This window comes from Cucumis sativus, chromosome 3 (assembly GCF_000004075.3).
Source record: "Cucumis sativus cultivar 9930 chromosome 3, Cucumber_9930_V3, whole genome shotgun sequence".
Lineage (NCBI taxonomy): Eukaryota > Viridiplantae > Streptophyta > Magnoliopsida > Cucurbitales > Cucurbitaceae > Cucumis > Cucumis sativus.
The window spans coordinates 34401084-34542584 of NC_026657.2; the positions used below are offsets into that span (position 1 = coordinate 34401084).

At 30.4% G+C, this 141501-nt stretch overlaps 18 protein-coding genes and 2 non-coding genes across 28 annotated transcripts in view; 7 read left to right on the forward strand and 13 right to left on the reverse strand.

The window, feature by feature from the left end:
• Nucleotides 1-1147: 1147 nt before the first annotated feature.
• Nucleotides 1148-3602, forward strand: LOC101217357 (bidirectional sugar transporter SWEET5). The gene is made up of 7 exons (XM_004141139.3): nt 1148-1327; nt 1478-1514; nt 2001-2211; nt 2380-2541; nt 2655-2774; nt 3019-3186; nt 3291-3602. The coding sequence occupies exons 1-6, from the start codon at nt 1285-1287 to the stop codon at nt 3154-3156; spliced, it is 711 nt and encodes a 236-aa protein (XP_004141187.1). The 5' UTR covers nt 1148-1284; the 3' UTR covers nt 3157-3186; nt 3291-3602.
• Nucleotides 3603-10736: 7134 nt separating this feature from the next.
• Nucleotides 10737-15526, forward strand: LOC101217589 (bidirectional sugar transporter SWEET5). Its single transcript, XM_011653972.2, has 6 exons — nt 10737-11166; nt 12129-12165; nt 12289-12505; nt 13467-13628; nt 14779-14898; nt 15197-15526. The coding sequence occupies exons 1-6, from the start codon at nt 11124-11126 to the stop codon at nt 15359-15361; spliced, it is 744 nt and encodes a 247-aa protein (XP_011652274.1). The 5' UTR covers nt 10737-11123; the 3' UTR covers nt 15362-15526.
• Nucleotides 15527-22241: 6715 nt separating this feature from the next.
• Nucleotides 22242-23171, reverse strand: LOC105435138 (F-box/kelch-repeat protein At3g06240). Its single transcript, XM_011654569.1, has one exon. The coding sequence runs from the start codon at nt 23169-23171 to the stop codon at nt 22242-22244; it is 930 nt and encodes a 309-aa protein (XP_011652871.1).
• Nucleotides 23172-25012: 1841 nt separating this feature from the next.
• On the forward strand, nt 25013-29108 carry LOC101212384 (peptidyl-prolyl cis-trans isomerase CYP38, chloroplastic). Its single transcript, XM_004141036.3, has 7 exons — nt 25013-25386; nt 26043-26336; nt 26517-26716; nt 27639-27874; nt 28087-28229; nt 28461-28532; nt 28608-29108. The coding sequence occupies exons 1-7, from the start codon at nt 25216-25218 to the stop codon at nt 28833-28835; spliced, it is 1344 nt and encodes a 447-aa protein (XP_004141084.1). The 5' UTR covers nt 25013-25215; the 3' UTR covers nt 28836-29108.
• A 909-nt stretch (nt 29109-30017) lies between these two features.
• On the reverse strand, nt 30018-34100 carry LOC101212631 (serine/threonine-protein kinase STY13). 2 transcript variants are annotated; one of them, XM_031882380.1, is made up of 6 exons: nt 33428-34100; nt 32431-32552; nt 31854-32050; nt 31540-31753; nt 30770-30904; nt 30018-30609 (listed from the first exon to the last, which is right to left on the reverse strand). In XM_031882380.1, exons 1-6 carry the CDS (start codon nt 33747-33749, stop codon nt 30403-30405), a joined length of 1197 nt encoding a protein of 398 aa, XP_031738240.1. In that variant the 5' UTR covers nt 33750-34100; the 3' UTR covers nt 30018-30402. The 2 variants fall into 2 exon arrangements, with proteins under 2 accessions (XP_031738240.1, XP_004141085.1); XM_004141037.3 differs by having other exon boundaries at nt 31540-31714; nt 33428-34081.
• A 3188-nt stretch (nt 34101-37288) lies between these two features.
• LOC101212867 (deoxynucleoside triphosphate triphosphohydrolase SAMHD1 homolog) lies at nt 37289-43171 on the reverse strand. 2 transcript variants are annotated; one of them, XM_004141038.3, is made up of 19 exons: nt 42741-43171; nt 42579-42616; nt 42324-42346; nt 41701-41807; nt 41542-41593; nt 41251-41335; nt 40974-41064; nt 40721-40759; nt 40575-40642; nt 40436-40498; nt 40267-40322; nt 40119-40192; nt 39772-39864; nt 39580-39681; nt 39377-39457; nt 39096-39187; nt 38974-38989; nt 38139-38249; nt 37289-38053 (listed from the first exon to the last, which is right to left on the reverse strand). In XM_004141038.3, the coding sequence occupies exons 1-19, from the start codon at nt 42861-42863 to the stop codon at nt 37952-37954; spliced, it is 1416 nt and encodes a 471-aa protein (XP_004141086.1). In that variant the 5' UTR covers nt 42864-43171; the 3' UTR covers nt 37289-37951. The 2 variants fall into 2 exon arrangements, with proteins under 2 accessions (XP_004141086.1, XP_031739378.1); XM_031883518.1 differs by lacking the exons at nt 42324-42346; nt 42579-42616; nt 42741-43171 and adding an exon at nt 41905-42220.
• Nucleotides 43172-44487: 1316 nt separating this feature from the next.
• LOC101213103 (photosystem I assembly factor PSA3, chloroplastic) lies at nt 44488-46181 on the forward strand. Its single transcript, XM_004141039.3, has 3 exons — nt 44488-44913; nt 45418-45582; nt 45671-46181. The coding sequence occupies exons 1-3, from the start codon at nt 44545-44547 to the stop codon at nt 45989-45991; spliced, it is 855 nt and encodes a 284-aa protein (XP_004141087.1). The 5' UTR covers nt 44488-44544; the 3' UTR covers nt 45992-46181.
• A 256-nt stretch (nt 46182-46437) lies between these two features.
• LOC101213516 (formate dehydrogenase, mitochondrial) lies at nt 46438-50382 on the reverse strand. Its single transcript, XM_004141041.3, has 6 exons — nt 50051-50382; nt 49309-49480; nt 48216-48756; nt 47978-48102; nt 47375-47487; nt 46438-46768 (listed from the first exon to the last, which is right to left on the reverse strand). The coding sequence occupies exons 1-6, from the start codon at nt 50138-50140 to the stop codon at nt 46655-46657; spliced, it is 1155 nt and encodes a 384-aa protein (XP_004141089.1). The 5' UTR covers nt 50141-50382; the 3' UTR covers nt 46438-46654.
• A 6042-nt stretch (nt 50383-56424) lies between these two features.
• Nucleotides 56425-64958, forward strand: LOC101213752 (protein farnesyltransferase subunit beta). The gene is made up of 15 exons (XM_004141042.3): nt 56425-56695; nt 56793-56879; nt 57744-57849; nt 58147-58182; nt 59009-59091; nt 59175-59228; nt 59425-59476; nt 59887-59951; nt 60965-61021; nt 61256-61328; nt 61454-61543; nt 61608-61710; nt 62359-62483; nt 63275-63508; nt 63683-64958. Exons 1-14 carry the CDS (start codon nt 56574-56576, stop codon nt 63506-63508), a joined length of 1287 nt encoding a protein of 428 aa, XP_004141090.1. The 5' UTR covers nt 56425-56573; the 3' UTR covers nt 63683-64958.
• Nucleotides 64959-65237: 279 nt separating this feature from the next.
• LOC101213998 (carbonic anhydrase 2) lies at nt 65238-69374 on the reverse strand. 2 transcript variants are annotated; one of them, XM_011653977.2, is made up of 10 exons: nt 69121-69374; nt 67323-67384; nt 67088-67234; nt 66876-66924; nt 66642-66758; nt 66488-66541; nt 66311-66396; nt 65997-66102; nt 65725-65883; nt 65238-65424 (listed from the first exon to the last, which is right to left on the reverse strand). In XM_011653977.2, exons 1-10 carry the CDS (start codon nt 69325-69327, stop codon nt 65386-65388), a joined length of 1026 nt encoding a protein of 341 aa, XP_011652279.1. In that variant the 5' UTR covers nt 69328-69374; the 3' UTR covers nt 65238-65385. The 2 variants fall into 2 exon arrangements, with proteins under 2 accessions (XP_011652279.1, XP_004141091.2); XM_004141043.3 differs by having other exon boundaries at nt 65690-65883; nt 69121-69373.
• Nucleotides 69375-73168: 3794 nt separating this feature from the next.
• Nucleotides 73169-78299, reverse strand: LOC101214241 (phosphoglucan phosphatase LSF1, chloroplastic). Of its 3 annotated transcripts, none has more exons than XM_004141044.3 (10): nt 77948-78299; nt 77559-77665; nt 76884-77343; nt 76648-76719; nt 75906-76027; nt 75458-75673; nt 74764-74869; nt 74560-74672; nt 74012-74156; nt 73169-73469 (listed from the first exon to the last, which is right to left on the reverse strand). In XM_004141044.3, exons 1-10 carry the CDS (start codon nt 78254-78256, stop codon nt 73350-73352), a joined length of 1770 nt encoding a protein of 589 aa, XP_004141092.1. In that variant the 5' UTR covers nt 78257-78299; the 3' UTR covers nt 73169-73349. The 3 variants fall into 3 exon arrangements, with proteins under 3 accessions (XP_004141092.1, XP_031739384.1, XP_031739385.1); XM_031883524.1 differs by having other exon boundaries at nt 76884-77359; nt 77948-78297; XM_031883525.1 differs by lacking the exon at nt 77948-78299 and having other exon boundaries at nt 76884-77359; nt 77559-77941.
• A 4817-nt stretch (nt 78300-83116) lies between these two features.
• Nucleotides 83117-83923, reverse strand: LOC105435007. The gene has a single exon (XM_011653978.2). The coding sequence runs from the start codon at nt 83921-83923 to the stop codon at nt 83117-83119; it is 807 nt and encodes a 268-aa protein (XP_011652280.1).
• A 4118-nt stretch (nt 83924-88041) lies between these two features.
• On the reverse strand, nt 88042-89879 carry LOC101217827 (polygalacturonase QRT3). Its single transcript, XM_004141141.3, has 3 exons — nt 89651-89879; nt 89313-89549; nt 88042-89203 (listed from the first exon to the last, which is right to left on the reverse strand). Exons 1-3 carry the CDS (start codon nt 89831-89833, stop codon nt 88193-88195), a joined length of 1431 nt encoding a protein of 476 aa, XP_004141189.2. The 5' UTR covers nt 89834-89879; the 3' UTR covers nt 88042-88192.
• A 5824-nt stretch (nt 89880-95703) lies between these two features.
• LOC101214478 (cinnamoyl-CoA reductase-like SNL6) lies at nt 95704-103244 on the forward strand. Of its 3 annotated transcripts, none has more exons than XM_031881850.1 (5): nt 95704-96450; nt 100256-100452; nt 101577-101771; nt 102039-102195; nt 102673-103244. In XM_031881850.1, exons 1-5 carry the CDS (start codon nt 96168-96170, stop codon nt 103008-103010), a joined length of 1170 nt encoding a protein of 389 aa, XP_031737710.1. In that variant the 5' UTR covers nt 95704-96167; the 3' UTR covers nt 103011-103244. The 3 variants fall into 3 exon arrangements, with proteins under 3 accessions (XP_031737710.1, XP_031737711.1, XP_004141093.1); XM_031881851.1 differs by having other exon boundaries at nt 95705-96450; nt 100274-100452; XM_004141045.3 differs by having other exon boundaries at nt 95710-96450; nt 100271-100452.
• Nucleotides 103245-106068: 2824 nt separating this feature from the next.
• Nucleotides 106069-106171, reverse strand: LOC116403026. Its single transcript, XR_004215756.1, has one exon. It is a non-coding gene; the product is annotated as a small nucleolar RNA snoR1 (small nucleolar RNA).
• Nucleotides 106172-108277: 2106 nt separating this feature from the next.
• LOC101214721 (50S ribosomal protein L12, chloroplastic) lies at nt 108278-109096 on the reverse strand. The gene has a single exon (XM_004141046.3). It carries the CDS (start codon nt 109026-109028, stop codon nt 108453-108455), a length of 576 nt encoding a protein of 191 aa, XP_004141094.1. The 5' UTR covers nt 109029-109096; the 3' UTR covers nt 108278-108452.
• Nucleotides 109097-109260: 164 nt separating this feature from the next.
• On the reverse strand, nt 109261-109332 carry TRNAP-UGG. Its single transcript has one exon. It is a non-coding gene; the product is annotated as a tRNA-Pro (tRNA).
• A 7699-nt stretch (nt 109333-117031) lies between these two features.
• LOC101214963 (myb-related protein 305) lies at nt 117032-121486 on the reverse strand. Its single transcript, XM_004141047.3, has 3 exons — nt 121078-121486; nt 120854-120983; nt 117032-117737 (listed from the first exon to the last, which is right to left on the reverse strand). Exons 1-3 carry the CDS (start codon nt 121226-121228, stop codon nt 117365-117367), a joined length of 654 nt encoding a protein of 217 aa, XP_004141095.1. The 5' UTR covers nt 121229-121486; the 3' UTR covers nt 117032-117364.
• A 7688-nt stretch (nt 121487-129174) lies between these two features.
• LOC105435011 (ADP-ribosylation factor) lies at nt 129175-134060 on the reverse strand. The gene is given in 8 exon segments (XM_011653982.2): nt 129175-129441; nt 129642-129670; nt 129672-129723; nt 130075-130193; nt 131230-131349; nt 133067-133137; nt 133325-133505; nt 133939-134060. Coding segments are annotated over 7 exon segments (609 nt in total). The 5' UTR covers nt 133473-133505; nt 133939-134060; the 3' UTR covers nt 129175-129371.
• Nucleotides 134061-135508: 1448 nt separating this feature from the next.
• Nucleotides 135509-141501, forward strand: part of LOC101215918 (cyclin-dependent kinase C-2) — an 8106-nt gene continuing 2113 nt past the window's right edge. Inside the window, exons 1-13 of one of the 2 annotated variants that reach the window (XM_031882233.1) lie at nt 135509-135844; nt 136000-136047; nt 136384-136494; nt 136629-136781; nt 138277-138358; nt 138701-138791; nt 138882-138911; nt 139075-139184; nt 139277-139349; nt 139436-139556; nt 139699-139816; nt 140578-140717; nt 140814-140871. In XM_031882233.1, coding sequence (XP_031738093.1) covers nt 136672-136781; nt 138277-138358; nt 138701-138791; nt 138882-138911; nt 139075-139184; nt 139277-139349; nt 139436-139556; nt 139699-139816; nt 140578-140717; nt 140814-140871 — 933 coding nt within the window. In that variant the 5' untranslated portion in view covers nt 135509-135844; nt 136000-136047; nt 136384-136494; nt 136629-136671. The remainder of the gene's footprint in view (nt 135845-135999; nt 136048-136383; nt 136495-136628; nt 136782-138276; nt 138359-138700; nt 138792-138881; nt 138912-139074; nt 139185-139276; nt 139350-139435; nt 139557-139698; nt 139817-140577; nt 140718-140813; nt 140872-141501) is intronic. The other variant, XM_011654570.2, reaches the window with a different exon arrangement.

Here is a 141501-nt window from a genome sequence, read left to right on the forward strand (position 1 = left end):
TAAGATAGAAAGTAATGATGAAAAAGTACCAAACGAGCAAGAAAGAAGCTCGAAAAGTTATTAAAAGATTACAAAAACGCAAGTGATAAGTAATAATGAAGTAATGGTGCAAATACAAAGAAAAAAGTCATATAATAGACATTCTAAAAAAGGTCAGATGACTCATGATCTAATTAAATGAGATTCATTAACTTCCTTAAACTATTTATAATTCAACAATATTTTACTTTTCAATTAAATTTCAAGCTGAGATAACAATCCATCAAAGTATTAGATAAATATAATAGTAAATAATTTAAAGATATAATAAAACTTAGATTTATCAATAGAAATCTACCATATATGATTAGTAGAACTCTATCAATATACAATAAATCATATTATTATATGGACTCTACATTGATCGCTTTATTTGGATTTGTTTTAAAATTTTTATAAATAGTATTATACACTTAATTATTATACCTTAAAAATTTTGTGCATTTAAATTATACCATTAGCAAAATAAAAAGAAAATTAAAAAGCACATTAAATTGTTAGTGCTACCAATACGATTAATTATCTCAATTTTATAAAAATGTTTTAAAAAGAATAGAATTATTAAAAAAAAAGTAAAATAATTTTTTCACCATTTAAAAATAAAATAAATTAATGTTTTCTATAATTTATTAATATTAGATCCGCATTAGTGAATATATTTTGTCCATTTATCTACATTATGATAATAATAATATAAATCGTTTTTTCCAAATATAAAAAAATAATCAAGTTTTAGATTTTAGAAAGGATAAACACTAGTAATCAAATTTGCTAATATTAATGTTTATTATTGGTAAAATTAGTTTTACTAATTGTCATATAAAATAATTTTGTTTAGGAGGATTTGATCAAATTTTAAATAAGACTATTTGGAAAGAAAAAAAAAGAAGACTTAGTTTTTGGTAATTTTGGAAAAGAAAATGGGAAGGGAAATAATGAAAATAAAAAAGAAAGAGAGGGCAAAAAGGGAAAAATAAAATCTCAACAAACATGAAATCCATGCACGATATTTCAGTGAAGAGGCGGAGAGAGAAATCAGTTGTAGAGAGAAAGAGAAAGAGAAAGTTAAATAAAATAAATTCCAAAATCAAAAAAATTAATCTCAGGTATTGATGCGAGAAATGAGATTGTGTGCTTAAATATCTCAACCGTCACATAATTGAAAACTATATTTCACATTTTTTTTTCTCATTAATTCATTTTCTTCTTCTTCTTCGTTTTCTCTGCTTCACAACTTCTCCCAAAATGTTGAGCGCTTTCGAAATTCGTAACATCGTCGGAATCATCGGTATACTATTTCTTCATATTCATCTTTTTTTTTTTTTTTTCTTTTCTCTTAAACTCATTATCTTTGTTTCTTTCTTCTCTGTCTTCACCTCCTTTAGTTTTCCTCTGTTTTCTCCCCCAATTTCTTGATGTTTTGAGTTTGAATTTGCAGGAAATATCATTTCATTTGGTCTCTTTATTTCGCCGGTGTAAGTAAATTTCATTACTATTGTTTTTTGTTTATTTTCTTACTGATGTTTTAGTTTGAGTTACACTACTTTGTTTTTCTGTGGCTGATTATTAATTTTGATTCTGTATAAAAAAGTAAAAATAAAAAATAAAGAATAATCGCTTCTTGAAAGTTTAAAATTAGCAATTACAGTTGTTTATACTTTCTTTGAATATTAGCATAGTTTTCTTGATCATTATCATTGTTAATTTTGATGTTCTGTATAGTTTGGTGATATTAATTGTGAATATATAGTAACTAAAAAACAAGTTCAAGCAAATATTTTAGTTATTCGATGGTTTAATGTTGAACCGACTAGTTAGTTCAATCTTTTGGGTTGATTAAATTGATGATTGAATTTTTATAACTAGGATGTATAATAAAATGTATTGTAGTTGTGAGAGGAAGGAAAATGTGAATATATTGAATGTGTTAATATTAAATATATATACGATGATTGGTGCAGGCCAACATTTTATAAAATCTATAAGAGCAAATCAGTGGAGGAGTTCAAGCCAGATCCTTATATTGCAACAGTAATGAACTGTATGTTTTGGGTTTTCTATGGAACTGTTCATCCAGACAGCACTTTGATTATCACCATTAATGGCGTTGGTCTCGCCATAGAGCTTTTTTATTTGGCTATCTTCTGTTGGTATGCTGAATCCAAATCCCGGGTCCGTAACAATAACCCTAAATCTCGACCGTAGTACAACTCAAACTTAATTATACTTATCTTCATGCATCCCTTTCCATGAATCCAAATTTACTTATCATGAGATGAGATACATAAGGCATGTGTAGCTAATATATATGTTAATTATTTTTTCTTACTCTGATTTCAGAAAAAAGTTGGAATTTGCCTTGCGATTGAAGTTCTTTTCTTGGGGATTGTTGCTCTAATAACTCTTTTAACATTGCATGGAACCAAGAAAAGATCATTGTTGGTTGGAATAATATGTGACATTTTCAATGTTATAATGTACGCTTCTCCTCTAACCATCATGGTAAGTAATAATTAATATAAATTTAATTTCATCGTAATCTTTCTATCTATCTATATATATATTATATAAGATAAATAATTAATTATTCTATTTCTTTCCACATATATATATAGGCAAAGGTGATAAGGACAAAGAGTGTAAAGTATATGCCATTTACACTCTCATTAGCCAACTTCCTCAATGGTTGCATTTGGACTGCTTATGCTCTCATCATATTTGATATCTTTGTCTTGGTACGTTTTGTTATTAATTATATATAATTCATTATTTCAATCCTTAAATAACAATAATTTTGCAACCATGTTAATTAACTTAATTTTTTTTCATTTTGCTAGCTTTATAAAGATTTTTTTTTTAGTTTGAACAAAATTAAGAAAATTTTCTTTTTTAGTCATTTTTTTTATATGGATAATAATTAAATTAAAACCCCCTGTTTAATTAGTGATTAATTTTTTCCTTTATGGAATAAATTTGTAGGTTAGCAATGGTCTTGGGGCAATTTCAGGTCTTCTTCAACTCATTCTTTATGGATATTACTCCGTTTTCCATCAAAATAAGGAAGACAGTGATTCTAAAACAAGTGAAGTTCAGCTCTCCACCACTGCCACTGCATAAACACCAACAAAACTCCATTCATCTAACAAAGTGAGTGCTTCTCCCAAAATAATTATTGAAAAAAAAAGTAACACTTGAATGCATCCGAGCTTATAAATATTATATATTTGTGTTATTGGATTGTTGCTATTTAGGTCACTTATATATGGAATGGAAGGAAGGGTTTGTATGTGGAGCTGAGAGGAAGGGATTTGGAGAAAAGAATTGAATGAATTGTGACAGTAGTTTTGAAGTTGTATTCATTTTCATAGCTCTAAATTGAGATAGGAGATTTGATTGATATTATATATTAGCTAGAACGGATTTTTTTTTGTTTTTAGAAGTAGTAATATTGAATTTTGGTATTATGTTCTACGTCTTTAGCAGCCCTTTAACATGTACTATCGATCTTAAAATTTTTGGGAAGAAATTACAGCTCTAGCTTTTTTTTCTTTTTGAGATAGAAATTATATAGCTCTATTGAAGTGTCTTATTTTGAAGGAAAAAAAGATAATGAGATGAAATTATATTTATATATAAATTAGACAAACATATATTGCATGAACTGTACAATTTTTATGATAGAAGTGAGTACTCACACTATGTATATTTTTGATATGTTAAAAAAATTAAGTAGGTATTTTAATCTATTTGGAGTAATTTGGAGTCGAGATTTAGTAAGTTTGATCAATTATTAGATTTAGATCATAATAAATATTAGAGATATTACAAATTTAATTAATTTGTTGAACCAAATTAAATAACCAAACCAATAATCCAACTAAATATGTAATTTGACCCAATGTTTACCAAACAAACTTTGGGTCCAATTTTAATTATTCATTTTGGGCCTGGATTTAAAATTTTGTTGTGTAACTAATTCGTCAATTTTTCTATTTTTAATTTTATCAATTATTTCTTCAAATTTCACGGATAACTTGTATTACAAATCACCAAATACCTTTATATATAATAGTATCTTCAACACATTTGGGGGTGACACGGTGAACATCTAATAATATTCATAACAGTATCTTATTTAAATATTGTTGGTTAGATGTATTTATAAAATTGGTTCTTTTTTATTTAAATTACTTAATTAGAAACGAAAAGAGTTTTTTTCAAGAATAATAAAAAATTTCAAACTATTTACACCAAAAAAAAAGTCAGCGACAATTTTACCATTTTTTATAATTTCTCAATAAAAATATAGTAATTTATTAAAATTAGCTTGGAAATATAATAATTCAAAATCACTTTCATATGAAAATTATTTTAAAGAAATTTAAATCATCAATAAATATGAATTATAAAATCCAATTTGTCCCAATTTTAAATCTTAATTCACTCTTCTAACCCAAACAATGAGGTACAGTTCGATTTCTAAATAATTAAATTTATGGTTGATATATGTTTATATATATATAGTGGAAAGAAAATTCAAAATATATATTGTTTATTTTGTTAACCATTTAATATTTAATGACTAACCAACAATATTTTACATGACAAAATAATAAATGTCTATGAATTGGAGTTGATTCTGGATCATCACTAAACAAAACTCACTACCACCTAATTTCTCCAAAATCAAATTGAAATATTTTTATAGTTTTTGAATATCAATTTTAGTTCATACCAAACAATATTATTAGAAGAAAAAATGATTTTGATACTATACCAAACACACTAAATTTGATGATTTAAGTCTATTGCAAAAAAAATAGATTATTTTATTTTAGCTTTGTCATTGATGAATATCTAACTCGATTAAATTTATTCATTACAACAAATCCAACCTTTAATGTCGGTTTATAAAAACACATGAACTTTTACAATTACAGACAGACAAAAAAAAAAACGTTGAAAAGCTATAAATCGATAAATAAATTGATCATAGCTAAACTACAATAATAATGCCAGTCATTATCTGCCATTGTATCTACTAAACTTCACAATTTCTAGGCCTCAAGCCTTTTTTTGCTCTTTCCAAATTGATAACTTCTTTGATTAAGTTGTCATTTTGTTAGAGTTAACCCTGAATGGCTAGAATTCTTTTTTACAACAATCAAATTGGGCGATACAACACTAACAGACATACATACACGATATTTTGAAACGTCGCGATGATGTTCACTTTTCACGAAAATGGTGCTCTCTAACTCTTGCCGAACTAACAATAATACAGTGCATGGTAATTATTCTGTAATTTTTTCTTTTTTGTTAACACAATTAAGCTCCATTTTGATCCATTTATCACTATTTGACTCTGACGTCTAACTCTACCTCTAAGATGTTCGAAACCTACAAAATCATTAAATAAATCCATAAAATCTAAAAATAATCTTGAACTAAACAAAACAAAACAACACATATTCGGATTTATCGATCAGTATAAGTTATAAATAAAAAGAACATATATATATATAAATAAGTTTTCCAATTTAAAGCAAAGAGCAGCAGAATAATTTGAAAAAAGCTTTAATTTAGTAGCAGACTAATTAAGAGCAGCTAAAGAGATGATTGCTTCCCATATTCTTCGAGTGATAATACTTGGAAATTATTATGAAAACCGTTGCTCCCTCATATATTGTGTAAACATACATAGATAGGTGCTGATATGATCCTCCCATAAGTGAGCCAATCCTTTCTTCATCTTGGAAGAGTTTGTTAGTTTTTCTCTAACCAAATGAGCCATGGTGGAAAACGCTTTGGTTGGGTTCGGTCCAATTTGGTGACCAATTCGAATCGAACATTTTTTTTCTTTAAATTTCTATATGTAAAATAAAACTAAACTCATTTATAATTGGGTTTAAAAGTTAGTTTCTTTTTTTAAAAAATTAAAAATGGTTTGATTTAAATTCGATTTTACTCTTTTTTAATATAAAAAAATATAAAATATAAAAACAAATAGATATAACCGGTAAAAACGATTTGGTTCGGTCTCATTTCAAATTTGGATTTCGAAATTAATACGGTTTTAAAATTTCTTTAAACTAAACCCAACCGTGTTTTCAGTTTCATACAAAATTTGTTAGTTCAGTTTCGTTTTTGTGATTTGAGTTAAACATCCTTCAAACAAAATTTGAATAACCATTTAATAATATTTGAAAAAATGTGTAATCTAATTGATCCATATTATTACCACCCTAATAATAATTAACCAATATCTACATTAGTTTTATTACTTAAACAACAAAAGCTACTCTCATATATATATTTTTTCAAAAAAATAGTAATATCATAAAGAAAATTAAATGGATTTATGGTTAAGTTTATTTGGATAGAAATTGATCACAATAATGTCCTTGTGCCAAATTTCTTTATTCCATATGCATATTAGTCTGTAAAGGTTTAAAAGGAGAATAATGGAAACAAAAAGTTAGTGAAATCCAGCTCTTTCACCCACCAAAAGCTACTCTTAATTAATGCATTGCATTAAATAAATAAACATATATGGTTCAAAATTGTATAATTATAATATGAACAACTTGAATTTAATTATGCTCAAACTTACAAAAGTATATGGTAGCAATGGCAAAGAATGGAATAATGTTATAAAAAAATATAATAATGTTGACTAATAATATGCCAAAGTTCTTCGTTTTCTCAACTATGATCATGACATTGTTAGGTGAAGTCCTTTTAAGCCTAGCCCAATTCTTTTTTTTTTTTTTTCTTTTTCCTTTTAAAGGAAAATGGATTTCCAATATCTATTTTGAGATGAGCACTTACCATTGTTAGTTCAATATAATCAAATTGTGATTAATTAATTAAATACGAGGTTTTGTATTCAAATTCTTAAACTTCCGATTTAATCCACTAGTCCATATATTAACTCATACAATAAGGTGAGGTATGAATATTGTTGGAAAATTTAAGAAGGTAGAGAATTCACATTGTATTTTATGTTTTCATATTCATTAATAATTAAAATTTTATTTTTGAAAATTGTTTATTGAATTACGTGAAACAAATAGAATTATATTCAATTTTTTTAATGTTTTTATTCTATTAAAAATTTGAATTTCACATTTTCAAAAATAGAGTTATATTAAATACATACATAAACATTTAGAAATACTTGTTCTTAATTGTAATGTGTTATAAATTATATAATAACAAAAAGTAATAATTATATAAATTTTTAGGTTAAATTATAAATTTGGTCATACGTCTACATGGTTTATAATTAGAATTAGTCTCACCCGTAGAGACTATTTATGAAAATTGTTAAATCATAAGAACTTTATATGACATTTTATCAAACTATAGACTAAACTTTAACTTTCTCCAAACAATAGAGACTAAAATTGTAAATTAATCAATTTTTTAAACAAACATTACATTCATAGATAAATTAATAATAGCTTATTGTCGACTAAATTTGAGTGGATAAGTAAGACTAATTTTATGATTTATAAATATATAGTATAAAATACATATAAACTTTATTTTCATTAAATCCCTTATTTTAAAAATTTTTAATTCAGATTTTCTAGCGAACAAACTCTTACTTTTGAAAAAAAAATGTTTTAAAAAAATTTTACTCTGATATCTAACCTTATGGAAAACTATATCAAAATTTAATCTAAACTTACAATTACACCAAATGATGGACGAGGTGAAAGTGTTAAAAGAGATGTAACCTAGTTAAGATGCCCAAATGCACCTCTCCTACTCTTCAAAAAAGCAATTTCATCAAATTAAGTTTAACGTTTTTCAACTTTTATAAAAATATATTTTTTTTATGTAGAATTTTATAAAAATTAGTGAAAATTGGAATGAAGATAAAAATTACTATACTTATTTAAGATTAGTGTCTAATGTGATGATTTTAACATTTTATGGTCAAAATTAATACAATTAGATTACTAGAGGTATTAATTAATTGCAATTTGTCCAATTAATACTTTTGGAAAAAAAGATAAACTTTGGTGTAGAATGACAATATTAGTATGTTTTTGTTTCTATTGTATTTTATAAATAGGTAGATTCCACTTAACATTTTTAAAGAACAAAAAAGAATTTTATATGTCCTTTTTCAACTTTATAATTTTTTTTTTTTACATATTCTTCATTTTCTTCTAATTGAAATTCTCTTTCTCACATGTGGAATTCTTTTTAGGACAATGGGGATTTGAATAAAATTTTGAAATATGATTGACACTTTTAATGATTCATTTGCCAAATATATTCCCCATTGGACCCTTTTCTCATATTATTCTTTATGTACTAAAATAATAATAATATTATTATAATAACCCAATATATTATTTATTTTAGTAACTCAAATACTTTTCTTCAAATAATAGACCAACTATGTCTCTAAAATTTATGGGTAGATACATTGGTTTTTATAAAGTATATATAATTTTGTTTATAAATACAAATGTATATACTTTTCTCTTTTCAATTTTATTTTATTTATTTCCAATAAATTATCTTTTTTATTTTACAAATAATTGTAACTTTTACAAAAATATTTCTTATCAATAGCTAATCACATGTGGGAAATCCTCCATACTTTTATTTATAAAATGAAAAGTTATAGTTATTCTATTATTATTATTATTATTTTAAGTATCATATATATGCCAATTGTGCTATCATGAAAAGAAATAATTGTATTCATTGAACGATGAATTATCTTGTTTCTAACGTGATTATAAAATTAAAATTACTTTTTTTTTTCTCTTTTGATAAATAATTCTCAGAAAATTTTGCTAAAAAAAGAATAGCATATTGGTTTTTTAAAAAAGAAAAGATACTGAATTTTATGTTCTAGTCGCATGAATAAAAAGGTATTTAATTATTTAAGTAAAAAAAAAAATCATATGGGTATCTATCAAAATATTTTATTAATTTGAACATTTAAAGTATCAACTTTATTTTAAAAAAATAAAAAGTTGATTTTAAACCCCCAAAATAAAGAATCATAGTGATATTTTTGAAATGTTAATTAAATAAATGTTTTATCTTCAACTTTCAAAATTTGATTCATAAAATTTAAACTGCTATTTTAACTTGATTTAAATAATTTTCAATTAATTATTTAATTTAATTCTGCATTTCAACATTTAAAATTATAAATTTTAATACATTTTGCTTTCAAGAGGTAGAGATGGTGTGAAAAATCTAAAAAGAAAGAAATAATAATAATAAATATACCTCAATATTAGTTCAATTCAATGATTATATTGAATCTAAGAATAATATAAAGCATATAATATAAATTTTAAACAAAAACTACTCTAGAATTTTTAAAATAAGGGACTATTTCTAAATGCATCTAAAAATGAAACCACATCATAAATTTAAGAAATGCATCTATGTTTTCAATTGTTTATTTATAAATTTAAGAAAATACCCAATAAAATATTAACAAAAATGATAAAAAAAAAAAGAAGTTATATATGTAAAATCATTCACAGACTTTTGAAAAATTATACCTAGATTTTATGCTTAAGCAATAAAAGAAATTCATTTCCAATAATCTATTCTGTAATATCTTATTTTTTCTTTCCAAACTACTTTATTCCATAAAGAGATAAATGCTAAATTTTATTAATATTGAAAAAAAGATGTTATTAATTTATTAATTTATTGATGATTAAATATGAAGATGTCTATTTATTTTGATGACAAGTGAACATTTGAATAATAGCACATGCCACTTAAACTTTGATTCACACCCTATCCAACAAGTTACCTCTAATTTAACATATTAAATCTCTTTTTCTCTTTTTTTTTTCCAATAAAATGATTCATCGTCTTCCTTGAACCTTCAACCCTAAATTAAAGTTAAAATGCTTTACACATATAGTATAAACAACAATGTAAAATTTGTCAATATTTAGTAAACTTTCTCAATAGAAAAAAGATATTGTTAATATTTAGAATACAAATCATCTATATATATCCAAGACTCTCTCAAGAAGCAACAACGGTTTCTAACTATTGTGTAGTGCATGTTAGAGAAGGTGAGACTATAAATCACTTAGCTTCTATCACATCCTAACTTTCAAGAACTCTTTTTTTCTTTACTTCTTGTGTAAAACATTGGCTGTCAGATTGCCATATATCCAACAAAACTCTATAAACATCAACATATATACCAAAAAGTGTACTAGAGTTTGATGAATTTTAATCATAGTATAGTAAAAAAAATATGAATCTTCCAAGTTAGTAACACAAGCCAGGTTTAATATATATATATGTGTGTGTGGGTCAACTTTCATGTGACATATCCATCCAATATATTAACAAAAAAACAACACCCTTAATCAACGACAACTCATAAAGCTACTAACAGAAACCCTAAATCAACAAAATTTAATATATAATACATGACCTTATTATATAAAGCTGACAACTTCAAAAAGTGAAAGTCAGAAATAAATAAATAGATAAGTAAATAAAATAAAAATTTATAAAAACCCTCACGGACCAACTTTACATATTTATCCATTAAGCCATTACTAGTTGATATATATTCTTCATAACATGTGCATCGATAAATTTAAAAATATAATAAGTCCATTTTGGTGTATAAAAAGGCCAATTTTGAAGCTGTTTTTCTCATCTTTTTTTTTTCTCTCCATGCATTAATTAAACACTTACAATTTTTGTTGGAATAGGGAGACAAAAATCAAGGTGAGTAAACTCCAAAGGGACACAAAAATTTTCAAAGTCCAAATTGGAATCAATCTGACAATAAAATTCCTTTCTCCAAGTTCAATCAAACATATATTCCAAACTAAATCAGGAATCATTCTGACAAATCAATTTCTAGTCCCCAATCACTTCTACTCATCTCTCTTCTTCATTAACTACCAAACAAACAAACCCCTTTTCTTGATCTCTCCATTTTTGGCTATATATCTTTAACTTCTTCTTTCTTTCATGAGAGATTATATTAATTTCTTCCCTCTTCTCATTTAATTGTACTCTTATTGTGTTTCATCCCTTCATTGGATATTGAAGATATGGTGAGCGCGGATCTTGCTCGGTTTATCGTTGGCGTTATTGGTAACTATTACTATTCTTATTGAGTTATTAAGTGTGCACTCTTTGAATTTATCATTAATTCTATTTACTAACTTCTTGAAAGAACTTAAATTTAGTTTCTATACTTTGAATGAATCATGGAATTAGTAATTTAATGGCAGTTTGAATCATGGAATTAGTAATTTAATGGTAGTTTGTAGTTAATAATTTTAAAGAAATAATAAAATGTATAGAGAAGGAGTAATAGATAAAAGTGAAAAAGTAAAATTACAATATATATAGCTTAGATTAAATTTTAATGCATTAGAAGTATCAGAAGTAAAGTTCTAATCTTATATAGGATCACTTGTATTTTAAAAGAGTACTATCTCTATATTAAGTCATTGAACTTTTCATATTATATTTAAATACAACTTAAATTTGCCCAAATAGTCATTCAACTATTCAACCTTAACTATAATATAAGAACAATAATAATAAAAACGAACCTACTATCCACAAAATCTTGACCTAAAAACAACATCTACTAAACTTTTGATAATGTTATAACATATAAAATTTAAAGTTAATTGTACAAATTTGGAGCAACTACTCAACAAACGAAAAAACAAAAACTAAAATTTTAAAGACTCTCAAAGGTGTTTTTTAAAATTAGACTTATTCGACCGAATATTAAAAATATGTCTAGAATAACTTTCTAAATGTTTAAAAAAATATTTATAAATGCTCATCAAGTCCAAACTTTAAAGGTAGTGCATCGATAGCAAGAACACGCCGGAAAGATGTTGGTGTGGATTGAAAAGAATATATAAACATTTGTAAAATTAATCCAAACATTAAACTTGTAAAATAATTAAATCTGTATTGAAAAAAAAAAGCTCCTACTAATTATTTTGAAGATTAGTTAATAGAATTAGAAAATTGTTTGTTTGAATTAATTATTATGTCTCTAAATTAATGCTGAAACTGAAAAAAATGTGTAGGAAATGTGATCTCCTTCGGCCTCTTTCTGTCACCAGTGTAAGCTCGCGATCTGTTCTTGAATTATTCATAATTAATTAAAGTGTGTATTTTGGTATAATTTGACGATTGTTTTATAAAGGAAAACGAAAAATATGAACATTATTATTGTATATGGTGCAGACCAACATTTTACGAAATAATAAAGAAGAAATCAGTGGAAGAATTCAAGCCAGATCCTTATATCGCAACAGCGTTAAACTGTATGTTTTGGGTGTTCTATGGAATGCCTTTTGTTCATCCAGACAGCTTTTTGGTCATCACCATCAACTCCGTTGGACTTCTTCTTGAGATCATTTATTTGACCATCTTCTTCCTCTATGCTGATTATAGAGGCCGGGTACGTACAATAATAATTATTTTCCATTCTCTTTTACAATAATATTAATTAAATTCTTTTTCATTCTTTTTTTCTTTATTCTTTTTATTTTCTTCCCATACCTTATTTAACTACCTACAATTATAAATATATAATTTATTTCAACTTAATCCCATGAAGATTTAAATTTTAAACCTTTAACATATATTTATACAAGAAGTGTGTAGATTACTTGAGATGAAAAACCTAGCTATATGGAAAGAAAAAAAAAGGCCATTAAAGACCATAAATCTGTATCTTTTCTCAAACAAGAGAATCAAGGGAGAGAGATTGATTGATTTGTTGCTCTTGTAAAAGACAATAAATATTTGTTCATATTTGTTGCCATCAATAAGGATTCTTTCCCTTTGGACTCACACGTTGTAATGTTATGTTTTTTCTTTTAACTTTTTCCCACGTGACGAGTTTTAATTGGACAACTATTCAAACCATATAACATGTCTATATATATATATATATTTTACATTAACTATCACGTTATCATTTATCTTTAACATTTTTGAAAACTTAAAAAAATGTAAAATATAAGAAAAAAAAGAAATAGAAATGAGAATATGATATAAATGTCCTTTTATTTGTCTATTTCTTATTTCTAAAAGCTATGAAGTTATTTTAGAATCTAATAAGGTTACTTAAAATGATAAACAACTGCTATGATAGCAAGTTTGTAAAAGATTGGAAAGCTTCTATCTTACCGATTGCTCCATTAGGGTTAGTAATAGACAATTATAGATTGAGGATAGACTATTATTATTGGTGATATTTGTAAATAATTTTATCAATTAAAACAAATTTTCTTCATTATTTATTATTTTTAATTTTATTAAACTTTCTTTTAGTCTTATATTTTATTTTATTCATTAAAAAACTCTAAAATCTCTAACAATTGTTTTTGTTTTTGTTTATTTAATCTTATTTTCAGACAAAAGTGTGCATCTCTCTTCTAATTGAACTCATATTGGTATCCATTGTAATTCACATAACCATATTAGCTCTGCAAGGAACAAAGAATAGATCATTGATGGTTGGAATTATTTGTGACATTTTCAACATCTTGATGTATGTCTCTCCTCTAACTATCATGGTAAGTTCAATTTCTAATTTCCTTCTTATTATTGATATAGTTGTATTAGAAAAAAAAATTAAAACCCTTATTTTATATTACGTGTAATTAGAATAAAAGATTTATCCAAAACGAATCAAACTCAATTATATATATATAATATGTATAAGTGACTATAAGGTTTGTGTAGTCTAAATTTTCTCAATTTTGATCTATTGTTTTAAAAGATAAAAAGATGATAAATAATGATCTAGAGAATTAAAATGATTAAATATTATTTTTTAAGATTAAGCTAACCAAATTTAGGTTTCTAAATTTCATGTCGATTTGGTTTCTTAACTTTTAAAATTAAAACTTTAGTCACTAAGGTTTCGTCTGATAAACTTTGCTTATGGGAAGATGTAGGGAATCTGATAGGGGTTTGGTCTAGTAAACACACTACATGTAAATAGTACAATATTGACTTAATTTCTCTTAATATTAAAGCTTTGTTAGATTAGGCTGCATTAGACTTCCATAAACCCTAACTACAAATTTTAGATTTCATTGAACATAAAACTCAAATTTATACCTGATAGATCAAACCATTAGTTTAAAATTTTAGAATTAATTAGCACAATTTTTTTAACAAGATAATAGAGGGATTGAATCCGTAGAAGCACCTCTTTAATGTTATCATCATCTTTTAGATGATTAACACAAAATTAAAAAATCAAATAACTAATTTTTGAAAGTTTTTGACTAAACTTGTAATTTAACCAAGTAATTATTTCATGTTGATAGTGTTATATTTCATAAATTAAATTAATATCCAATTGCACATATAAAGATTTATAGAGATTTGATTACTATTTATACCAACATTAATGCACTAGATCCAATAGTAACCTTTGACTATAGCTTAAATGTGTTTGGGTGAGAGTAGCACCAAGTTGAGTAAACACTTGAGTAGTCTTCATGATGTTGCACCCTCTTTAAAAGAGTTTTGTAAGCGTAGCCTGACATTGTTGATGAAAGAAAAATGAATATCACCCTTCTTTTGTTTGAGTCTAACACAATGCAACAAGAAACAAATTGAACCTCTACCCCTTTAATCAAGAATATGCACATATACATATATATACTTTATATCAACTGAACTACGACTATGGGTCTGTTTTTATTTCAACAGAAAAAGGTGATAAAGACCAGAAGTGTGAAGTATATGCCATTTCCCCTTTCATTGGCTAGCTTCTTCAATGGTTGCATTTGGATGTCTTATGCTCTCATCAAATTTGATATCTACATATTGGTGAGGAATTCAATTTGAATACCATAAATATTATTTAGGAGATACATCTTTCTTACCCTGTGAATTATCATGAAAATTAGGTTGATTAAATGTATTAAAAACAACAACATATAGGAAGAATATTTAATATATCTTTGAACATTTTTAGATCTATTCTAAAAAATGGAAAGTTAGGATAAAAATCTTTGAATATATTAGAAATTTAGAGTTTAAAGACTCCTATTAGACAAAACGATGAAGTTTGAGAGTTCGATATTTGCATTAACACATTTGTTCTCGTTTATGAAAATGTTTGCAGATTTGCAATGGAATTGGAGTAATTTCAGGCCTCCTTCAACTATTTATATATGCATATTATTACCTAACAGGTTCGAAAGTGGAAGAAATTATAGAGAAGGAGCCAAGTAAATTAGAACAAAATAAGGTTCAACTGTCTGTCATAGAAGGACCATGCAAAGTCTAGAAAGTGTTTTCTTTTTTTCTTTTCTTTTTTTTTTGGTAATTTAGAAAGTTTAATTTGGGCTAAGTGAGCCCTTAATTACTCAGCTTTTATGTGTTTGTATTAATCAAAAACAAACTATCACTATTGTTTTGGGAATTTTAATTTTGTTTAAATAAGTTTGCCACATCTCCAAATTTTATGTTTGTTATAAAAATAAACGTTTTGAAATATAGCAAAATAAACTGGCATAATATAATATAATATTTTATTAAGTTAATTTGACCTTTTTAGTTGATTAAAAAAAATGTAAAATAGCAGAGGTATTGAATTTTAATCTAATTTCATTTGTTAATAATGTGTATATATAATACATGCACTCATTTATAATAGGGTGAGAATCATCCAATACAGCAGGAGCTTCTACATACAATGAAAAGATTAAATTAGATGTACAAAATCTAAACAAACTTTGAACAATATTTAGTGAGGAATTGAAATAACTCAAATAAATCCTAATACTACTCTGAACTTAATCTACAAGAAGAGAAGGGAGGAATTTATTGAAGGGAAAAAGAAGAAAAAAGATGTAAACAAAGTAGATAAAAAGTAATATAAAGCATAGTATAACTTCGGAATTAATTAGTGTCCTTTTGATACTTTAGGGACAACAATAAATTAATTTGTAAGGAAAACTACACCACAGGTTTGAACCAAAAAAAGACTTTATAAATAAATAGAACACAAATCAAATCAAGCATTCAATTTACTCCCAGAGTCTTTGCGAGAGAATCAAAATTTAATGAATCAATTTCATGAATACATAATTTTCCATCCTGATCTTGATTCAGTTCATCATGCACGGCCTCAAACTGGTCGATCTTGGAGTCATACAAAATTAAAGCCCTTTGAGAAATAAGAAACAACATCGTTTCATCTTCAAAAACTTTGATGAGTTGGAAATGACATCTAATCATGTAATCTCTTATATAAGAAACCATCATCAATGAGAAATGGTCTTTGATGGATTTCATAATAGCAAATTTTTGTTCTAATTTAACCCATGAATAATCTTCTTCCATCATCTTCCACACATGAAAGCTACCCATATCAATCTTGGAGTCAAAATAAGACACATATAGAGTGTTATTAAATATCCAAATATTAGAAGAAATAAGAAAAGCATCATCTCTCACAACTTGAGGAAAAGAAACAACTTCAAATTTCTCATCTTCTACATCAAAACGTAAAAGTACAGCATTAGCCCTGATTCTCGTAGTGTTGTATGCCTTCCAATAAAGAGATCCATTCAAATAAACACCAAAGCTCCAAAGAACTCGTACCGCTGGAACCCTATTCTGCCGCCATTTTCCATGCCTACCACGTGCAAATTTTCCAATTGTAAAAATCTCAGCCACATATGAACTTCTCAAATGTGAGGCCACATATGAACTCCTCAAATGTGGAATCTTGATTAAAGAAAGTTTAACTATTTTGTATTGCTTTTTATTAGGGCTATAACCAAATCCGAAGCTGGAACCGGGGTAAAACTTCAAAGAATTATTAAGTGAGAGTTCCTCATTCGTCATCGGATTCAATATGATAGCTAAAGGTTGTTTCAATCCAAAGCTTTTCTTTTCACATTGATCCGATATCATTTCGGTGTTCACAAAACAAAAGAGACCATTACAGGAATTGACCATTTTAAATGTGAAGAAACGAGGATGGAAGGTAAATGAACGAACAATGCAATTCTTCTTGCCTTCTTTCAAAATTTTGGAATCAAAGTCAATACAATAAAGCTTTTGATAAGGAGTAATATGAGCAAATAAATTAGCCTTTGAATTTAGATTCAACAACTTACTTGTCAATATGAGATTGTTCCAAGCTTTACAAACTGGCCTGAGATTAAGCAAAATGAAGAAGGAAAGTTTAGACAGAATAGTTTCGATAATATGAGATGGAAACTGTGGATTTTGGCTTCTTCTCCGACTTTTCATTGTGAATTATTGGAAGACGACTAAGAAGATTGCAATTTAGGGTTTATGTGTTGCCATCTTTCTATTTATTTATAGCTGAAAAATAAAAATATAAAAATATATGATTTTACATAAAATCTCATCAATTAGTTAAATTATTTTTTTTAACACATTTTTTAGCCAAATCTCTGTAATTATTAATTTTTATAGAAATTGTTACGAATAGAAAAAAAAATTGAAACTATTTTACAATATATATATATATATATAGTAAAAAAATTAAATGGGCTAAAATTATATTTGTTATTAATTATCAACGATAATTGTGAACTAAATAGTATAATATTTAACATATTCCAATTCTTTTCTTCTTGATTCAACTTCGCACATGAGATTGCGATTAAGGGCTAACCTTTTTTCAATTTATAACTCAAAATTTTTATATAATTATATATTTTCTTTTAGAAAATGTGAGAGAATCCCTTGGCGGGTTTACCCTTTGGTCAAATGAATTATTTCAATTCCGTTTCAGAATAATATTGTTGGAAAAAAATATCTAAAAAATAAATTTGGTATGATTATTTACATTTTATGGCAAAATAATATAAAAAATTTCATTATACTTGTTTTACAAATATTTGTCCATTAAAAATTAAATTGCAAACGGTAATTGAAAGGAGAGAATCAAGGGAGAGATGGATTGCTTTACTTCTTAGTGGTTATGATTTATTGCTCTTGTAAAAGGCAATAAATCAGTATTGATTTCTCCATATTTTTTGCAATTAACAAAGATTATCCTTTGCATGAAAATGGATGGGGTTTGGATTCATATGTCATAGTGATTATATTCTTTTACCGGTAAAAAAAAAAAAAAACTCTTTTGTCGCATTACAAGTTTTAATTGACAAATATTTGAACTATATAATATACTTTTTTTTCCCTAACTATCACATTATCAACCTCGGAGAGCTTCCATTCCTCGAATTTCGTATAGTATTTACCCACGGTTGTCCATCCCCTCTTTTTACACATGAGATTGGCTTGACTTTTGTCTTCAAATGAAACTAGAGCTTTCTCGATGTGAAATGGCTTGTATGTGAAAGATCAATCAAGTTGTTTCCATAATCTTCTTCCAATTGTCGTGGAAGTATCTTCTAGTGAGCACAACTGTCTTTTTCTAGTCGATGGCAGTTCTCTATTTTTTTCCTTCTTCGATCTTCATTTTTCCTTTGGTTTCTTCACTATCCGAATTGAGAGATTTTGTATCTGAGGAGCTTCCTCTAGTGACAACATCAGCATATGTTCTCTGATGGTTATCTGAGTCAGTTTCAGAACTTGTACTTGTTGTTTTTGTGATTCTAGGATGTTGTTTTGTTGATGTTCTGTTCTTTGAAGTTGTTTCATTCTTGACCGATAACATCTCGTCAAATAGGGTTCATCCTGCTTTATCAGTACCTTCTGGAACAAATATGCATCATTTGTGTCCACTTTCAGCCACTCTGAAAATCTCAGCTATGTACCCTTTTCTATTGTAATTTTCTAGACCCATAGATAGCTATCTTCGAACCTTTTTTTCCAAGAAAACGGTGGTCGTTCGTAGCGTTGCTAGAAGAGTTTTGAATGTGACCTTAAGCTATTCCAGTGACTCAAGAATGATTGCCATAGAAAAAGACTTGTAGGGACCCATTTATGTGATAAGAAGCTTCAAATCTCTAGATCTATTATCCACATATAGGACAAAGTATTTTTTCTTAATGGAGCATGATCAGGGTAAATGTAGGAGGAAAGCCATACCTGAGAGTAGATTAGGAGGCCAAGTGAAAGTGAAAAGTAAGAGTAGAGATAGTAATTACCTTCAAAGGAAGTAATGACCACAATCTATCTTGATCAGAGATGAAGATCTAATGTAGTAAATGCTTCTTGTGGGAGTAGCTAGATGTATAGCTCAGGAGAAGCGCAACAGATGTCCATTTGCTTTGTCTTTTGCTTGGAAAAATGTGGAAAGGCCAAAGGATAGATAAAAAACTAGAGAGAGAAGCTCTCTAAAAAACTCCATCCATTATTAATCTCTTATAGTTGAAAAAACTTTATACTTTAATTTTACATAATTGCGAGGGTCCGAATGCCTCCCTTTTCGTTTTCTGTCAATTAGATGAGAGATGTGAAAGAGATAAAATGTTAAGAACATTTCAAAATCAAGCAAGGAAAAATAATCAAATTTTTTTATTCTTCACGTCCCCGGTCATTAGATAAGAATCCAAAAATGAAGAGAGAAACAAAGAATATTACTACTGTATAAACAAATAGTTTGAGAGTAAGCATTACACAATCTCCAAGATCATTTTTTTTTAAGAGAAAAGATTCTCTATTTTAATCTGTTTTGACACCAAATTTTTCATATTGCGAACGTGATAAATATGAAAAGTAATTAATGACACCATATGACTATCAAAGAACGAAGAAACATTCAACTAACTTTGTCAACTTAGTGAAAAAAAAATAACACAAGACTAGTTTAAAAACTAAATTTATAATTGCGAACAAGTTTTTAACACCCAACAACGATTAAAAGTGACAAGAAGTAAAAAAAATTAATTAAAATTCAACAGAATATTGACAGTTTTGAATATGAGTTGATAAAATTGTATTTTTATATAAATGTGAGTTATAAATCATGGCCGAGAAAGCACCATCGAGAATTAAAACTTTAATTCTGATAATTTCCTTAAAGTTTTAAAACCCTATAGAGTACAAAAATTAAAATGTTATCCAAACTAAAATCTGGTTTGTAAAACAAAAATAACATGATGAGAAATAATTTACCCTAACCATAAAATTAAAATTGGATAATACAAAGGATTAGTTAATTATTAATTTAGAAGGAAAAATGGAAATGGGAGAACAAAGTTGAATTATGTATAAGTTTAATCACGAAAAAGAAACTCTTTTTCGTCCGCAAATTTTGAAGAATATGTACTACCTTTTTAATTTTACATTCATGAAAATGGATTTCTTTTTTTAAGATAATTATTTCACTTGATTTAAAAGTTTAAACATTAACCGCAATAGAACTATAGTGGTCAATAAAAGCATAACTATGTTCAATGGTCATTAGAAGCTTGTATATCTCCCAGATCTCTAACTAAAGACTCGTTCTTCTTATAAATTCAAATTCAATTTGAAAGTAAATATCTACTCTCTGTGTTTTAGTTATGCATGCTTAGTGGTAGTTGTACTAGCTTAAGCATATTTGGATTGAGAACTCATACGATTTACTTTAAATTCAGGCTTTAGTTACGTTCAATTCGAATTGTACTCAATTTGGACTAGGACCATGTGATCAAACTCATTAGGTTAGATATTGTTTTCAAATTTGAATCATTTTCCTATGAATCATTGGTTCTTCCTAAGTTAAAAGATTCCACTATTTATGGACTACCTAAGTGTGATAATTTTGTTTAAATAAATATGTGACATCTCAAATTAAATGTTTGGTCATAAAAATGAACATTTTTAAATACAACAAAATCGAACCCGTAATTGGTAAAATCTAAAATTTTGAAATTGAAAAAAAAAAAAGTAAGATGGCAATTTTATTGAAAACAAGGGTATTTAATTTTAATCTAATTTCATTGATTAATATAGAAGCACTCATTTATGATGGGATGAGAATAAAACTCCTACATACAATGAAAATTAAAAGTGAAAAATCTAAACAAACTTTGAACAATATTTGGTGAAGAATTGAAATAACTCAAGTAAATCTAATACTACACTTTGAAAAATATGTAAACAAGAGAAAAATATGTAAACAAATACATAAAAAATAATATAAACGTCGGAATAAAGTGTCCTTTGGAGACTTTGGGAACAACAATTAATTAATTTATAAGAAAAACTACAACAGAAGTTGGAACAAAAAAAAGACTTTATAAATAGATAAAAACAAATGAATCCAGCATTTAATTTACTCCCAAACTCTTTGGGAGAGAATCAAAATTTAATGAATAATCAATATCATGAATCCATAATTTTCCATCTTGATCTTGATTTAGTTCATTAAACACTGCTTCAAACTGCTCCATCTTGGAGTGATACAAAATTGAACTCATAACATATGCTTCAAATTCAACCTTTACAAAGAATACCCTACTTAGGCTTACTCCATTGGATTGTATAACATTTGCTTCAAATTCATGCCACTATGAAGCAAAGTTTCTTGTCCCTATCGTACTCAATTTGGACTAGACCATGTGATCAATAGGACTTATTAGGTTCTATTAAAGGGTGTAGGTGTAGGTGTGATAATTTTTTTTAAATAAATTTGTCACATCTCAAATTTTATGTTTGTCATAAAAATGGACATCCATTTTTAAACATAGCAAAACTGTATAATCAAAATTTTTGTTATATTCAATCCAAGGAAAATATAGTACCTCTAGATGTACCCAAAGTTAATTTGACCCTTTTCAAGTTGAATAAAAAAAATTAAATGTAAGATGGCAGTTTAATTGGAAACAAAGAAATTGAATATTAATCTAATTTCATTGAATAATAATGTGTATACAAACACTGATTTATGATAGGGTGAAAATTACCGAATACAACAAAAACTCCTACATACAATGAAAAGATTAAATTAAAAGTACAATATCTAAACAAACTTTGAAAAATATTTGGTGAAGAATTGAAATCAAATGTAATTATAATACTTTGAATTTAATCTACAAGAAAAAATGTAAACAAATTAGATCAAAATTAATATAACTTATGAATAAAGTATGTTTTATAGAACTGCCAGTCATCGAATTTTATTAATAGCGAGGATAGATATACATACAAGACTGGAGATGAGCATTTTAGGAACAAAGAAGAAAAAGACTTCATAAATAAATAAATAAATAAATACAAATGAAATCAAACATTTAATTTACTCCCAAAGTCTTTGGGAGAGAATCAACGTTTAATGAATAATCAATATCATAAATCCATAATTTCCCATCTTGATCTTGATTTAGATCATTATACGTCACCTCAAACTGCTCGGTCTTGGAGTCGTATAAAATTAAAGCCTTCCGAGAGATAAGAAACAACATCTTTTCATCCTCAAAAACTTTGATGAGTTGGAAATGATATCTAGTACAAGATGAGGAGAAATCATAGTAACCACGGTATTTTAGGTATCTTATGTAATGAAGCAACGCCACCGTCGACCAATGGTTTGAGATGGGTTGTCTAATAACAAACTCTTGTTCTAATTTAAACCATGAATAACCCTCTTCCATAAGCTTCCACACATGAAACCTACCAATGCCATTGTTAGTGTTGAAGTCGAAACAAGACAGATATAGGGTGTTATTAAAGATCCAAATATTAGAAGAACCACGAAAAACTTCATCTTCCACACCGTGAGGAAAAGAAACAACTTCAAATTTCTCATCTTCTACATCAAAACGTAAAAGAACAACTTTACCCCCGTTTCTCATATCAAGGTAGTTACCGTTGTATCCGTTCCAATAAAGAGAACCATTCAAGTAAACACCATCACCACTCCCTAAAACGCAGAATCGTATCAAGATTGGAACTCTACTCCATTTTCCATAACTACCACGGGTAAATGTTCCAATTGTAAAAATGTCAGCTACATATAAACCCCTCCTGATAGAAGAAAGTTTAACTATTTTGTATTGTTTTTTGTTAGGGCTATAACCAAATCCGAAGCTGTAACCTGTGTAAAACGTCTTCTTCCAAGCATCATTAAGTGGGAGTTCCACGTATTCATTTGTGATCGGACTCAATATGATAGCAAAAGGTTGTGTCAACTCAAAGCCTATTTTTTCATGCTCCTTAGACATAATTTTGGAGTTCACAAAACATAAGAGACCATTACAAGAATTGATAATTTTGAATGTGGAAAAATGAGGATGAAAGGTAAATGAACCAACGATACAATTGATCTTCTTTTCTTTCAAAGTTTTGGAATCAAAGTCAATACAATGAAGCATTTGATGAGGAGGAATATGAGCAAATAAATTAGCCTTTGAATTTAGATGCAACAGTTTACCTGTCAGTATGATATTGTTCCAAGCTTTACAAACTCGCCTGAGGTTAAGCAAAACGGAGACGGAAAGTTTAGATATAATAGTTTCAATAATATGAGATGGAAGCTGTGGATTTTGGTTTCTTCCTCGACTTTTCCGACTTTTCATTGTGAAGTATTGGAAGACGACGAAGATCAAGATTGCAATTTAGGGTTTATGTGTTGCCATCTTTCTATTTATTTATAGCTGAAAAATAAAAATATAAAAATATATGTTTTACGTAAAATCTCATTAATTAGTTAAATAATTTTTTTTAACACATTTTGTAGACAAATATTTATAATGATTAGTTTTTATAGAAATTGTTATGAATTGAAGAAAAAAAAAAGGAACTATTTTCACATAAAAAGAAAATGGTAATTTTTATAGTAAAAAAAAATCAGGTTTGAACCCTTTGCTATGAATCAATGGTTCGTCTCAAGATAAAACCTCGACTCTTCATGGGCTTAAGTGTGTTAATTGGGCCCATCTCATTGTGAGCCTCGAATTCAATCTTCACTAAAAATGGGCTAGCCGGCCCATTGGGATTTGGTTTTTGAAACGTTTTTTTTTCCTTTTTTGAACTTTTTTTGTAAAACAAAGAGATTTGTATTCCACAAGATGAAATCAGAGTTGGCATTAGAGCTTTTCCCAACTTCAAAGTTCAAACCCCATCACTTCAAGTGATTTAATTGTTCCTCTTTCTGGGTTGTGGCTTCCATACCCACTTCGAGTAGAGTAGAAAATTCCAACGAAAAGGGGTCTTCTCTGCTCTGTTCTACTTAATTAATTAGTTTGTTGAGTTTACACACCCAACCATATGTTTTCATATGAATTTTATGTCATAGTATACGTACTCATTGCATGGATGTGTGTGTGTGTCTTCTTTATATATATTATATTGAGATTATAACATGCAGTTGTAATGATTCATTTATATTTCTTACAAACTATGAGAATCGAAATTTTTTATTATATTTTCACACATGTGATATTGTTTCTTTTAGTAAAATAAATTATACTGTTTTTATTTAAATAAAATTTGCATTGGGATTAACCCATTTGGCGTAAAACAAAATGTATTTCAGTTTAAGTATAACTTTTATTTAAAAAAAAAATGTTGAAAGTATTTATGAAGATAGCAAAATCTCGTTATTTTTTTAGTGATAAACACGATTTTTTTTATTATTAATAGATAATGATATATTGTTATATTTATAAATAAGCTGGCTTATTTTACCATAATTAAAAATTATCCTAAATTTTACCATATAAATAATTTCTACAAAAATTAAATAAAAAATTTAACATGAATAGAATTTTATATATTTCCATTTCGTTAAAGTTTATACGTTCAATTCATAGTTCTAATCATGTCATAATTAAAAAATTTAATCATTGAAATGAGATACTAATCATAATTTAGCCATTAGATATTTTTTAGTTTGAGTGATTATTACAAGGAGGGAGTAGTTTGAAGAGTGGAATAACTAAAATTTTATCTTCATAGCTTGAAGATCAAAGTTATTGAAAAATTAAAAAGACTTAGGAAAATTTAAGAATGGTGCTTCATGAAATTGAGTATTTTGTGGTGATCTTATCCATATATGGAGAGAGGGTGAAGAGAAGACCCCACTGATACCAAACATACAATACTATTTGTGAACAATAAACCAAACACAATCAAAAACCTTATCTCCATCTTCTTCTTCTTCTTCTTCTTCTTCTTTCCCTATCCTTTCTCCATCTCTACTACCATTTTCATATTCTCCTTCATGTTATTTGGGTGTTTTAATTTACACTGTTTAAGCTAACTCTAATGGCGGCCATTGTCTCCTGCAAGTTTTGTTCCTCTCTTACTACCTCCAAATCCTCAATACCCACTTCCCATTATCGTTCCTCCAAGCTCTGGAATGGCGCTTGCTCCAACCCAGTTGGCCCCAGATGCTCCTCATTCAGGCGAATCAAATGTGGGCTTCAGAATGTCAAGGTAAGATTTGGATCTTCAAATTTTTTTTTGCAATCTAATTTTGCTCGTACCTGTGTGAATTTGACTTGGAAAGTTTACTTTCATATTGATGTTTTTGGTGAATTGGGATTTGTGTTTTGAGGATATTCTGTTGCAAAATTGAAGTTCTATAGGAAGAATTCTGCTTCAAGTCATATGAATTTGGTTGTATTATAAATTTTGTTGCTCAATTTTGATGATGGTGTCATTTTAGTCTCCAAACTTTGGAAAATTTCAAGTACATTCTTAGACTTTAAATTTTGATTCTATAATGCCCTTGCTTCTAAGTTCCTTTCTAGTTGGATGAAATAAAGTGGTACTGGTGAAGGCATGGAGGTACACCAATATTCACACCATTTTATTTTATCCAACTCATCTACTTCTCTATTGACTTAGCCATCGTACGGCGTAAATTAGCCTGTATTTTTCCAAAAAGCAGTTCGCATCATCGTTTAATGAATGACATTGATGATAAGAACTAAATTTTGCATTGGGTCACATAATTTAAACATTTCAAAGGTTAGAAATTAATAGACACAGTGAAATGAAGTTTGATGACTAAATATGGAATTTGACTTGTGAATTAAGAAACAAATAAACGACAAATGGGTTGAATGAGTTTATATTTTGTTTATCAGAAAGGAAGGCCATTTTGCTTGAAGGAGTTTGCAATTTCCTCAGCTTTGGCGTTTAGTTTAATCACAGGGGTTCCAGGTTTAGGCCCCTCTGCAGATGCATATGCGGTTGCTGATCCAGTGATTCCGGAGCTGTCAGTGTTGATATCCGGTCCACCAATAAAAGATCCTGGAGCTTTGTTGAGATATGCTTTGCCTATTGATAATAAAGCCATTAGGGAAGTTCAAAAACCACTAGAAGACATTTCTGAAAGTCTTAAAATTGCTGGAGTCAAGGCACTTGATTCTGTGGAGAGAGTAAGTTATATGATTTTGATTTTCTCCTCCCAACTCTCTAGTAGTAATTTCTTTTTATGAAGGGAATTTGAGGCACTAAGTAGTTTTTCTTTTGGTTCATTTGACCATGATTTTGTTTCTGGTTTTCTGTCTGAGAAACAAAACTGTTATCGCTTAGATATGTTTTTTTTTCCTCTATAGAATGTGAGGCAGGCATCTCGGACGCTCAAGCAGGGGAAGAATTTGATTATATCTGGGTTGGCAGAATCGAAGAAGGAACATGGAGTCGAAGTTCTTGGTAAACTGGAAGTTGGGCTAGATGAGCTCCAACAGATTGTGGAAGACAGAAATAGAGATGCAGTTGCACCAAAACAAAAGGAGCTTCTTAATTATGTTGGCAGGTGAGTTTTATGGCCTTTAGTACATTATATTCTTCATGCTGATGATTGCATCTTATTACTTTTCTAGAGCACACATGAGATGAATGATGTTGAACAAAGTTTTCAATCAAAAGAAACCAATACCAGATTAGATGAAGTAGGATATTGTGCTTTTTGTGTATCGGATTAACCCGAGGTTGTATTGGTGTCATGAACAAATCTGGCACAAAATTGATAGCGAAATCTAAAGAAGTGTAAACTCATAGATTTGACTTAAATGAAAGGAAGAATACTGAGTTTAGCCTTCAAAGATAGTTAGTGTTTCTTTACGTGGCCAACTATTTCTCTTCAACGTTATTTTCTTGCTCCACACTTCATAAGAATTCTTGAATTTTACCTAACATTAAAATAAAAAGGAATGCCTATTTGGAGTCCAATCTTAATTAAGGAAATACATAAAAGACCATCCAACTAGTTAGATTAAATAAACAAGGGAGAGATGTGTTAGTAAACCTTTTGAGAACTATTTCTTGATTCCCAACAATCTCTGTCTTTGGTTCTCCATCTCAACACTTTTCTCTATGACTTTTATATCTTGTTGGGTTGGGAGGATCCACATTGACCTCTTACTCAAGGCTATATGCCTAAACCAATTGAGCTATACTCATGTTGGCGGGTTCTTTATCTCAACTCAGAGTGCCTTTGAGAAAGCCTCATGATCCATTATGATTATGTATCTCCATTTCCTCTAAAAAAGAAGATCCACATGTATGTTATCCTATCCTTGTTCTGAAGTCTAACAATTGAGAGCAACACACGAGTTTTGTATGTGAAAATTAGGTTAGAAGGCTGATAAAAGATAGTCGTCTTTAAATTATAATCTCATACATACCCTTGTCATTGACTGCAGCTGAGATCTTCCTGGGGCATTCGGTTTCTGCAGTGTTGAAGAGGATATGGTCGATGGCTTCCCATATGAAGTGCCCGAGGAATACAAAAATATGCCCCTATTGAAAGGGAGAGCAGCTGTGGATATGAAGGTCAAAGTGAAGGACAATCCGAACATAGACGAGTGTGTTTTCCATATAGTTTTAGATGGCTATAATGCACCAGTGAGTGCTGGGAATTTTGTCGACTTGGTTGAAAGACACTTCTACGACGGCATGGAAATCCAGAGAGGTATATACAAGGAAGGTTAATTTTGCTTAATGAGTATGATTATTCTGATGGGATTTCTTTGTTGTAATTATCGTTTCTACAAACAGTGATTATATATCTGCTGAAAATGTTCAACTGGGCAGTGTTTCGATAGTTGCAGTTGGCATTTTAATATCTTGATATCATAATATGACTCTCTCAACAAGGTTAAGATAATTTTCTCGTTATTGCAGCGGATGGTTTTGTCGTTCAGACTGGTGATCCAGAAGGTCCTGCAGAGGGTTTCATCGATCCTAGTACTGAGAAAACACGAACTGTACCATTAGAAATCATGGTTGAAGGGGAGAAAGCGCCTTTCTATGGAGAAACATTGGAAGTGAGGCCTCTTTTTCTTTCAACAAACTTGCACACTGACTAATATATTCATACATATGCAAATTGCAAACGGTTAAGTCTATATTTATTAGGTATCGCCAAATTTCTTTTATAATAATTATACATAAAGCCATACTTGGTCTGCACATGGCCCCAAAAATAACTTCGTCGTAGTGAAATTTGATTCCTTACTCCAGTTTTACATCTCAGTTCTATCATTTGTTCCAAACAGGAGCTTGGTCTTTACAAGGCTCAAACAAAACTTCCCTTCAATGCATTTGGAACAATGGCCATGGCTAGAGAGGTAATAATTCTCTCTTTCTCTCACTTTTTCTCGAAAATATGGGCAGCCAATTTCATGTTCGTTATTTCCATGCAGGAATTTGATAACAATTCAGCATCTAGTCAGGTGTTTTGGCTGCTGAAAGAAAGTGAACTTACTCCTAGTAATTCTAACATATTAGATGGTCGATACACGGTGTTCGGTTATATAACTGAAAATGAGGACTTTTTGGCTGATCTAAAGGTTGGCGACGTTATAGAGTCGATGCAAGTAGTCTCTGGCCTGGATAACTTGGTGAATCCAAGCTATAAGATTGCTGGTTGAGAAAGTTTTCTAAATCAAGTAATAGCAATACTGAGTTGCCTTATGAATCAATTCATTGATGAGGAATGCAGCCTTATGTGGTTCTTAGTCTTTCTTCATTTCTTATCTCTCTCTCTCTTTCTTTTTTTCCTTTGAGTTTATGAATTCTTTGATATTTAATTTAACCCATTTGAGTGACTTTCATTGTCTGTATTAAGGCCCTCAATCTTGGCTTTTTAAGTAACTTTTTATCACAAAATCAGGTCATTTCATTTATGAATCACTCTTGCTTCTCTTTTTCTTTCTTTCACGTTTTAACTTTTACCTTTTCCATACATTAACATTTTCATATATAGCAAAATAAACTTATAACAAATTTCCATATTCTATCAATGATAAATATTTATTAACTTTGATAATAAAATATCTATAGGTGACATTGATAGATAATGACTAACAGTGTCTGTTACTGATAGAATTTACTTTTCTTTTTGTAAAATTTTCAACCGCTATTCTATTTATAATAATTTACCTTTTATAATGGGAGTTTAAATTGTATAAATTATCTTTTTGTTTGAAATAACATTAGTCCTTCGTTTTCTATATTTGTGTTTTCTATGTTGTTCAAATTTAAAATTTATTCGATCAAGTTTCTAAACCTTCAATTTATGTTTAACAAGTGATGTTAATGAATTCATTAGACTTAATTGAAGTTTGTATCTAATAAAATACCAAACTTTCAATTTTATACTAACTAGGTTCGTGATTATGGATCTATTGAAACAAAATTTAAAGTGAAGGATGTATTATACATTGCATCGAGTGTTTACAAACGTACGAGCCACATGCAAAAAGGTTATAAATCCATGATTGAGATTAGATCATTGTTAACTAATCATTCATATTGTAATTAGAGATCTTTTTTAAAACATTCTTTGGTTTATTTAACTCAAACAATGTCAAGTGAGCAAGTTTGGTATTATGAAATTTATTTTTTAAAAAAATATAGCAAATTTATTTAGCTGAGTTTTGATTATTTTGATTGATTTTATTCATTGGATCAATTGGATTGAGATATATCAACCAACCAGTTTAATTTTAAATTTATTTTGAAACCCATTTAGATGATTTGGTCAATTTAAAAATTCAAAGAAATAAAATTGTGAGATTCCTTTTGTTTGGCACTAAAAAACTATGCAAATATGATTCCAAGACTTCCCCTTTTTAAAGGTAAGCCACAGCATTGCCCAAATATTTATTAATGAAGCTTTGTAAATGTTCAATCCAAGTTAACAGAAGAACATTAAAGCTTATCTTTCAAGGAAAACTTACTCTCTTTTTTTTTTTTTTTTTTTTCTTCACAAGGGGAGGGAAGGGATTGCTACAAAGAAAGAAAAGCTTTACAAAATCCACACTACAAACACAGATATTGCGTAGCTCCTCTTAAAGCCTATAAACCTTCACTCTACTTATCCCTTGACTCTCAAGTTCCAATTCCTTTTCAATTGGACAAATTACAATTTGAATATCTTTGATATTGCATTGTCGTTGCTGTCGTCATCTTTGCTCGATGAAGAAGCAATTGTGTTCAAGGCCCCCGGTACCTACGGAAGCAAAAACAGCCTTGTGACTGATCGAGGGGGATCATACCTCCGCCCTTCGATGTATCAATTGCTTCCAACATGGTTACAACCTCATCCATCTCTGGACGCTTGTCCGGGTTAGCATCCCAGCATCGCTTCATTACATTTGCAAGCGAGCTGGGGCAACACCGAGGAATCTCTGGCCTCAGATTCTGCAGTTAGAGAAATTGAGATTTCATCTTTAGCTTGTATTAAAGTTAGGTGCATTGTCTATTCAAGCATATTAGATATTATTGGTATGACTATGTACTGGACAAAGTTCATTCACAATTTCAAATGGCTAGAGAAATGTGATGTATTCTTTTGACCTACCTGTCGGACAACAGCTGATGTAACTTCTGAGAAGCTAAGGTCGGGATACGGCATATCGCAGCAGTATATCTCCCATAAACAGATGCCGAAGCTGTAGACATCACATTTCCTGTTATATGGATTGCCATTGAGAACCTACCAAGTTTGAAGTCATCCCAAAGTCAGATCTGAAGTAACCAAAAGGCTGATAGCTTAATATTAGCTAAGTAAACAAACTGAACAGTGCAGCCACAATGAGGAAAGACTAAAGTTTTACCTACCACGCCAAAATTGAAAATCAATCAAAGCTCATATTTACTTCCCTATCTTTCAGTTATGTTTTTCGTCTAGATCTCAAGAAACAGGAACATATTGAAATAATATAAACTTGTATGAGGTGTGATAAGTCTCAATGCTATGAAAGTTGCTCGTTGAATTCCATGCACATCACAAAGTTACTTAGCCATCTCAAATTTTACAATGGTGAGTATTTCCCTACTAAAAAAACTTATTTTTGCATCAAGATCAAACTTCAGCACCTATTATAAGAAGTAAGCAGTCATTGCACCATTGTTTGCTGCTAGTTAAAGTTAGTTTTTAATTTTCACCAATAGTTATAGTTAGATTTTAGAGTATGGATAAGATATGATGCTTATAAATCATTCAAGATTTAAGATATAGAATAGCGGAGGATGAGGAGAACAACAAAATTCAATAAAGCATACAAGCCAAATAAGAAGAGAAATTGGAGTTCATTGCATGATTTAAGTCTAGGCTATTCAAGCATATACCTCCGGAGCCATATACCCAAGTGTTCCAGTCTCACCAGTCATATCATTGGGATTTGAGGCTTCAACACGAGCAACGCCAAAGTCTGCAATTTTTACCGTTCTCGTTTTGTCCAGAAGCATATTTTCTGTTTTGACATCTCTATGAACAATCTTCTGTGAATGAAGATAGCTCAACCTACAAATGGTAGCTCCCCTTGAGTTTAAAAGCACGAGTCTAATGTACAAAAAGATAGCAAATTTCCAAGAAGTTCAAGAATTCAGAATTTTGTGGGGAAATGGAAAAAAAATACTAGAGATTCAGTATTTGAACTAACCCTCTTGCAAGGTCTAAAGCTAGCTGGACGACTACTTTGAAAGCCAGCTTTTTCCTTCTGTTCTTTATGAGGTAGGATTTCAGAGCACCTCCAGGACAATATTCAACAACAACACAACAAATATTGCTGGGCATGCCAATTTGGCCATTTTCTGTTTGTATGTGTAGATCTGAGGAGCCTATTGTTGCTCCTATAAACTGCAAAAGTTAATGGAAAACCATTAGTACTTTTTTAAACCTACATAAAAACAGGATCCTCAAAATATGATAAATTTGAACGTCAAACGCCAATAGAACCAATTACTTCATATCAGTAATTAATTAAGCTGGTTGCTTTTTTCATCGCAAATTTTAAGTGCCTTTGTTAAGAACTTGATGCTAGATGTGTACTCTCCTGGTCATTATTAATTAAGTTCACAAGGAAGCATTCTTAGTTACGAGCTTTCTCAAGCTAGATCAGTTTATTCATAAGTAACCAAAAAAGAGGTAATGTAACCTTCATGCATATAAAATTATAGATGAACTTTGGATTAGGTCATGTTGAATGCCGAGTTATGAAGCACACCATAAAAGTTTACCTTTGTAACATTAGGATGGTCAAGCTTGTGCCAAACAGCAACTTCTTGCGTAAAAGCCGCTCTAAGGGACGCGATTTCTGCCTCTGACCTATGACCCTCTTCTCCCCAGTCAAGAAGTTTAACTGGGGAAAAATTAATTAACATTTAATCTCTTAGAGAAAGCTAGTCAAAATAGACTTTAATGAATAATTAAAACAAATGCCCCAAAACTCATCATGAAGAAGGCAAGATATCCCAATAAAATCAAAACCTAAACTAGTAGCCAGTAAGTAACAAAACAAAATCCTCATTTTTAATTAACTCCTTTTGGTTGCTTCCATTTTCAATTTCATGTGCAACTGTGTCTTCAAAAGGGGTGCATATCAACAATTAATGGAGACACACAAAAGTTCCAAAAAAAGAACACTGTGATAGTTAATGCAAGTAACTGTCTGCTCAAGCCAATCTCGTGAATCACGGTTCTGTTGAGGATAATATCTACAAAGAGGCCATAGCTCCAAAAAAGGAAAAAACGAAAGAAAGAAAGCCAAACAGAACTCTGCTACTTCTATTCAATTCCAAACAATATCATTTTCCATCTACTAATACTCTCTCTTTTTCTCTAGTTGAGAAAAAATATTGATGTAGCAGAAAAGAGTTTGTTCTCATTTTGTCATACTCTCAAACAGGTTCAAGGCAAATCTATCCTCAAGAAGTAAAAACTCAAAAACCCCATTTCATTTATGAACTAACTTCCACAAGAATTGAAAAAAACAAAATACTGATGACCTTATCGGATGTTAAATTCAAAATCTGGGTGTTCCACAGAATACCATATGAAGAGAATTAAGAACCCCCAATGATAAATGCAACAAAAACACAAAGAAAACAGAACAGATTGAGTGTTTTTTAACCATGCATTAATAAACAAATTTTCTCAGAATCAATAACTAGCCATTTGGAAAAATGGGGTGCATTTCATTTCTTCAACAACAAATTAGAAGGAAAAATCTCGTACCAGCAACATCTTGACCATCATAAACTCCACGATGAACAGTTCCAAAAGTGCCACGAGCTATGACAGCTTTGATGATGAGTTTGGAAGGGTCAATCTCCCACTCCTGTCTAGTGATTGCGGGTCTTCCACCGCCAACACCTCCTCCACCACCGCCGCCGCCGCCGCCGCCGCCGATGCCGACACCTTCCTCATCTTCCCTCCTCTTGTTCTTCTCCATAGTCCATGCTTTGCTCAAATGTCTCTGTAACTGCTCATCTAAACTCTTCAGATCTATTTGATCTGCTCTCACATACCCACCTCCAGTTTCACTCTTTTCTTTCATAATTTCCCACCAATTTCAACAAACCAACGACAGAAATTGAAAGACACAGAAACAATGGTTCGTGTTCTGGGTCAGTTGAATAATGGGTTTGTTCGTGTGTGTATGGAGTTGAAGATTGAATTAAGAAAGAGATGAAAGGAGAAAGAGAAAATTAATAATAATAGTGAGCACAAGAAAAGTAGAAGTAGAGAGAGAGAGAGAGAGAGAGAGAGAAGATTGTGATTGGTTTCTACTCTGTGTTTCCTTTGTCCATCATCCATGTGGGCACATGGATTATGAAACCCACATCGGTTTCTTCTTTGCCCTTACGAACGCTCTTGTTTGGTTTTATACACACACACACAACACACACATAACACGCACACACAATTCTTTCTTTCTTTCTTTCTTGTGCTTTTCGTTCCTTTTGGGGAAAGTTTATGGTCAAATGGTTAATGGCTTTTTGTTTGACTGTGTTTTGTTATGGGTTTTTGAAGGTGTGTTTTGTAGGAGGGTACCAGCACTGTGCACTGTGCACTGTGCACTGCACATGCCAAAGCAGTTAAAATGGAAGTTATGGAATTTTATGATGTACTCTTATTTATTATTTTTAATTTAGAGTTTAGGGTTGATTTAGGAGGGAGGGGCAGGAGAAAATAACAATAATACTTTAAAATATGCCTTTGACTTGGCTTTCTGTACGAGAATTAGCTGTACATATCTTCTTTTTTTTAATCTTCTCACTCTTTCTTACGTTCCTTATAAATTATAAATTAATTATAGCTTAAGTTATGAAATTTAAAATAACATTCATTGTCTTTTTTTTCTTCTCTTTTTAACAATTCTTCTTTCAAACTTTAGTCTTTGAATTTATTATATCATAAATGATTTAAAGAAAGAAAACCATAACAATAAATTCAACAAAATATAACAAAAATTTAGATAAAAACCGATAGATTTAGTTAAAAAAATTATTTTATTTTATAAATATTTAAGCAATTTTACCATTTACAATCATTTCTCTTTCAGTTTTTGTTCAATAATTTTAAGAAAAATTTTGAAATGTCTATGAAAATTGAGGAATCGTATTGCTTAAATTACAACTTTGCTTATGATTAAAGAATTTAGAAAAAAACTGCTTACAATATTCTTTTTTTCATATTGCAAATTTGACAAATATAACCGTAATCATATGGTAATCTAACGACAATCTACTTTTAAATTTGCTAGTTTTACAATTCTGAAAAAATATAGGTGATATGAACTCTATTATTGTTATTTCTGCAAACTCTTCCGTTAATTTCACTTAGTATAAAATTCTTTCCATATTTGAAAGTGATGCAGAGACGATTATCCATTAGTACAAGGGTATAACAACTTTACTTGTATAACAACTTTAATCTCCAATCTCAAGAAAAAGGGTTTGTATCTCAAACTACATGCCAATAACAGATGACCATCAATCTTGAAAATAAAATAAAAATTAACATTATTATTTTACTAGAAACTAACATCGAATATATTGCAAAAATAACAATCATGCTAAAAGTATTAGTAATATAACAAATAAAATAAACTATAAATAAAGTAAAATTTAAATTCAATTCTTAAAATCTACCCGTTACCAATTCTAGTATTGATAGAAGATTATTATAGATTTTGTTTCATTTACAATTCTTTAATAAACGATGTTAAAAATTACGTTCAAAAGTGTACACTAGTAATAATGAAAAATTACCTTCAAAAGTATACACTAGTAATAATGAAAAGGAACCAATTTATTTATTAATCTAATTACAAAGTTGATTTTTCTTTAGTGCAAATGTTGATTTATGCAAGAACAAAAGCTGGTCAGTTTTGTATGTCCCCTATAAATTGTATCTAAAAAACTTTAGTTAGGTGGCCAAACAATGAATGCATATTATACAATCAATTTCCCATTAATGATTGAAGAATCTATGGCTTCCAATGTTTGTGGTGAGACAGAGCCCCACTGGCACCAAGCCTCCAAAAACGAGAAATGTTTTAACATATTTTGAAAATATTTTTTTAGTACCCTTTTGAGAAAAAAGGAACTAAAGATTGTTATTGCAATGGCTTGAGTGACCTATAAATTTTCATTTTTAAAAAATAATAATACAAATAAGATGCTATTGCAGTGGGGAGCAATATGATGCTCTTCAATTAATATATACACACACACACACTTAGAATCTGCCCATTTCAATATATACTCTATTCAACTTCCCACTATCTCTATTTCGTACAAAAGTTCAAGGTATATTTCTATCGTTTATTCCAAATACCAAAACTTAAAAAAAATTGTATTTATGTGATTACTTAATTTTTAAAATTATTTATTGAAAAATCTATTAGACACAAATTCTAAGTTTCTAAATTTCAAATTTATACCTAATAGATATTTTGAATTTGTAGAAACTTATTAAACACTTTTGAGGTTTTAAGGCTCAAACTAAAAGGGACATTTAAGTTCAAAGATTAACCTTGTAGTTTAATCTGTATTTTAAAGTATCTTTGCTACTTTACATAGGTAAACAAATGGAACAATGATATTCAATCTTTGAACCTTAAATTTCTTTTAATTCCCATAGCATCTACTGATTTTCTATCTTAATTTAGTAAATCTCTGCAGTTAATATCATTAATTTATACTAATTGGACTAAGAATCTATTATTGGTTACAATGCAGCATAAGAGAGGGCAGACAGACCAATAGATATTCCCCATTGTACTTCATCATCACGGTTGCTAATTCAGTCAGCATGTCATGCCAACATAGGACTTGAATGACAAAAAGTTCAAACCATAATTGAAAATTTTTAAGTAAAGAGATAGAAACTTGTTTTTGTGTTTTCAAGTGGTAAAAGAATGTGTAATTAAACAACACTGTAGTTTTCGTTCAGCTAAATTTGTAATTCAACTTCTAGTAAACTTAGGGCATTCCTCTCTAGTTAAAATAGTTTTAATACCTTCTCATGCTAAACAAGCTGTGTTTAGTTAACTTTCACCTAAACAATTAGGACATTTAAATCGTAATTATTTAATTTCAATAAATTTTTGAAGCAATTAGTAGAATGAATTGTAAATTCACGAGACCCACAAGCCGTTAATAAGATATAAAATTGTTGTTTTCTAGTTCTCAAACCCACAAGTTCAAATAAAAAGTGGGGTTCACAACTCTACTCCCCACTCCTTGGAACAAAAATGGTTTAGAATGGTTTTTCAAGTGAGTCATTCCAAGCCCGCTTAAGTCCCTCCCCAGTCATGTTTAATTAAAACTAGGGAGGAAAAAGATCCGTGAAGCTTAACCTTTTTGACTTCAAGAGGGCACTGAAAGAGAAGAAAATTAAAAGGGATGGGAGAGTCACGGGGATTAAGAGCGATGTACCTGTTATATTGTGGGTTGGACTTCGATCTCGATTGATGGTTGAGATTTTAGATGCCTCGTGAATTTTCCCATCATCCTTTTTTCCACAAACCTGCAACTTAACTCCAAATACTTTAGTTATTACATTACATTACATTACACTACAACAATATACAAAATGGCAGCACGTTAAAATATATCAGTAGCATTTTTTTAGCCGTAGAAGTTTAAAGCAACATGAAGTCTACGGGGAAACTGAGGTAGATTTTGGGGAAACTAACAAACGTATCACATCAAATTCTATCTAAGATGCATCAAACTTTCCTATCAAGTATTAAAACAAAGACCGAGACTTTACAATATAGAACAAATTCAAAAAGGTGTCACAACGCCCGAGTACTTTGATATTGATCTGTATTGACGTGACGTTATAGAACCACATTTAACAACAGAAACAGGTCGAAGTATGGTAAGATGTACAATACTGAATTCAGAAAGACAAATATGCAAATAAAACCTTGTCAAATAATAAACCAATCATCACAAACTAAAAGCTGACGAGTCCCAGGCAACATTGAGTATTACGCAGGCTCAAAATCTTCAGCAGCTGTCCCTAAGGTTGACAACAAAACTTGTTGACCAAAAAAAATTTTCGTGGCAGGATCCTCCAGCTAAACCGGGTTAAAATCAGTAGCGTGTGTCATATACAAAATTCCTCATGAATCTAGCTTCTAGGAGGGAAAGTCAAAATCACGAATCTGTAATTGTAAGCCTGTGTATTGAAGTACTGTCTCTACTTTGTAAAAGAGAATAGGTAATATCAACAAAAGTAACATCAAATGCGCCGTTTCTTCTTATCTGGTGTTGCATGTACTTGTGTTTTAATCCCATAAGTTTTCAACTGAAAGTTTTCAAATGCTTCTGAGATGGCTTCTACCTGTAGATTACATGGAAAAGTACTTAGGTTTAGAAAACAGAAACAAAAACATGATTGCAATAATCTTGCATCGAAGTATACGAACCAACTCAGGTTTTTTGGAATACACCCTCACTATCATATCTTGATATGATGTTGGCAGTAAATGGCTTATGCGATCATCAGAAATCTTGAATTTATCGTTGCTTTCGTAATCCTGAAAATTGAATCGAACCTGTTATAATACTACAAATAGAAAGATGACAACAAGACAAAATTTCCTGTTAAATGGGTTTTTTAATGAGATGCTCTTGGGATTAAGTAAATCTCATGCCTCAACTAAATAGCTACTTCACATACTTATTTCTAACCCCCCTCTTTATTTTACAAATTTTCTTTGATTTCTCCCCTCTGCTCTACTGTCAACGTTGCCTTAATCATGTTGGTACTGAGCAGAAAGATGCTGAGGTTGGCAGGAAAGTTGAGATGTAAATTGGACATATGAATGTTGTTTGATTTTTTTTTTAAAGTTACAAAGAGTCGAACACCACAAAACTTTGTAATAATTACTTGAATTCATTAATATAGTTTGGGCAAAGGCTTAAATAGGCTATATTTTTAATGCTCACATCCAGACATACTATTTACAGATTTACACAAGAACGAAGACAAGTCCAGTTGCATGTATTACAGTGTGACAAATATTCAAAGCAAGAAATTTTGCTACTAATGAAACAATAAACCTCCCAATCCTCCCCAATCGATGTTAATCATTCACTATATATATCAAAGGTCTAAGGTAGGCATCGTGCTATCTTGCCTATAATATTAATTTTCGAATATTGAGTGAGAACAAAGATTCACGTAAAATCCAATAAGCTCTGAAAAGATATAATTTGAAAGGTAACAAGGTTAAAAAGTATAATGAATGAGTAGTGTACCTTGAAGAAATGGATCCTGGAAAACATGCACAAGAAGAGAGAAAAGATTAGCGACAACAAATTTACCACAACTACTGCATCAGAATGATGTCACCCCCAAAAAAATTTACTTTCTTAACAACCTTTCGAGAGGATTTTTTCTACCACGTGTCAAGTCAATCCTAACATTGCTGACAGCAACGTCCTCCTCTTTTAGCTGCACTCCACCATTTTTCTTAACAATGATATCACAAACAAGCTAAATTCAGACTCTACTTTGTTAACTTAAGAAATGAGTATACATTTAAAAAATGTTTGGTGCACTCTTTTTTTTTGTATGCTCTTGTATTCTTTCTTTTTTTCTTCTCAATGAAAGCTGTTGATTCTAAAAAATAAAATAAAAAATATGTCCAAGAAAAAGAACCTGAGAACAAACAATATCTTTAGCAGTTACATCCTTGAAGTTTTCCAGTTTGTCTTTTGGGACAGCATATTCGTTGCAGAACTGGAAAAGCGGAAAAATTCAAAAGTGTCAGCTTCACTTTGTACATATTTCCACAATCTAGCGCTTTATCTTATATTTAACATTGAACCGCTGAAGAAATGGCAACAAGAAAAGTTCAGAACCTGGTAGAGATTTCTTCTGCGGATTCGCAAAATCAGATCCCTAGATTCCTTTAGCTCTTTCTCTGAAGCTGTCTCGATTGTTTTAACTATAGAATCATCTAACTGCAGTTTAAAGATAAAAGAAACACCGTAAAGAATTTATGCAGAAAAACTATCATGAGCATGAGAACTTTGATAAGTAGTATTTAAAACCTTCCAATACTGCGATGGATCATGTATGTACGATGAAAGTTGCAGATAATCATTTGCCTTCAACAGAGCATCAACTACCATAAGCTCAATGGCCTGCATATTCAGAAGAAATATCTATAGTGATAGCTTTTCAGAATTTAATTCTACTTGTAAGTTTTTATCCTATGTAAATGAGTTCTTACAAGTGTATCAAAATAGAAAATAGAGTTAGGATCTGTAAAGGAGGGTAAACATTATTAAAGAAGAGAGGAATTGGCATAAAGACCAATGATTAATTTGACTGAAGTATTATTCTCTATTGAACTCAAAAAGGAAAGAGGGGGGGACTTATATTCTTATATTCCTACCTTAACTTTTGGATGCGTATAAACTGTTCGATACAAATCAGCCCGAGTAGCAAACAATTTGTGAATGGTAAGATCTGGAAAATCATAACTAATAAGCAAAACTTTAAGTTATAATTGAAATAAACAAATATAGCCTGATGATACAGACAGTCAGTAGCCTTATAGCAGATTTCATCATCTATAACTCGCATAGTCTCCATTAACCTGCATGGCAAGCATAGATTACACATAACAATCTACCTTACAACAAACTCCACAACCCCCCATTCCATAAAAATTAAAATTAAAAATTAAATCAAAATACAAGACAGACATACCTCTCAAACAGAAAGTTGCATCCTAAACCACAAGCTCGGCAATCACGTACAATATAATCAAACCTAAAGTAGATGTAATATTTCAACTGGCAGACTCGTGTAACTGAAATTAAAATTTTAAAGACCAACAATCACTTACTTGTCCACATCAATTCCATTTCGTCCATTTGCAACAATGTCATATAAGAAACCCTTCTCCCTTGAACCCTATTTATCACACATAAAATGTACGTACAGACCATAAATTTCAGGTAAAATTGCAGAATATAACAACAAAATTCCTACCTTTGGCCGAGCAAATTCAGAACTAGACAGTATCATCTCCTGACAAATTCAAAAAAGTACCGATATTAAACTTTAAATCATAAACTTCTAAGTTTTTAACATATTGGGCATCATAAAGGTAGGCCAATATAATTTTTCTCAGTCTTTTTTTCTTTTTTGGACTTAAGCATCTTAGTAACCAATGTAAGAATGATATGCTTTGAATCAAAGAAAGTACCAAATAGTTGGTAAAATATAAACTATATAAGTATACCTTAACTCTTTTTATCATTCCAGAATCAATATCAATGTGGTGCTCATCAACAATATGGTCAACCATCTTAACTGACATAAGTTCATGAGACCTATAATGAAACAATAAATAAATAAATAAAAGAATCAATTACATGGCAAACAAATATAACTTCCACAAAAACGCTACTCAAGTTATATATTTTTCCTAAAAAGTAAAAAACAATTAACAACAATAATAATAACAAAGGAAAACAGATTCATAACCAAAGGCAATCTATAATGAAGACGTCAATTACCATTCATAGCCACTCAAAACCTTGGAGAGGAACTCACGCTCAAAAAGGTGACTGAAAGGCCCATGGCCTACATCATGCAGAAGGCCTACAAATTAACAAAGAAGTAATTACCAACAGACATCGCAAACAAAAATTATATAAATTAAAAGTACAAATAAATAGATAAATTGAACTGCTCTCAGTAAAGTTAGATAAATTAGAAGAAAAAACAAACAAAGAAGTGAAAACAAACCAACAGATATCGCAACAAGAAGTAACATAAATTAGAAAAAGTAAGACAGAAATAACTACCAGCAAGTTTCACCGTCTGGATATCACCGCGATCAATATCAAGCTCTGCTCCCTATAAGATTAAAATAATGAGGCATCAATAAGAGATAATTGCCTTTGAAACTACTCCATAAATAAACTACTGCATAAGTAACACAAAATCAAAAAAGTGATTTGTACTTGGTAGTTTTTAAGCTTTTGAACAGCATCTCCAGCTAGCCAATACACTCCTAAAGAATGTTCAAACCTAGAATGTACAGCTCCTGGATATACCATATGTGTCACACCTGAAAGTATACGAACTTGATTGTAAGCACATGAAACTAATAGTATACATTGAATATTACTAAATTTTGTGCCTAGAAGACTTAAGATGAACCTTACAGTGAAACTGTCAAGAAAAAGTTCAGTCTAGAACAATCTTAAAAACAATCTCTTCAAGGTAAGAACTCCTCACCATGTCACTGAGATATGTAGTGATCAACAAGTTCACAATATAATTGTCATAAACATGCCAATATATAGTCCAAAGACTCCAAACCAAACAACGAGTGAAGCACGAGCTTCTATCAGTAATACCAGTTTATTAACTTAACTTCGATTATAATCAGGACATCCCCAGCAATATTTGACTAAATGCCAAATGCGTTCATATTTCTGATTTGAAACAGCTAACCTGATAGTATCATATGCACACCTCCTAAATACATATTCATATTTGTGAATGTAGCGACCTTAAATTCAAGGATTAACAAATACAGAACATCATTAACAAAAATGAATAAACATACAAAAATACTCACCAAGCTGTTTCAATTCACGAAGCCTGCAATACAAGAATGAGTCAAATAATCAGACAACAGCTTACAGAGTTCATCTTCAAAACTAACAAACAGGCCATTTTTTTCATATTTCTTTAGAAAATACACACTCAACTCAATAACAAAATAAAAAAATCAAAATAAACACAAGCCAAAGGATATTCTCCTCCATAGATAAAGAAATAGCACCACTCCACCGTCTCACAACAACAACAATAACAACAAACATGAACTCACCTCTGAAACTGCTCGGTATCAATAAACTTCAAAGATAACTGCAAAAACAAACCAAAACTCCACAAATCAAATTCCAATTCCGAGAACCGCAACGTTTTCACAAGAAAACAAAAATTTAATCCAGATTACATATGAAATCTTAACAAGCAAAAAAAACATTACCGGATCAAGATAAATGTTGCCGTGAACGTTGTCATGAACGTGTTTGGAGCAGCGGACATCCAGAGAGGAATTGAAGTTGCGAACAGGAGGAAGCATCAGTTCGTCGTTGAGAGACGCACCCATACCTTGCGGTTCGGCAAAAAGGAATATTCCTCGAACTTGGACTGACGAAAGAGAATGAGAAAAAAAAGAAAAAAAAGGAAGCGAAAGGATAAAGATATGTATATACGAAGGAAACGGAAATTGAGGAGAAAGAAATGGCAGATGAAATTACTGGCGTGGTTGTTCGTTAAGAATGGGAAGAGGAAGAGAAGAAGAAGAAGAGAAAGAGAGGGAGACGTTTGGTTTTTGGGAGTTAGCAAAGAAATGAAGTACAGAGAGGAGGGAGTAATGGGGAGAAAGTGCCGCCAAAAAACGTGGCGATTAAATGGTAATTTATAATCAAAACAAAGCAAAGGGAAAGCAATTTTGTGTATTTCCCTTTTAATATTTCAAAAAATAAAAATGTGACCCACACGCATTACGCATTACGCATTTCAGCCTTCAGGTGTTTCCTTTAATTTTTCTCTCTTTTTTTTGGGTCTCGTCTAGGGGCATTAACGCTAAGAATGTCTTATTAGTTTGTTTGTTTTTTTGGAAAGGAATTAAATTGCAATACAATGAAGACCGACCTTATGACTCCAGCCTAGGGTATAATCTCCATTCCTAAACATCAAAGGTGTAAATGAACAAATTTAAGTCTATTCCATCTAAGAAGTTGCAGTAGAAGTTTAATGTTGAAAGTAAAAGATGATCCATGATGTATTAAATATTACTTTTAGGATTTAGGGAAGTTCGCTCACTACGTGGACCAATTGTTTTTTTTTTTTTTTTTTCAAATGGATTTTATGGGTTATCGTGACTCACTAAATATACTAATTTTCTATGGTATACAGACTAGACTTGAAGAAGACTTGCCTTAATGGAACAAGGAAGGAATGAGTGAGGTAGTGGAGGAAATATTTCCAGAGTTAGGCACATCCCTGGCCACGCATTAGTTTTCCTCTATGCTCCAATTATTTGTGTAACATTTTCTAAAATATGTGTTTGAATGATTAGAGATTTTTTTTTATGTAATGTTTTAAGGGGGAATGTACATTTAACTTAATAAAGCATCATATTAGCTCTGTGTCAACCTAGATAATAGATAGTTATTATAAGATTGAATATCTCATCGTCTAATTATTGTATTAAAGAATATATCAAACTCATGTATATATATATAAATAAAAGAGGTTATGGTAAATTAATTAAAACGAAAAATATAGTTCGTGAAGAAAAGTGTTGAATGAACACATGGGTCACTTTCCTTTACAATTAAGTTCTTGAATGACATTATTGTTTGGTTGCTAAAGAATTGATTCCTATGGACAAAGACAGCGTTGTGAATGGTTATAAGCAATTGTCATTTACCTTTAGTTTGAGATCAAAGGTTTGTAAATAGAAAAGGGAAAGTTATGGCTATCAATAAATCTAACTATAATAATATAATTTTAACCTTTCCCTGTTAAAACTAATTTTAATAAAATTGTTTGAAAATGATTTTTTCCTTTAATAATTTTTTAAAAGAAAATCCCATAAATGGGCCAAATGGGCCTATCCATTCAGCCCAACAAAACCCAATCAGAATTCAACCCAATCAGAATTCACAATTTCAGATTTTACAATAATAATGATAAAAAGAGAATAGAAGAAATAAAATCCCAAATCGGATAACATATATAAACGAGAGGGTGAGAATGAACAACAGTTGAGAGTCGCAGCCATGTCCGTGACCTCAACTAGCACTACTTCATCTTCTCTCCACTCCAATCCCAAATTCTTCTTCCTCTCTAACCCCATTTCTCCTTCTCCCCTCTTTCTCCGCAAACTTTATGGCCGACGCCGGAACCCGAATTCGGCCGGCGCCTTCTCCATCAAGGCTTACATGGAGAGTCCCAACTCTCTGTCCGGTTTTGCAAGTAAGGTGATCGGATCTCTGCCTGTGGTCGGACTGATCGCGAGAATTCTGAGCGATGAAGGCGGCGTCGGCACTGACATTATCGATTTTGCGGAGTTTCGTAGACGAGTTGGGAAGAAATGTACGATTATGGAGTCTAAAGCTTTCTATGAATTTCAAGAAAGAAAAGGCAAGGTAAATGTGTATCTTTATTTATGTTTATAATATCCTTTTTAAATTATACTTCATTAACTACTCTACTTTTTCTTTTTCAAAATAATAATTACTCTAGTTTTTTTAATTAAAAAAACAAGTACTTATGATAGGTAAAATTTGTTTTAAAACTTTTTAAATGTTCAGTAATTAGTAATATCTTTTTTATATTCCATTGATTCCACAGGAGAACTAAATCCTCTTTTTAACTTATTTGGAGCAAGAACTAAGTTAATGATTAAAGTTGCAAAACTTTCCAAGGTTCAAGTTAAGCGTAATTTGATGAAATTGAGAAGTTATATAACCTAACAAGTTTAGAGGTGAAATAGGTTGTATTGTACTCGTAAGTGCAATGGTGTATTTATTAATTTAAATATATTGCAAGTTTAAGATTAGAATTACAATAATGCTGCTTACTAAATCAATCAAACCAAGAAAGGTAAATCATAATGATTTGTGTTGAAGTAGAATAATTGATTGTGGTAGGCTGGAGAGCCATTGTATGTTCTATTGTGCTGCTGGCTAGCAGCCGTGGGAGCTGGTTTGCTTAAATCAGAGGAAATTTTGGAAGGAGTAGCAAGGCTTAGGATTTCAAATGATATTGAGTTTGAAGAAGAGACTTTCCTTGCTATGATGAATGAGGCTAGAGAGGTTTGTTACTCATATCATACATATATTTTTCCACTTTAAAGTCTCATTTTGCCTAAAAGAATAAAACGATGTTCATCTATGTATATAGAAACGAGAAAAACTAAAAGCGGCTGTTCCGAACATTCCGATGGAGGTTCGAATCGAGAAAGCACTTGATGCCATTTACGTTTGTTCATTTGGGAGAGACCCAATAGAGGAAGATGATGAGAAACTTTTAGTCATCATGTTGAGTGCTGTTTTTCCATCTGTTGGGGAAATTGAGATTCAGAGGATTTTGAAAGAGAAAGCAATTAGAATTGCTGAAGGTAAGGACACTGCCATTGTTCCAGAGCCACAGCCTTTGTCAAAAGAAGCTATTTTAGCCCAAATGAAGGACCTCCAATTTCTCCAAGAGAATAATGAAACTTAAGAGTCATAATTTAGTTTAGTTTGTTTGGTTGTTTTGTCAATTTGTAAGAGTTTGAATCTTTTGCTCCACAGTTTTCTAAAGTTGGCTGTTAATTATGGTATCTATATGATTCGAGATTAGAGGAGTGAGTTTAATTAAAATCCAATTAATATAGTTTGTTCATAAATCTAAAACGTTCTTTTTGGACATTGTTTGAGATGAGATACAATATAGCCGTATTCGTCAATCCAAACATAATTTAAAAGATAATGCACTAATCATCATCTCATTGATCATCTACCCCGATATCTGTTAAACTAAAGAAAAGAGAAACCAATCTAGTTGAATTACACTATATCATTGTTGGTTTCTAACAATTCAGTTCAATTTTGATCCATTTCATTGGTTTCGATATGTTCAGTTGAGCAATTGGTTCTATCAATTCAATTCCTTTTTAGGCAAGGAAGGGAGAAAAAAAAAAACTTTGATTCATCCTCAAAGATATCCATTTTAGATGGAATTACATTATGATGAGATACATACAGAAAAAAAGACTCACAAAGACGCTGATTTTGAAGGCACAAGTGAACTCCCACAGAAGCCAATTTATTTTGGAAACTAATTGTTGACTAAGTGGGAGAGAGAGGGAGGACACCATGGCAGATAAGACAAAACCTAAAGCACTTACCGGTATTGAGGTGCAAGTTGTCCTTCCTTGACGATGTAGTTTTGAGCAGGGAATTCTTCTCCTTTGAAGTACCTTTCAAGCATGTCCTTAACTCCGGCAGCATATCGCAACTGCATTGTTTCCGATATGGTATCATTAGTAAATATGTCAATACAGTAATAGAAGATTAGCTAACTTGTAAAGCATATTCTTCTTGAAGGTAACATTAGTAGATACGGTCAACAATGAAACCGAACAAGCTAATAGACATTGGATATTGAAATTTTACATTTTTTTAGTGCAATACAGAATCGTCTAGCTTGTAAAGCATATTGTTCGCATAGGTGATTCAAACTACATACTTTTTAGTCGTTAACACATACTACCTGTCATTTAAGCTATGTCACATTCGAACTTCTTATTTAAGTTTGTGTTAGTCTAGTTTTGTACTCTGAAAAGTATCAAGTCTATATTTATCAGATTCATTAATTTTGTAAATTTAGAATGGCATGCTAACTATATTAAACATTAAGCATGCAGTTGACAAACTTATTTGACACAAAGTAGAGATTATAGAAACGTTTTTAAGAAACGAGACTAAATTCATACCCCAAAAGTTAAGAAACCAAACTTATATTTGAGTTTGTATAATAATAACTTTCATTTTCACAAATTGGTGGGAGTAAGCCTAAAGGGTATACTCAGAATCTAAATTTTGTTCTTGAAGAGGATGATACCTGTGCATCGATGGTAGTGCCCGAAATATGAGGAGTCATAGCTTGGTTAGGCATGTAACGCCATGGATGGTCCTTGGGAGCTGGTTGTGGGTTCCACACATCACCACTGTAACCTGCATATTAAGAACAGTTTGAAGTATTAGCCAATAATGGAATTGGGATTAACTTTATTTGACTGAATCATCCATAGTAAGTCATTAAGATGAGTTCTTAGTCTAGATCAACAAGAACCTCCTAGATGTAAATTTGACATGTGGGAGTGTCTGATAGAAAGATTATTGTCTTCTATCCATGCCCTTTTGAGTTATTTGAAAAGTAAAGCTGCCTTACTTCAAAGGTTAAAGAAATTTGTAAATTTGACATGGGAGTGTTCTAATTTCAATTGTCTAATTATATAGCAACTAAAAGTTAATGTCCACCCTCCAGAAACTAGTGTACTACCCCTTTGATATGTCATATGTTTACATGTAGGGAGTCGAAATAGTTTCACTTTGAGATTTCTATTTTCTATATATGTGTAGCGTATTTGACAAATAAAAGCATAATATATTGACTAATTGATATATGTTACCGTCCTGCTAAAGAATTATATTCTCCAATTACCTCCAACGTGTCCACTGTTACAAGCGTCAACAACAGCTTGAGTATCCATAATTGCTCCTCGAGCATTGTTAACAATCAGTACTCCTTTCTTGCACTTGGCAATTCTTTCTTTGTTAAATAGTCCCCTGCAGTATCAAATTTAAGTTGTGTTTAGACATGAGTGCCAAAGCTTCCAATCTAAAGTATTGTAGACGAACTTCCCTGTGGTTCATGAGACACTATGAAGCAAAATCAATACCTTGTCTTGTCAGTTAGAGGAGTGTTGATGACAAGTACATCACATTTTGGTAGCATTGCATCCAGATCCTCCTCAAACTGTGCTCCAATCTGCTTCTCAAGTTCAGGATCGATCTTGAGTCGATCGTGGTAGAGGAGATTGCAATTGAAAGGTTTCAGCCTTTGAAGTAAGAGTTTGCCAATTCGTCCAGCCCCTACGGTTCCAACAGTCTTGCCCTCGAGATCATAAGCTCTGTGAGCTATTCCAGCAACATTCCATTCACCATTAACAACCTGGTGGTATCCTGGTAGGAAATTCCTGACAAGAATGAGAATTCTCATTAGCTCATCCTCCGCAACTGAAACCACATTGCTTCCGGTAACCTCTGCAACCGTTAGTCCAGCAGCAGCAGCAGCATTGAGGTCAACATGATCGGATCCAATTCCTGCCGTGAGAAGCAACTTCAAGTTCTTGGCCTTTTTTATCCTTTCAGCAGTTACGTAGGCAGGATGGAAGGGGGTTGTTATGAGAACATGGAGATCTGGAATGTGCTTTTCAAGTTCTGAAACAAAAATGAACAAAACCAAATGGGTCCAATTAGAACACAGTTGGTATGTAACTAAATGAACTGTCTAGTATTTTCACTAACAAAAGTAGATACCTTTAGTCCAAAAAAGGATTGATGGTTTATTTGAAAATTATGCTTCAAAAGACACTTAAATAGTTTTCCATTTGAGTCGTAAAAAATGAAATGAAATAGTTGAGTGACAAAGTCTATTTAATAATCACATATTGATTTTTTTTTTATTTAAACAATATTAATATGGAATAACATATCTAAAATGTTGACTGCCAAAGTTGAAATGAAAAGTTAACATTTAGAATATTATCATTTAAATAAAGTTTATAAAACGCTAAAAAATTTATATTTAAATATTTGATTATTTAACATAAAGTATATTTCAGCCTAAAAATGCCATTGGTTCTGTCTGGCCCGGAAAGTTCTTCGTCTTCCTAATCTATCGGGTCTTAGCGGGAACAAACCCGCCCTTTGTAAAATAGGGAATACAGACAGACGAATCAGGTAAAATGTTTTGACAGATCAGATGCTTACCAGAATCAAGTCCTTCCTTGTCATCAGTGACTATATACTCATGTCCTTGAGACTCCAACCATTCGCGTATGCCCAAGGCTCCCTCCACACATCCCACAAAATTAGGGTTCATAGCAGCATACTCATTAGCCTTGTAAAACACACCGACGATCTTCTTGCTCTCTGCAGAAGCCTGATCATAATCAAGGGAGAAACGAAAGCCGTTAATTAACTAAATTCAAATTCACAAATCACAGAATCAACTTCAAGTATCCAGAAACGCTCCCTCCACCTCCGATCTAGCTCACAATCACACAGAAACACACAAACTGGACCTAGCTGTTTTAGTAATCTATCTTCACGATCGGAGACTAGAAAAACTAATCAATCACAAAAGTAGCTTCGATAATCCATAAATCCATCCTCCACCACTCTATCAAACACTTACACAAAGACACAAATTAGACTTCCTGTTCTCGTAATTAACGACAGAAGAGTGAAAACAAAGAAAGCAATACAATCTGTCAACAACAGAGGAGTAAAAACATGATCGGAGAAGGAGAGACGAACATCACACATTTCAGCGATCAAATCCATAAGAAGAGAAAAATGGCGAAAATTCAACTTCCTAACTCCAGAAACTCCACAAAAGAACGTCAAACTTCGCAATGAAAGAAGAAAAAGAAGAGTAAGGCAGTTGTGAGACAATAATTGGAGTTAGAGAAATGGAATTGGTTAAGCAGGAAAAGGTAAAATGGCTCACATGAAGATGCCTGAGGAGAGGTGATGAGTGAGAGGTTAGAGAAGAGGAAAGAGCTCGAATCGCTGTTGTAGCAGCCTGCTTCATCGCCATGATCGACGTTTGTTGAATCTCTGACAAAGTTTTATGCGTAAATGAAAGACTCGTGAACGATGAAGGAGGTGATGATGATGATGATGAAGGTGATTGGGAGGTTTAGTGAGTGGAGTATTTATAGTTGGCAAAATGGTATTGGAAGCGAAACCGCTCTTTGCTTTTGTTATTCAGTTTCTCTGTTTCTTTGCGGAGGCTTCCTTTCTATTGTACGCCACCACTCTGTCTTCTTTCTTTTGCTTCATTCTTTTAACTCCCATTAAACTAACTAGTTTCGTAAATATTCACATCCATTGTGTAAAAGTATAAACCAACTGTAATTTTAATTTTTTTTAATTGTTATTTATATTTTTTTTACTCCAAACTTTTTTATTCCGTCTTTTCTCGTTTGGTTTTTCAACCTATTATGCTCACCCCTAATTCTTATATAAATGGTTGATTTCTTAACCAAAATTTGGAGAATTATTGTTTTAATTTTTAAATTTTAACTTGTTTTTTAAACAGTTAAAAGAATAATACATGACAAAGTAAAAATGTTAAAATTGAAGTAGTAGTATCTACCCGTTTAATTTTCAAAAACAAAAAATTACTAAAAGAAGGCTTGATTTTCAATTTTTCTTTTACTCGATTTATTTGATTCAATTTTTTTCCTATCTATCTATATATTATATGAATTTAGTACTTTATTGGAAAAAAATTGGGTTTAGAGCGTAAAAATTTATTTATATCAAGGATTGAGATCATCAAATTAGATGTCGAATTTAGTCCAATAGCAAAGAAGTTAGTTTTTGTTGAAATTGATCAAATAAAATAATAATTTTCGTTACGCAAATTATAATTGGCGAATATATTTCTAAAATTTATGACAAGATATTTAGTTTTTTTTTTCTTTTTTTAATCTGAGTTTAGCTTAAGGAAATAAAATTGTAAAATAATCATAGTCGATATTTGGTAAAAGTATTTTCGAAGAAACTATTCAAGCATGGATTATTTTATCTAAAACTACTTCGCATTTTGACTCCAAATTTTTTATTTAGTTTCTCCGAAAAGAAAAATCTAACAAAATTTTTAAAAATAAAATCATAAATAAAAATCAAACACCGTCACCGATCAACCAAATCATCTTACCACAAAATTAGAAAAAAAACGTGCTTTTAAGATTATCTTAATTATGTAACAACTTAATTTATAATATGTATGGTCCCGAAACAATTTATTGATATGCATGGTTAGAAATCTCATTAAATATTTGACAATACTTTTTACAATAAAAGTTGAACAAATTCAAAACTTTGATATTAGGCATGCTTTTTAACAAATTCAAACTCGAACTCCTTGTCAGGGAGAGAGACTAGGGGAAGGCATTATCCATGCCATTAACCAAAAAACTTATTTCATTTTTAAATACAAATTAACTATATGCTCTACTAGTATACAATCATAGAGGTTGAAATTTAGATCTTTTGTATTCGATTGTTTTACTAAAAAAATGTCGTACATGTATAAACACACAATCTTTGAGAAGGTCTTAGTAGCTTCGTCACCTATTGGAAAGATGAAAAAAATAACGTTTACATGTTAAATTATTAAAACCGATAAACTTGTGCACATAGTCTTTTTGTGTAGCGTTAAATTTAAGGATCTAAAAGTCTTTTTATAAATAAATACCCCTTTTACAAAATACCCAAAAAAAACAAAAAAACTCACTAATCTTAAAATATTTCTCTTTCTCTCTACTTTCTCATGTTTCTCTAATTTATTAGGGTTGATGTGCCAAAAGTATCTCAATTGAACAAAGTATCGTATTAGGTCTTTCCTCGTCCGTCCACTAATCCACTCTCAACCACCTACGAGAGTTTTCCGTTATATAAAGACAACTATAAATTATTGTTTGTGTGGAATATATTTGATGTTGACTGCTATCGCATCCTAAATATTTTTCCCTCAAAAAAAGAAAAAATATTCATCTTATAATAGAGCTTTACGTGCATCTCAAACACTTCCATGTTCAATTTGGAGTTGATTCATCCACAATACTAAAATGTCTTCATAAGGGCAACAAATGAACCAAATGATAACGAAGAATATTTTCACATATTTTCACATTAGTACCATATTGTCCACTTTGAGAATAACCCCGCGTAGTTTTATTCTTTGAAACTATCTCAAAATATCTCATATCAAATGAAAATAATTGTGTTTGTTTATGTAATATGAATCTCTCCTTTTCATTAGTTAATATAGAACGTTGTTTTGAACTAATAGGTTGCACATGATGAAAAAATCCATATGATTGACCAAATTCGAGACAAAGAGACGTGCTATTGGGTGATGTGTTTAAGTTGTATGGTGTCTAGTAGGTGACTAGGGCCCTCAAGTTTTGGCCAATGTTTTGATAAAGAAATTTTGCACATTGTCATTGAAGAGTATGATGTGTTATATACCATATTGCTTGTCTAAAGATAAATATTTAGGTTTAGCTATATTAATGAATAAAGTCTATTTGTTGTGGGTCATGTGCCTTAACTAACAAGTATTATAGATGGAAGTTTAGCGATTATATATAGATTATTATCGACAAAAAATTTGACAACAAAATAAGTGTCAGTTTGAAACAGATTTCAAACTTTTAAATATTCAAAATGGAACTTTCCTTAGATATTTTAAAAGAAAATATATATTTTATGTTAATTGAACTATGTTCACTTTGACAAATGTTCATATCATTCTTAAATTATGAAATCTTCAACTGAGTCTTATTATTTTCTTTTAACAAAGTGTGAGATGAATTTAAATGTAAAGTTTAAATATTATTTGGTCGACATTAGAATAAAATATTACTTTGATCTCTAGATCTTTGGGATTAATTTGATTCGTTTTGGTCTTTAAAATGAATAAATAATTTTGATTCATATGCATGGCACGAAACTAAAACTAAAATGAACCAAAATTGTCATTTTATAAAAAGTACGTAGACATACCAGGATCAAAATAAAACATTTTAAATATACTATGACTATGAAAAATGAAGGTTAAAAATGTATGGACCAGATTAAAAATATTTATAAATATAGTAAAATTTTACAATCTAACAATTAAAGTCTGTCAAGTCTATTAATTCTAAAAAAATTATTATATTTTGTAAAGAAAAAAAATTGAGTTTGGTGCATTTTGAAAAGGAAAATTATATTATATGACAAAAGCATTTAGAAAAAAACAGTTCATGATACATCTTTTTTACATATTGTAAATATAACAAGTATAACAAGTAGTTAGTAATATCAGATGACTACCATAAAATTATCCGAAGGTTATCAGAGAGCTATCGACTTTTAAATTTGCTAATTTTGCAATTTAGAAAATGCACCTGTTATCTCATATATATTATTATTTTTGACAATGCCCATTTAAAAATGTATTTTAAAACTGAATTGAATGAATATAATGAAAATTTTGAATTCCATTAGTTGACGCAAATTGACCGTGACGTGTACTTAGATTTAGGGATAAGGAACTAAAAAAAATCTTATCTTATACAACCAACTCAACTCTCTCTCTCTCATTATTCGGCCCTACATATATAGTTTTATTATTTTCACACATTGCTTCCTCTCTCTTCTTATATACTTCTAAGATATCCTAAACTTTTTTTTTTTGCTAAATATTTCGAATTTGATACCAATCTAAGTGACGAAACAAGTTAGAATCAAAACGGATTTAGAAAAGAATTTGACTTGAACCTTGACCCAATCTAGGTGTGCTCATCTTTGGCTAAGACTAACCTTGCCAACTAACTAAGAGTGTTTTATGCAATTTCATCCGAAGAGACAATTTCACGGCTAAATATGTGGTTCAAGGAAGATACTTGATTTCGACTTCATAGAGGTCTACTTGTTTTAAACTTTAAAAAAATGTCTAACTAAGTTGGATATTCACTTTCATAAAACCTTATGAATATCGACTCTTATTGTTTTGCCTCGTATCATTTTTCTTCACTTTCAACAACATTGACAACTAGTAGAATGACTTGTTCTCCTTCTAACACGATAATAACAAACATGGTTTTCTAAAATGTGGATGAACCAAATAAAAATGATAAGAGTTAGAAAGTGAGTGAAAAAAAAAGAGCCATATAAAAAAAAGTTAACTCATTCATACAAAAATTGTATGTTTTTTTTCTTTTCTTTTAATGAATATTCTTCCACTAATAACATATAAAACATCAAATAATTATTTAACATAATTATGAGCAAACAAAATCAGACAACGTAATTCGTAATTATTTATATATCCATATAGAAAAAAGTTTCTATACAACGATATTATGCAAAAAAAAATCATACTATCTTCATTTATTGTGTGTCACGTCAATACACTTTTAAGAATAAGATGAGACCTACTAATATTAACATGGGTCTGCTAGTACTTTTAAAATCAAATTTAAAAGTGTATACATAAGTGCATATGATACTCTTTTGTAGTACTAAAAAATTAACACTCACGTGTCATTTTTAATTTAGAAAATGGTAAATCTTTCTATACGTAATTAGTTGAAAAGTCAATAATTTTTAATATATATATATAACATTAGTTTACAAGAAACGGACTAAATCCATACCAATTAGGATTTCCTACTTTTTATCATTGTGTTTGAAAAACTGAATAGAAAAACTCTACTAAACAAAAATAATTTAAATTCTGTGGCTTAGAATATAATTTTTATAGTAAGACAATAAATTATTGAAAACAAATTGAAGAAAATGGACTAAATTTTCAAAAAACAAAACTTATATTGTTTAGGTAAAATGTAAATTATTGTAAAATAAAAAAGGAAAAAAAGAAAAATGGTTTCAATTTGGTTACAAACGGAAAGCTAAAATAGATGAATTTGTTTTGCAAATTAATTCAACAGTAAACGTCGATAAAAACAACATCCAATTTTGACCGTTGGATTTGTCATTTAGAGTGGGCTGGTGGGGGAATGAATATGGAGATATGGTGGGCCCGAATACTGACGTGGCACTTTCGAAAAGGCTGGACCTATGAAGTGCCCATCTGGTGGAGGTGGGCCGACAGCCCAACACAATCTTTCCAACGTGGCAACTGCCCACAAATTTATCTTCGGGCAGTGCATAGATGGCCTTTTATATAAAAAAAACAATATAATATTTAATTTAAAAGATAAAATAATTATATAACACAAAATTGGGTAAAAAGACTAAAATACCATTAGTCTACCACAAAAAAACTATAATTACTATCCATTTCTATCATTAATAATTGTTATCAATTTTTATACCAATAACTATGGTTAGTGTTGGAATCATGTGCACTGAAGGATAAATTTGAAATTCTAAAAAGAAAACTAAGTCAAAGTCCCTTAGATTTAGTGTTTTATTGTCTATTTGGTTCATGAGGTTTTAAAAGTAACACTTGAGTCTTTGATATTTGGAAAATAGTTCTAAACAATCTCTCGATTAAAGTTGATGGCTAGTTGACTAACGGAAAAATGACGTGACACTAAAATAACAATTATTCTAATAATTTTATATTCATTTGTGTTGCTTTACTTTAAAATAGCAAAATAACCGTGCTTATCCACAAGCCTTATCAAACTACTCACCTTACTTTGTGCATCATTAAATAGTATTTTATTAGTCATCAACTGTGTTTAGAAAGTCTTCATCATGTTGTACATATACTGGTCATGCTTTTATCAACTCTTTCATTATATGTATTATTTGTTGATATTATTGAATAGTGGAGAGAAATGAAGCCATTGTTATCATGAAGAACAAAGCAAACACTCATGTTCTTCTCCAGCAAGGCTTCAACAATCTCAATATCTTCATATTTAGAAGCAATATGGAAGGGCGTTCATTACTTCAACAACAAGTCGAATATGGTGATGAAGGAGTCGAGAGAATTCGTGATGACCATTAGAGATAGAGATGCAACAATGGATGATGAGTCTTACCAGTACTGAAATATGACCTAACTTTTTGTATGAGATATGCATCTTTCTCGATCAATTTCTTCAATCTTTCAATACATATATTTTTGTTGTTGTCTCATGCAACTTTCTTGTAGTATCTTAACGGGACGAAGACATCACAACTCTAATTTCGACTCGATCATTATTATCAATCTCCTCCGTTATCTTTGATTTTAGGAAAAAAGAGAGAGTGGCCCATACGTATATATAAATTTATAAATGGAAATGTAGTTTTTACAAAAGGAAAAAAACAATAATAAACAAAGAATACCGGGTGATTTGAAACGGGTTAAATCCGTACCCGGGTCGTGAACCCGAGGATCTAGGGTTGGTAGGAATCTCGCGCCAAAGATAATCGGCTCGTCGTTGTGAAGTTGGTACTAGGCAGAACCAAGGAGAATCCTTTCGTCCCAGTGTACTGTCTTCGGACGCCCAGTTATGGAAGCGCCGGTGCTGGAGAAGCTTACGGAGACGCAGCAAAATCAAAGGATGGTGGAATATGAGGTTGCTCGGATATACGATTTTTTCTTACGGGCTCCTCGCAGCGCTCAAGAATTCATGTAACAAGCTAGGAGAATTTTTTACTTCTAATCATTTGTTTCAAGTGGAGATGGTGTATTTCGCTTTTGGTTTTTAATAAATTTCGTTTGTTTCTAGGTTGGAGCTTCAGCGTGAAAATCATATCGAATATCTTACTAATGGTCTCAATCATCTAGGACCCTCATTTCGCGTATTGGATGCCAAGTAAGTCTCTTTTTCTTGTATGCTGTCGAGTTCGTTTCTTCAATTATTATGCAGTCTTTGCTTAAGGCAATTCATTTTTTTTCCTAAATGATTTTTTTTTTTTTTTTGAGTGGGTTAAACTCTGCAAGTAGTTTTTGGCGCGGTTTGACGTGTGTTTGAAGGCCATTTGAACTTTTATTTTTATAGCCGAGTATTTTATTCTGTTGCGTCTCTTCTCAGAATGATTTGTGCATAATGGAGCAGACTAATTTTGCGTTTCATTGTGTTCTTAGGAGATGGACATAGATACTAGTGAGGTGTGGTCCCATTTTAGATTTCGTGTTCTCATTTAGGCTTCCATTTCCAAGACCTTCTGTAACGATCATTTAGGTTATATTTTGTATAAATAGAGTCTCTTCTTGTAGTTGGGCTCCTGTTTTTGTTTGCTGTTTTTTTTATGCTGGTGTAGTCTTTCATTTTTATCTTTATGAAAGTTGTTGCTTTTATAAAAAAACTGTTAGTGAATATCATTTTGAAATTGGAACTTAGCTGGAAAAGTAACTTGTTTATGACATTTTGTTGTTGCTTGGGTTATGCATATCTAAGACAAGTTTTTCTTTGTGTTAATTCTGGTTCTAGAACACTAATGTTAGGTTGTGTTGATGAGGCCCTGGTCTCCTAAGAATTAGTGAATTAGTCATGGTCAAGTGAAGGTTCTGTGAAGACAATCCGAGTGTAAAGTTCTTGTGTCGAAGTTTCTGGTTTAATGATCACCCCTAGTCGTTCCATTTATTTATATAGTATATGACTGATTGTGTAGTTATAATGTATCAAATCCTTAGCTTATTTAAGTCCCTTCCCTCTCCTTTTTTTGACATTTTGTAGTCGTCCGTGGATTTGCTATTGGATCCTGCATTCTATTGCTCTACTGGGAGACTCTGTAGATGCTGAACTGGAGGCTAGGGCCATTGACTTTCTTAATCGTTGTCAAGTATTGTCATTCTACCTCTTCTTGTTCACCATTTACAAACGGATCTTTCTTACATTTGGGATCCTTCAGCTTGTGGACTTAGACTTGCTAATTGAGATTTGAGTATATCCTAGAATGATTATTATTATTTTATTAGCCTTTATTACCTTCCTTCCTTATTTTTGCTTCAGATAGTTGTCTTTGTTTACCTATTTGAACAAGTTACTGCATGCGTGGAAATTTCTTGCTTAATGCTAGATTGGAACACTTAAACTCTGACTATTGAAATTGTTATGTATTTGTTTCTCATTCTTGCAGGACTCAAGTGGTGGATATGGAGGTGGACCTGGACAGGCAAGTGAATTTCATATTCATTTCTATAGAAAAATTATGCTATTATTAGTATGTGATTGCTGTTAAAAGAGGGTTTTATTATTATTATTGTTGTTGTTGTTGAAGAAAGAAATGCAGCTGTGTGGACATACTAGTCAAATGTTCAGCATTAAAACGACTGAGAAATGAAACATGGGGTTTGGAGCATAGAAAATGTTCAATCACCATGTTATACTCTGCATAGGTTGTGCAACTTAGTGCATTGGTCTAGGAGTTAATCTGTACAATGCTTCCAAGATTCTTCCATACTACAAACTTACGGCTTTTTGTGTGCGCTGTGTCAGTGTGCAATGTGAACGTCCATCACTTGCATACATATGGATGAGTTATGTTATGGAACCTTAGATGTAGAAGGGTAGCAGATACTTGTACTATACTAAGAATAATTAGAAAGCACCACAATTTTGAGAGCTTTGGAGCACACGCCTCCAAATTGGACAGCCTTTAAGGACTTTCTTAAAGTAATTGGATTTCTTAGATTTTGTAGTTATTTAAGTACAGTCAGCAAGTACTGAATATTGAGACGATTGAACCTCTTCCTTCTCTAATGAGTTATCTGGTATCTTCTTCCCCACCTGCATTCCATCTTTATAGACTAGTTTCTACTGACAACCTAACTGAATATTCTTGAGCGTATCCCTCACCTAAGACCAGGCATAACATTTATTGTACTTTAAATCATGTTAATCTGCACAATTAGCATACGTTTAGTTTTTTCTTTTGCAGTTCTCAATCTAATTGAATTTATTAATATCTGTGGATTCATTAACTCTTTGGTTCCTCACAGTTACCTCACCTAGCAACAACTTATGCTGCAGTGAACTCACTTGTCACATTGGGGAGTCATGAAGCTTTGTCGTCAATTAATAGGTGGTCAGTTTATAACCAGGGGATCAGTTGCTTTTCTGAATAATTTTGCAGTGATATGACATTATCAATGAAACATCTTTCAGACATAAACTATACACGTTTTTGCTGCAGATGAAGCATCCTAGTGGAGGCTTCAGGTATCAAATAATCCTATTAGCTTATCCTGAGGGTCCTAGTTAGGATTCCATTTTGTTTCATTGTTTTTCTAGAAAATGCAATGGCTCCTTGGGTCAGCAACTCTATATTCATTGGTCAATAATTAGTGCTTAAATGATTCTATGGTTGAGTTTCATTTTTTTCCCTTTTAATGTTGTCTGTTGCTCATTTTATCAGAATGCATGACCAAGGAGAAATAGATGTCCGTGCTTGCTACACTGCAATTTCTGTAAGTCGGCATCTTATTGTTGGGTTGGGATGTAATTAGTTGTAGTGTGCATGTGCACACATGCAATTTCCAGTTATTTGAGCAAATTGCATGTTTTCAGGGCTTTAAAATTGAAAATGGCATATTGCAGCATGAAGATAGTGCATTTAATTGCATGAATATACTGCAATTTTTTATTATATTTGCTGAAATGATCATTCATGAATCATGATTCATTAATAATTGTGTTGCATATAGTCATAGAACAATATCAAGGATGGTGACATTAAGTCTTTAGGTTGTAGCTGAACAATGTTGAGATAGAGACGAATTCTTGTGACGAAGAAATGCCCATTGTTTCAATTCAAACTTTTTGCCCTTTAACTGCTTCTATCAGTGCAGCAACTGGCATTTATAGAGTTTTGTTTCAGGTTGCCAGTATATTGAACATCTTGGATGATGAACTAGTTCAAAATGTGGGAAACTACATTCAAAGGTCGGTTCCTAGAACTCAGTATTGTCTGCGTGCCTATAGTTTGTGGAGCATGTTATGAACCTGTATGCCTATAGGTTTTTTTTTTAAAACAACTGAGAAACAAGAGTAGAATAAATACAGTAAATCCCTGACCACCTCTCTCTTATTCTCAGTGGCTAGTTGTCATCTTTTTAAGCAGTTTCTGTTAGCACAACCATCATGGGTTGGCCTAGTGATATAAAAGGAGACAAAGTCTCAATAAATGGCTAAAATGCCATCGGTTTGTCCATGGTAGCCTAGCCACCTACATTAACATCGTAATTAATTTTCTACGAGTTTCCTTGACACCTAAATGTTGTAGCATAGGGGATTGTCCTGTGAAACTAGTTGTGGTGTTCGTAAGCTAGCCTGGACACTCACGAATATCAGAAAAAAAGAAAACAAGAAGTTTCTGTTAGCACCAAGCTAGAGCATTAATTTTGGACACTCTGACTTGAAAGAAACTGGGGAGTCTTTCTCAGTTTAGAAAAATCCATCAACCTTGTGGAAAACCTCATCGTGTGGATCTTACTTGGTGCAAGTTTTACGGATCTTTCTGTAATTATGGTTCAAGTTCTTTATGACCCTTGGAAGAACATTTTGTAAAACTTTTTGCATGAAGCATTGGTCTTCCCCATAATTTTTCATTTATTCAAGCTGGGATATTAAATTAGAGTTTGTGCTGAAATTTTCACTGTCAAGTGGATGTAACGTCGCAGTGGTTGGATTGAAAACCTTTAGCAAGTCAACAATCTGCTGAAAGTAAAAATTTTGAGCAGTTACTGAAATCTGCCATGGTTAAAAATTACTATATTAGCTAGAATAACCATTCCATGTAATTTTTCTTTTATTTCTCCAATTAATGCTTCTTGAAGGAGTGAGATGGACAATTGACAAGCTCTGCTGTGTTTTGATGTTTATAATTTTTTGTAAACTTGTTAAATCAGTCTGCTATTGCGTGTTATTCATTAAATGTTTGCTAATTTTCTCTGCAGTTGTCAAACTTTTGAAGGTGGTATTGCGGGAGAACCTGGATCTGAGGCTCATGGTGGGTATGTTTTTCTGTCTTTATTCATTTTATCTTGTTGGATGCTGTGTTCTCCAGCTTTCATTGGTGGGATGATAAAAGATATGAATGTTTGTTCAATCTCTATATAATTTGAAGATTCACTATATCATGGAAGTAATGGGTACCAATTTTTTAATGCTCAACACTATGAATATCTTTTCACGTTCCTAGGGAAACTTTTTTCTTTTGTACATAATTAATATATCGACCTCATCAGGTATACCTTTTGTGGTTTGGCTACTTTGATTCTGATCAATGAGGTTCACCGGTTGGACTTGCGGAGTTTACTTGTAAGACTTTGCTGAGGAAAATTAATCGCCATTGCTAATCCTGCCTTCATTTGTATTAAGACCATGCTGTTTGGCTTCAATGCTACATGTTATGGATAATATTGGAATCTCTTTCAATACATTAGGACTGGGTGGTGTTTCGTCAAGCTGGTTTAGAGTGTGGATTTCAGGGAAGAACAAATAAGTTGGTTGATGGCTGCTATTCGTTTTGGCAGGTTAGTTTCGGTATTGTTGATTCAGCGTTTCTTTGGTTTTCATTTGATTGATTTATGACAACAGGGAGGCGTTTGCTCACTATTAAAAAGATTAAGTTTGGATATTGATGAACAATCAGTTCAACCTGATGCTCGAGAAGGTTCTTCTTTTGATAATCTATCAACTGGTATGCCATCAATTTTCTGCTTTTGTTTTCAATCTATCCTTAGAGCATGTTATCTTCATCAATATTTCTTGGTGTAATTTGTCATATGGTTTTGATTCTCTTTTGTCCAATTGGAGATGTCTTTTGTAACTCATTTGTCCCTGTAATTTTCATACATCACTGAAGTTGTTATAAAAATAATAATAACAAGACAACAGTTACATGAATATAATGGATTAATTTTTTCGGACCAATAACAAGTTAGATTTTTGAGCCTATTTTGAACGTCTGCAACATATCTCACCTTTTTCTTGAAAAACTTAGCTTTGTTCTCTTCCAGCCAAATAGCAAAGCACAAATTTGGAACTATACAATTCCAAAAATATTTTTTTGCTCCAAGCATAAATTTCCCTAGTAAACAAAGACTAGACATCTCTTACGTGTCCAGTTCACATCAAGTCCAGAGTTAAGTTTACACCATAGGTACTGTCCATTCTATTCGTTATTTTGTTGAAAATCCCAAACTAATAAAGAATGAATATTATTTAGGAGTCGGTATATGATTGAAGTGTGAAACCATATATTTGATTTATCAACTTGTTATCTTGGTTATAGTCATGATTCCATTCTTAACGAGGTTAATCTTGTGATATTTATTCCTTTGATTAGGTGCGGATACTTCTCGAAAGGTCAACTATAATGATGTTGGTTATGAATTTATCGAGAAGCATCCAAGTAGTCAACCTCTTTTCAACAGCTTAGCCTTACAGCAATATATACTTCTGTGTGCCCAGGTACACCATACACCTTCGAGATTTATTTTTATTTTACTAACTCTATAATTGGTTGGAATTCTTTTTGTATTAAAAATATTTATTTTCATTCTTCTTCATTTTTGTAGTGTTCATGTAAAGTAGAATATACGAAACATTGCAGTTTTGAAATTGGTTCCAGAACGACGAGTAATTGACTGACCATCTCTCAAGATGGATGTTCATTTTATGAAACATTGTACAACTAGGACTCGTAGTCTCCTTGTATTCACCATTTCTTAATACATTCATCAATTTATCATAACTCTTTTTTCAAAATGAGTTATTTACCTCGTAAGAATTTTATGTTTTGCTTAATGCAATTATCAAATAATATAGAATTCTATCTCAAGACCAGTTGGCAATTAGACAAGTATCCCAAGAGTAAACATTGTGAGATCCCTTTATTTTTCCAATGTGTAAACCTCAACATGCATTCTCTAGATCGTGCTTCGTTCAGTTCACCTTTGGATAGGATTCCTTTTTCTTTGGGGGGAGGGGGGAACCAAATGTCCTTTTGAGCTTCTTGGGCTGTGATACCATCTTAGATAATATGAAATTCCATCTCAAAACCCATAGAGGAGAAGATCATGTATTGTGTGAACATTGTTAGATCCCTTGATTTTTTTAATGTAAGATTCTCAATGGCAATAATTATTTGTTTTTCCAAAATTTGACAATCTATTTCCTGTAAACAATCGTTTGTAGTTCAGGGCCTCTCATTGTATGTATTTCCATTTGGAGGTTTGGTTTTTATCATTCCCTGGGTGCAGGTACCTGAGGGCGGACTAAGAGACAAACCTGGGAAGCCAAAAGACTACTACCACACGTGTTATTGCCTAAGTGGCCTCTCATTGTGTCAGTACAGCTCGTCTAATGAAGATTCCCCACCACTTCCCCAGGCAGTAGCAGGACCCTATTCCAACCTCCTGGAGCCTGTCCATCCGCTATACAATGTTGTCTTCGAACGTGCAATTGAAGCACTTGATTTCTTTAGGGGGAAATAGGTAATCTCCTCCCCTTCACTTCTCTATAGCCTATTGCCATACACTAAATACCTTAAAACTGTGGTGGCTATTTACTCTGGTATTTTCTGTAATGGATTTATCTTGTGTATGTAATAATGATAGAGGATTTAATTAGGTTATGCTGTGATATCAAGTTTTGTCTCAATCTTCCAGGTTTCCAGCGTTGTCAACTCCCCCTCCCCCCCAAATCATCCTTGACTATTATCACGGTGCAATCATCAGATGCCACTACATTTAGTTGCTAAGGAAACCCTTAGGGTATGATATTCTTGGTAGTGGCTACCATGACTTGAAGTCTTTTGTTAGACCAATGCCAACCAAGACTACATCTCCTACAACCTAGTCGATCATAACCATGGAGAAGGGAGCTTTCATTCTTAACTAAAGATCTTGTCCTATTTTCAAAACAATTTGTATCCGACATCTATGAATAGTTTTGGAAGTGATGCAACACAAAGAAAGCTCTTAATTTTTATTATACGTTTAAAAGAAGGTAGTAGGTTGAAGGAAGTGGGGATGTTTGGTATTTGGAAAATTTTACTGAAGAGGGGCTAGCCCTACAGTTTAGTCTAAGGATATGCTCATTGCTCCCATGTTTATCATATGCTCTAATGGTCGGCTCAGCTTAAGACTACAAAAGTATTTTCATATTATTTTAAACAAATGGCAGTTTTGAAGGGCACGCGTTTAGGGTCGAGCCATCATTAACTCAGTTCTGGGCTTTGATCCCATTTCGTTGTTGATATACTTGTAAAAATGAGTATGGTGGTGCAGTACCCACCTTAAACAACCACTTGGAAAATCTTGGTAACCCTACGATTAATTAAAATTCTAAAAAAAAAAAGACAAAATTTAAAAGGATCTCTCTATAGCTTATCCCCTCAGATTTCATGGACCTTATCCTTTGATGTGCTATAGTCTATAGAACATATCTTGTTCAAGCATAGTCGTATCTATGAAGAAAAGCCATATCATTGTCCTATAATCTTTACATTGTGCCATATTGGCCACTTATGAATTAATTTTCTACAAGTTTCCTTGAAACTCAAATGTTGTAGGATTAGATGGGTTATTCCATGAGATCAGTCGAGATATGTGTAAGTTGACTCGATACTCATGAAGAATATTTACATTGTGACTTCTAAATAATTTAATATTTCCAAGTTTTCAACTTGTAGACTAAACAAATTTATGGTTAGTTTAGACCATGTTGTCATTTTACTCTAAACAATTGGAGCTCAAGATTAGGAAACGGATCAAACTGATAGTCTAAGATCTTTGTACATTATAGTGACTTGGATGTTGCTCAAAAGATCTTATTTGTTTTACTACTTTTCCTTTTCTTTCCTCTTCTACTCAGGGTAATTTGTATCTGTTAGAGTACTTTATCTTACATTTTGAGATGAAATAAAAATGTCGTGTTTTGGTTTACGTTTTTCTTAGAAAAATATTTGAGCTCTGGTTGCATCAGGAGCTGCACTTGTATTTGTGCAGCTCACCCAAATGCTCAATCACAAGCTAAGAACAAAGTTTTCTTTAAATATAGATTATATATTTACTTTATCCTTGAAGGAGATGCATGAAGTGAAGAAGGGTGCAGCAGGGGCTACACCCAAGTATTACTCTTATATGCTCTTAAACGAAATCTAACATTTTGAATGCAATTCGAAGCAATAGAAAGGAAAGAGAGGAAATGGAACTCCTAGAATACGGGTGAATCTGAAACGGGTTTCAATCAAATTGAAGGGTAGATTCAATCCTCAGGAAGAAAAGAAACAGCCTTATTTCAACATAACCAAAGAGTGTGTTATTAAAAAGAAGTCTCATCTTTACAGGATTGACTTCTTAACATGTCCCTAGAGCTTCCAGTGCAGAATGGTGGCCACATCCTTTACCTAACAAAGAAAGAGTAGCATTTTTGGTAGAGAGTAAAAAGGTGAAAAGTAAAAAGCAAAAGAAAGAAAAAGAAAAAGAAAAAGAAGTTTTAAAATTCTGCATCATTCTCATTGAAAGAAATGACAGAAAAGGGAGAAGAAAAGGTAACCTTTTAGAACTGGAGTTTCTAATGAACTCCATCTCATATTTATTGTCAATTTATATACTAGAAAAGGCGATTACACAAAGAAAGTACATCACATGAAGAAAATCAGTGAGAAAAACCAGATCGATCCGCCGGTAATAGATGGAGTTCATACAGACAAAGGCTTAGTAACGTTGAATTCGAGTCCCCAGAGCTCGAAAGTTCCGTTAATGAAGTCGTAGTGACCACCCTTGAGGCCAAGAGTTCCATTCACCAAACCATCCCTAACAAATGGATAGGTTAGCAGATTCCCAAGTGATACAGCAACTGCTTCCTGCATTTTCCAATAAATGAAAGAAACAAATGTTAATAACAGAAATCCCATTTGTTCACTTTCTTATTCTCTATTTGAATATGAAGTGCCAAAATTGCTTTTATTTTATTTACCTTTTCACAGTGTGTACAAAGTTCCCCAAGGTCTGCACCACCATGGGCTGAATTGACCTTGGCCTTAGCAGGCAAACCAACTTTCACCCATTCTTCAATGAAATCACTGTTTTCAATCACAGATGTGAGTTCTAATCAGTTTATTACCAATTTTAGAGCAACGTTATGTTTGGATAAGCTACTTTTATGTTTTATAAAGTTTCTTTTGGTTGTTCTTGTTTAGTATATTTTCAAATATAGCACTGTTTTGTGAATAAAGTCACTATTCATCCTAAATTATAGGTTTTGAGAATATGGAGAAGAAGAAGGCTTACGTTGAGTACTTTCCATCATATGGGAAAGTCATAAGCCCCTTAATACCACCACAGGCACTGTGACCAATCACAACAATGTATTGCACCTACAACACCAACACCAAAACCAAATCATTCATCACTAAATCTATATTATGAATTAAAAAATAGCATATTTGAAGTTGTTTATAATAATACCTTGAGATGAAGAACAGCATATTCAATGGCAGATCCAGTTCCTGAATATTTGTCCTGTTTTAAACGAAAAGAAACAGCCCAAGATTCATATTTAAACACATACAACATGGAAGAAAAAATTATTAATTAATTTGAAGTAAAACTAAAACAAAACCTGATCATAAGGAGGAACCAAATTGGCAACATTTCTGACCACAAAAGCCTCCCCAGGTTGGAAATCAAGAACATGTGATGGGCACACTCTTGAATCAGAGCAAGCAAACACCATAAACTGCATTTTCCATGACATTATAAAATTAAATTCAGTTCTAAATGATCACCCTTCTTCAATTAACTCATACCATACCAAATGAAAAATGTCCCAATAAAAAAAAAGAGTGATAAATACCTTGGGGCTTTGGCCTTTTGCAAGTTCACCATACAACTCTGGGTTCTTGCTGGAAAACAAAGAGAGAAGTCACCAAATGAGACCGAAGTATGATTCGGTTTTGAAAACTACAGTCAAATGACTAGTAAAAATCGATTTGTTTGGGAGAACACATATATAGAAGTAAGTAATTAAATAAACATGTCTACTAAAAGGGAAATTGAAGGATTTACTCATATTTCTCCTTCTTGAAGTGAATGAAACCAGTTTTGATTCTCTCAACAGGATCAAAGGCTGGCTTTTCTCCATCTGCAGTTTTTAGTTCTGCTGTTATTTGTGCCACTTTTGATGTTGCTGTTGCCTTCAAATCTCCCTTTTCTCTACACCCACCAATAAATACACAAAATAAAATAAATAAGGTATAATTAAAAGTACTTAAATAAAAAAAATATATTGAATTCAAGGTACCTGAGGAGCTTCTCCAAAGCTTCAATGGCTTCCTCATATGAACCATTCGCCATATCTTCTGTCTACAAGATTCAATTTCCCCAATAAAAAACTTAGCAACAAACAAGAAGTATATATATACACATACATATACATATACATATTCATATATAATGATATTGACTAGAAGAAAACATATTTTTGGTATGTGGAGCAAAAAGCAAAACAAAACAAAGAAGGGGTTTATTTCTTAAACAAGCTTAATTAATTTCAACCGAGAAATAGATTAAAAACAAAATTGTTACCATACAAGCCTTTAAGTTTCAAAACTGTGAAATAAAATGTAAATTATGGAAATGTTTACTGGCAGTTTGAAATGAAGAAAGTTGTAGGGAATGAAATGAAAAACAAAAGGTTTAAGGAATTATTACATATACACATACATATTTGGTAAAATTTAGGGTTTAATTTGGTCTGAATTTCGCCAACTAACTTGATTTGTTTTTAGAAAGAAAATTAAACCAAAGAGAGAATATTAAGTTAATGTAATATGTGATTTATGGTAACCTATTGACTTATGAGCCACAAGGGAAATGGGAGAGATGGGTGAACTAAGACTGCCATGCATTACGTTATTACATGTCGGTTACTTATGAAATACAACACTCTGAATTACATGTTGCCACGTGTCCTATTGGAAAACCACTTGTAACTTGCCACGTTGGAGGAAGAAGTTGGTTTCACATGACATGCACACGTCTGTGTGTGTATATATATATATATGTGATTCAAAGACCAAAGAGAAGGAAAGTTATTGATGACATCCACCTCTCGTTTACTCACTTTACTCGTTATGACTTTTTAAAAAACAAGTGGCGTATGAAATTTCGACATTTATGTTATGATGAAAAGAAATAAACGTCTAACTTTTTCTTTAGTGTAAATTAAAGATGAACAGGAGATTTGAATCATAAATCTCTTTGTTTTCGACAAACATTGATGTCAGTTGAGTTTTAAATAAAGAATAATAAAAAGTAAAAGATTCAAATTTCTTGTTGGCAATGTTTTCGGAGTACTTGAATAAGAATATAAGATGTGATATCAAATGTAAATGCTACAAGAAATTATGTGGTCTTTATTTAGACACGTGTTCCCTTTCGTAGAATTAGGTGGAAAAGAAAAAAAGAAATAAATAAAAAGTAAAGGGAGGAGTTTGATATGAGAAAGAAATGGGATAATATTTGGAAATTAAGGGACATTTTTCAAACACACAACGTTACTTAAAATGAGTAAACAATAATAGTAATGATTAAAAGGAAATCATGTGCCTTAAAAAAAGAAAAGAAAGACTTCAAACAGTAAAGCATATTATAATTATATTCTAAAAATAGAGAAACATATATACATTTTATGCATGAATCCAAATTTAGAAGTTTAGAATGTCATAAAAGAGGACAGAAAAAGAATAAGACAATTATTCTCACTGTTTTTGCTTCCTACACCAATGTGAATCGCAATTTAATATATCTTTCTAAAATCTAAGTATCTCAAATTCATATAAGAGAACCATGCATGTCTCTACATAAATTGAATATTATATCGTGGTTTGTGAGAGAGTTTGAAAACGAAAATCTTCTGAATATAATGTTAAATCACCCATTATTTGTTGACTCATTAAACTTGAACCAAAGGATGAAGGAGGATCATATGTAAAGACATACATTGTAGCAGTCACATTGAGTATATATTAATGGGTTAAGTAGGCACATAAACAGAGAATGTAAGAGGAGATCAGATGGAAGTAAAAGAAAAAACATACCCAAGTGGGGGTGATAAGAGGGGAAGGGGCAGCAAAAACAGGTCTGTTTTGGATGAGATTGGGGAAAGAAGGAGGAGTGTTGTTATTGGAAAGCCTTGCAGAAATAGAAGAAGAACGAATGATATTAGGAGAAGGAGAAGAAGAAGAAGAAGAAGAAGAAGATTTGTTGAGAGAGAAAAGGCAGGTGTTAATGGAAGCCGTCGACATTGTGCACTATGCCTTTGTATTGGTTGCCTTTATAAATCATATTCAAATTTGTATATTTATCTATTTCCCATTTAAACTCTTTCAATTCCCTTTGGGATAATGAAAGCGAACCCACAATCAACCACAGCTTCTTCTTTCTCAGATCAGGATTGGGCGTTCCACATTTCTCTCTCATCTATTTGTTCTACACCATTTCGTTCTGCCTACGCATTGATACGATACACGAGCCCCAGATTCTACATATCCTTGTTCCATGTAGTGAGAAGATTTTAGTTAACAGTATGTTTACATACGTGGTAGTGAAGATTTGAATCTCAAGTGTGTTTAACTATTTGAGTGGTTCAACAACTCATATATGATTATTGATGCTTTAACACACTGCTGAAAGAGATTATATGTATATAATGTGTATGACTATTACAATTCCATAAGTTGAATAAGTTCTTTACAAATATGAGTGTAGAGGGAAAAAAAAAAGATTAACCCAAGTAAAAGATTAAGGCTGTTTAAAAATCATTTGAATTGATTCTGATTTTTCTTTTTAATAAAAATAAACTTGTTTTATTATAATTTCTTTTACCTCTAATCATTTTACTTAATCACAAATGAAAAGAAAAAAAAATAGAAAAAAATTTACACTTCATATAAGGCAAAATTTATTTTGTAAATGTTCTCTTTTTTTTTTATATAATTTTTAAATAAAAAATGTACTACTTTTTTTAAAAAAGTTATTTTATCTTTTTTAAAAAATTGGTGCTGAAAGGCAGGTTTTGTTTTCATAAATATTTGAGTAAAAATTCAAATGTTTTACAATAAAAAATTAAAAGATTAAATTAGTATAAAAAAAAAAGTTAAAATGGTAATGGGTGTGGTAAATTAATGGTATAAACTTCTCTTTCTAACCTGGGATGCCTTTTCTCCACATTCTCTTAATTATAATATCCCAACCTATTTTTAAGAATCTTCTTTTTCTTCTTTTCTCTTTATTTAATATATTAAGAAAGAGATATTAATAATAATAATAATAATAATGTGGCTCTTCTTATTTCACATTACTTTCATCTTATAAAAAAAAAAAAAAAAATCAATGTTTACATCATTCCTTTCTCCCTCAACTTCCGTACCATTCTTTTTCAAAATAATAATAATATTTACACCAACACTTTTAAATGTATTATTTAAATTTGATATCATTATTATTAAAGAAAAATTGTTATTAAGAATGTTGATTCCAAAATAAATGTTTTCTATATAGCAAACATTATGTTATTATTTTTGAAAACTTCACCCCTATAACTAAAATAAATGTCTCAAAATGTTTCAAAATGTTCCAAAAAGTTTTGTTTTTTTATTTTTGGTGTTTTAATTTTCAATAGGCAAGAATAGAATAGAAAGAATAATAATGACAATGTAGATAAAACGTTGGATATATATGTACCACAAAATGAGATATTGAGGCATTTGTGTGAGTGAGAAAAGGAGAGAAATGGGTAAGAAATAAGAGATTGAAGAGCTTCAAACTTTTTATAATAAAATACTTTATCCTCTCAAAAAAGAAAAAAAAGAATGGTATGGTAAACAAAGATGACAGATGTTGCATTTTTAAGCCACTTCTTATCTTCTATTGCTCTCTCTATTTTATTGTATTGGTGGACCTAAAACATCAAATCCCCCGTTCACTTCTTTCTTTCCCATATCTCACCTTTCCAAACCTTTTCCTTTTTCTATTTTCAAATATAGTTTAACCATCTACAAACATAACATTTTGAAAACATTTCTCTATCTTTATCGATTTCATTGGATCTTCCATTTTTCTTTAACTACCCAAAATGGAACGTTATGTTTGTTAAGTTTTGAGAGGCAATCATGGATTGTTATTATAAAACAATGAAAAAGTTAAAACATAAGTTGTGTTTAGGAGAGTTTTTTTCTTTCTGTTTCTTTGTGTAATTATGGAGACTATATTTTTTGTTTGTAAAAGTGGCATGAACTAGTTTATTAGATAATTAATTTTAATGCAAAACTAAAAAAATCAAATGAATACAAAACGGGAGAAAAAACTCTTAAAAACATATACTATTTATTATAATACCATTTCTATCAATATTCGGAAATGCTTGCCTTTGGATAATGGGCCGAAACATTAATTGGGCTTGAATTCGGCCTGGCGAGAAGCTCATTCAACCATAACTAGACCCAAGCAAACAGAGCCCTGACACCAAATAGATTGGGCCCGACGGCAACCCATCGGAAAAACTGCAAATCCCTCTGACATTCGGTCAATTCCGCCACCGGCGATGAGGAAAATTTCACTGACTGAGAATTGCGGTTGAGGATGGCGGCGGAATGAAGGTGGAGCACCGTGGCCATGGCGGAGACATTTATTCGTTAAGTGTCCTTAAGTGGAGAGAGAGAGAGAGAGAGAGGGTGAAAGAAAGAAAGAACGGCGGTTCCATTGATTTTTGAGAATATTTGAAAGTAATATGTAAAGGTTGGGAACAGAAATTGGGGAAAAGAGGAATTAGGATGAATGTCGACATTTTCATGACATAGTTTCGACCTTTTTCAATGAGTCGGACTGAGTAGGGGCCCAAGAGGCGGCCTTGAACGCATTCCATGGAGTAATATGGACGAATTCTTCAAATGTAATCATTAACATCCAAATTATTAGTATATATACCAATCTTATAAATAAATTTGAATATATAACAAAATTTGAATCGTAATGTAAATATCTATCTATAAAAGTTCTTATTTTCACAAATTTTTTAAAAATATTTCTACTCATTTGATTATTATACTACCAATTATAGTTACCGAATTTGTATATTTTAGGATAAAATATAGCTATAAACTTATTGTTTATTTGATTCTGTATATTTTTAAAACAAAACATTTTAATTATCAAAGTTTGAAAAATAGCAAATTACTAAAGTATTTTTTTTTTAAACTCCACTGATTATATAAACATAAATTTCAAATTTTAGGTACAAGGAGTATATTGTGTCATCTATTTTATGAATCATACACTCAATTTGGATTTATAGTTTCAACATTTAATCCTTTCAGAATTTTTTATCTATACTCCACGAAATAATTGAATTTATGCTCAAATAAATTTCCATTAAATAACAATTAATACAAAATCTATATTTTAATGGATAGCCTCAAAGCCAATGGAGTCTACACTCACTCATGTGATCAAAGAAAGTTCATAGTCTTAAATCTGATATTGAGTAAAGCATTTAGAGGGGAGAGACAATAGAAAATTCAACATACTGATATCAAAGTCTTAAATATTTTTGAGAATTCGAAAACATTAGAAGATAAGTTGAAGACATCTAAAGTGTCTAACACTTCAAAACACGGATCAATTCTTGAAACCAACGATCAATTTCTAAAATCAACATTAGCAAAATTAACAAACTAAAGATTGACTCAAGAAGATCGATAGAGAACGAATGCTTCATCCTCCAAGTGCATGTTGAAGAGGAGTAAAAGTTAGAGCACGATAAATTGTACTAATATTATTCAAAATACCAATACAAATTTGAATTCGCCCGTACCAACTAAGTTTTTTTTCGAAAATCTTGTACAATCAACTCCCAATGTTACTCAAACAAAAATGGTTCCTCCATTTACTAAACTCTTTTTTATAATATCTATGAGTGTCTAGGTCAACTTATGCGCACCTCAACTAATCTCATAGAATAATTTTCAATCAATTACTCGCTAAAATTTTCTCCAAAATCTAATCTAAATAATTTCTAAGAATGACTGCAAACCTATACAAATTTGATTGATAAAAAGAAGTATAATGTTAAAAAGAGATTAAGTAAAATTATAGACATTAAAGAGGGAGAGAGGAATCTTCCATATAGTTCATCTCTATATTACAATTGAATGTTGCATGAATTAACTATTAAGTACAAGAAACCAAAGTAAATGAAGCTTTTTCATGGAAATATTTATTTTTCTATATATGTAAATGTAGGATCATAAATATGCAAAATGTATCCAAACTACTTGGGAGTTAGTCTAATTGGACATACTGAAAATGCAACACACCGAGCTGCTTTCGCCAACATAAACCGCTCATTTTCTGTCAATGGTCTTTCAATTACCTTCACGATATTTGCATCCTTCAAAACAAATATCATCATATGAGATCCAAAGCAAATATTAAGAATCCAAGAATACATGTTTAAGTAAGGTCGTGGAGCACTTTTTTAGTAGAACTATGCTATAGACTTCAGGGATTCAGTTTCTATCAATTACAAGAATCAATTTAGTTTTTCACATGTTAACATTCTTTCAATATAGTCTTTTATTGTTGATCGATATTAAAATTGGTTGATGATAGACTCATATGTCAAAATTATGTCATATACTTGTTTATCACCATCTAATTTTAATATTTATCATCAATGAGGAAATAAATCAGATGAAATTGAAATTTTGAAACACCAACATGAGGAACCAAAATATACATGTGACAACGTTAAAGTTTACATGTTATGTTTTGAAGGAAAAGTATTAGTGTCATTCAGTTCAAATTTAAGAAGTTTCATGTACATTAAACTTCAATTTAGTCTAGGTTGTTAATGCACACATTAAACGAAACATTGATAAGGACTGACTCACAATTTTTGGGCCTAATTTATGATTTTAAAAAAGAACTTACTTTCTTTTGCGGCTGAACTGAAGGCCTAACACTGGCAGTGTCACCGATGATTATTACATTGTTGACATTCCCCCTGTCGTCTCTTTCAGCAGGTGAAGATGTTGAGTGCCTCCACTGACCATTTGTGATGTACTTATAGTAATACCTACAGGGCATCAAAAAATCAATATAGCAGCTCTTTAATCCTTTATAATCCATCAATTTTTCTTAAGCAATGACGATAATGTTCCAATATCTAAGTGCAATGTTATTTTCCATATAATGAAGAGCAAAGAGTTCCGTCAGCAACATATAAACAATGAAAATACAAATTATAGTTAGAAATTTTATATTAAAATATGAGTTTGGAAGTTTTGTTCCTTTAATAGAACAAAAGACAGATAACCTGACCTAGAGAGGCTAGGTTCAATTTAGTAGGTTACGCAATACTGTTAAAATGGCATTAAAAAATATAACAAGATTATCAACAAATATGCATCTAAGTAGACTGATGTACACGCTTATACTTTAGGTGCTATTAACTATTAAGACAATCTTTTTATACTTACTTCCCCTGAGGAAGTTTCATTTCTACTTCATATCTAGGTCCACCCTTGTGACTAGCTTTGACGGGTTCTTTCCAGTTACCAGTAAAATCTCCAACCAAATTTACATCCTCCCCCTGTACCGGACAAAAAGTTGACATGTTTTTCATCATAAATAGAATAACAAGACGATTGGCAAAGATAAACAGACTGATTCCACAATTTTACCTCTTGTCCATTCCATACGAAGGTGACGGCATGAGTGGGAGGTCCATCATGCCTTCCATTTTCCACCATTGCAATGAGATCCCAGGTAGCCCAAGCGATAGCAGGCCTGCAAAGGGATTTTGAGAAAGTACAATAAATATTTTTAAAAAATATAATATAATGAAGTATATGCACCATGAATGTTTGACTCTGCTTCTGATTAGCAGAGACATTGAGAAAATTGGGGAAGGTAAACTTTATAAATAAACAAACATCTTGTAAAAGGAAAAAGAAAAAAGAAAAGCTACTTGATGATATAAGCTAAGTGAGAACTTGAAAAAAGTTTAGTTCGTCAAGATAACGTGCTGGTGTATCCACAGGGTAATCTGATATTTATTATCCATTTTAAATATGATTGAGTTCTACCAAAAAAATGACTATCAACGAAGTTTCTGTTCTTACTTACATACAAAAGGATCTTCCCTACATTTAACTAATCTGGAAACCATGTGCAGTTGTATACGAAAATAACATTTGATTTTCGTAACTTGTATTTATACATGCATGCAAACATTATGCAACTTCTATACAAGCAATGGGCAATCATGTTAGTTCTTCCAATTTATATGGAATGCCACTCGTACCATACAATAAGAGATTTGGAATTATTATGTGCATTGATACGTGCAGACTGTGAAGTGGTATAGAGAAGAACCTGTCAGGTTTGCAGGAATGCAAACTTGTGATAAAATTATAAGCTGCATGAAGAGAAGTATCGGTCATCCAGTGTAGATATGCAATCACACTGGCTGGAGATCGATCAAAACCAGAGGTACAAGTTATAAAAACTCGATGGTTCTTTTTTAACAGTCGTAGAAGTAGACCCACACAGAATGGTAGTTTTTTCCTCAAATCATAAGAATCTCCTTCTCTGAAAGAAAAGAAAAGTACTCAAATCAGTCATATAGTTATGAGATCAACATATTTGAAACTGAGAACGAGAAATTTAAAAGTACTGCTAATAACAAACCAAAGTTTTGGTCTTCATTTTTGTTCAGTCATCAAATTTCTTGAATGAAAGTTTACGAACATAAAAGTGATAGTGATAGCACCATGACCAATCTCTCAACTTGAGCTGGATATGATGCAAAATCTTTATTCACCTGATAGGATAGCTGATCATTAGAATATCAAATTTTAGGCACGACTCATTGATTAACTTGGCATTAATCCCCCAGTTTTCTGCCTCAGTTGCACTTTGAAAATTCAGTACAGCGGTGACTCCCTGTAGTGAAAGTTTGAAAGAAGTGTAACCAAGATGAACTAAGAACCGAGCAGATGGGCATGAGGAAAAGAAAATGTCAAACAGAAGAAAGATACTAATGTCAGCTTCAACTTTTTAAAACCCAGTAGGACAGAACAGAAATGTGTTTGCATCCTAGAAACCCTACGTAAATGCTTCCAAAAGCAGGCCAAGTTGTATTCAACCCAGTATACAAGAAGATACAGAACAATGAAAACCTAAAAATGAGTCTCAACTATCAAATTTTGACTTGAGAACCATCAGCTGTGACTCAAAGTACTAGTGATCAATGTAAACTTAGGTAAATGCATCAATGTACTAGTGATATTCTCCTCTATAAACCCAGGTAGATTTTTCTGTTGTCGAATACGAAGTAAACTTAGGGATTGATAGTATATGTTTACTAGAGTGTCATATGTCGATTTAAAGTACATATTTTAAAAAATGTCTTGAGAATAATGCTGGAAGATTATCCTGCAATACAGGTAAAAATTACTGAACTCCAGTAAAAGGTGCCTAATGGTTAGCGTAAGCAGCATGAAGCATGCATTGTTGATGGTCATATTTACTGTTTAATAAACCAACATTGAAAAGACACAAACCACGTTATTTGACAAAGCCTCAACATCTGCTTCCGTCTGTATACATGACCCCACATAGATTTGCTCCGTGATCTATCAGCACAGCAAGTTTAGAACAGAAGATTAGCGCCATGCTATATAAAGCATGTGGGTGGGTAGGTGGTGAGTACACTTACCGGTGTACTGACAAATTATTGATTCAAATATGTCGCTGCAAATAATCAACATAAATACCAAATTCCACCATGAAAACCTACCTTACTATAGCTCATACCACGAGAGTGATCATAATATAGCTCCCCTTTAGACCGTTCTAATGCCTTGACATATTCATCTAGGGGGAAGCTCCCATGAGCCCATTCTCCATCTCCAGGCTCATCTTCAGTAAATATACCAACAAGTTGGCCGATTTGAGGTGTGAGAATGTTTCTCTGTATGTGTGATTTTACATCTTCATTTTGATCTCTAAGAAGTTTCCAACCTTCTGATGTTAAAAAATTAGAGGAGAAAGCCGCAAAGCCAGAGTTCCCACTGCTTTCATCAGATGTTTGTAGATTTGATGCCAAAATTTCTTTCTTCCAAGTAGCAATAGGCACTCGACCTCTATTAAATAAAATATCTAAATCGTTTGAAAGTAGAAGTTGTTGAACAGGAAAAGGAGAAAAAGGTCTTTCAAGAACCAGGCTAAAAGATCCTGTTTTCTCCTTCAGCATCATCCTGAAGAAACCAAATACTGAAAATAAAACAAACATAAAAAAAAAAATGATGAATGGGAAAAATCTCCAAAATCAAATCATAGAAAATTCAATCTACTTTTAAGCCCCAGATGTTTACTTCATACATCTCCATTATCCTAGTTTAAATCTTTACTAACTTAGAAATATATCTACACCCAATTCATGTAGACCCTCTTTCAAGTAAATGGTGCATACTGTGTATCACCAAAGTCTTTAATCTCAATGAGATTGACGCCTGATGAATCGCTTGCCTTCTTTAAAGTGTCCCCCACCATGATTATTCTTGACTTCTCAGCATTACCCTAAAAACATCGTAGATGATGCAGACAAATAACTGGTTAAATTATCAACGCATCACCAAAGAATTTTAACAATATATAATAAATAACAAAAGACAAAAGCAATCCAACACATTTCATTTACACAATAGATCTTGAGGTAAATAGTACTTACAAGTTCTAAGGCCCTAACAAACTCTATTCCAGTTCTTAATCTAAAGTTTCTGTTGTGTTAAATGTCAATAATTCAATTTATTTGAAAGAAGGAGTCATTCCAAACCACAACTACGAAAAGAAATTTAATACCCCTTTCTTAAGCGAGTGAACGAAGATTCTTCCATCAACGGAAATCGCAAACCGAATGCCGAGCGGTTTCTCAAGAGTAACCATGTATTCATTGAGATTCATCTTAAAAGAGGAAGAAGAAGTATCCGACATGGCGAAAACCTTAACAAGTCGACCATTGAATGAAGCTCTCGGTCTCGGACCATCCCTAACACCTCCATTTCCAAAGCATAAATCTCTTCCCCAAAACGACGACGATTTACTTCCTCTCAACAATGGCGAAGATGAATAATCAATAATCCTCACACAAGGAAGCTGCAGAACCGCCATTTCCGAACTCAGATTAACAAATGCAAATTACAAAACTACACACAGAAATTCGAAAATTTTGTATATATAAAAAAAAAAAAAAAGATATCTAATATCCCACGGCTTACGTGGACATAGGTGGGTCCCATTACACGAGGATATTTATTAGACATGAATATTTTCCTTTTTTTTAATGTTCGTATGCGAGAGCGACCATTAGATTCGGGTGAGGTGCTTATTATATTAGCCAATATAATGGTCAGCAAAAGGGTATGTGAGTCATTTCGTCTCTATAATGAAACGTGGGCTTCTTTGAGCGGTGTTAATTAAGAAATGTGTATTCCGAGAAGTAGAGAAACCAAAAGCAAGAGGCGCCAAGAGCATTTCGTGATGAACTGACACGCGTCGTGGTTTGATTCGTAAGAAATGGACGGTTTGTGATTGTTGGGGAGGCCAATCACCCTCACCAACGATCAGATTTGCGAGGTTCTTTGGGTTTTAGATGTGTGTGGATGATTTTTATTTCTTATGTCTCAACTCTCAACTTGTATTTGAGATTTATAACTCACCCTTTTTCTTTTTGTATTTTTTAAAAACAATTGTTACCAAAATTAAATGTGCTTTTCAATTTCTTTAATATCTTTCAAATATAATTTTCTTGGCTTATTCTCACTTATACTACTTTCTTCTCCTTCCAATTTTTCATTATAAATTCGATTCAAGGAAATTAAAGATATTTTGAAATTAGTGTAAACGACAATTGCTAAAAACATTTTAAAATATAACAAACGTTTATTGGTATATTGATGATATTGTTAGAAACCGGTAGAAGCCAATTAGTGTTTATCATTGATAAAATTTAAAATTTTATTATTTTTTAAATACTTTGATTTATATTGCTATATTTGAAAATGTATCTCAACAAAAATATGTATTTAAAACTATATAAGAAAAAGTTAATTTGATAAATGTACTTTAGTTATTAAATCTAAATTGTAATAATTTTACCAAACACTGTAACAAATTTGTTAAAATAAATTGTTTCCTTGGTTGGCTTGAATTTTGATCTTTTTTTCAAAAAAAAAACCATGTAATATAATAATGAGTCGTGCACAAATGTTAAATTGAAGACTTAATCATAGTAACAAAATTGGTCTATAGTTTTTATCTATTCTCTCAACAAATAATGACATCATTCAAATTTATGACCTTGGTAATTATGTTACACTAAATGACAATACAAAAACCAATGTGTTAGTAGCCCAATTGGTCCTAATTAAAAGAGACTAATCCAAACCACACATTCCCATTTAAAATGAAATTAACACCCCAATTGATGTAATTTAGCTACTAGTTGGACAAAATGACGACTCAAAACAAGAAATAGTGAAATATTAATGCACATGAACACTCGTATAAAATCAACCAAATAAAGTTGATACATATAAAATAGACTTTTATGTATTTGTTACGTGTAATTATACATGCAATGATTTTGGCTTATCTTTTATCCTAACAAATTACTTGCAACGTTGGTAAACATGATTGGTACCTACCATGAACAGTACTTAATGAAACTCGATATAGTTAGATGATTGGGCAATAAAAAACTCAATCTAATTTAAATGAGCATATATCAAACACTCATCAATTATTTTGACTTCGTTTCACATCAACTATCTTAATCAATAGTCACTTTTATACCATTTTTATTTTGAGAAGTAGTACTTAAAACTTTTCCAAATAGATGCTATTTAGGATATTTGTGAAATGAAAAGTGAAAAAATGTCTAATATATTTTAAATTTAGGATAGTATTATCACATTCATTGTCCCTTTAACATTGGCTATCAAAATCACCTATAATTAGTTTAGGATTAATCACGTTTTGCGAGATAAAAAGAAATAGTACCTAAAAATTCTATAAAATACGTGTAAAATTACCTAAAATAAGTATAGAATTGATTTGAAAATGGATATTTTCAAACTTAAAACTCGTGAAATGTCTGTGAGGTAAAAAAAACAGTAGCTCTTCCAATGTGTAAAATCATGCAAATTTTTTCACATTAGTTAATAAATCATAAGCTCAATTAAAAAAAAACGACTTTAAAGAATTTCTCCATAAAAAAAAATCAGTAGCATGTAACAGTTAAAAAAACATTAAATTAACATTTACAAAATAACACGACAACTTGATCTGAATATTAAGAGCAAGTTTAAAAGAATCAGTTTAATAAATCATTAAATAATGTAAGTAAATCAAAGTTCGGATGCACACCTATCTAATTTCACGTGAACAAATAAAATAATCATAAACCTTAATGTTTTGTTCTAAAATTTAAACCATAGAGATGAAGCAAAAAATATATAAAAATGTTAGAATGATACACCAAATCATATCCAAATTCAACTAGATAAGTTAGTGTAACACAATTTTAAAAAATATCTTATCTAACTATAAAAAGTAAAAATAAAAAAAAAAATGTAAAATCAACCCAATAAAGCTGAGAGCTCAAGACCTCAAGCATACAAAATAGACTTAATGTATTTGTTACGTGTAATATACATTCAATAATTCTGGCTTATCTTTTATCCTAACAAATTACTTGCAACATTGACAAACATGATTGGTACCTATCATGTAAACAGTTAATAAAACTCAATATTTGAAGAGTAGAACAGTAAAAAAAGTCATACTAATTTAAGCAACCAAGTCTACTTAAATGATCATATATCAAACACTCATCCAATTATTTTGCTTTGCAAAATATCTTTCTAGACTAATATTTTGACTTCACTTTCCCATCAACTATCTTAATCGATAGTCTTTAACTACCTAACGTTTATACCATTTTTATTATAAGGAACAGTAGTAAACGTTATTAAAGGTATTGGTGAAACGGAAAGAGAAAGAAAGTGTAGAATATGTTTTGAATTTGGGATAGTATTATTATGACATCCATTGTCCCTTCAAGATTGGGTATCAAAATCAAACCCACCATCCATATGTGGGTATGGAGGAACATAATTATAAATTCTATAATTATTATATGTTGCCAATTTGGCTTCAAAAAGAAGAGCCAAATTCCCCAATTCAAATCTAAGTTCCAAATTCTTCCTCCCACGCCACTCTCTCTTTCACTCTTTATTCATTTTTCGACCTAACACTTATTATTATTACAATCAATTAATTCCCCACCCAACACACCCCCAAAAGTGCTTTTCACAGTTGCATTTTAGGTAAATGTATATTTCATTACATCGTTCTAAAACCTTTGCTTTCTCTTTGAACTTTTTAGTGGTAAAAAATTTGACATATCATTGTAAAGAAAAAGAGATGACAAAGCTATTTGTAACATAATCCTCAAACTTTGACTTTTCTTATCAACTAATTAACTTTTATATTGACACTGAAAGTCTGTCATCAAAACTTTAATAATGTCACTTTTACAATATCATGATTCTTTCTTTATATGTTATTATTGAACTATGTACCATGGTTGAATTTAGTTTATTGTTAATCTTTTTATAAGAAAAAAGAAAAGCTTGCTTTTCATAGTGCAACGAGTGAGAGTATGAAATTTTTAACTTTGACATCAATTTCATTACTCGTCATGGAAATATGTATTGATCCTACAAACTACCCATGTAACCTCATGCAATATATTGTTGAGAAATAATAATAAATAAAATATCAACTACATGATTATTTTATATATGAATTTTTCGTAGTCCAATGTAATGTATTAAGAATATAAACAAAAATTTTACTCTTTTTCTAAGCTCAAAGCATTATAGTTTGGAGTATGTGTTATTTAAATCCTAATAGCTACAAAAATAACATAGTATAGTATAATAATGGGTGAAATTTGTATATAGTTTTTTTTTGTGAAAAACTAATACTACTAAACCAAATTCAAACTTTGTATATATAAATAGTTTATACTTTTTCTTTTGAAAAAAAAAGATATTTAATTGATATAGTTTTAGTGTATATATATTAATATGTTATCTAACTTAAATATAATAATTCCAACAAATATGATCTTTTTTAAGAAAGCTTGGTGATGGAGCACTCTCCAAAGCATGAATCCTTATAGTGATTTTATAGAACTTGATAGTTTTTAAGAAATGATTTTGTGGAAAAATGAGATTTTTGATTTTGAGACTAAAATTGTAAATCAATTTTTTAAAAAGCAATCTCTCCTAGTTTATCTTATATGGTATAAAACAATAACATTTTTGTTGTTATGGTACAAAACAATAACAATTTGAGATATAGATTGGGATTGTTGACTATGCATATAAGTTTACATTATTCAATAATTTATCCACACCGAATCAATTTTAATTTAAATTTTAAATATAAAAAATATTTATAAAATATTCTAATTCATCTATGGAAAATGAAACTTTGTATATATCTATTTCAATTTAATTGATTGAAAATTTAAGTATTCACTTTCTTAGATGTGATTGAAGATTTTAAGTTTGATTGCATAGACATGTAGTGATGACTAAGGAGCCAAATATTTTTGTTGGGTTGATACACAATGAAAATCAAAGAATAAAACACATGGACTATAAAAATGGTAATAATATCCACCAAAAATTGATCCCAATCTCCATCAAAGTTCTCTATGGAATCTCAAATCAATATCCATTTTTAATAATCTCATTTTATACATATATCTAATAATCTAAAGATTGTATAAGTTCAAAGATGACCCAAAAACTTGTTCATCCATCATCTTTATTTTCCCCTTTTTTTTTTCATATCTAAAGATAAACATTCTAAGGTACTCAGGTGTAAAATATGAACCTCTCTCTCTCATAAACAGAGCTTTAAAAATTAAATGCTCTGCCCAATCGAATCACGTTTTTACTCCAACAACCAACCAATCCCGGCTCGTAATTTGTAAGGAAGATATGATTTCCTCTTACCTTCTTCTTTCAACGCACGATTCCTCACGTAGAACGATTCGTGTGCAGAGAGGAGATCTCCACCGGGCTTATTCGATTTCTTACTTGATTTTGTCTCTGATTTGATTTCTTTTGCCTTCTTTGAACTCGTTGATGGCGTGAAGGAGATGTACGATTGTTTTCCGTCGCTCTGACTTCTCCGAAGAAGGTCTCGGAATCCCCAACGCTTTGTTGACGATGATCCAGTGGATCGGCTCTTCTTGCAAGCCGGATTTGGCGTTGTTCCGATGGATTTAGGTCTCCAAACGCAGAATGTTTCGGATGGAACTTCTTCCAATTCGTCCACTGACGACAACGACGATGAAGAAGACAAAGAGGAAGACGAAGAAGAAGATGACCGCGGATTGATATCGCGATCTCGGATTAGAAGCTTCTCCAAGGGAATTCGAATCGGGTTCACGATTGGTGAATCTCGACCGTGGATTTCCGGTGTTTCAACTGGAGGTTCATCAAACAGAAGATCGGAATTGAAAATAGGAAACGCAGGAGGGGTTAAACCGGGAGGTGGAGGAAGGGAGACGAATTCGAAATCATGGTCGTGTTGTTCCTGATGGTTGGGTTTGTTTGGAGAGTGGGATGGATTGAAATCGAAGAAAGAGAAGGCAGCGGCTCTTATGGCGGCGTCTGAGGTCGTTCCGGTGGAGTAACAGTTGAAGCTGGGACACATTCCGAAATCTTCTTGTTGGATATGAACTTGGAGAGACATGGCGTTTGAGTTGGTGGTGAATGAAGAAATGGTAATTGAATGGTTCTATATTTATAGAGAGAAAGAGAGGAGAGGTGGTTCGAGGAGACGAGTAAAGTGCACCAAAAACACAAATCTAGAAATCCAATATTAAATTTTAAAAATATATATAACTTTAGTTGTGTAAAGATCCGTCTTTTAATTTTATATTTTAATTATCAATACAATAGACGAGTAGTTTTTCGGGTAAAAATAATTGGAATCGATGAAAGAATTATATTGTTACTATTCACTATATAATACATAAGGTTGAATTATGTTTGTTTTTTCAAAAATAGTTATATTATTTGTTTCCTTTCCTTAATTTACTTTTTAGGAGTGTATTAAAAATTATGTTAGGTTTTAAAATTTTAATAATACATTTTTAAAACTTATGTTTTCTTTTCAGAATTAAACTAAGAAGAATGGGAGTATTTAGCTACCATATTAAAAGATTTTAAAGAAAAAAATAATACATGATACATTCAAATTTAAATACTATTGAACAGAAGAATTCTCCCCTTTTTTACGAGTAGTTAATACTTAATAGGAATAAATTTACTTAATTAAAAATTACTAAAATTGACATTTTTTTTTGTTATATAAAGAAAAGTCCCAACCAATTAACTAATGTAGGGATAAGAAAAAACCAAGCTTACAACACTTCACTAACTAATCATGAAAAGAGACGATGGCCACACAAACTAGGTTCCGAAGAAACGCCTTTTAGCTAAAATATGGGTTGCAGAATTTCAATCACCACAAATGAAGTGAAAAGAAACACCATCAGAAGGTATAACTAATTATCAAATCTTCTCAATCATCGGTATGTCTCCAAAAGAGGTTGGAGAATCATGCCATCAAGAATTTTGATAAAAACCTTATAATTAGAAAGAATAGTTAGATCTTTCCCCTTGAGAGCAGGAAGCCATTTTGAACCCTTTCACTGTAGCATGAGATTCAACGTCACATAGAGAAGGTAAGCAAGAGTTGCAAAACTCACAATTGGTCCCTCTAATTCTAGCTAGCCTCACCATCAAGCAACACTCCACTAAAAACAGTAATATCAACACATAAAAGCCACATCCACAAACATGACCCAATTCAACAAAAAAACCAAAAGGACTAAGCACAATTTTTCACATATCAATACCACACTTTATAACAAAACCACTGTTCACAGAATTAAAGAAGAGAGATAATCCACAACCCTTACTTAAACACATGAATTATAATTGAAAACGATAACTTAACATGAATAAATTTAGAGTCTAATCAATTAATCAAGCCTAATTTATTATTTTCAAAGAAAAATATTTCACCCATTCAAACATTTATCTATCCAATAACAAATTATGCAGCAAATTTTGTTTTTCTTTTATTTTTAAAAATATTTTAAGAACATTTTTATATAAGTTTTTTCTAAAATAGAAAAATTAACAAACTATTTACACTCTATAAGACAAAACCACTCAAACACATGATTAATTACACTTGATCTTTTTATAAAATGTAAATATTTTGAACTATTTTTAACAAATATTTTTGTTGGCAGGGTAAAAAAATGTGCATAAAAATAAACTACCTTCGGAACACATCCAAATATTAGCCCAAATCAAAATTAAAGTAATAGATAAGTTGAATAGAGAGTTGGTAGGCAGTAGAACACCAAACTAAATTAAAGTAGATTGGACAAAAAGATTGTCCGTCCATTCATCCTACAAAAAACGACGTTATCTTGGAAAACGTGTCACGCATGTAAATATATATATATTGCTTACATAAATTAGCTTATATAAATACATAACATACTCTCACTCTTTTTCTTTTTCATTTTTCTCAAAACTATATTACCATCAACTCTTTAGCCAAAAAAATAAATAAACACTAAACTTACTTTCCTATTTAAATAAACTAAACTATTTCAAAATCCCTAAAATCTTTTACATTTTTCTAACAAATTCGTAGAAAGAATAAAACAAAAAAGTAATTACGAAATATACATTTTTTTCAAAAAATTGAGAAAATATTTACAAAATCATATTTGTTTTTTCTGAATTTTGGATTGATATTAAATAGAAATGTAATAATGAATAGAGATATAATGAAGTGTTGACAGGTGTCAAATCCGCGTGTGAGATGCTTTCCCTTTTACTTCACTGCCACGTTGTACGCCCATATCGGAACATACACGTGGTCTTCTTTCCAACGTTGAACCGTTTTTCCTTCCTTCCTTCCCATTTACTACAAAACTACACATCTTCTTTTCTTTCTTCCATTTTTCTAATTTCTAATTTGTTTTTTTCTTCAGGAAATTATTAATTTAAATTTTAAAATAGTAAAAAAAAAATTGATAATAAAGTTGACGTCGTAACATTTTTATCGTCTGAAAATCATATGATTACTATGTTATAGCTCTTCGATACCCTATGATTATCGTTCGACGGCAGTCTGATATCACTAATTTTATCATATTTGCAATATGCCAAAAATTGACGTCATGAGCTTTTTTTCTAAATGTTTTTGTTATTTGATGCAATTTTCCTATGTTTTATTTGAATATATTTATAAAACTTAATTAAGGGTCTAAACTAATATAATAATAAAACTTCATCATTTAAATTGATACAACCTCACTTAACCTTGTAATTGGTTAATATATATTTTTAGAAAGCACCCTTTTGAATAACTTTGCTAACGGTCGTTTGTTTAAACACGTCCATGAACATTTAAAATTAGTTTGCAGTATATCGTACTTCAACCTTTTATAAACGTTTCAAAACTTTTTGGAGACTTAAAACGATTTGAATATTCAAGTTTCCATGATGAGTGATTACGATAAAAATTCATGTCTAAAATTCCAAAGAACTGTCGTTTTAGTAATAGCGTTGAGACAAATATTTACGAAAGTTTGATAATAATGTTTACAGCTTTTGAAAATTCTACTATATTTCTACCTTAAAAATCTATCGACGGTATTTTTTAAAACTTTTGTTTAGATAAATTAAAGTTGTGATTGTAAAAGGTCGTTTTGATGATTTGAGATGAATCGTATAGAAATGGTAAAGAAAGGCAATGTAACACATGTTAACCACTGCTTGTCAATTTGATGTATTATTAAACATTAAATCAAGATTGCAAAATTCTCCATATCTACTTTTACATTATTTTATCAAATCAATATTTACATGTGGGAGACTTTTCTTATTTTTTAATTCAGCACTGTTGATATCTATCTCTATTTTTTGACATGTTGGTGTCACACTCAAAATATATAATATGTAATTTTGAATTTAGTATTTAGGGTTAAAATATATAGTTTATTATATTTGTTGATTCTTTTCTAAGATTCTCCCAACTATTTAAAGGTTGTGTTTTGCCTTTTTGGTCACATTATCTTTCTTATGAACTTTTGGGACACATCTAATACACAACATTGTTATAAACTTTAAAACATATGGGAAAAAAAATAAGTTTTTAAACATTATATTTGATAGATTTTTATATTATAAAAATTGATTGAGAGAATCTCACACTTCTCTAATTTTTTGTGAAATGAGTTGATATATAAGTAATTAGAAATTGTTATTGAAATTCATGAAATGATTTATTCATTTATTTAAGAAAATTCATGAAATTGTAAAATGTTATTGTTCTCCATCTCTTTTTTGGAGTTATTTAAATCTCCTACTTCTTTTTCTACCGTCTTCTTTAAACTTTCTCAGTTTTTCATCCTTCCTAAAGAAATGAAATTTATTTTTTGTGGGCCTTGGACTTGATTGTATTTGGGCCTTACCATTTCAACTCAAGTTTTGTTTGGGCTAAATATGGATTTCGGCCCAATATATATTTTAACCCTTCAGTTTCCTTTCTTTCCCATGTTGCACCCATTTTTCACGTTTTTTTTGTTTGTTTGGAGTATTTTATTTTTCGTTCATTCTTTTGTTTACTTTTCCATCTTTTCATGCTTTATTGCTTTTCTTCTTCTTTGTTTTTCAAATCGTTTGAATTTTATTTTCCGATTTTTGTGTGTTTAATGAAGAACAACAGTAAGAAGTGAGTAAGCGACGTTGAAGGGAAAGGAAGAATATGAACAAAAATAGAAAATAAAAAAGAAAATGAATACATTGAAGGTGTTTCTTTTACTTTACTGGTGTCTATACATCAAAGGATGAAGCAACAAACAAAGAATTAATCTTTCAGTTCAATTTTAATGTGAGGAAAGCAAGCTAATGAACAATAGTGTATGTATCATAAGGCATAGGTTGTTTGGTGTACTTGAACATGTAATGTAGCTGCTATTGCCAAATTGGACCTCACAGTTACTCTGTTGTGAGTTAGATTAGTTAAAACATGGTTTGGAAATACTTGACCCTGACTCTGCTCCATCTCCAATGAATACACTACATTTTTTATGAGGTTAGGAAACAACAATAGGCTTGAGAAATCAACTGTCCAAGTCGTTCCATTCGCCCTCGTCGATCCTCTTCCCACTGTCGATTTAACCACCATCCCACGGACATTATTTCTATCTACCACCACTTGATCAATTCTAGTGAAGGGAGTCATGGATTCATCTAACTCAACTATTCTCACCCCTGTATAATCTCCGGAGAACATGTTATCGACGATATTCAATCCGCTTATTACTCCCCCTATCGATTTCAATACAACCAATGCATTCCCTAAGAAGAAACATCCTGTTATATGCACTTGAACTGGATCCTCCACCACCACTCCTGTGTAATCCAAGTAGCAATTCACTATCCTTGTTTGTGTAAAACCAGGTTCCTTCACATAAATTCCTATCCCACCCAATGCCCTCGCCTTGTTGTAACAATGTACTCCCATCATCACATTTGCTTGTCCCAACACCATCACTCCAATCTCTGCTGAATATATCACTATGTCTCTCAACAAATTGTCATTTCCCATTATTTTCACTCCAATCCCTGAGAAATCCTTTTCGCCTCGGTCTCCGCCGACGTTTATGTGTTGCCCGATGAAGGAGTTTCGTATGTAGCTTTCATGCCCGCCTTCAATTACTATTCCCTCGCTCATGAAATGTGATATGTAACAGTTATCTACTGTAGTTCTCAATGAGTTGATAATGGCTATCCCACCTCCTCTGAAATTGCAGTTTAACATTAGATCCTTGAGTGTGATATATTCATACATCACAGCAGGTGATGAAGGCCTTAATTCTATAAGATGCCCATTGCTTGGAAAAGATTCGGACGCGCGTAATGATCCTCCATGTATCTGTCCACATATGTAAAATGCATTCTTAGATAGACAAAAGTTCAATCCTCAAAAACCAATGGATGATGAGAGGAGTAATTCATGTATCTTAGTATTATATAACAGGTACCATGAAGTTGCCAGCAGGTATGTCCGGTAAGCGCAAGGGACGGCTTATCTTGTAAGTCCCTCCATCTAGGTGAAGTTGAGAACCTCCAAGGTCTAAAATGCCTTTCATCAAATGACCATCTGTGGGATACTCAAATGCATCAAAAATAGCTTTCTCTATAGCCTCAGTGCTGTCAGATTCTCCAGTGGGATCAGCTCCATAGGCAACCACGTGATAAACACGAGATCCGGACATTGCCTTCATGGTTTGTCATTCATTCATATGGTTAGACAATTCCAATCCAATCAATGCCAACTCTTATATATATTGTGTCAATGGAAATAGAGATAAAGAGTTACCGTAGAAGGAGGTGCAGAAGAGAGGCTATTGTATCGATAGTTGTCGACGCGTCTCATGAAGTGATGATCTTCATAAGAAGTGGAATATGAACTCTCACTCACAGTGACAAATGCAGTGATGATAATTGCATAAACAAAGCCTAGGAAGGGCCTAAAAGTGTAAGCATAGTTTGTGGGATTCATCTCTCTCACACTCGGCTTATTAATGAGATGAATTCGAAGATGTAGGTATATGGAGAGATACATATATATATATATATGCTTGAGATGGAGGATGGCTTGGTCTCAATTTTCCAAGTGGTCAAATGTAAGATTGGAAATTTCAGTGTACAGGTAAACTTAACTGTTTGTGTTTAGTATTAATATGACCATGACGTATTACTTGATACTTAGTATGAGATATTTGTGAAGATTAAACTGACTGAGTGCAATGTTTTGGTTAAATTAACTTGCAAATGTGGTACAAATTAGAGGTTTGGTTATATTATTCAAAGTTAGGCTCAACAGTGGGTTTAGAGTTTCTATGTTTGTGTGTCTTTTGTTTTGTTTTCTGGTGCAAAATGGTTGTCTCTATGTTTCATGCATTTTCTAGTAATTGATTAAGCTAATCTCACTAATACTACTTTTCAACCAACAACCAAATTATTCAATATTTTGACCAATAATAATGCCTTTTCCATTCTTTTGGGACACCCATTCACCTTTTTTTCACAATAAAACACCATATGTGTCTCTGATTTGTGTATTTTTCTCCTTCTCTCTCATTTTCGTTTCCTTGCAAGAAAAAAAAATGGAAATTAAGGTTCTCTCTCTTTAGTTTGTGATTCAAAAATTGCTTTAGGAAACAAAGATTTAGTAGAAAATAAAAACAAATTCTTTTGTTTTAAAAATATGTTTGGCTTCCATTTATAATTTTGAATTCAAAATTCAAAAATGTAATAATACTATATTTATGTTTGTTAAAATATTTTTTTTTATAAAAAAAGTATATTAAACACGTTTTAATTGTTTTTCTCCTCTTTATTTGAAAATGAATCAAAAGCATTAGTAATTAATTAAGTATTTTTAAAAACTTAGTTTTATACTAATATTTTAATGTCATTCGATTGAGTTTATTATAAATTTTAATTTTAATTTTAGTTCTACAAAATGTAGATAGTTTGGTTAGACTTCAGTTTCCAAAGAACACAACTAAAAAGAAAGGAAAAAAGAAATGGGAAGATGACATTACCAAACTATAGAGCCATAAATATGAAATTGATGGTGAAGGCCAATCATATTATAAAAATAACAAAGATAATACGCATAGGCATACACGGGCTGCATGCTGTTGTGCTTCCACATCTTTAGGCCCGGCCCATCATTGGGAATTAGAAACATAAACACAGCAAAAATACCATATCAAATCACAATGACAAATGTGTACAATCAAAATGGGTGACTTGATTAATGATAATTGATTTATGAAACTTTGAATGGTATAATTTAATCATACTTCATATAATGGTATAATTTCACATGTTTAATATATAGTTTCACATATTAGTTGTGTTATTACTTTAAGAAACTTTGCCATTTACTTACTTTCTCTATTTTCTATCTTTTCTCAATTTGGAGCTACATTATTTCAATCTAAAAGTTTGATTTCTCCAAATTCAAAAATTTCAACAAAACCACAAACAAATAAATACATTTATTTAATTTAACCTTATTCAATTAAATTTTCATAGTTCTCAATATATTTTTCAAATTTATATTATTTTATAATTATCTATCTATTTTTCCAATTTTTTCTTTAATACAACATGCATCCAACTCCATCAATTCTAATTCTCCATTTTATTAATCGGACGTTTGAAGAAATAAATAAATTATTTATTATCGTTTAAAAGTTCAAGTTAATCTAATTGAAACAATTATGTCTCATACCATATTTTCAAATTAAGTATCAAAGAGAATGACGTTAATTGTTAGAGTTTTAAAAAATTGATACGATTACTATTAGTTGTAAATTGGAGATATACCTTCTATCTTACATTTGTATATTTTTTAATTCACTTCAAAATTTTCTCCCATTTTGTTTTAATTTGATTATTTTTAGTTGGGTCAATCATCTAGTCTATCTTTAATTCTTAAATTAAAAAGAAGAAAAAAAAAAAAAAGATGAGTTAGATTTCTGACTTTTTGACTATTCATAATTTTAATTTTATTTTCATTGACTCTGTAGAAATAATGGTGTGAGTTGATATTCTATTTGATAAAATTTGAATGAATTCACATAATTCACTAACTATAACAATAATAAAAAGAACCTAATAGATTTGGTGGATTTCAAAAGTTTCATGTATTTATAATATTTCTTATTAGTTGTTTTCTTTAATGGGTTGCAAAGTTTGACTTAAACGTTACTTAGTATCATTCACTTGTCAAATGGTCTCTCTCATCCACTCAATACTTATTAAATATAGTACTATAGTTTATAAACATATATATATATAACTTACCTTATTATTTGTACAATTTGTATATAGTTTGTGTTCACTTAATAATTAAAGCAAGAATTAGCAAAATAATAATAATAATAATAAAAAAAAAAGGAAATATTATTATATCATGTACAAGAAAATGTATATTTGAGATTTTAATGGAAAGTGATTAATACTAATTTAAAACATCTTAGATTAAAAAAATTAAAAAATAGAAAACGATGTTAGTAAGAGATAAAAAATAAATATTTTGAAAATTTATTAATGAGAAATAATAATTTCCAATAAATAAAAAAAAAACAACTACATAAATAATTAATAGTAAATCTGAAAATGATATATGTTTTCTTTTAAAATATTAGAAACTAAGAGATAAAAGAGAATATCAAAATGTCTTAAAATGTTACTAAATTTTAAGACATTTAGTGGAATATTACTTATTATAAAGTAGACTAATTAATTCTCAAAATCTTCATATTATTAATGTGTAATTACAAATTATTTTAAATGTAAATTTTTTTAAAAATATTTATAAATATAACCAAATATATTATAATATAGAATATTAAGAATACTCACATGTATCTATCTATCACAATCTATTACCATCTTTCATTTTATTGACTTAAGTTTTAAAGACAACCAAATTAAAAGAACGAGAAAAGTTAGGTTCTTCAAAGATGACGGCCAATTTGATTGGTCAGAACATGAGTAACAATCAAAGAGTGAAGCTATACATATCCATAAAAAAGATATCATAGTCTTAGTCTTAATCTTAGGTGTGTAAAAACTAATTCACAATAATAATAATAATAGTCAAGTTACTCCGCTCCATTGAACACAAATTTTGCAATTGTTGTGAATGAGTTACAACTGCCCATGTGTAGATGAAATATTAATTAAAACTCTATGTAACAAAGGGCTTTAGTTAATGCATTTTAAATGGATTAGAAGCATATACATAATGAACAGACCAATTCAATAGGTTAGTTATTGATATTAAATGAGCAAAATAAAACCCACCCACTTCATTTGGGGTTTAGCTAAATAATTCAAATTTATCTAACTTAATCAAAACAAAAAATTGAAATTTTAGGATGATAATTGATATACACAACTCGACAAATTTAGGTACATATGTTCTTTCTTTAAAAAAATATGTAAAGTATAATCTTAACGATACTAAATGTTTTAATCACTTTATTTATTATCGAGATTATCAATTTTACTTCTAGATTAACTTTATACAATGATTCTGATTCAAAAATTAAAAAAAAAATAGCTGTACAAATTAACACATTTTTCATGTTTCATTATATCTATAATTGAAAAAGAAAAAAACACAAACAAACATTTCTTTAGGTTTTAATAATTGTAAAAATTAAATTTAAAAGTCACAGAGCCAAGCACTTTGATGTAATAATTAAACTGTATAAACTATAGTAAACTAACGTTAAGTTAACTCAAACACTTTTCAAATTTTAGTTTTAGGGACTAAATTGTCTATTTTGAAACTTTAATGAATAAATAGCTACCACCGTCAAACTTTAAGGACCAAAAGTATATTTTGACCTTAAAGTTATTATTGATAGTTGGTGTAAGTTGTTATCACCAATAGCTACTATCGATTATCACTTCTTATTTGTTAGTGCTTCTTTGTGATTTTCATAAATTGACTATCAATAATAGTAACGATTAGTGTGGAAACAATGAGTGATAATCGTTATAAATTACTATCGGGATAACTTTCAATTAATTTGTTGAAAAACTTGTTATCCATAATTACTATTATTATTATTAGTGATATATGAATATAGTCACTAAAATACTTAACCTTTTAAACTTAATTAGATTTTATTATTTGAAACCAATAATTTATAAGAAAATATTTGGAATTACACAAAGTTTGAAAAGATAGTTTATTTTGCTATATTTTGATTATAACTCTAATTTATATAGTCTAAAAGAGTAGTTGGAGGGGTTGATTTCAAATATGCTTATAAACTATGGGGTTGATTTTGATTTTTGAATTTATGCATGATTTTTTTTCCTTTTATAATTTGTATGTTTTCTCACGTAATTCAACTGAATCAATCCTAATTTATTAAATTCTAAGAATCTAAATTATTTAATCCTCTAATTAATATAATTTTGAATATGTTTAATCTCTTCAAAACCTTGTTTCGGTTAGAAAAAAATCGCTACATGACTAAAATTTAAATTTAATGTACTTGATTTTGATATACCATTTATTTCAATTCTCCACAAAATAAATAGTGGGTTTGAAGGGGTTTTAAATCATAAGAATTCTTCTTTGAATGGAATTTTTAAATAAAAATTGAAAACATTATCATAAAAATAAAGTAGTAAGAAATTTAAGTAACGTGTACACACATGGCCTTCTATCTAAATAAGGTGTTGATTTTTAAATAATAGTGACATATTTGGCCACACATACATACTTTATACTTTATATTGAATTTAAATTTATTGTTTTTTACTTTTATTCATTCTCTTCCCTTTTTAATAAAGGGAGAAGATAGAAAAGTAAAAACCCACATAACCTAATAATCAATATAAAATCAGTAAAATCGGGGATAATTGAAAATAAGGGGTTGTTTTAAAAAAACAAATTGGAAAAAATTGGTGTTTTTAAAATTATTTAGGTAAATTATTATTTTGATAATAATGAAATTTGTTACTTTAAAATTCTAATATTATAATAAAGATAATAATAATAATAAAAAAAAGATGATGATGATGATAATAATAATAATAACAAAACAACAACAATATAAGTTGAATGGGCACTGATTTCTTTTCATTGTTTTTCGTCCAAAAAGAAAGAAAAAAAAAAAGAAAAATAACATAGAAACATTCTAATAATGCCCAATAAATCACCCCTTTTATCAAATTAGTTTTGAAAATACCAATTTTTTTCAATTCTTTTTTAAAATCATCCCTTTTTTTTAAATCACCCATAAAATCGTAAAAAATAAAAAATAAGTAATGTCACATCACTCGAAAAGTAACTCAGAATTAAATAAAATTTATTTTCAAACTTAAATGACCAAACATATTTTCTAGTTTTAAATACTACTTTTATTCAACTATTTATTTATCTATTTTGTTATAGTTTTTTTTTTGTCTCTGTATTATTTTGATTATAATATTTTTAATACTTTAGTGTATTTTAAAATGTTCGTCTCATACTTTCAATTTTTGTTTTCTTACTGAACTTCTAAGAAACTTAAAAGAATTTTGGATGACAACAAATTAAATAGAAGATGGGATCAGAAAATATTTTTAAAAATTTTAAAGATTAAAATGAAGTATATTTAAGATTACATACATGGAAAAAGTAGTATTTAAATAAAATTAGAAGATGAATTAAAAAGAACTCAAAGAGGTTGAATAGAAGGAAAAAACTTGAGCTGCGATTAAAAGTTATCATTTTAATTCTTTATTTTTAAATGGATAGGACAAGATAAGAAATAATTATTGTTATTAAAAAGAATATGAGAAATCAAGGTGGAATCATATGAGTATGAAATCTATGAGCTCGAGCTTGATAGGATAAAGTTGAAGCACTATGGTCTACGTTTATTTTAGAAATTTATAGCATTTGGAGGATCACTTGTATATGGCTTACTCACTGCCAACATAAAAAATTGTCAAATGCTTAAAAAAAGAAGAGGAAAAAGCAGAATTTAGTAGAGGATAAGTTTGTGATTCAGACAAGAGAATTATTGAGATCCCACACGAAACATGGTGATGGTGATGAAGATGATGATGATGATGATGATGGAGATCATTATTTTTCTTTCCAAAATAATTTAACACTATGCAGAGCTTTAAGCAGTGGGCCGTTACTTTTTGCAGAGGAAGTAGCGGAGATCATTCCCGTGAAATTTAAACCCTTCTTCTCGTGATATAAATATTCACTACTCCCTCCTCTCTCTCACACTCTCATCATCTCCAAACATTTTGTGCCTTCACCCTTTTCCCTACTTTTAGTTTTCCAACTTCAAATGGGGGTTGCAGGACCCGAAGATCATCAGCGTCGGCGAGGGGATTTGGAGGACCTCCGCCGCATCTACGAATCTACCCAAATGCTTGCTAGTCACCGGAAGGATAATTCTGACGACTTCTATGGAAGGAGAGTTTTGTCTAACTACTCCTCCAGTGATACCGACGAGGAGACCAGCGACGAGCTTGTTTGCGTTACCAGTGGCGTCTCTCTCTTAGGCCTTGCGCTCGTGAATCAACTTCTGCTGCGTGGATTTTCCGTTCGGATCCTCGTCGATAGTCCAGGTTTGTTTTGAATTCCATTGCTTGTTTTTTTTTTTTTTTTTTTGTTTCGAACTGAAATTGCTGCTCAGAATCGTCTGATTTTTTTAGCTTTTGATTTGATTTCTCCTCTGATCTGAGCTTTGAGCTTAGTTTTTATCCTATTTCAGATTTCTTTCTGTTGTAGTGTCGGTGATATTGGTGCTTAGAATCGTTTGATTTTTTAGTGCTTAACTCTTGATTTTCTCCTTTGTTTTATGATTAGGTTGAACATTTTCTAGATTACTCTGTTTTACATTTTTGGGAATCTTCTATGAATCTGTCGCATCTGTTGAAATCGTTAGATTTTTTTAGTGCTCAACTCTTGATTTTCTCCTTTGTTCTAAAATTAGCTTAGATCGTTTCCCAGCTTGCTGTATTTTTTTATTATCTTCTTGTTATTTACCTCTTTGTTTCATTTACATTTGTAGTGATGATCGTTCAATTTTCTGGTGCTCAACTATTGATTTTCTCCTCTTTCTGTTCTCTTTCTTTGAAAGAACATAGTGCATTTTCGGAATCTTTTTGTATTTTACGCATCTGTAACTCATTGGCATTCTTATTTAGAATCTTCGATTTTTCGAGTGCTTGAGTCTTGAATTTTTCCTCCTCTGTTCTTAAGCTTAACGTTAATCATTTTCCGGATCACTTCCTATTTTCCTTGTCATTTCTGAAAAGCATATTGCAATTTTGGAAATCTTCATATTTCACGCATCTGTTTCAGTCCAACATTGATACTGAGATTTAGTTCGATTATTTTTTCGTCTTAAACTCTTGTTTTTCTCCTCGTTTGAACATTATTATTTAGATTAACAAACAAACAAAGAAACAAAAGCATATTGTATTTCAGAATCTTCTTCCTATTTCACAAATGTGTTTGTTTCAAAATCTTGATTTCGTTTCAGAATTCATATCTTTATCTACAGAAGAATAAATAATTAATTTGGACTTTGCTGGTAAGCAGCTGGTCCAACTTTCAGCCACCAACGGCAGCCATTTTTTTTTCTTCACTGAAAGCATTTTTATGTATCGCTTTTTCTTCTTGGCCTTTTCACAAACGGACTGATTCAATACCCCGATTTTGAGAATCATGAGAACGTCAACATTATGGAGGAAAATCAATATTTATATAATTATTTTTGGCTTTTTGCCCAAAACTGTAATCTGTTTATATTTTCTCTTACTTCTTTTGGAAAAAAAAGAACAAACAAAAGTTGCTTTAGAAACCCCAAAAATAGTTATGAGTAGCCAAATATTGAAACTACCTAGCAAAAGAAACTTAGATTCGTTTCTTAAATTTGTTTTATATTGTTTTTAAAAGAGCTTCAGAATATGAATTACTTCAAATTAATATTTTGAGATTACAACTTTGAGAGTAGACAAGATTATAAATAAAGGTTTAAATCATGCTTTTCTTCGCTGTGTATTTTATTCTATTTTGGTTTTTTAACTTTTTAGTCATGAACTTTTAAAAAGAGCATGGTAAGATCTTCGACCTTAATATTTCTTTAACCTTTTATCGAACTGGTGATGTTATTTGTAAATTAATGTTTTATGGAAGAACTAAAAAAAATAAATATTTTTTAGATTTTGATCATTTTGGCATATTGTCATTCCACCTCACTTTTTTAACTCATATGATTGATGCAATTCATCTAACATATAAACTTTTTAATACCTCAGGTTTGAGATATTTTGTGATTTATTAATGTGCTTTTTTTCTCTTCCTTTCAATTTTTTTTTTCGGATTTATGATTTGCCGTGAGAACATTTGTTTAAAATATTATAGAGTTTATTTTAAACAAGTGTTTCTACTTATTTTATTTTCTTAGTTTATTTTACGTTGTCGTCGTGGAAGTTAAACATTAATAATATATCAGTTCTATTTTTTTCTATTTTATATATTTTTTTATTCTACTTGGTTAAACACCAACATGTCTATTTATAACTATTTAAAACCCCAATATATCTCATAGATTTGCTTCAAAATTATTTCAATTTAAAAATTAAATAAATACATAAAAGGTGGTGGAGAGTCGATAAAAGATGTGGAAGATTTAAGTTTTGAAGAAAAAAACATAATTAGTTTTTAATATAAGTTTATTTATGAAAATTCTATAGCTTAATCATTTTTTAAAAGATCAAATATGAATAAACATGCATAAGAGTGATTCTATTCAAAGTTTAGGAATCAAAATATAATTTTTTACGAAAGTATAACAATCCAAATAGTATTTAAATATAAAACAAAAAGAATATTATATATATATATATATATATATATAAAGAGAAATTATAAAATAGAACGTTTGATTAAATATTTAAATAAATTTTAATTTTGTTTGATAAATAATTTGTGGATTTTTTTATTTTATTTTATACAAAATTCCCGTAATAAATTGAAAGGGTCTAAAAACGTAATAGAATAAAGAAAAAATAGACAACCGAAAGGTTTTAACCTTCCCTTGCTCTAAGCAAGAGGAGATCTGCCACGTAGGCTTTTCTTAAATAATTGGGTTAGGTTAATGATCGGACATTATGTAAGTTACGTGTCTTTTTCCTCTTGCGAACATAACTTTACATTATTCATAAATATTAGCAATTTCCTAATATAATTAAATGCAGTGAGGTTTTTTCTTTCTTTTTTTAATCATAAAATGTAAATACTTTTATCTTTTAGAAATCTACCTCTAATGAAACTTTTAAAGTTGAAATAAACTAAATTTGTAATTTTTAAAATTTTCCATATCGAAAAACTTTTTTGCATTATATTGAAAAGTTAATAATTTTCTCTCTTAATAATCTTCTAAGTTCTCTAAGGTTTTCTTAACTCTAAATCTGAAAATTATTGAAATACATATATATAAACACTATTCTTGCTTCTGACCTTCAATAAATGGAGGTTTAAAGATTCAAAACGTCTAGATATAAGCCTTGTGAGATGAGTACAATTGCCATTCATTTCTAACTACTAATTGTACCTTTTTTCAACCACCCTTCTACTCAATTAACTAATCCAATTAGGCTGAACCTATCACAAACCATTCTTATATATACTTTTTCTTAATCATTCTTTTGTTTTATTTTCCTTCATGATTTCTTTTTTATGTTTGTTATTTTTTATTAACCTATTGTGACTTTCTACCATTTCATTAAATATCTAGCTAATAAGTTCATGAAATTTCAATTATGTTGCAAATACTTAATAGGTTCATTAAATTCTAATTATAGAGCAAATAGTTATTTTTCAACTTTTAAAAAATGTCTAGCTAATAGATTTTTAAATTTTAAATTTTAAATTCTATGTCAAATAAATGTTTGATTGTTTTTTTTTTTTTTTTTTTGATGTGGAATCTGATAGGTGCTTAATTTATTAACCAATTTTAAAATTATAAATTTAATAAATACTTGAAAGTTTAAGTCTTATTACACATTCAATTCAATTAGATTATTAGATCATTTAATTTTTAAAACGTTTGAAAATGACATTAGGTTTGTCATACAAAAATATTCAACCATGAAGACCTTTCATACATTTTTCTTTAAATAAATCAATTTGATAGTTTATTTGAAATCAAACAAAGTGATCAATGTAGAATAACACACTATAACTTTATATATCAAGATATTTAATATTATGATTATTTGTAGAACTAAATCTAAGAAATTTGTGACATATAGGCATGAGACATTTAGCTAGGCAATTAACAATTTAATAGGAAGGTAATTATGTGAAATTAATAATTAAAATTGGAATGTATTGAAGTTTAATATAAAGATATGGATGTTGAAAATGATGATGCAGAAGATAGAGAAAAAGTGAACGAGATGAAATTGAAAACAGAAGCAGGTGGTGGAGTTAGCAAAATATGGACATTGTGGGGCGATCTGAGGGAAAGCCATAGCTTAGCAAATGCGTTTGAAGGATGTCGTGGCGTATTCCATACCTCTTCTTTCATCGATCCTTCTGGGCTCACCGGCTATTCGGTACGTATTTAATTAACTCCCTATTTCTTTTTAATCTTTTTTAATTTACTCCCTTATATTTGAAACCCTTGAAGCTGTAAAAAAAAGCTTAAAATATTTTTTAGATTTTTTCTTTGAGATATATAATTTACAATCTCTATAGATCAATCTTGATATTTTATATTTACACTTAGAGAAAGTTATAAGAGAGTTGGTGTTGATTCTACACTAGAATATATTATAGATTTTCTATTTCGAAAATGTTCAAGAATTGCCAAATTGAACTTAGTTTAACAACAGGTCAAATTCTTTACTGGGTTATTATAGAGTTAAGACAGTGGTGATGTATAAATTAGGTTGGATCTATTTCCATCATTATTATTAAAGTTTACGTGATATTTTGAAAAATAAACAGAGAAGGACATGGAAGACACATCAGTTAATAGTAAAAGGCTTAATAAAACAAAGTTGATGGTTATTAAGTGGAAGACACATCAACATTGTGGCCAAACAGCACATGAAAAGTTTAACGTAATCGGAGGAAGATTTAAATACCGTCATATTGTTTGTTTGTATTGTTGGATGATCCACACATAAACACACACTTTGGCAAATCATTCATTGACATATGTAATTGCATACATTTTGAGTAAAATTCGTAATATAATGAGATTGTATTTACTATTTTCACCTTCACGATCTCATTTCAATCATTTTTTTTTCACTATTTTTACTGCTCATGATTTTCAACATTTCTAACCACCTAAAATTATTTATATTTTGAAGTGTAGACACTTGATTTTGAAAATGATCTGATTGATTTATTAAATATGATATAAATAAATCATAATAAAGAGAGGAGGAGAAATAAGAACTTTCTTTGTTAATTATTGTTATTATTAACCTAAAATTGTGTTATTTGAAAAAGTAACAAATGGTGTATAATCTAATAAATAACTAAAAGTTTTTAAATTAATGTATAGAAGGAAAAGAAAATGAACATACATATATATATATATATATCATGTGGGTATTTAAATTCTTATAAACATCTTTTAATTTCCATTTTAGTATCTTTTAGTTTCCATTTTAATAGAATCTAATGTAACCTTCTTCTAAATGATGATGATGTTGAGTAATAAAAGAAAGCCATGGTTGAGGTGGAAAAGAAGGTGAGTGAGAATGTCATGGAGGCCTGCGCAAGAACATCATCTGTAAGATACTGTGTTTTCACCTCTTCTCTTTTGGCCTGCATATGGCGTGACGGCACACGAGCTGAGCTTCCTCCTGTCGTCGACCATGATTGTTGGAGCGATCCATCACTATGCAAAAATAAAAAAGTAAGTCTAAATCTTGAAACTTGTTTTAATTACTGTTTTTTCCCAGCTTTAAACTGTTGCTTAAGACCCATATAATTGAATAAACTTTGTGAATGCATGTCATGCTTATTAAGCAATTTCAAAATAATATATTTAAAACCGATCACTTGTACAATTTTAAAGCTATTCATAAGGGAAATAATGTATATAATGTGTGTAGTTGGTATGGAATATCATGTGGTCTTGAAGAAAACAATTTAAAGCTCATTATGTTGTATGGAATTGAAGCTATGGTATGCTTTGGGGAAGCTAAAGGCAGAGAAGGCAGCATGGAGGATTGCAAAAGAAAGAGATATAAAGTTAGTCACCATTTGTTCTGCATTGCTAACACCTCCTCCTCACCTTTCTACCAATAATTCAACTCCAACAATTGCATATCTCAAAGGTACTTTTTATTTTTCCCAATACCTTAAATTTAATACTTCTCAAAGGTTAGTCTTTCAACAAATCGAAGTCTCAAAGGTTAGCGGAAATAGCATGATGCAATTTTTTTTTGTACATAATGCAAAATTTAACTCTTAACTCTCAAAATATATAGCTGATAAACTATATATATATAACTCTTACTAAGAGTCTATTGATAGACTATATTATTGCTCTATAAACGATAAGTCTACACGGATAGATTTTGTCTTATGATACACACTATGATTGGTATACAACTTGGGTACAACTTTTTTATACGATAAAAGCTTGAAAACTACTTTATTCTTGCTAGCTATAGTTTGAAGTTAAACAAAAGATAAAAATAGTTAACCGAGAACTATTGGCAACGGTACAGTTGGTATAGTTTCTCCTAATTAAACTATTGTCAATCCTATTCAAGTTCTCGATCTTTTTCACTTGTACTTGACATAATTAGGAGCACAAGAGATGTATGATCAAGGGCTACTGGCAACGGTGAGCGTGCGAACTTTAGCGGAGGCACATGTGAACGTGTATGAGGCAATGGGAGAAAATGAAGCACATGGAAGATACATCTGTTTTGATCAAATAATCAAAACACAAGCAGAGGCAGAGGCTTTGGCAAGAGAGGTATGTGTGCCTATCACCAAAATTTGCCAATCTCAAGAAGAAGAAGCAGAAAAGGCATCAACAAGCACTTCTACTAAGTTTCAGTTATCAAATAAAAGGCTTTTCAATCTCACTTCTTCAAGAGCTCCTTCTACTCGTTGTTTTTCTCTTAATGCATTTCCCTAATTTTAACTTTATTTTTCTCCACTTTGTTCATCAAAATCAATGTTTTGTATAATATAATGGTGCTATTGTGTCAAAAATTTAAGAAAAAAAGGAGAAAAAAATGCATAGATGAGTTGTAATAAATGATGAAAAGTTGTAATAATTTAAGTATGTATTCCAATGTAGAGGTTTGAGGTTCGAATTGAATCTTCGACAATAAGCTAAAAAGAAAGATAGTATTATATGTTTGGAGTATATTTTTTTAATTTTTCAAAATTACAATAAAAATCAAAATAACTATTCGTTAACTTCTCTCTTGAGAAAATTTCGATTGGATTTCAAGTTCAAATATATTCAATTCTCTCACCCTAAATTTTGTTTTAAAAAAACTTATTGAAAATTCAATGACATATTCGATTATTAAATGTTATTTTGGTGTATCATTTCATTTATCTCAATGTTACACTTCTAATAAATTTTAATAGTAATCATGGTTTTATATGGATAAAAATTGGTAGAATAACAATAATAATAACAATAAATTTCATGAAACATTTTGTAGATAGCACAAACATCAAATTGAATATATATTTCAATCGGTTCAGTTTAATTGTTTTCCACTTTTTGCCAAACTCGAATCCAATTGAAAAGTTTCAATATTTTATTTTCAAATCAAAACCTCAAAATTGGTTGGTTTCAACTCAATCCAATAAACAATAGAGTAATAAAAATATCATGTTAAATTATAAATCAAACTTTTATATATATATAAAAAAAAAAGAAATAAATTCATCATAAATCTAATTAAATACAAAATGAAAGCAACAAATTATTATGTACAAAATTAAAATTTAAATGTTGGAATTAAGTTAAAAGGTTTAAAAATGTAAAATTGTTAAAAAGATATTTGTAAACATTTTATATTGATAATAATATAGAGTAAGCAATTGAATGATTCCAAAAACAAAAGAAGAGGGTAAGCGTCGGAATTTGAGCGATCAAAGATAAAAGAGAAGAAAAATCAAGAAAGAAGAAAATATTGTTATTGTTGTATGAACCAATCTTCGATGAATTCAGATCCCAAATCCGTGAACGATAAACACAAGAACAATCAAGATCATAATCCGCCACCAAAGGGCCTGAAAATGAAACAAAAAGTTACTGAAGATCACAATTATCAGCCAGCAAAGGATTCCAAAATGAATCAAAAAATTGATGATGATGATGATGATGATGTCTATCGAGATTTATTTTCATTATATCCTCGTTATTTTGAGGAACAATTTAATATAGAAAATATCGGAAGTTTCGTCCAAGTTGGTTTCGAAGAAAGAAGAGATCAAAGGGATGATGATTATAGGGGAGAATCATCGAAAAGAAAAAGAATCACAAAATCTCCCGAACTCGAACTGATTGATCTGAATTCGGATTCGTCTAGTTCTGAGCCAGTGAAATTAATCGAAGAAATCGTGAAGATATACAGTGATTACATTGAACACGTATTTCAAATGATGAAAGACAGATTCAACGACGAACAGAGATGGAATTTTGATAAAACTAAGTGTAGCGACCTGGCTGAGATTTTTGTACAAAAAATGAAGAGATTGGGAATCGAATTAATCGAAATGAAGAAGGATCCAAATCAAAGAGAAAACTATCGCGTGATTAAGCCTCGTGTTCTTCAAATCACGAATCAACTGGAGAAGATGCATGATCGATTTGATAGCTCTCAAAATATTAGGGCTTCTGCGAAGAGAGCGTGCACGAGAAATGAATTGATATTATGCATAAATGAAATTGATGAGATGATGAAAGAACTGTATGGGATAACATTGAGAATTGAAGAACTCAAAGCCTTGGAAATGAAGAACAAGACGATGGAGATTAGACAGAGGAATTTGAGAATTTGAATCTGAGATTTGTGATTCCTTCACAATTTTAGGGCTCTTTTGATTAGGCAAATTTCATTGTAAATTCATCTTCTACTTTATTTGTAAATACAACCATTAATTAGAATTACAAATTTCTTTTGATTCATCCAATCTTATCATAAAAAATCAATCAGCCTATACACTCACTTCAACTTCTTGACTAACTTATCATTTAATTTTTAATTTTACACACTTTAATACCATACATCATCATCAACTCAACTCTCAATTCCTTTGTAAAGTTAAATAATTTGTGTTCTAAAATTTGCAATTTTTTTTTACTACAAATCTTCCTACATTATTTATTATTTATGATTGATTTTCGTTTTCAATTTCACACCAAAATTTGATATAAAATATTGAATATGAAGGCAGCATATTTTCTTATTTCAAAGATCATACAATATAATTTTAAACACAAACTTAGAAATTTGAAATCCAAACTTGGAATTTAAGATTCTTATTGGTTTAGCGTTTATGGTTTGAAACTACTTGTGCTCAAATTTGTTTTTTTTCTCTTATAGTAATCAATTTTAATTGCTTGCTTGAAATTTAAATTTATTTATAATTTGAACACAATGTTAGGAAAAACTCTATTGGATCCAATTTAGTTTCTTATGAAGTAATCAATTTTTCTTCCTTAAGAATCCAAATTTAGCTTTGGAGATTGTGAAGATAGTTTCGTTTTTTCTTTCATATTTTTTATATATATTTGAAACTTTACCCATTTGATAGATTTGTTTATTCGTTTTAAAAATGTATAAACACTGTTTCACATATAAATTTACATTTTCAATCACAAGTTTTTAAATTTAAGCTTTGAGATGTTTGACAAAGACATATAAACTTTTAATATCAAATATAAAAAAACATTCAAAATCAACTTTTGCATTAAACCATTACATTTTTCTCTTTTGGAAAGACATGAAAGTTAGCAAAAACAACATTGAAAAGAAAATGGAGAGTAAGAACAAAAGTTGAAATAAAAAATAGACTACACACAATCGAGAATCACCAATCCAAATAAAACCAACTCATTAGTTCCGTCATGCTTCTATAGAAGTATGGACGACATATTATTGAAAACACTTTGAAATTGAAGATCTAAAGTTATGCAAATAGGAGAAAATTTTAATAAAAAGAAGAATGGCTCAGAGGGTTGCTGAATCTGCTCAAGGAAGATCGATCTTGTTCAGAACGAACTTCTCATACAAGAGGTGTCAGAAATATAAAGCAATAATCATCCTCGCCGGAATAACATAGAAAACAAAAAACAGAATAAAATGAAGAAAAGGATTGGAGGCGACGGCGAAAGAAAAAGGTGACTTGCCGCCGCCGACCTGTGGTTCTGCAAGTTAGGGTTTGAGAATTTACATTCGATAGAGCGAAGAGACTGAGAAGCCTCGGGGCATTTTATAGCTTAATCTTTGGGCCTTTTAACTCGAGGCCCGATGTGGGCCGTTGTTGTTTAAAAGCCCGTTGAATTTGGTTGGTTATGACCCAAACTATTGGTTGAAAAATGGGAAATAAACGAAGCACTAAAGAGTTTTTATAATGAAAAACCTTAGGCATAAAACATCAAAGGATATACCAAAGTGCAAATATAGCAACTTTTATATCTATTTTGTATATTTCTAAAATATCCTTCTTTTAAGAGTAATTGCATTGCGAGCAAATTTTCTCTGATATTCTGATTAATTTTTTGTTATTTTAAAAAATAGCTTTGATTTCGAATGAAAAAAACAAAGTTCTAGCATGATTTTGTATGTTCCAATATACTCATCATATTTGTTAGTATAAAACGTGTTTCGAAAACGTGGTTCTCCATATGTCGAATCAATCAAACTTGTAGTTTAGAATAAGAATATTCATAAAAAAAGTTTAGTACATAACCATAGTAACAATTTATCTCATATAAAAACACGAACTCTTAAATCACCAGTTGATCCAAAAATTTGATTTGGTAGGTGAAGTAAATTTAATACAATATTCAACACGTTCACTCATTTACGAGTTTGGAGTATAAAGAAGAGCCAACCAATGACAACCATTTTAGATTGGGGAGGAAACAACTTAAGACATTTGAAGGTTTGATATCATCTTAAATCGCTAATTGACCCAAAAACCTAAGCTAGTAGATGAGAGTAAATTTAATATAATATCTAACGTAAACAATTAGCCAAAATTTTGTTAATTCTTATCCACTTCAAAGTTAACCAAGATGATTTTGCCACATTGCATCCCCCCGTATTATTATTCGTAACCCAATGTTCATTCCATCATTTTACTTCAATCTCATCTACGTCAGGCCTTAACTACAAAGTTACCTATTTTGGTTCGATTTGAGGATGATTAAGTCTCCTTTTAGACAGGTTTTCTTTGATGACACTATGCAAAAACTAAGATTTGGCATGCATTTTTCATACTGTTGGTGCCACTGTTTCGAGTTTTTGCACTACTAATCTTGTTTCTTCTCATACTTGGGTAATGGTATGCTAGTCTTGACTACCCTTTGCATAACAATCATTCGATTCCTCTAAGATACATACTGCCACGTCTTGTTTAGTGTCCTTTGGCTAATACTTCTAAGTTGATTCATAGTGAACAAGGCGGCTGCAGGTTTCTTTTTCTTTTTCGAGGTGTACTACGTATAAAAATACTACATTAAAAAGAGAAAGCATTGTTAAAGTTGAAATATGGAAGAAAAAAACGGCAAACACAATAATTTTTTCATCTAGGCTTAGTAAACTTGATTCTTTTAGTCAATAAAAGGTGTGCGCCTGAAACGTGCCTTGTTTTTTAAGCTTGCCTTGAAGGCAAGGTGCTCTACCTTGTGTGTTTAAGCGTGCGGCCTAGAGGGCTTTTCTAAACACTGCCTTTGTGAATGGCTCATTCTCACCGTTCCTCATTTTTTCTAAGTTGATAGGGCTTCTATCAAACAATTTCATTCTGGTAATTAGCATCTCCTTGATGTTGGTTATTTTCCAATCTCAAGGTGTTATCATCAGCTATCAGTTGTTGGACGACCTGAACGAAACTCTATGGTTGAACACATGCATTAGCATCTCCTTAATGTTGCTCGGTCTCTTTTGTTCGAGTAAAGGGTACCAATGAAATTTTGGGAAGAATGTGTACTAGCTACTGCCAATTTCTTGATGAACCTCATTCCTCCCATTATATATGGCTTAACCTTAATGAAATTTCTCAAGCCGGGGTTCAAATCTCATGGTCTAATAAAATTATTCATCTATTAACAATTGGAAAGAACAAAGAAAAATTTCATCAGAATGCCTAAGGAAGAAGGTTCATGTTGGCATTTTGACAAACACGTTATAAGCAACCAAAAACAACAGAACAGACGATGCAAACACAGACATAGCAATTCATGAACAACAAGGCATTCAAAAGCAGAATATCAACAAAATTCTTCATCAGTTAATGATAAAAAAATAATAATAATAACTCCCAACTCTAGTTCCACCAGAATGCCTACATTGTGAACCTTAAGAATTGAAGAAACTAACCAGCAAAATCAAACAATAGAAATCTTCGCACCAGCCTCTTCAAGCTGCTTCTTCGCATCCTCCGCCTCTTCCTTCGAAATTCCTTCCTTAAACTTCTTCGGCAAACCTTCAATCAACTCCTTCGCTTCCTTCAAGGCCAAGCTCGTCAAAGCCCTAACAGATTTAATAACCGCAATCCTCGCATTACTCGGCACTTCCTCAATAACAACATCAAACTCCGTTTTCTCCTCGACAGCAGCAGCCGCATCATCACCTCCGGCAGCAGTGCCGGGAGCGACGGTGGCAGGAGCAGGGGCGAAGGAGGCAGCGGAAACGCCGAGTTTCTCTTGGAGGTAATCAACAAGGGTTCGTGCTTCTTCGAGAGTCAACTTGGAGATGACATCGCCGATTTCTGACACTTTCTCCGGAACAGCGACGGCGGAGATTGGGCGGTGATGAATCAGGCGAAGAGAGAGATTGGTGGGGGCGAAAGAAAAGGGGAAGCGGAGAGGAGTGGGTTTGAGGGAATGGGAGAAATTTGACGGATAAGAAGAAGAAGAAGAAGATGGGGATCGGAGAGATGCAGTGGAGAGAGTGGAAGACATTTTTGTAGAGAAGAGAAGAGAAGAGAGAATTTGGAGAAGAAGATAGGATAAAGTTGAGGACTTTGTAGTACAGTGACTTGAAGAAATGTAAGGCTAAATTTGAATTCTATTTCGGACGAAACTGACCTTCAAAAATTCCTATGATTGGTAAAATATTAAGGGGTATTTTTGGTATAAAAATTGTCGGGAGAATTTTGTTTAATTGCCCGTAAAAGAAAATTATAAAAAAGACGGGGCATTCCGAGAATCGAACTCGGGACCTCTCGCACCCAAAGCGAGAATCATACCACTAGACCAAATGCCCTCTTTGAATGTACCAACGACTTAAAATGAATAATAATTTAATTTCTGAAGATATATCAGGAAATTGCTGGCCCATGTCATTCGGCCCAAATTTAATTTCGAAGTGGACCCCGTTGGGGCCCAAGTTTGGGATGCCGATATGTTTACCAAGGGCAACAACGTAATTAAATAATTGAGAAATTAAATGAAAATAAAAATAAGTATATTACAAAAAAGTTTAATTCTGGTAAATATATTTTATGATTCACTAAATTCACATTAAAAAATATTAGTCTTTTAATGATAAAATTTGTAGCACTTGTCAAGTTCATAGTTAATATTGTTTTTTAAAAGAATCAAATTCATCATGTAGGGGTCTAGTTGTTAATTCATAGCTTATAGATGAACAAAGTGGCTCATATGATAGATATGAAAAAATTGCATCCATATGTTGTAAATTATAAAACTCCCTTGGTTTTGTAATCAAAGAATTTCAATATAATTTTTTATATCTATTATTTTTTCTTGAATCGTAAGAGAAGAAAAAAAGACCATTAAATATTATTAAATGAAACCAAAACGAAGCTACTAATGTTTCTACCAAATGGCTTTGAAATGAAAATAATGGGAGAAGGAATGTGAAATTTAATATGAATGCATGCATGCACTTGCCATCTCATTCAAATATATAGATAATAATTTTGGAAAATAGAAAAATAAAAAAATCATATCCTAATTATAATATATATATATATATTAAAAAAAGAAGTATTTGTTTTTCTATTATCCACTAATAAATATTTAATTAATGGAAAATTAAGGATGAATAGAAAGTGTTACGACATTTCAAACAAATTTTAATCAAGTACTCGAGTATATACATTGATCTTTTGAGTATCGGCTTATATTAGTTAATGAAATGTTACGATAATTTTGACTTATATTTAGTTGATATAATATTATATGGTAAGTTAAACAACGCTGATTAAGAACGATACTAAAAATAAATTTGGAATATGAATAAAGTTTCACATTATTAGCTAGATAAAAGAAAAAATCATATATATGTATGGGAATGAAGTTACGTTGAACTATAACTTGGTTGATGTACGATACATATGGTATATTTATGCTTGATAAAACAAAATCTCTCTATTCTAAGGGTATGATAGACTTTTTGCATTTTTTTTTCGTGGTTTCTACTGCTTGATTATTCCTATCTTATATATTGTACTAAAAAAATTGTTGCTAATTTTTTTTCTAACATAACCGTCTGTTCAATCTTGAAGTATTTTCACAATAACATATCAATCTCAATGAAAGTATATAATTTGCTAAAATAAACATAACCTATATGATAATGAGAACACATGCGACGATTTTGATAATTTCACTTAAATCCACTTTGTTAGTTCTAGAAAACTATATACTTTAATTGATGGGACAATAATGTTATATGAATAATATAAAAAGAAAATTAATTAGAAAATATACGTCGTTGTGTATACGAAAGAAAATCATCTAAATCCAACAAATTCACGATGTCTTCTTGAAAACAATTTGACTCACTTTTCGGTGAGAGTTTCATGAGCAATTATCTCTCTTGGGATAGAATAAATGGTATACCTTTCTTATGAAAGCATTCACAAGATCCAACGAACTATATCGTGTAGAAATAAACTATACTTGAACAAAATTATAAAAAGAAGGAAATGTGCTTATGAAAAAGTTCAAAATGAAACATTTCCGTCTATTCTAGATTATTATTCAAACATTTCCGTCTCTACGAATAATCTATAATTGTAAACTCTTTTAAGAAATAAATACTAAACTTGTAATTATACATTTAAAAATACACACATACTTTGTGTGTTAAAATAAAACAGTTACTATCCATAATGATATTTATTCAAAAAGTACTTAGGAAAAAACATCGGGTGAAGAATCAATAACACACCTTATTGACTTTAAAGGAGAAAGAAATACATATTGATGGGTAAGTGCTCTCGTTTTGACATCTCTTCGTGAAAGTACTATATAAATCAAATCCGACTCTTCGTGTAAATCAAGTTTAGAGTATGTTTTTCTTATTCAATAATAGGGTTGGAATGGTCTATTTATAAGAAAAGAGACTCATCATTACCTCGTTGGATTATTGGACTTACATTTCCATTCCATCTTTAGGTTGTTTATTGATAATAACTAGTCAATGATAGTGTCTACCTACCAAGATTCAAACTTGATTTCTCGAGCTACTCAAGGACTATAAAATATCAATTACGTCGATATCAAAACTATTAATTTTACAACCATACATATATACACACATATACAATTAAGTAGTTTTTTACTCACATAAATTAATAAAGTTATATTGTTTATTATTGTATATATCTAATTTGTATCATAATGAATTTTATGGATGAAATCATTTCGTCTTTAAATATGATCAACAATATAGGTTTGAACATAGTCCAACTCGAATATATATTTGATTACATTACCTTAAAACGAACTCTTGACTATAAAAAATGAGTAGGTGCATTTACCCTTTTTGAGGTTGTTACTGAGCAAGAGGTCAATAGCGGCCAACCTCCCTCGATGCAATGCATGGTTGGTTACTAACCTCTGTCCTAACTGCAAGAAGCTCCTTACTGTAAAGAAATGAAGAAACTTGTATACACAAAATCCAATGCATCGCGAGAAAACTAACATGATTACTAAATTGGCGACCATAAGAAAAAAAAACGTGGTGAAAAAATTGGTAGTGGAAAATAAAATATGTGTTATTACAAATAATTGAACAATCTAATGACAATAATTGTGGCTCCTAAAAGGTAGTCACGTCAAGAATAGTTCGCGATTAAAAGTAGTGACACGTATCAATTCACATTAATGATGAACAAACTGAAGTCTAATTTAAAATTGCTTTTGTTTTTAAAAATAAATATGGACCACTGTACTTTTGGAAAGAAAAAAAATGGAGACAGTGTAGCTAAAAATAGTCTTTCAAATTTGAGTTTAGTATCTATTTGGTCTCCGTAAAATTAATAGTGAACGTTTTAGCTTCAAGGTTTATAAAATATTTCTAAATGATTCGTCCACTGAACAAACACTAACATCAAACTTCATCAACCAAAATATATACACTAAAAGGAAACTTGAAAATAGCAATAGATTATGGCCGAGTTAGAAATTTTTAGTTTTTTTCTTTTCGTAATTTCACCTTTTTTTAATGAATAACGTAGTAATAGAAGATTTAAATCAACAAGTTCTTTGTCGTTAAAGCTACATTTTTTTGTCATTACTTTTTAAAATGCTTTTCTTTTGTATATACATTTTCGAGGATAAGAAAATCCGAGTTCAAATCCTCCACCCAAATTGTACTACTTAAAAAGACCTTTAAACAAAAAGAATATTCATGTATTTTCAAGTTGCATGCATTATTTGTTATGCATTTGATGGGAAAAAAACAACCACATAGATAGAGAAGTAATATACATATGTATATATAAATTAATAAACGTATACTTTTTTTTATTCAAAGGATCTCGTTGAGTTCTTACACTCAAATTAGTAAGCAAATAACGAAATTTATTTACTATTATTACATTTTCTTTTAGTTCAATATCTATAAAGTTGTAAAGAGCAAACTCAAAGTCTCTTCCCTATTAATACTGATTAATACGTAAGTTAATATCTCACTTTAGATGTCTCTAACCACGCGGTCAATGTTAAAGTTTAAAACAATATATGGTTTTATTTTTCACTATCTCTCTCATATGGCCGACCCAACATGTGAAACTTATTCAAATTTCACATGGGATGCCAAATTGCAATTCAATAATCTTCTTCATCTTTGTATATATATAATAACACATATATTTTATTATATTTTTAATTAACAACAAGAAATTAAAACATGTGATCAAGATAGATAAAAAAGAAAATTAATCAATTAAAAAAAATAATGAGTGGCTGATAAAAGAAGAGAGATCACTTTCTAAAAGGCAAAGCGGGGAAAAGCCTCCCTAACAAAATGTGTCCATTTGCTTTCAAAAACTTTCTTATAAAAGATAGTGAACGAAACAACAAACTTCTCATTTAGGGTTCTTTGAATAAGGAGTTGGATGCTAAAGTTGTGAGTTTGGTACTCTCTATATTGCAAATCCAACCTCCCATTATTATCATTCCTACCTAACTTTTTGTACCTAATGTTTTCTCTCTCGATCTTCTTCTTTTTCCTTTTAATTCCTTATAGATGACAGTGACATAAGTCTATCAATGTCTATCATTAATGGACAGTAATATTTCACTACATTTGTAAATATTTTAGTTCATTTTACTATATAGTTGAAAACAATCAAGATAAACAATGATATTTTGGTTCATTTGAAAAAAAAATTGTACTATTTAATTTTTTTTTATTTTGTTTCTTAAGCTTTTAGAACGGGTGGTGTTAATTAAATTAAAACATGATATATGATCTCTAATAATATATTGTTTTTATTTAGACATTTTCTGACATTAATTTTATATTTGACCAATCGTGTATATTGATCAACTTTTGGGTTTGTTGATTATTTGATTATTGATATTGATGTATTGAACATATACTAATTAAACACATTATTAAACACACTATAATACTAGCAAATTAGCATGATTTAACTGACATAGTATTTATATTTGGTTTATATACTATCAACCTTGAATTCAGAAGTTTGATAAACACACATTAGAACGTATTCTTTATAAGTTATTTCAAGCCTCTATACCTAACCCAAAAAATCAACGCGATGAGAATGCTTCTTCTAAGGTTCAAACTTTGACATAAGAAAGTTAGAAATCGATCATATCAATAGATTATAACGTATATGATATGCCGGTTAAGTTAGTAGAAGAAAATGGATAATTTGGAAGTACACATGTGTGATCATATATCAAGATAGTTATAGTTATAGTATGAGAGGTCATGTTAAAATATTTCCTAATATGTATTACCAATTTTAACTCATACACATTGCCTAAATATTTTAACCCTTCAATCATTCCTAGTTCTCAATGGAAAAAAATACACATGTTCTAGTTAATTATTCTAAGAAAGTACTTTATCACATATAATGAGATTTTATTTATTTATTTAATAAAGACTTCATCTTCTTGTCCTAAAAACTTTTACAATAACTCCAATCACAAAACCTAATTCAAATGATAACAAAATACAACAAATTAACAACTCATCTTGAAAAAATCTCAACACTACCATCCGTTTTTGTTTGTGAACACGAACGAAGAGAATAACCAAACCCACAATTACTATAGTATGATAGTAACATGCGAAGAGATTTATTAAAGAGAACGATATTGAATGAAAAAAATATTTAGGCGTATTTTCGGTTACACTTAGTTTTGTGCCACTTATATTGGACAACATCAAGTTTCATCTCAAATTTAGTTGAAAATAATATAATGTTTCTTTTAATTAAGATTACGAGATAGTCTATTATTGAATTTTTCACTTTAGGTTCACAATTCTTGAATCATGTTTGAATTTTTTTTTTTTTATCGAGTACTACTTGAGCTTTATGGGCTTTGATATTGCATTAGATAGCACAATGATTTATCTCAAATCCATAAGGTCGTGTGTTAGAACTCCTGTAATGTCCTATTTCTTTTCTCTCCTTAATTAATATTCACTTCTACATGTTAGTCTTTTACACATATTCAAGCATCAACAAGTGAGAATAATCTTAAATTGTTGTTATAATTAAATTTACAATAACCGATCATTAGGTTAAACTAGCACTAGGCCGATTCTTTTATGATTTAACATAACTCATTCAAATATTCAATTAATGTTTGTTATGTGACAAAGTCTTTTTTTATATTATTGTGTGGTTAAAGACACAATCTACGAAAGTAAATGAAATTTAAGTTGAACTCAAATATTAGATTTGAATAAACAGAAGATGATGTGAGTTTACGAGAATAGTCGACATGTGATAACATGTTAAAACGAGTGGACATGAATGTAGGTAATGACATGTGAAAGACTTTTAATTTGCTTCAAAATTGAGCAATGCAAGAGTTAGGCTGATGTCGATCTCTTGAGGTTTCATGGCAATGCAAGAGAATAATGGGAAATGTATTTATGTGAAAGATAATGATCAATGAAGAGGGAAAAAGAAAAAGGCTTCATTTGCTCGACAAAAATTATGTATGGATTCCTATTTTCACTTTCCTTACACGTGTCAATTTCTTGTGGCTTTAGTTTGGTAAACAATAATTATAAAAGCTTATTTATTTCTTTAATTAAAAATAGACAAAAAGAGAAATAAAATCACTTGTTTTCAAGTTGTTTTTTATAACACCATTTTAAAAAAAAAAAGCAATTTCTCTTATATATTAATTATTTGATAATAAAGATTGGTTTGCTTTTCAATTAAAGTATTGTCTAAATTGATTTGAAAAAGTCATCTTATCCTAAATTATTGAGAATATAGAGAGTGAGATATCTCCATAGTTATTGGTTTATAAGAAAAACCCACCATTATTGTCTAAATTGATCTTTTTAATATGCTTTGTTCATATAAATTTTTCTTCTCCCTGTTTAGATTATATTTATTAAAAAATTAAGAGATTATATCGTCTAAATACATTAGAATTTAAGGCTAATTTTTAGAGTGATAAAGTATTGAGTATAGATCAATTGACAGAAAATTTGTACCACTGATTTTTAGGTTAGGGGTTTGATTTTTTCTGCACAATATTGTATTTGATATTAAATTAAATTTATTTTTACCTATCAACTTTTTTTGGTTAAATTAGTGATTTAAGATATTGTCAGAGCTGGTGATCCTGAAAGGTTCGATTTTAAAATCTTTGCAACGTTATTTCCTCTTTCCATTTAATATTGTAAAAAAAAGTTTAGAAAAGTGAGAGAGAGAGATAGAAAAAGGTGATGTTGATGTCTCTATCTATGACCAACCCTTTTGCTTTCTCAAAAATGGATTGCAACTTGGATGAATAATAATGAAGATAAATTTCTTCCTTAAACTCTTAGAAATTGACCAATTTTACAATAGTCATGACATTGATGGTTGAGCTAGAAAAGTATAATATTAGACTTTGCATTCCTTGTAATTCAATATTTTCAAATTCTCTCCATAACTTTTGGTTCTACGTTCATGGTTTCGTGAAAGAAAATAAATGGTTTAATAATGAACTTCCAAAGAGAATTACTTGAAGCCATCAAAATCCTACATTGCCCTAATCTTCAAGTTATCATATATCAACATTTTCCAAACTTTAAAAAACTATGTGAACTTTTACACTTTTGTCCTAAAATTTTTATATTTGATCTTTAACCTTTCAATTTTGTATTTAATATAAATATAATGACTTATTTGAATCTTATATATCTTCGATTCCTCTTCGAATTCGATTTTTTTAAAGTTGAAGAATATATAGATGTAATAGACACAAAATTAAAAGTTTAGAGTTGTTATTAGACATAAAAGTTATTTTTAATTAACTTTGTATCTATAATCTATCGGTTAATCTTTATGAGTTTTGAATATAACAAATTTAAAAGTTTAGAAATCCATTATTATATATACATTTCTAATGCTTATTCACAAACTTCATAATGATCTGAAAGCTATATATTAAGTTGACATTTTAGTTTAAACCAATCAACACACATGAACACTGAGCAATAAGCCAAGGGCTAGAACATTATAGCCTCATATTATAAGACATGATAAAAAGAGAAGTAGAGATATACACATCAAGGGGAAATGATACTCATATTTCCCAATCTATATATATAAAATATAAGAGAGAAAATATGCAAACTTTTTAAACACAAAGCAATATATGCTTTAGTCTACTTATATATAACTGGAAAAATATACATATATATTTTTTCCAAACTATATATAGACAACCCTAATGATATATATTGAACCAAAATAATGAAATATTTCAGGTTCAAATATCATCCATATATATATATAGATATTGTTCTTTTTTTTAAATATGATTTAATTTTATTCAGCATTGAGAAGTTGCATAGACCAGAGATCCTCCATGCTCCAATAGTTATCATTGGAATTATCAGTTGGGGGCAAAGGCACTGAGAAAGCATCAATGTTTTGAGAGTATGTTGGTGGAGAATAGGTTTCCATTGGATCCATTGTGTATGAAACTTGGCAGCTACTTGAACTTGCAGCTTGTTCATTATTCATAATTTGATGATGATGGTGATGATGATGATCTTGAGATGATAATAATATATTTGTGCTGCTTTGTGGAGTGTGGAAGCCATGTGCTTGCTTTATGTGCTTTTGAATTCTCGTCCTCCAGTAGTTCTTTATCTCATTATCAGTCCTTCCTGGAAGTTGTTTCGCTATTTTCGACCACCTATATGAATATATTCAAAACGTAATTAATTAAACATACATTCAAAAGATGGAGAAATCTCTTGCAATCTTTGTAAGATTCAACTTGATCAGAAAAAGTGTGTTAAATTACTATTGCACATTATAATTATTATAAAATCCGACATGTTCACTTACTAACTTTTTAGATAGAAACTTCATGTTTATTATTTCATATAGTATAAAAGCACTATCCAACAAGTTCTAACAAACATTTCATTCCAATAAAAAAATGTAATTATTCATCTCACTATGAATTGGTAAGGGATCATAACATCAAATACTGAAGTAGAAATTGATAATGCAAGTCTATGTAAGCTAATACATGAGCATGCATGCCTAGTTAGCAACTAACTTTAAGATCAACATGTTCGAGATCGAGCAATTCTATAATGATTTAAATTACTTTTGTTTTTAATAATTCTAAACTAATTTTGATGATAGAAAAACATGTTTAAGAGTTGATTTTTGAATACGAACAAAGGCCACGTTTTACTCTTACAAAATTCCTAAAAGAAACATGAAGTAATTACAGAAGAGAGGAGAAAATATATATATAAAAAAGTATAGAATAACCGTCATGTAATAATTGATTATATAAATAAAGAATACATATAGGGAAAATGACAATGTGACAATAAGAACAATCATCAGCAACCAAGAGACAAGAATAGATGGAAATCAGAAAATGTGTCATAATATTTACACACATGTTTGAATTGAGATAAAATTAATTAAATGATTTGTTATATATATATATATATATAATTTTAAAATAAAAGTGAAATGGATTTAGAGCCATGAAAAATTGAGGTAATTAATTAATTAATTTAAAAAGAATTTGTGGGTTAAATTTGAAGGGGTCATGTTCCATGGCTGAAAATCAATCTCTTCTACATAAGACTTCTTGTATTTAAAGGACTCTAAAGATCTCAAGGCTTTGAAAGCATTTTGTATCATAGAAGGAAAAGAAAAAAAGAAAAAAGTGTTCACAAAATCAATGTACAAAAATGCAAACACACAAAGTCAGATTCAGTTTCAAGTTTCCAACTTGAGAAGACAATGCTGAATCTCACAGGTAGTGTTCTTCAAAATGCATGGCTACTCCTCAAACAATTATTCATTCTTAATTTCCCCTCTCATAACTTTTTCTTCCAAAAAACACTCATTTTATCTGAACTTTTCGTGTTGATCAAAACTTTTAACGTTTTAGATTCAAAGTATATTTGTATATACACTAACATTTAAAAAACAATTGAAAATATTGCAAAACATATCATAGTCTATCACTATCGATAGCCATATTGTTATACGTTTTATCATTATCCAACGGAAGTTCAATCAAATTTGAAAAAGACTAATAATTTGTATTTTTCTTTTTCTCAATTGTTTATTTGTTTATTTATGTAATTTTAGTCAAATAAATATGGGCAGAGCAAAAAAACAAAAGTTGTAGATTTTTTTTTTTTTTTTTTTGAAAGGGTATTTTGAGTGATGCGAAGACAAAGAAAATGGTGGCTGTTTGTTTGTTTATAAAATTATTGTAATTTTTTATTTGATTTGATTTTGGTGATGAATAAAAAGGAAAATCCATGTGGCTAAGTGGTGTGGGGTTTAGCTAAAAATGGAAATTTTTTATTGCAAAATGTCTTCTCTTTCCTCTCTCATTTCACCAATATGCTTTTCTTATATTCCCACCAGCTGTAATTATTACAACACATCTCTTTTTTCTCTAAATAAATGTATTCCTCAATTTTCCATTTTCATATATATATATATATATATATGTATACACACATATTGTACACTAACATATATTAAATATAGTTTTACGATATACATATTATATATGTCTGAATGTATGACTATGAGGTACCATAAATAAATATATATATAGTTTTATAAAATTAAAAATTTAACAATAGTAAGGTAAAAAAATTAATTAAAAAACTATGATAATAAACTCTTGGACTTTTTCTATTAGAGCTTTTTCTAAATTGTAATTTAACTCATCTAGTTATCTAAATAAAATTTAATTATGTCAGGTCATAGAATTTTTGTAAAGAAAAGTAAGATCATAAATTGTACCTAATTATTGTTTAGCCACTCTCTTTCTCTTTCTTTTTCTCTCTACTTTTTATGTATGATCTAATTCAATCAGTACTATATTTTCTTATCTAATTTTAATAATTAAATATCTCAAATATATGGATTGTATTTCTAATGATAAATTTTGAAATATTAGTATTCGAGAAACAATTTTTTTTATAAAGAGTTGATATGAGATTAGTAAATTCAGCTAAAATATTAATTTAATTTAAAAATACACACATATAAATAGTATTTTTTTTAAATTAAAAATAAAGAAAGGAAGATGTGTGAAAAAAAATCAAGAAAAATAGTAAACATATGAAATTAAAAAGAAACACAATTCCATATTGAAAAATATATATGAGTTGGGAAAAGAAATATTTTTTTGAGAAAAAAAAAGTCAAAAGCAAAATTTATCATATTACGTTATTACATATCCCATGCAAAATCTTTTTTTCCCTTCTCAATTCTCTCAAGTGTAGATCATAGAAAAATTAAAAGAAAATTTAAAACATATATATATATTGTATTGTATGTATGTAGAAGTAAATCAGAATTTTGGTGGCCATGAATCTAAAACAAACGTGTTGCAAATCTTTTTCGTGGCCATGAAAGCCTCAAGGTGTTCTTCTCTTGCCAAACCTCTCTCGTCTCTCTCTCCTATGAATCTTTTAAAAACTAGGCTCCATAATCTCGGTCGTCCAATTCCGTCGATCGGTAGGTGATCGGAGACAAAAAAAACATCCCCCATCTATCTTTTCTTCGTAAAAATCATTTGATTTTTGGTTCTTAGACCTAATAAAATGTTAGATTGATCAATCTTGTTTATTTATAACTATATCGATTATTACGTGTTAAATATTTATATTCTCACTTTATCGGTCTTTTTACGTGTTGAACTGTATAATAATATATATGTTAGTTTAAATTAGATTTTGATGTTATATTTAAAAATACATATATATTAATATTAATATTATACGTAAATATTTCGAAGAATAAACTTACTTGTTTCCCCATTTTGCATGAAGTTCCATAATCAACAGTTGTTCGTCTGGGGTGATGTTACCACGTCGGACGTCAGGACGGAGGTAGTTCAACCACCGAAGTCGACAACTCTTCCCGGTACGTTTCAGACCTAAAACGACGATGTTTTTTTTTTTCGAGGAGGAGAAAAATTAGGGTTTTTCTTAGAAAGAATAAACTTAGGAGAAAGTTAGAATATTATTTACCAGCAGATTTAGCAAGAGAGTTCCAAACACCTTCACCATGATTGGCTATATAGTTGATGAGAATCAAATCTTCTTCCATAGTCCATGGCCCTTTTCTAACTTCCACATCTTGTGGTGAGTTATTATTATTATTGCATGCTCTTTTATCCATTTTTTTCTATACCTCTCCTCAAAGAGAGAGAGAGAGAAATGGAAAAGAGAGAGAGAGAAAGAGAGAGAAAAAAATGGAAGAAGAAGAGAGAGAGAGAGAGATGGAGAAAGTTAATAAGATAATGGGGGTAGCTAGGGTTTTATAGAGAAGCCAAATAAGATTAAAATGGTTGTTAGTAATATTGAGCTTTATAAGTACATGTTATGTGTTATCATACATTTTTACTTTCTCTCTTATATTATTTATATTGATGATGTAACATATTTATATATGATATATACACATATACACACACTCTTAGATATAAAATGTCTACGTGATCTCTCTTTTGGAGGATGGTCGATCGTTTGGGACAATTTATAAGTTACGATATCATGTTAGATAATATATGATGCTTCATTTCAAAACCAATAATAGTAGTTTATTTATCTTTATAATGATTGTGATGTATCTCAATATGAGATTTTTAACTTGTATTTAACAACTATATCTTAAATATTCTAAAAAACATGAGGTGTCTTTTGGATCTTGGTTTTTTTCTAGTAATATAGAGCTTGAACTACATGCATTAGTCTCTAAACTTTTGTTAGTTGAAAGGTTCGAGTGCTTTATGAAATATTTAGTAGTTTATTTTATTTCTAATAGCCTAGTGTTGGACATATATTTAAATAATAATATTGAGTAAGTTAATTTATATATATGCACGACCGTTATCAAATTAAAAATTTTCGAACCTATCCGTGATATTAGTAAACATCAATAGAAATATCTATCAATTACTTTATATATATTTTTAACAATTTTATTATTTAAAATAATTAAGTATGCAGGTAAAACACAATAAAGTTAAGTTAAGTACTTCAACACTAAACCTATTTCTCTATTTAATATAAAACTGTGAAGAAATAGTATAGTATTAAAAGAATAATTACATTAAGTAAGTTCAATGAAATGAAATGAAACAAATTCAATTTTAATTCGCAATTATATGAAATAACATATTTTCCAATATTATTCTTGCATGAAAATTTTGAAAGTTGTGTATTATTATATATATTTACTGACAATATTTGAAGCATTAATTGGGTCGATGTAGTTTTAGGATTTAGGGTATTAATTAATATTATTTAATTAATTACCAATATTAGTATTACTTATAATACTAATACACTTCAATTAGTTAATAATTAATATCGATAGTAAGAGAAAAGAATTGCAATTAGAATTACAATATTAGGAGGGAGATATTTGTTAGTGATATTGTCCATAAGTATTTCGTTTAATATAATTAACTTCTCAATTCTTAATTATTATTATTTTAAGGTTTGCACGTGTGTGATAAAAGCACACGAGTGGGAATAGAAGAAATTAGGGTTTAATGTGCACATGCATTATATTGATATTTCATGTGAAATAACCATATGAATTTTAATAATAATTGAATTCTTCTACGGAATTTTCCTCTCTTTATTATGTGCTTTTCATTTTTAAGGGAAAAATGAATCAATTTTATAACTCTATATAATAAGGTTTTAACCTATATATTTATCATTTCTCTCGTATATATATTATTTGTGATAATAAAATGTTACTTTATTTACATTATGATATTTCTAAAAATTGAATTTCTTTAAAAAAAAACAGCTACTATTTTTACCATTTTTTTGTTTTTGCTTTTTTTTAAGAAAAATATTAATTGTATGATCGAAAATCTCTCACGTTCAAAAAAAAACTAATCCAAATGTCGCTAGTGAATTCAAAAGATTAAACTCCTTGAATGTCCGATTTGAAATGCAACAAAACAAAACTTATCATGCATATCTTTGATATTTAAAACATATATGATCGCTCGTTAAGGATTGAGTATGTAGATGTAAACTTACTATCGTGTTTTTCAATAATTGAGTGGCCATACTCCGACAATATACTTATATATGAGACTAACGTTATGTCTATCCAACAATTATTACAATATTATCAAATACCGAAATGTTACAATTTATATATATTATAGTATATAGTATAGTTGTGAATTACAATTATATCATATATTTCAACCATAATCATTTCTACATACATGTAGCTTGATTTATAATATTTGCAATTTGCACTTTTAATTTAATACGACTCTTGAATTGGAAAAGGGTATTTCTGTAATTATCTTATACATGATTCACATTCTTAACTATATCTTCAATTTCAATTCAAACAAAAGAATATATATCCACACAAAAAAATGCCAATTTTATTCTCATTTATATTTTAGTTTAATTAGATATAATATAAAATGAAGAGTTTTTTTTTTTTTTCCTTTTTTGAGATATATAAAATGAAGAGGTTAATGTTGTACTAATTAATGGAAAATGCAAATAAAAACACTTTTCTGCCAAAAAGATTTTTTTTATAAAAAAAAGGCAGAATAATGTAGGTGGAATTTTCCAATTATAGAATGATTTAGAGTAAAAATAGTGAAATTATAGTCTCTATATATTATGTATAATTTGGAATTAATTATGTGGTAATTAAGTGAGATTTATAAATTCCATTATTTAGATAAGATTAGAACTGTGACCAACTTTTTTAAAGATGTTGATATGTTGAAAATATCAGCAAAATGATGTCACATTGATGATCATATAATTAAGTTCACATAAACCCATCTAAAGATTTGTCAAAAAGAAAAACCGTAGATTTAATTTTTTTTTTCTTTTTTTTAATCATTTCATATAGTACTCTTTCTTAATCACATTAAAAATATAAATGGTCATGGTTAATATTCTCTTAATAACAGTATATTTGAAAGTATTTATCTTTGTCATTTTAACGTAGCTTTATAGATAAAACATTAATTAATTTTATAAAAATGATGCTTTTAATTGTCTAGATATTTTATTTATATAAAAAATAGATAAATAAATTTAAGGTGCAATAATAATTTACTCCATCTTCACGAAAATAATTATTTAAAATAAACAATAAATTGTAAAATTTCACGTGCATACCTTTCTAAACTTTTAATAGTAACAATCTAAGAAATGAGAAAATCAAATCATCAAATTTATACAATCAATATAATCTATGTAATTATGTAAGTTTAAAAATTCCAATTTTAAAATTGGATAACTCTTAGAGTTTAATTTTAAATTTTAAAAATTTAAGGGCATAATTGTAACTTGTACCATATCTTGGTGGTTTTTGCAATATGCCCTAAAATAAAATTTAAAAAATACACTATATTTTTATAACTATTTCGTTTTTATTTCTGTCTTAATATATTCTTCTTTCTAAATTTTTAATTTCATTTCAAACCATTGAAATTTTTCCACTAAAAACAAAACAACATTTTCAAAACTTTTTTTTGTTGTAAATAGCTGAAGGGAAGAAGTGAATGTTTAGTACAACAATGATAGCATAGGAGATTACACATTCGTCTATAAATGTTGAACCACATGCCAATTATCGTGCTTCACGCTAAACAATCGAGATAAGTTTTGAAATGACCCATAAAAAAGAGAGTGAAAAAAAAAAGTTAAAATAGTACAAGTTAAAAAATAATAATAGTAACTCTTCAATAATCTAGTTACCTTAGATAAATTTTAAATTTAGTCTCTCAAAATTAATTTCTAAATAAATAATATAATTTTTAGGTTAGAAAAAAATACAATATGTGCATATATTTTAAAATTTATCCAAAAAATCCTAATAATTAAAAAAAAAATTAAGTTCAATAAACAAGTAAATAAGACTAATATTTTACATTTACTTAAAAGAAAAAGATTAAAATTAAACAATTGAAAGTTCATAGACTAAAATCAAATAAAATTTATAGTATAGAAACCGAGATGATATTGTAGGACTATTTAATCAAATATAATAAAACATTACAATTTATCTACGATTAACTATTTTTTGTATCTATATCTATAACATGATACACATAGACAATAGTCGATCTTGGTCTATTATGATCTATCGAATATAGACTTTTAGTAATTTTGTCATTTAAAATAATGTTTCGATATCGTAAGCAAAAAAAATTAATAAAAATAGAAGATAATAAAACAATCCAAAAACCGTCTTTTTCATAATGAGTTTTCAAGGGTTTAACAAGAGACTGTTCATGGGGAGATTGGAGAATGATGTTTAGTACTTAACTAAGTGTGAGGGTGAAATAGACAGAACAGAAACAAGGGGGAGAAACCCAAATAGTTCATTTTAAAGTTTTTTTCTTTCTTTTTTCATTCATTTATCAAATTATTTTCAAAAATCATGTTCCTAATTTTTATTACGAGACTGATAAACAATGGAGCACGATGTACTTAGTAAAAAACGTTCAAACGAACTTAATATTATACACTTCAATATCCTTCTCACGTAGATTCTATGTTTACGTCTCTAGAATAATGTATAATTCAAAAATATAAATGAACCAAAATGTTTATACATAAAATGTTAACATGGTATTATTCAATAACCAAGCGAATTTTTTTTTGGGGGAAAAGAAATAATGATGAAAGAATATAAAGACCAGAAAATAAAATGAAATTAGGTCAAGTGATGGGGGTTTAAGAAGTGATGAGATATCCACACACTTTGGGTTGATATAAATAAAATGCAAAAAGAGGAAAGGCATGATGTTGGGTTTAGTCTAAAATATTAATATGAATCTAAATTAAAAGACAAATTCCTAACTTTGTTTAAATCCAAACAACTATTAGCCACTCATTTTTAAGTTTAATACTTCAAAGATAATGTTTATAACAATAATTAATGATATTACTTCTTAGTTCTTATATATAAAAATAAAAAGGTTCTTTTTCTTTTCTTTTTCTATATTTGCAGCTTTAACTATATTACAAAATTGCTAATCACTAAAGGGAAAGATAGGTGGAAGAAATACTTCATATAGAGAAACTTAAAAAGAGGATTTAAAAGAAAAAAAAGAATAGAAACTATGTTGGTTGTGACCAAATAATGCTTATGATGACCACTCTCATGATTTGCACACCAAACTCTATAGTTTAATTTTCTCTTTAATTAAAACTTTTTTTAACCTTAGTGGATTTCCATTTTTATAGATAGGGATTGTTCCAGTTTGTTTGAAAGTAATTAGTATTTAAAAACAAAGTTATTTCAAAAAGTAAATTATGTACTTGTTTTTTCACTAAAATTTGAATGATTAGTCAAATTTCAAATTGAAAATAACGAAATAAAAATGGGATAGATAATGAAATAAAATTTAAAAGATTACGGATGGAAGTAACCTTTATAAGCTTATTTAAGAAATACCAATTAATAGTTATTAATTGAGGGTAAAACTTTTTAAATCTTATGACAAGTGTACTTTCCATTAGAAAAATAAGAAAAGTACTTTAGATTTTATCATTAATTAGGTAAAAATTTGCCAGTTATATGGAGCTTTAAATACTTGGATATATATATTCATTAATTACATAAAATAAAATTTTAAAAAGAAAACAAGAAGATAGACTATATGATCATATTAATAACAGGCTATCGTATAGTTATGATTTAATTTAGTATAAAAAAATAATTTAAAACACCTATTATCCATAAGATTAAATGGTATTCTCAAAATTAAAGATTATAGTATATATTCAAAAGTTCAAGACCCCAAATGAATAAACCATAAATTTCGGAGAGTAAAAGTCCAAAATTATAGCAATCATAACTATTTATAATCTCAATACAATACCACACAACACAATGAGAATCCACCTCTAATAATAATATCATAAAGAATTAATAATAAGTAAGATTCTATTCAATGAATAATATGATGTCATTAGCCTAAGCTAGGGGCATGATTTACAAGACAAAATACACACAAATCAAATCAATCACATGTGTTTAGTATATAGAATTGATGATAGGCCAACTACACAGAGTGTGAATCCTTACTTCTAAATGCTAAAATATTAATTGTAGCCTTCTTCCAATTAAATGAAAGTTTAAAGGAAAGCCTAATGTTTTTGGGCTTATGCTAATTTAATGATTAATAATAGCCATAAAAAAAAAATGTCCCCACTTTGACATTTGGATTATCTTTGGATTTTAAAGCACTGGCAAGGCATGTGCCTAAAGCTAATATTGACCTCAAATATGAGAGAGACAAGATGGATTAATGAAAGCCTTTTATTGGTAGAAAAGAAAATAAATAAACAATAATGTTAATATTGTTAATATTAAGAAAAGAACCCCAACCACATAATGCATTTGTGGTTAACAAGTGATTAAGGAGTTTTCAAATATGAACAAAAATTAATAGACAAACCCATATTGTGGATTAAGCATCCATTTGTTTTTTCCCTATTTGAAGCTTAACTTTAATTGGTTTATAAGTTTGATGGAAATAAATAGTTGAGAATACAAGTCCATTCACATGGCTCCCTAAATTGCTACTATTCTAAGAAAACATTCCAAATGCTATATGTCGAATCCTTGTGTGGTTACCATTAATTAATTTCATGGCACGTCACTGACATCGTATTTATAGCACAAAAAATCCGATCTTATTGAAAGTGATTTGCACTTAGTACAAGGTGGCAATTGATTAGTGGTTATCTAATCCTACAACATGGACTTTAGAGAACCTCAGAAAATTTTTAAGGACGTAGGTGGTAATGCCACTATTGAATTTGACTAAGTAATATTAACGATTACCCCTTTGAGAGTTTTTATAGACATCACTCCATTGTACATCTAGATGGTTCACGAGTAATACTTTACTTTATATTTATATACATGGAATTTTTTTTAAAAATTGTCCTTTTGGCTATCCTAAGTCCTAACCTTCTCGCTCCCCTGACCAACATGGTTTTCCATAAGTCTGTGCTTTAATGGAGGAGATGAATTATCTTCCATGGACTAAATCCATCTAACCTTTGACATTAAGGTCGATTAGCTTTGACCGATTGAATTATCTTCGTGTCAGCAACGTGAAAATGTGTTCGACAAGAAAACACCGGACAAAGACAAAAGGTTGATGGAATATCAGAGCTCCTCAAGACTAGTTATCTTACTTTAATATGTAATTGGAATTTTTTTTTTTAAAAAAAAAAGTTATTTCCTAATAAAATGGCAAATACTATTTCTGTCTTCCAAAGAAAATGTCATTTAAATATTTTTAATATTCTAACTTGAATATTTTCCTCTTTCTAGTGCTTTTGATGGGAACATCAACCTCACCTCGCTTTTAATTGATTTAGATATACATTCTCGATCAACCTAGTCTAGGGTTTAACTAACTTAGATATACATTCTCGATCAACCAAGTCTAGCTTTTAAGTGACTAAGAGAATGATCTTCAAATCTAGATCTGATATGTTAAAACTCAAAAGAAAGGGGCTTTAATATATCTCAAAGCAAATATATGAACTTTCAAGCAACATTTTTCCCACTTTCAATCATTTCAAAAGATGGAGTCATCACCCATCCTCTATTTGCAAGAGACTAAAACACATTTCATAACAAACTTAAAAGTAACTTTCTGACCAAACACAAAATTCTAATAATTTATGTACCCAAAAAAAAACACAATCTGACAGCAAAAACCACAAAAAGTATTCAATTCAGTATTTTAATTGCTTGAAGAAACTAAAAGGAGTGAGACTAAAGGAATAATTGTCATTTTGTATAACCTCTTGGCAATGTTTTCTTGGTAAGAACACATCCCTTGCCAAATTTGCCCTCATCAAATCAAACTAAAAATCTAAGATTTCGTAACATACCAGAATTTGGGCTTTTCCTTAGGGGTCCAAAGATATTATTAGGCTCTCAAACAGATCTCCCCAAGTTCAGTGGCATTCCCTCCACAACAAGGGGTATCGAGTGATCTAAACATTACGAGTTCACCAAAGGAGAAGGAAATCCTTACTATATGGGGGGCAATTTGGTCTTTCCAGACAACCAAATAATGATCCATGTGGCACGCCAAAATAGGGGCATTTCATATTAATTAAATTGATCAGATAAAAATTGGACTTGGTATTGAATGGAAAACAGTACAATAATGGACTTCTAGGAGCTAAGAAGTTTAAGCTTAAAGAAGCAATTAACAACTTGGAGTACATTTTAAGGTCTAGCCAAATGTTTCCCAACTATCACTGAAATTAAATGAAAACTATTGGTCCCAGAATGAAGGAAACTCTGAACAAATTCTTGAACCACCAAAATCATTTATCGCTTTAGGCCTGAAGAGTATAGGGTTTCAACAAGTTAAAAGAAGAAAAACAAATCGAATATAGATCCACGCACCAAAAATAATTTTTGTTGGTTTTGTGTGATTAGAAAGAACGAACAAAAAAAAGTTAAGAAATTAGAAGGTAAACGTAACTAAACTCGGAACCAAGCAAAACAATTACTTTTTGGATTTAATTCAAGAAGCAGTTACCTTGCTAGCAATGTTGTTGGAAAGCCAGTCTAGACCTTCGTATAAACCCTCTCCAGATGTCGCGCATGTGCTCTGAATGTACCTGAAACAAAACATGACGTCTGAGTACATTAATTGCACTGCAAGCAAACTTTGATTCAACTAAAGATTTTCATTTTGCAAAAAGAAAAAGGATTGAACTAAGAGGCATTTATCTCAACTTTCTAAAGTATTCTGACAGCGCTGGAGCAACATTTTTAGTCTTGACCATTTACTTTTCCAACTTCGGGATAAGAAATAGTCAAGTAATAGGGAAAAAGATATAACCAAACGAAGATTTAGACCATCTTTCAAGCAGACTATAGTTTAATGTTACAGGTTTTAACAGAAGAAATATTGTTCATTGGATTAATCAATGAATCTACCTCATAAAAAACAAAAGCAAGTAATTTACCAGTGGCGTTGGCGAAGAGAATGAAGACCAAGCTTGTCAGTTATTTCTGCAGCATTCATGGCATTAGGAAGATCTTGCTTGTTAGCAAATACAAGCAAAACGGCATCTCTAAGCTCATCCTGCAGCAAGTAGAGATAGAATTGTATAATATCACCACCAGGCTATACTCATAAATGAAAGAAAATGCAAAATTGATACACCCATACAGGAAAACAGAACGGTAAGAATTTTATTGTTAACTTTAGGCAAGACATACATTGATGTTTATGTTCTAGTTCATTAATTAGTAGTAACTGTGCACTCCTTTAACAATTATCACTCACTATACAAACAAAGGGTTCATATACTGGCCCACCGACTCTCCTATCTTCTCATTGGTTCTGTTTACACAAAGCCTTCCTCTGGCCCTCAAGGTTTGTATCTCAATGCATATATAAATCATTCCTTTTCTCACTCCGAGATCATTGAGCCCCCAAAATATCAGCCACCAGCCCGTCCTTCCTTTCTAGCCCCAACTTGGCAGCACAGAGTATCCACTGTTCGCAGATGAAACCAGCTGCCATTGGCCAGTCCACTGCTGCTACTCCAACCATCAATCCCACTGCAGCAACCACTGCCATGACAAATACAACCCCCAACCCTACCACACTTCTCCCTCAAACTGCGTTGATTTATGATATAATTGTAAATCTCAAGCACAAAACTACTCCATTTGGAAGCTTGAAACCAGTGTTTTTTAAAAAGCTCAAACTGCAGTAGTCTTTTGGAGCTCAGGTGCAAGGTGCAAAAGAAAAAGAAAAAAAAGGTGAGGCATACTATATATCAAGAAATTTTGCATCTAGGCTAAGTAAATTTGATTCTTTTTAGTTAATAAAGAAGGGAAAACCCCAATTATTATTATTTTTTATGAATTTCGCTCTCTCTCCCTTGAGCCTTGGAACTTCACGAAAGGCATGTGCCTTAAGCACACCTTAGTTTGTGAGCCTTGCCGATAAAATTACAAAACTAAAAAAGTAGGACCAATATACTGATGAATAAGGATATAGTAAGAACAAAGTACAAACCGCAATAGAATATTGAAGTTGGAGTGAAAGCATAAATAGGAATTAACTAATGCAGTATTAAAGTGTAGAGTGGTCTAAACAGGATATATACCTCATTCAACATCCTGTGCAACTCATCTCTTGCCTCAACAACTCTGTCCCTATCGTTGCTATCCACAACAAAAATAAGGCCCTGTGTATTCTGGAAATAGTGCCTCCAAAGTGGACGGATCTTTACAAAAAAAAGAAACCATAGTCAAACATAACAACTTTGGAGGATTTCTTTTGCTTACAAATTTATAAAGCAGAAGCAAAGACCTAAAGCGACACATAATTAAATTTGGCACTTATTTATCTTGACACAAAATTGTTTATATACTGCACATATATATGTATCGTATCATTTGACGTCTAATAAAATAAGAACATTAAGCATACTGTTCATCCATTTAGTGAATGGAGGAAAAACATATTTTACCTTCAATTAATATAATAAAGAACGCGTGTAATAAAAGGATAAAGAAATTGTAAAAAATGTCAATTATTTTTTTAATTTGATCAATCAGCAGACAGTGCAAACACTAGGACGTTACATGAATACCGATCCCCTCTCCTGTTCATAAAAATGAGATGGGCTTGGTTTTTTTGTGCGCCCATGTATTCTTTCTTCTTTTTTTTTTCCCAATGAAAGCCGTTTATTTCAATAAAAGAGAAAGAAAAAAAAAAGAATGAGACGTACCCAAATCAAATAAAATATACAAACAATATTGTGTGGAATGTCTCCTAAAAATTCATCCAAGAAATTTTATCAATGTCCAATTTTAATAATCAAAATGTATAAGCCCTTTGAAGTATAAAATTGGAGTTAGTTTTCAACTATTTTTTCTTTTTAACTGATATTTTTTAAACAAAAAAAATATTATAAATAAATTATATATATAATGATGAATTATTTCGAAGAATCCAAGGCACAGACACATGGCAAGTATGTGTTTTTCGAAATATACAGTATTTTCTGCATTCCAACAATTCTAACGCTAAAAATTTTGCTTTAGTTTATGATACATACACATACATGTTGTAATATCTCATGTCAAAATATTCAAGATACATCCAAACAAACTTCAATTATCTAAATGGTTTAACATTTTACAAAAAAAAAAAAAAAACTATAATAAAAATAAAGAAAAAATAAAAATGTGGGCACTTTAGTTCATAAATCTAATAATTGGTTGTCAAATAGTTCATAAATCTAATAATTGGTTGTCAAATTGTCAAAAGAGTGTTCGAAATGCTTTTATTGTGCTTATTGTACCAAGTGCTCATCAATGTCAAACTTGTATTTGATTTGTTCAACTAGTGTAAATATATAATTATTGTTCTTTTAACTAGTGTTCAAGTAAATCTAATAATTGGTTGTCAAATTGTCAAAATAGTGTTCGAAATGCTTTTATTGTGCTTATTGTACCAAGTGTTCATCAATGTCAAACTTGTATTTGATTTGTTCAACTAGTGTAAATATATAATTATTGTCCTTAACAAGTGTTCAAGTACATCTAATAATTGGTTGTCAAATTGTCAAAAGAGTGTTCAAAATGCTTTTATTGTGCTTATTGCACCAATGTCGAACATGTATTTGATTTGTCCAACTAGTGTAAACATATAATTATTGTCCTTAACAAGTTAAAACTTGTCTAACAAGTGTTCAAGTGTGAGTGTCTGAAACAAGACAGACATGAACATACCATCCAAACTAAAGCTTTTATGCATCACACTCGAGACTGGTAGAAGACCATGAAACTTCTAACTTAGTAATTAAATAAATCACTTGAGTACATTTTAGAATATAAAAGCGGGGAAGCTAATTTCAAAATAAATTAATTATTTCTCTTTTAAGCCTCACACGTAGAAGGGAAGGGAAGGCAAGGGAGAGAGAGTGAGATGCATACCTTGTCCTGACCACCAACATCCCAAACAGTAAAGCTGATGTTCTTGTACTCTACAGTCTCCACATTAAATCCTAAAAGAAAAGAATCAATTAACGCGCATATTGGTGAAATTGACGTAATGGTTTGGTTGTAAATTCAAGAATGTCCTCTTTTCCACTTAAATCCTTTCTGTTTAAAATTTCCAACAAAAATGCCAAAGGCTTAGAGAAGAAATTCAAAAAGGTTACAACTAGACATGCGCTTAATACATAAACTTACCGATAGTCGGAATGGTGGTAACAATTTCTCCGAGCTTTAACTTGTACAGGATCGTCGTCTTACCGGCAGCATCGAGACCCACCATCAAAATACGCATCTCTTTTTTAGCGAAGAGCCTGCTAAAGAGCTTCGTGAACGTCAACCCCATTTCTTCTTCCCTCTATGAGCAACAATCACAGGACTGGCAATCAAAAAAACATCCAAAATTAGAAAATCAGACATTTGAAAATAATTTCCAGTGTGTCTTGACATGGATTTAAAAGATCTTCCAACACAAACTCCTATAGTGATTGATAGAAAACTACGACATAAATAACCATCATAAAAATTAATTTCCCCTTAACATTTTGTTCCTCCCAGTGACATTCAAATCACGCAATGAGATAGAAATTCAAACTGAACCAGTGTAATTCCCATTACAGCAGATATGAAATTCCAATTTTACTTCACCAGCAAACGAGGAAGATAAAAAAGATTTAACAATGTAGCAGCAACTGAAAAGGTGAAACCGTAAATTAAAAGATCGTTTGAGATTTGAGATCTGCAATAAAATGTTAAACAGAATGGAAATCGGAAAATGAAAATTGAAGAAAAATGGAGCCAAGTTAGGTTACCTCTTGAATTTGGGGCCTTCAGGAGACAGATCTGAAGGGAAAGGGAATCGCAACATCTTACCTCAAGCCTTTTTCCTTTCTTATAATGGCCTTCTAAATTTTTGTTTTCCATTTTTTTTAATTATTAATTTAAGAACTTAGGTTAAATCTATATTCTTTTTTTATTTTTTAAAAAATGAGAGAAATTCTAATGAATTTTATATGCTGTTTGTTACGTGAAGTTTAAATAGTATGTCAATTTTTTCTAATTTTGAAAAAAACAAATTTGGAGAGTATTTTAAAGTTACCTATACATCTATTTGATGCATAAAGAATTGCATTTTTCTTTTGAACAACATTTTGTTGATATCGAAGTCTTACTCTTCCTCTTTGCTTACTACTTTTTAATCCTTTTAAACTTTTTTTCTTAAAACCTCGAGGCTTATGAGTATATAGTTTCAAATAAAACCTTGAAAACCAAACACTCCTTTTTAAAAGCTCGTGGTCCAATAAGTAGTTTTACATTGTTATTGTTGTTGTAGTACACAAGTTACATGTACTCCATCAAAAGTAATGTTGTTGAATATGAGAATTGTGATGAAAATGTGGTTAAGTTTATGAAATATTGTTGAAGATGAAAAACTAACGATGATGAATACAAATTTGACAAGTGAGTGAGTCACTTAAAAAACAATAGATTGAAACAAATGAACGAGTGAGCTTACCTTTGAAGTTTGACAAATGATGGCAATAAAATAGATAGATGTGATAGAGATATATATAAAAAAAAAAGTTGTCAACTCGTGTAAACAATAATTTGTTTGTGCCACGAACTCAATAACTATCGTGTTATACTTAATTAACTAGCAATAAATCAACTTGCGAACCATTTACGACATGTTTGGTATACAAAGTAAGAGTGAAGGCAACAAATTTTTGAATTGTGATCCACGATTGAAAACACATAGATCATGTGACCTATTAACTCTTCAATCTAGTTAGAATGAATATAACTCAACTGACTCGTGAGTGTGATTTACACATAAGATATGCGGTTCAGGTTTTCCTACCTCAAGTTGTAGTAAAAGTATATTTACAATGTTTTTATTCAAAAAGATAAAAGAAAATCTCATGTTCATTGTCTTTTAGTTTATATCAACCAAATATTTGTTTTAACGTAATATGATACGACCTCGTTCTTCCATTTACCTACGTATAATATACAAAAAAAAAGAGGATATAACGTGTCATTCATTGTGTACATTTATAAAATAGACATAGATAGACCGAAACCCAATTAATTGAACATAAAATCGGTTACAAAGATAAGGAGATATTTGGTCGGGATCGATTTGAGAAACTTCAAACCAACATTTTTTTAAAATATTAAAAGGTTTATAAAAGTCCGTTAAGGATGGATTTGTACTATTTCGCGATCGGAGTCAACTTAAATATTTGCTAAACCGACCCTAATCAATTGTGAGTGGATGTACCCAAAAAAGCATCCCTCTAATGATTTATTTTTATCTCTTAGAAAACATATGAATTTTAGATATTTGGGTAGGGAAAAGGCTGAAAATTAAGAGGGACGTTGTGTAGGGTATGAAATTAAAATTCCAAAATAACAGCGGAGTATATTCTTTTACCGGGAAGAGATAATTTTGCTCTCCCTCGAGCCCTCTCTCTCGTTTCTTATCCGGCGACGGTCGCAGCACCCACGAACAGCACTATTCGACGATTTCCGACGCTAATCCATCTCCTTATCTATCACCGGGCGGCAGCTTGTTTCGGCCCTAGCCGGCGCGATTCATCACACGGCGGCACGTCTAGACTCCCAGCGGCTTGACGGTGACAACATTTTGAGTAGCAGTGGGATTTTCCATCTCTGGCGATTTTTTGCTGTGGGCGACACTCTGATCGGTCTCAGGTATTTATACACTCGACCCGGCGACTTCAGATCTGCAAGTTTGGATTTATTGGAACACTTTCCAGTCTTGGTCCTTTCCAGTATGAATCGGGCTGTAGCAATTTGGTTAAGTGTGGTGAATTGGTTTCTAACCCCCTTATCTCCTCTGTTTGTAGTTTGGGACTGTTGAGCCAAGTTGTAGAGCTGTTTATGGTTGACCTTGGGTAAAGAATTAGTTGATAACCCCTTTTACTTTATGGAAAACCTTTCCGTTTCGGTTAAGGATTCCAAACTGTGTTCTAACCTCTATCTCGTTCTTCTTACTGAATGTGTTTCTTGTATGATACCATGTTGTATACCTTATTTGTGTGTATTTGTAATCGATATGATTGCTAGTTTTGAATCGTTACGTGTTTTTACTTCTAAACATGCCGAGGTGTTTGTCTTGATTTGGTGATGGCATGTTGTATGTTGAGGCTGATTGCTAAAAGTATGATGTAGATTTGTGCATTCTGGTGAGACTACTAGAAAAGAGTTCAGAGGACTTTATGTTTTGACAGGAAAGTAGTGAATATCGGGGCGCCTTGAATAAAATTGGAACCGTCCATATCATCTGTAATCTACAGCTTTCCATTTACTCCCTTCACTCGTCACCCCAATTCCCAATTCAGGTGATTTCTCCTTTCTTTTATTCATACAGTTTGGTTTGAAGTCGGCCTTTTTAAATCTCTAGTTCAAAAGATTTTTGTTATCAGTTGTTGTCTAATGCTTTAATGTTACAATTGCTGGTTATTTGATCTTGCAGTAGCGTCTTAAGGGGAAGGAGAATACGTGTGCAAGGGAAGATTATGGCATTAACAGCCCCAGGACAGCTCAATGTTAATGAATCTCCTTCATGGGGATCTAGAAGTGTCGATTGCTTTGAAAAACTGGAGCAGATTGGTGAAGGCACTTATGGGTATGCTAATTGTGCCTTTAAGTATTCCCTTTCGGATGATATTATTATTATTTTAAGAACAAAGATGTTTAATCATCAAAAGACCCAAAAGAACAACAACCTATGGGCAGGGATAGAGGAAACCTCCTTCCTCAAAATAATAAAGAGGAGCCCTCCAATTGTTAAGTATCATAAGAAGACTATAATTATGTTGGTGATATATAATTAAATTTGCCTTCAACCTGTTGGTGATATATAATTAAATTTGCCTTCAACCACCAGCTTAAGCTTTTGGATGAATTGGTGGTTTAATATGGTATCAGAGCAGGTGGTCCAGGGAGGTCCTGTGTTCAAGCCCCTGCATTGTCGTTTCCTCCCCAATTAAAATCAATTTCCACTTGTTGGGCCTTTCAAATATTTCAAACCCAAAAGTGAGGTAAAATTGATTCCACTTGTTGGGCCTTTCAGATATTTCAAGCCCACAAGTGAGGGGGAGTGTTGGTGATATATAATTAAATTTGCCTTCAACCACCAGCTTAAGCTTTTGGATGAATTGGTGGTTTAATAAATTACAAAAAAATTTGATGTAATTTGTGCACCACCAAGAGGCTATATGTTGAAAAAAAGCCTAAAAAGAATATAAGGAAACAAACTTATCTTCAAACATTTACGTGGATTCAATTCATTCAATTCATGTGGTAGTTATTGTTTGCTGGGATTCAGTTATAAAATATGTATTCACTGATATATTCTTTAATCTTTTATGTGGACTAGAATCTATTGGAATTCACATGTACCAGAATTTGAGTTATCAAATAAAAATGGAACCAAACTCAAGCTTTTAGCACCTGTTTTTCTATGTCCCACAGAAAATTTTCTGCTTTGCACATTAATTCCATTTTCAATGAATTGATGTTTCTGATCAAAGTAGATGAGAAGAACATTCATCAGGATTGGGAAAGATGCTGTGACGTGTGTGAACAAAAATATTTCACACCATTCTGTTTATGTACTCTGGTGAATTAGCATTTATTTCTTAGTTGGGAAACCGATAAGACATAGACAGGTATATAACGGCAGTGAAGTGAAAATATTTAAGATCATTTTAAAAACCACTCAACTGTACTGGACCTTTATTGAGCATTGTGCGTTGAGCACTGAAAGTGTGGTCAAACTTTCCCTTTTTCCTCTAATAAAAGAGTTTCTTTCAACCAATGAACCGAGATCACATAGACTTGAAAATCAGTTGTAATGTTGTTCCGCTTCCTCTCAATACACGTTCACGTCCTTTATAATTTTAGCAATAGCTCATGCTCTATGCATGCTGCAGTTGCCACTAAGTTAGGTTGTTCACTTTGATACGGTTTACGTGCATGCTTCTGTCTATTCCAAAAGTCAGATTTTAGTCACTCTTCTGCCCAAGGTTGATTATAGTATATCTTTTGTTGGTAGTTAAATGCCAATTTAGTTGCTACAATATGGACTTATTTGTATCTACATGCTTTTGTGCTTGCAGTCAAGTTTATATGGCCAGAGAATTAAAAACAGGTGAAATTGTTGCACTGAAGAAAATACGAATGGATAATGAGAGGGAGGGGGTATGCTTCTCACTCAATCTTTTCACCATCTAACTTGGGCAGTTTATGTTTGTTTGTAAAGCATTGTAGTTTACCCTGCCATTATATGGGAATATGATTCTTTCTCAATGAAAGTCGTTTTCATAAAAAAAAAATGGAAATACCATAGTTGCCATAACTGGCTATAGACATGAAATTCTAAAAGTTTGTATGATAGCTCGCATTTAAGTTGGAGCCTTAACATGCTTTATTACAGTATAACAGTACCTGCCATGGAAATTATGCTTTTAGTGTAATACTTCTATTTAAGCTAAAGGCCGGCTAAGTTGTTATGTCAATCAGCCAGTTCATCTGTCCATGTAGTTCCCTATTACTGCGATACGAGAAATCAAAATTTTAAAGAAGCTCCATCATGAAAATGTAATCAAGTTGAAAGAGATTGTAACATCTCCAGGTATCATTTTAACATTACATCGGTTTTGTTGTGACTATTTGGTTTTTGCCCTGTTCTCTACAATTTTACCAGTTCTGGTTTGTTTTTCAGGTCCTGAGCAGGATGAACAAGGGAAGCCAGGCATGTTTTGACTTCATTTGCAGCATTAGCATTCAATGCCAGATAATTGTCCTTTTCATTTTAGTAGAACTGAGTTGCATCACTGCAAGATTTCCTTTTTATATCGTAGTTTAAAATGCATGGAATGATTCTTTCTTATTATATAGCCCATCTGGATGTGCAGATGGTAACAAGTATAAAGGGGGCATCTACATGGTTTTCGAGTACATGGACCATGATTTGACAGGTCTTGCTGATCGTCCAGGAATGAGGTTTTCAGTTCCCCAAATCAAGGTATTTGCAAAAAAGATGCATGCTTCCTTTTTTTATTGTTCGATAGCTATTTTGATCTATGAGAATTGTGGTGACATGTCTTTTCTTGACAGTGCTACATGAGGCAGCTTCTCACAGGGCTTCACTATTGTCATGTAAATCAAGTGCTGCATAGGGATATAAAAGGTAATTAAAAATTCATTATTCAGGCGTATCCCTTTTTCCTTATCCCTTTTTGCTGTTTAGTCTATTGTTTTATGTTTGTTCTGCAGGCTCAAATCTGTTAATTGACAACGATGGAAATCTGAAGCTTGCAGATTTTGGGCTTGCCAGGTCGTTTTCTAACGATCACAATGCAAATCTAACAAATCGTGTGATTACCTTATGGTACAGGTAAATTTCTCAGTACAGTTTTAGTAGAGTTATCCTCATTTCTTTTCGTATGTATGTAACTCTTCTTTCGATTATTAGAAGTTTGAAATGACTATAAAAGGATCTTGGTGCACGCATAGTTTTGACCACTGTCAGTTTACAGACCGCCTGAATTGCTGCTTGGGTCAACAAAATATGGTCCAGCAGTAGACATGTGGTCTGTTGGTTGTATTTTTGCAGAGCTTCTTCATGGGAAGCCAATATTCCCTGGCAAGGATGAGGTAGGGCTTTTCCTGTTTAACTTTTATGCTTAATGAAAAGAAAGGGAGCAAAATATTGTCTTAAGATGCTCTATTTTATGAATTTCCCTTCTTCATTTTGTATAGGGCAAAAGTCATCTTAATTGACTAATTTTTATAGTTTTTAGAATTTTGTGTGCTGTTAATTTATGTCGTGTCTGTATAATATGCCCGGGGTTTAATTCCCTATAAATTTGTTCTTTCCTCATGATTTTATTCTTGAATGCCGAACTTTGTCACTGAAAAACAAAATGAGAAGGATCTTGATCCTCACCAACTCAAATTCAATCATGTACATCGGCAATATGTACATGGTTGTTTACCAATTTCAGCATTGCCTAATGATAAGAGAGCTAAGATCACTCCGTAGGTCTATTGTTTGACCTCTTACCTCTGCAATTCTTGAACGAGAAACTAATATTTCGGAAGTCATTTTTACTTGTTCATGTTTTTTAATCAGACTTCAAATATCTGTACTGTCAAGTATATTTAATTAGTTAGATTTCTAATTTTGTTTGTCATAAGTAATTTGTTTCTTGATTTTATGTTCATAGATTAATGTGACTAATAAGCTGTGAAAATTTCGTGTGTAGCAATTATTATTTGCAACCCATTTTTTCCCTGGTCAGAAATGTGAATATTTTGTGCATAAAGTATAATTGAGAAAATATACATAATTTGAAAGCCTTCTGTTCTGAGTTCGTTGAACAGGCATCCTTAAGCCTTTTCATTAATTATTGTAGCCGGAGCAATTAAATAAGATCTTTGAGCTATGTGGTGCCCCAGATGAGGTCAATTGGCCTGGGGTTTCGAAAATCCCTTGGTACAACAATTTCAAACCCACAAGGCCTATGAAGAGACGTCTCAGAGAAGTTTTCAGGCAGTAAGTTCAGCTGGTGCTTTACCTCTTTTTGTCCATTGCAGTTCTTATCATGAGCCTTATATTTTCATTTGTCTTTAATATATATTTTGTTTGTAGTTTTGATCGTCATGCTTTAGAACTGTTGGAAAAGATGCTCACTCTTGATCCTTCTCAGGTATCACTTTGATCTATCTGCATTATTACTTGTCAAATATGAGCTTTCTTTTTTGTCTAGATATTGACTGGATTTCGGCTTATTATATTATTGGAATAAATCATAAATGCAAAACATCTTACAATTTAGTATGATGTCCTGCACTGCCATTGATGGTTGCATGCTTGGCTGTGAGGGTGTGTAGCTGGGATCAGCCTCGCGACCACTACTTGTAGGGATATTCATGAGGTGGGGATGAATTTTCCATCCCCGTCCTCGTCTCTTCCCTCATTCAATTCTCCGCCCCCCTCAACATTTTCTGTTTAATTTTGTGGAATCTGATATGCCATGGGTAATTATGTTTATGTTTTGTTATTATAATTACTTTTTTAATCTTTATTAAATAAAATAGATTCTTTTTAAATATATGGTTAATTCCTAATTTGTATTTAAATAGAAAATTGTTAAACTTCCTACTAAAATTGAAATATTTCATGAAAATTTAAACTTAGGGTTTCCTTTATATACTAAAAATGTAAAAGAAATTGGGACAGAGAACAGGGGCGGGTCGAGGAGAGGGAAAATTTTGATGTGTGAAAACTAAAAAAATAAAGAAAAAAAAAAGAAATGAAAAAGAACATTCCTAGGTGA

Coding starts and splice junctions, on each gene's coding strand:
- LOC101217357 (XM_004141139.3), top strand. CDS start 1,285: ATGTTGAGCGCTTTCGAAATTCGTAACATCGTCGGAATCATCG. Junction 1,515..2,000: donor GGTCTCTTTATTTCGCCGGT/GTAAGTAAATTT, acceptor TGATTGGTGCAG/GCCAACATTTTATAAAATCT. Junction 2,212..2,379: donor ATGCTGAATCCAAATCCCGG/GTCCGTAACAAT, acceptor CTCTGATTTCAG/AAAAAAGTTGGAATTTGCCT.
- LOC101217589 (XM_011653972.2), top strand. CDS start 11,124: ATGGTGAGCGCGGATCTTGCTCGGTTTATCGTTGGCGTTATTG. Junction 11,167..12,128: donor GTTTATCGTTGGCGTTATTG/GTAACTATTACT, acceptor AAAAATGTGTAG/GAAATGTGATCTCCTTCGGC. Junction 14,899..15,196: donor AATTTGATATCTACATATTG/GTGAGGAATTCA, acceptor AAATGTTTGCAG/ATTTGCAATGGAATTGGAGT.
- LOC105435138 (XM_011654569.1), bottom strand. CDS start 23,171: ATGTCTAAGGAGCATGAAAAAATAGGCTTTGAGTTGACACAACCTTTT.
- LOC101212384 (XM_004141036.3), top strand. CDS start 25,216: ATGGCGGCCATTGTCTCCTGCAAGTTTTGTTCCTCTCTTACTACCTCC. Junction 26,717..27,638: donor CTTCTTAATTATGTTGGCAG/GTGAGTTTTATG, acceptor CGGTTTCTGCAG/TGTTGAAGAGGATATGGTCG. Junction 28,230..28,460: donor TCTATGGAGAAACATTGGAA/GTGAGGCCTCTT, acceptor TGTTCCAAACAG/GAGCTTGGTCTTTACAAGGC.
- LOC101212631 (XM_031882380.1), bottom strand. CDS start 33,749: ATGAAAGAAAAGAGTGAAACTGGAGGTGGGTATGTGAGAGCAGATCAA. Junction 30,905..31,539: donor TTGGGTATATGGCTCCGGAG/GTATATGCTTGA, acceptor CAAACTTGGTAG/GTTCTCAATGGCAATCCATA. Junction 30,610..30,769: donor CATCAGCTGTTGTCCGACAG/GTAGGTCAAAAG, acceptor CTCTAACTGCAG/AATCTGAGGCCAGAGATTCC.
- LOC101212867 (XM_004141038.3), bottom strand. CDS start 42,863: ATGGGTGCGTCTCTCAACGACGAACTGATGCTTCCTCCTGTTCGCAAC. Junction 41,808..42,323: donor TCGTGAATTGAAACAGCTTG/GTGAGTATTTTT, acceptor GTATACTTTCAG/GTGTGACACATATGGTATAT. Junction 40,193..40,266: donor CTGCTATAAGGCTACTGACT/GTCTGTATCATC, acceptor ATGATTTTCCAG/ATCTTACCATTCACAAATTG.
- LOC101213103 (XM_004141039.3), top strand. CDS start 44,545: ATGTCCGTGACCTCAACTAGCACTACTTCATCTTCTCTCCACTCCAAT. Junction 44,914..45,417: donor TTCAAGAAAGAAAAGGCAAG/GTAAATGTGTAT, acceptor TGATTGTGGTAG/GCTGGAGAGCCATTGTATGT. Junction 45,583..45,670: donor TGATGAATGAGGCTAGAGAG/GTTTGTTACTCA, acceptor CTATGTATATAG/AAACGAGAAAAACTAAAAGC.
- LOC101213516 (XM_004141041.3), bottom strand. CDS start 50,140: ATGGCGATGAAGCAGGCTGCTACAACAGCGATTCGAGCTCTTTCCTCT. Junction 49,481..50,050: donor CTCTCCTCAGGCATCTTCAT/GTGAGCCATTTT, acceptor GATTATGATCAG/GCTTCTGCAGAGAGCAAGAA. Junction 46,769..47,374: donor GCACTACCATCGATGCACAG/GTATCATCCTCT, acceptor GAAACAATGCAG/TTGCGATATGCTGCCGGAGT.
- LOC101213752 (XM_004141042.3), top strand. CDS start 56,574: ATGGAAGCGCCGGTGCTGGAGAAGCTTACGGAGACGCAGCAAAATCAA. Junction 58,183..59,008: donor ATGGAGGTGGACCTGGACAG/GCAAGTGAATTT, acceptor GGTTCCTCACAG/TTACCTCACCTAGCAACAAC. Junction 59,092..59,174: donor GCTTTGTCGTCAATTAATAG/GTGGTCAGTTTA, acceptor AACATCTTTCAG/ACATAAACTATACACGTTTT.
- LOC101213998 (XM_011653977.2), bottom strand. CDS start 69,327: ATGTCGACGGCTTCCATTAACACCTGCCTTTTCTCTCTCAACAAATCT. Junction 67,385..69,120: donor CTCTTATCACCCCCACTTGG/GTATGTTTTTTC, acceptor TGAATCTTGTAG/ACAGAAGATATGGCGAATGG. Junction 67,235..67,322: donor GCTTTGGAGAAGCTCCTCAG/GTACCTTGAATT, acceptor TGGTGGGTGTAG/AGAAAAGGGAGATTTGAAGG.
- LOC101214241 (XM_004141044.3), bottom strand. CDS start 78,256: ATGGCGGTTCTGCAGCTTCCTTGTGTGAGGATTATTGATTATTCATCT. Junction 75,674..75,905: donor ATGATCAGCTATCCTATCAG/GTGAATAAAGAT, acceptor CTTTTCTTTCAG/AGAAGGAGATTCTTATGATT. Junction 74,157..74,559: donor ATGAAACTTCCTCAGGGGAA/GTAAGTATAAAA, acceptor GATGCCCTGTAG/GTATTACTATAAGTACATCA.
- LOC105435007 (XM_011653978.2), bottom strand. CDS start 83,923: ATGTCTCTCCAAGTTCATATCCAACAAGAAGATTTCGGAATGTGTCCC.
- LOC101217827 (XM_004141141.3), bottom strand. CDS start 89,833: ATGAATCCCACAAACTATGCTTACACTTTTAGGCCCTTCCTAGGCTTT. Junction 89,550..89,650: donor CTTCTGCACCTCCTTCTACG/GTAACTCTTTAT, acceptor CAAACCATGAAG/GCAATGTCCGGATCTCGTGT. Junction 89,204..89,312: donor TACCTGCTGGCAACTTCATG/GTACCTGTTATA, acceptor ATATGTGGACAG/ATACATGGAGGATCATTACG.
- LOC101214478 (XM_031881850.1), top strand. CDS start 96,168: ATGGGGGTTGCAGGACCCGAAGATCATCAGCGTCGGCGAGGGGATTTG. Junction 101,772..102,038: donor CACTATGCAAAAATAAAAAA/GTAAGTCTAAAT, acceptor ATGGAATTGAAG/CTATGGTATGCTTTGGGGAA. Junction 102,196..102,672: donor AACAATTGCATATCTCAAAG/GTACTTTTTATT, acceptor TGACATAATTAG/GAGCACAAGAGATGTATGAT.
- LOC101214721 (XM_004141046.3), bottom strand. CDS start 109,028: ATGTCTTCCACTCTCTCCACTGCATCTCTCCGATCCCCATCTTCTTCT.
- LOC101214963 (XM_004141047.3), bottom strand. CDS start 121,228: ATGGATAAAAGAGCATGCAATAATAATAATAACTCACCACAAGATGTG. Junction 120,984..121,077: donor CTCTCTTGCTAAATCTGCTG/GTAAATAATATT, acceptor TCGTCGTTTTAG/GTCTGAAACGTACCGGGAAG. Junction 117,738..120,853: donor CATGCAAAATGGGGAAACAA/GTAAGTTTATTC, acceptor ATATTCATATAG/GTGGTCGAAAATAGCGAAAC.